We start from the raw sequence: 144,179 nt of genomic DNA on the forward strand, positions 1-144,179 counted from the left end.
TGTAAAGGATTTTTGTGAAAGATGACCTCCGTTGTTAATTTCTCTGGTCCATAGCAGATCAACAAAAGCACAGAGGAGCTTAAGTTTAAAGCAGAAAACATCAGGTTTGGGTGTAAGGCAGGTGTCTCTGCCATCAGGGTAATGGAAATGTCAAATAATTTCTAAAAGAGACTTCAGGCCAAGCCACAAGATGATTCTCCACGTCGGATGGAACATTAGGCATGAAAACAAGTTTAGGAAAGGTGACCTCTATCAGGGGTCAGCAAGCTACACCCCACAGGGCAAATCTAGCCCACCACCTGTTTTTAGATGGCCCAGGAGTTAAGAATGACTGTTGAATTTTTAAATTGTTGAAAAAAGTTAAAAAATATTTTATGATATAAGAAAATTCTATGAAATTTGACTTCAGGGTCCTTAAATAAAATTTTGTTGGAGCAGAACCATGCCTATTCAGTTCCGTTGTTATTGCGTATGGCGACTTTGGTGCGCGACGATGGCGGAGTTGAATAGTTGCCATTGAGACAAAACCTGACACTGACCTTGTACAACACACGGACTTTACCTCCAAACTCAGAAGCTTTCCTCGTTGTAATAGAAATGAACACCCCTGGGGTCAGCTGACGAATATAAGCGGCACATCCTTTGAATTGTCTTGGAGAGTGCTTTGGGTCCGCAGGAGAACACGCCCACGCTGCTGCTGCAGTAGGGGGTAGGAAAAGGAGAGAAAGTGTCACCTGGGGCCGGACCAGCCAGAAACTGAGACAATTATCCAATGAGGGAAGCAGCTGTTGCTGTGAGGTTAATTTATTTTTCTCCATCCACGTCCTTTTTTCTTGGATTCCCTTTCCCTGCTTCCAGAACCGTGCTCTCTCCCAGGTTCCCAGGGTCCTGTTGCACCCTGAATTGCACAAGTGGAGCCAGGAAGATTGAGGATGGAAGGGGCCACCAATACTGTTTAGGGGGGTTTAATACAGACGTGGTGTCATCTGGATTTTTGGTCAGGTGTCCTCTTACTTAGCGTCCTCTTGGATCTGTGATTAGAATGGAATTCCCTGAGAGCAGGAACCTGATCTGTTTTATCCCAGGTCCTGGAACAGTGCCTGGCATACAGTAGACACTCCATAATACACCTTTGTTGAATGAATGAATGAATGGCTGTGCTGACTATTATGGTCTTGGGCAAGGCACTAGACCTCAGCCTCCGCAGGTGTAAAACAAAGATGATAGCAACTGTGTTGTATGTTTTATTGAAAGCAAGATGACATAATACATTCAAAAAGTTAGTTATTACTAATAGCCTGTTAAACCCTGCCTTTTTTATAGATAATACAATTTATGCTAAAGTAATAGCAACTTAATTAATTTTTCCTGTTGCAATTACTTTAATTTTCAAAGAAGGCCAGAAGGAAGAGCTGGAAAAGAAAGACATTGCTGAAAATGTAGTCACCCAAATGTTGACATCTCTAATCACGACATTTCAGCAATTGTGTTGAAGAGATACTTTTTAACATGTCATGACTGTCCCAGGGCTGCTCAAATCCCTTGTGACTCTGTTTATATATATCAACACTGCGTCATTGCAGTGGTTCTGGTTGTCTCTGGAGGCTGGGATGTGCCAGTTTCTATAGAGACTTACAGAGATCATGCCTTTTTTCTCTTGTCTTGAATATTACTAGTCCTGGTAGCATTTTTCCAATCTCTGGCATAAGCTGAATTAGTTACTCTAATCTGGATTGAAAGTTCTCGAACTTAAATTAGCTGGGCATGGTGGCGCATGCCTGTAGTCCCAGCTACTCGGGAGGCTGAGGCAGGAGAATTGCTTAAGCCCAGGAGTTTGAGGTTGCTGTGAGCTAGGCTGACGCCATGGCACTCTAGCCCGGGCAACAAAGTGAGACTCTGTCTCAAAAAAAAAAAAAAAAAGAAGAAAGTTCTCAAACTTTACTGTGCATACAATCATTTGGGCAGACTGTAAAAATGTAGATTCCTAAGCTCAAATCCAAGGAATGCATGTTTAGAAAGGACCCCAGGTGTGATTCTGAGAAACACTGTCTTAGAGAAATTCTTTGGACCTCAGGACCAGCCCACTACACTGCCTCTGTTTCTTCAGACATGGCTTTTGTTGGGAAGTGCCTACACAGCCTAGTTCTCCTTAGCTTATATGTTAACGTAATCTCTGCCATGTGTCATAGCCACATTTGAATTATGTGTCCCAGGACTGTAGCATCCATGGTAGAAATCGATGGTCACTCCCATTCCAAACTCTAGCTTCCAAGGAACTTAATGTCTTAATTTATAAATGGAAATATGTTCAAAATGTACAAGTATTACTTTAAAAAATATTCCCACAGATAAATTTGAGAAAGCACTTTTTCAGAAAAATATTTTCCACTGAAATATATGAGTTTATAACTTCATGAAGCAATTTTAAGGTGCTTATGGAGATAAAAGGCAATGGTTAAGGTGCTCTTGGTTCCAGCACATGGGTGCTGGGTAATTTTGGGCACATTAGTTACCTTCTCAAAGCCTCCATATCTCCTATCTCCATCTACAAAATGGGAAGAATTACAGCACCTGGCCCCCAGAATCTCTGGGAGGATCAGACAGGACACTGCACGCCCAGCTTTTGGCCCTGTGCTTGGCACACGGAGAGCTGTCAGGAAGTGTTAGCTTCCGTTATTATCCCACATCGTGTCTGCTGGTGTCTGCCTGCTCCACAAAGCTGAACAGACGCTGAGGTGTGGGGTGTTAACCCAGAGGTGATTATAGACTTACTGGGATCAGCACGATGATTTTTGAGCTCTGGACTGAAACATTTTGAATGATAGATGGGGTCAGGCAAGACCCTTCCCGGTGAGGAGTCACAGCTTTGCTTTGTGTCTGATGCCCAGAGGTATCCTTGCATCTATTTCAAAGATGCTGTTATGGGTGGTGATATTTTTCCATTAGTGTAGATGTCACCAAAGAGATTGCCCACTGGCCCATTCCCAACAGGCTAAGACTGCCCTTTCGTTTGCAGCCACAGTAACTGTTTGCAGAACCTGACGATGCTCTTTGATGCTCTGCCTTTAAGACTCCATTTCAAAGGATTCTGATTGCTGGCTGCCAGGTGTACCACTGGTGTCCCCAGCAGCTCACAGCTCCCCTGCCCCTTTTGAAGTTGTGGCTATTACACTGCACAGCTAAGTCCACACTTTTCTGTACTCGGGGCCCACGACTGTCATGGTTATGCAACCACCAAAACATCTCACAAAGGCTGTTCATTATCTACCTTCAGCTGAGGCGGAAAGGTCAGCCCTTCACTGGCTCTCTGTGCATCGCCGTCCCCACACACGGCATTCTTTTGCTCGCCTTGCTTACCCTCCTCAGTATTTATGATTCCAAGGACAGAGATTTCTTGTCACAAATGCATACTGTGAATCACAGAGCTGAGAATCCACACCAAGTGGTTAAGGCACAGATGCAGCAGCTTGTGGTCCCCCCCCTGCCTTTTATGAGGCAACGGACAAGTGCAACAGAACCCTAATGGGGTTGGTAAAGAAAAAATTCTTCTATAAAATTTAATTACCCACGATTGTTTAGAACTGAAAAAAAAAAAAAAAGATTCTCGGCAAAAGAAGTATAAAAACACAAGGTGCTGTGCTTCAGTTTACAGCCTGCAAGCTGCGGAGCTTGCACATGCGTGAGGAGCTGGATCAGGGACAACGTTAATGGCATTGATCAGTCCGGGCTGCTGACTTTGATGAGAAAAGGACAAATTTTACACAAGCTGCGAAGATGGCTAACCTTCACGGCATTATTTTTAGCTCTGATAAACAATAAAGAAAATCCTCCTTTCCCTCTCCATGTTTGCTAAATAACTATTGTGCTCTTCTCTGTGGGTTTGGTGCATTTTTCAAAAACAGTTCAGCGATGCCATGCATGAAAGGCATCCAAAATATCACCCACCAGGAGATTTCAGCCCAGCAGATATATGGGCGTGTGGGTGCGCCCGGGAGTAATCCCACCACCTCGCTGAATTCCCAGGTTCTGCCGCCCTGAGCCCTTCTCGCTTTAAATTGTATGTTTGTTTTTATGTGTTGGCTTTTATGCTTGGTAAGTTATAACCCTGTAGGGGCAGACCCTAAACCCCATTTAAAAAAAAAATCAAATTACTTTATACCCTGAGTGCATTCTGCAAATAAAATCGATAAACAGAAGCTTCCCGTGGATTTATGGAGGCTTAGAAAGAAGCCAAGGAGAGCTACAAACTCTGTATCAGACAATGGACACAACTCCTGGTTAATCCTTTCTAGTGGGTGTTTTTCATTAGAAATGCCTCCAAATGATTCATCACATAATTGTATTTTGTACAATATCTTCTTTTTTCATAAGTGCATATGATAAGTGTCCTGGCCAGCTTTTTTTTGTTTTTTAACTTATCTCCCAGTTTATTTGTAGCAGCCTACGATGTTGCTTTTCCCTGCGTCCTAATTACTCAGTTGCTCATCACGGGCTGCAGATGTCCCTAGCAAAGCTCACTGTTGTGACTCTTCTCCTGTCTACTTTCCACCAATTCCATTTTCTCTGGCAACCAGAGCTGTGCTGTTAGGATTCTTGTCCCAGTTTCCTTATCCTGCTCATGGTCCTCCCACCTGTTCATCACTGGCCACTGTGCTAGGCTCTGAGGGTGTGGATAAAGTTGCTGCCCTTGAGAAGCTTATAGTCAAATGGGGAAGAAAAATGAAAGCAGTTGACTTGTAGCATTCCATCCCAGGGAATAGTAGAGCCATTTTTTGCCAACCTTGTCCCCTCTTCCACCCCAATAAAACACTAAAACATATGCACCTTCATATGTAAATAACCTAATATTTTTCCATAATTAGTAATTTGTTAGATAATACCATCAAGGAAACTTTGCAAGGTAGTGATAAATCCACCCTGTACTCACTCATCTCTCTAATCCCCCTATCACGAATGGAATAATTCCAGTAATTTTCATTGAATCTTCATTCGATTATAACCACAGAGCTGGTTGCCCTCTGATGGGAAGGAACTATTTATATATGCTGACAATATCCCCATCATAAGTTTATGGTGGCTTTATTTTTCTCATGAAGCTATAATATATCATGCGTTGTATTTCCATTTAAGTCTATTTCTTTCAATATTCTGAACATTTTAGTCATATAATGAATGTTTAGGGTATCCTGTTAGATAAAGGACCCTGTATGCTATAATCAGAATGCTAATTTCTTAAAAATATCATTTAAAAACATTTTGCACATATGCACGTACAAATGAGAATTGAAGGGTGTGCACACAAGCAAATGTAGTTCCAGATGGACACATTTACTCAATTTAGTATAAAGGTATTTTCATATTTCTGAAAACAATGGGTGGTCTAAAATACATTCATGCAATATGGATTAGAAGCCCCCAGTCATATGGTAAGTTGACACCTTTCTTCAGTGTTGGGTTGGGCTAAACTGTTCTAACAAATGGTAGTACTCTTCTATTCTGTATTTTTTCCTTCAAGATAAAAGAAACACTTCCCCTGAAGTTATGAAAAAAAATGGCCAAATCTTTTAAAGTTTTTGTAGTAATTAATTACATAATTACCTACAAGGGATGGAGAAGTTAGCAGATAAGTCAAAAGTAGCAAACTATAAATATTATCTGAATTGCAAGATCAAAGGTTGAAAGCCTATGGAAAATCATTTTATTCAATTAATTAAAAACAACTGCTCACAAATTCAGAAGGTTGAGTATATGTACAATGTGTGTTTATCCAAAAAGTAGCTAAATGTGACAAAGATATATTTATTTTCATTCTGTCTACCTTCTTGGAAATGATTCCCTGATTTTATGAACATTTGTCTAAAGCTTGGGAACATATTGAGAATGCTTACAAAAAATGACATACAGCTTCCACTTTTGTAAAAGACACACTTCTGTAGATTAGCGAGACATAGATGTCAATGCATGTGTTTAATTAGCCTACAGTACTTTAATTGGGAGAATGATTTTCATTGTTTTTGTGTTTAGAGTACTTTTCTGTGTCTAACTATACAATTGTCACATGCATGTGGGTTTGAGCATATCAATAAAAAACTTGTTTTTTTATACATCCACTTATTATTTGTTGATTGTCTTTTAAAACCATACTTGTTTTTGTAATAGGGCTAATATAATTACCAAAATTAATTACAAATAAAAACAATAGCACACACTTTCCTATTTGCTACTTCCAGTCTTTGATCTATATTTAATTTTTCTTCCCCTTTCCTTATTTGTATTCATTTTGATGCCTATCAATTTGTTTCTCTATTACTGTTATTTTTGCAATTTTCTGGTTCCTTTATAGCTTGCACTACTCTCTTTGATCTGCTTCCCTTCAAGCTTTATTTTTGGTGCTGTTTTTCATGTTCTATAAAAAAAAATTTTGCCCCTCTTCACTTTATTCTTTTGATTTAACTCCTTCTTAGAACAAGAACAGACTCCAGCTTTGAGCAAACAGGTAAATGTTTTTAAAAGAGTAAGTCCTAAGAATCCTTGGCTTTGCGCTGATGAATAGAAATGGTTGAGAGCTTACTTCAAAGACCCTCAAGAACAAAGAACCTTTTCTGAGGCCACAAACAAATCCACCAATTCCTCTGGACTCATCTTTGCCAAAAGATATGAGCTAATGACAGGACAGAACAGTCTTGTAAGAGTAGCCAAGTAGGCTTGGGAACAAACATATCCTTGACATAATAAGGGGAAAACATACTGTTTATCTCTTTAATAACCATCTTGAGGAAAATTAATGTTACTTTGTCCTTTGTGCAGAACAGTAATTGGATTGTGTGTTTCATTTATATCTGGACAAAGGCCAGGATATTGAAATACTTCTCAATATTAGATTTTCTTGTTTAAAAATTAGATTTTATTGGCATTCTCTTTCCGAGATTTCTTCATTAAAAGCTTCATTAAACATAAATCTTCTTTTACACAGCAGAAAACAAAATTATTTTAAGGAGGTCATTTTAAAAGTCTTTTGAAAGGGTGGTACTAAGCTTTTTACGGGTGCCTTGTCTCTTCCCAGGGATCTGGCATTCCAGGGATAAAATAATAATTGATTTTGCCTACATGTGTCTATTATTAGTGACATTGATGGTTGAAACTATGTAAAAAGGAATCATGTTCTAGAGTCTAAGGTTGTTACAAATATGTTTTAAAAATTCTGGGCTAGGAAATAGGCTCGCATAGGCTGATTCCATGACACCCAAACTTTGAGGACCTCTTCTACCTGGGAAGAGACGAAGTCATCCTTCAGAGAGAGGGAGTTTGCATAGATACTGTGCTAAAAAGTACAACTGGGCATTAAGTACATGTATGTACTTAACTTTGATTATGGCTTCTGAGAAGGAATGAACACACTCGTCAAAAGGGCAACAGGGAAAGTGACAGGGACATAGCTTTCCCACCTTAAAACTGTTTCCCACTCCTCACTCCCTGCAAAAAATTGGATAGGCTCACTTCTCAGCACTGTGAGACATAATTTTCTGGGCAGAGTTTGTGCAAGCCCAGTTTTACCCTTGGTCTCTAGACGCTCTGTTTCTGGCTCACACCTTTCCATGGGAAGGGAGATAATTAAATGGTTTGTTTTGAAAGGCCTTCCCCACCGGGCTGCAAACTTCATGTGTAACAAAAATAAACAAATACAGTGTGAGATGTCAACAGGGGCGAGCATAATAAAGAGTGGGACTACCTAGAAGAACTTAAAACCGAGATAGATGTGTCCATGTCGAAAGCCTGTAAAGTGAGACAATGTATTCTGTGATGATTGAAAACTGAGTGTGAAACATTTATCATTTCTCCCAAAAGGAGAAAATAGCAATGAAAAAACATGGCTTTCACATATGAGCTTCTAATATTTCATTAGTTTCTACCTATAATCTTTTTTAAGAAAACCGTAGGTGAAATGAACCCTTGTCCGCTCTGGACAAGAGTCTGATGGGTGGCAGGTGATGACTCTCGAGGCTGAGAAGCGTGGGGGGCCTGGGAGCCAGCGCTGGGTGTTGAGGAGGGGCCCAGAGGAACCGGATTCTGAGTCTCCAGAAACCTGGGTGAGTTGGAAGCGCCACGTTTGGGGAGAAGGTGGAATGCCAGACCTGGATTCCAGGCCAAGTGTCAGCAAGTGTCGAGGTAAGAGGCGAAATGGAACAAGTGGCCCTCAGGAAGAGGTGCCTGGAGAGAGTCTCCAAGGCCACTTAATGTAGGTTGGCAGCTCTTATAGGGCCTCTGAGGCTGAGCCCCATGGGGAGAAAGCCACACTGAAAGGTGTGAAGCTGGTCCACACCCTCCCTCCCCTAACCCTGACGCTCAATGTGAAGCTTCTCTTGGGCTTTCTGGCTGGAAATCTTTTGCTTCCAGGCTGATTCAAGGTCAGGAGTGAGTCCCCACAAATACTCCCGCAAACCGTCTCTTCCCCAGGCTGATGCTTCTTTGGGGCTCCTGACAGGGGCTGCCGGGGTGCAGTGTGGAGAGAGTGGCAAGGGTCTCTTTGGTCATCACATCCAGTTTCACAGTTATAAACACAGCTTATGTGCTGACACCACCGGCTGAACTTCTCCCCTGAGCTCTTGCCTCTTCGGTTCCTCTGCCCACTCTCCATCTCCACATGGATGCATCGCAGACATCACAAGCTAAGCTTGTCAAAAACAGAGCTCCTGATTCCCCACACTGCCAAGCAGCTCCTTTCACGGTCGCTGCCGTATTAGTGAATGGGGATTCCATTCTAGCTTGGGTCATTCCTCACGTCCAATCCACCAGCAAGTCATGTTAGCTCGACCTTCAAAAATATCCACAATCCAACCGCCTATCACCACCTCCACTGCTGCCCCCTCATCCAAGCCACCAGCACTGCTTCTTCCTCACTGGGCTCTCTGTCCCAGCCCCCTAACAATCTATTCTCCCATGGAGGCCAGAGTGGTCCCATGTCACTCTTCTGCACAAACCTGCAAGTGGCTTCCCCTCTGGGAATAAAATGCAAAGTTTTACAATGATCTGCCACTGTCCCCATTACCTCTCCTAAGTGCTGTCTCCTGCTCTCCCTCTCGCCGCCTCTGTTCCAACCACCAGCCTCCTTGATTATGCCAGGAACAGTGACTCCAGCCTCAGGGCCTGGGCATGTGCCCTTCCCAGTTGTCCCATGGCACACTTGCACTTTTCTTTCAGATCTTTCCTCCAATGTGGAAACTAGTCTTTCATAAAGACAGTATTAGGACATGCTGACTTTCAAGAGCCATGGATGATGAAGGATTGAAGCAAAGACCGACTTAGGAGACATGTAGCAGCAATGACTGTTTGCATTAGTGCTTTATGCTCTACCAAGCTCTTCACTATATTCTCTCTACTTATATATTTAAACTATGAGAACAACACTGTGAGTGGATATTATAATCCATATTTTACAATGGATCTCAAAAGCTTAAATAAGCTGCCTTATCCAAGGTCACGCAGACAATAACTCCTAGAAACAGGAAGTACAGGCTTCACCCCAATCTGTGGCCCCCAGAGCAAGTGCTCTTGCTTCTCTACACTGAAGTTCATTATATAATGACAATATCAATAGAGTAATAATTGAAATGGCGATGATAATAATAATAGTGAGGATAGCAGCTAACAATTCCTAAGTGCTCCATACAAAGCACTGTTTTAGATTCCTTACACATATTAATTCATTTAATTTTTGCAGAATCCTGGGAGGGAAGCATTATTATTATTTGCAGATTGCAGAGGAGGAGACTGAGTCAGTACCAGAATAGATAACCTGTTCAAAGTCAACCAGTAGTAAAGGGAGAGCTAGGATTTATAGCCAGATCCTGGGTCCTTAACCACCACCCTAAATCTCTGCTTGGTCTTACAACATTTTCTCTCTGCTTTTGCTAGACATGCTAGATACCATGTACAGTTGGGCATAAGTGAATTCTCCAGTTGAGTAATTACAGATCAACTGTACGCAACAAAGATTTCTTGAAGGCATATATAGTTGAAGAAATACCATCTTTAAATTGAGGTTAAATGTGAAAAATTTGAACATAATAACTATCAGAGGTTGTAAACCAGTTAAGCAGAGGTTTGTGGTTTTTGAAATATACCATTACCACTTTTTCTAAGGTTGATGTTTTGTCTCTAAACAAGATGTGCAGTACTGTAGATTAAACTTTTCATTTCAGCAGCAGCTTGTATTTCTCCAGGGAGGCTCCCAGCGGCCGGGGGAAGGAGAGCTTGCCTTACCTGGGGTGGTTGTAGGCGATCCGCTTGAACTCGTTGTTCCAGTGAGGTCTCCCATAGAAGGTTTTCTGCTTTAAGCCTGTGATCACATCGGTATTTTCATCCCAATGTAAAGCTATGTGAATGGCCTAAAGTACAAAGTGTGGGATTACATGAGAGTTAGAAAAGAAATGGAAACCTCTATAATTAAAGGATGAAGTAATTACGCTCATTTGTAGATTTAATACAATTTTTTTACAAGGCTAGAAATGCTTATCATTATTATCAGATACTACCAATTTTGCACTTTAGGGCAAGCATCACATCTCGTTTATCTTCGTATGGGGCCTTATGAGAACAAAGTGCCTCCTTATACTTACTTAGTAGGTATGCAATAACAACAGCCCAGAAAGAATATTTTTCTTTAAAAGGACGAGAGCAATAAAGTAAGTATGGCTAAGAAAAAGCAAGCACTAAATGACTTCCTTTTTTTTCCTGCCAAACTTCTCAAAAGTTAATCTGTACTTGCTGTCCGCCTTCCCTTTATGTTATATCCTGGGGATTGGAGAAGGGCATTGCCAGATTAAAGTGCAATGAAATGTCCCAGGAGAAACTGCACCTTACATACAATCAGATCTGCCTAGTGGGTTGCAACGGTTCGATGTCTGCTGTCTGGTTTCGTGTGCTAGGAGAATATTGAGTCTGGCAGGCAGGACGTGGTGGCCAGAGCCTAGCAAGGGGCATGGCTGGAGCTCTGTGCCCAACCATCTGCCTTCAAATTAATCAAAGCCACCTGGCAACATGGAGCTAGTGGTCAATAAACAAGAGACCAGGGCATATCGATCCCTCATGATCAGTTCTTAAGTTGCTGTCATTTGTTTTAGCCCCTACTGCATTCTGGTAACTACCTTGCTTCTTACCTCTGGGGAGCTGTGGCCCCCGTGCTATTCCCCTAGACCCATCAACAGCTCTTGAGCTCACATGTTTTACCTATTGGTGCTCAATTTGCTCTCACCCTCTGACTCTTCCTGATCCTGACCAGCTTGGGTGACAACCCTGCTGAGCACAGCTCATGTCCCAGGTTTCCCACCACCTTCCCTGGCTGACCATCTCACCTGTCTAAGAAAGTAGCCGAGGCTAGGGAGGCTCAGCTGGGAATAATGGAAGTGCCTGAACAGGCGGGGAGATACTGGCAGATCACATCTCAGAAATCCAGGCCAAAGGGAATTGCCATCAGGCAGGTCTGACCTTGGTGGCAGGGCCATTAAGAGAAAGGAGTTTGGGAATAGGACTCCAGGCAAAGAGAGGGTGGGAGAAAATGGGAGAGGGTGTCAAGCGACACGTCAGGGATGGGGAATAGCATGAGCAGAGACAAAGATGTGGGAGAATGAAAGGGCCAGTGATGGGCCAGTGTGTATCCTTGGCTGCGCTGGGGCTAGAGGAAAACAACAGGGTGGGGCAGGACTGGTGTGTGGGAGTCAGGCTGGGAAGAGGCGTAAAGTACTTGCTAAGAAGTTTGGGTCTGATTTCACACAAAAAAGGACCTTCCCTACTTACATTTGTGGTACAGCCAATCACTGATGTTCAAACATTTGGAATTATATTTGTTCCATATTTTTCAGCCCAATGTTCAATTAATCTCCAAACTCTGTTGATTTGCCCTTCATAATACCTCTTCCATCTGTCCCGTCTGTTCTTGTCATTTTGCCACTTTGAGGTTGTTGGATTCAGCTTAACAACTGGCTATTTCTAAAACAGCCTCTTGATTCTTTACTGACAGGATGCACCAATTATTTTTTCCTTAAATGTTGAGATTAGTGATTTCCCGTCTGAAATTTTGGAGTCTAAATAATTTCCGACATGTCATGGCAAAAATTTAAGAAGACATCTATTTTCATTAACTTGTGTTTAGAAAAAAATGTATCTTTTATAGTACTTTTATAGTGGCAGAGATGGGAGGGAGCAGAGTTGTGCTGTCACAAAATCAAGTTCAGTTCTCAGTTATGGGAATTTCAGTCTCAGCCCCAAACGACAGGGAACGTCTAGGCGGTCACTTGTGGTCAATTGGCTCTAGAAGTAAAAGGGCAAGTGTGGTTCTAGGAAGCAAAAGCCAAAAGGTGTGCCTGTCCTTCACCAAAGGGATCATTAGTTAAAAATCCCACTTGAACAAGGAAAATGTTTGTTTGGAAAACATAACACTATATAATTCATTAAGATATTTCAAGCCTAGTTTCCAAGGCATCTTCATTTCAAATCATCCCAGAGGATTAAATATTTAAAGAGGACTTCAACTAAGACCATAAACATTCATTAAGCTACTGGATTTCTAGCAAAGTCTTATTCATTTTCAGAAGCACAGACTCAAATTACAGGGATGTTTCCTAGGGCCAGTGAATGTGTGTATGTGTGAGTGTGTGTATGTGTGTGTGTGTGTGTGTGTGAGTGACACACACACAAAGTGTATGTTTGTAAATTTAGTGATTAATGAAAATCTCCTGGGCTCAAACACACTTTTCTTAAAAGTAAGTATCAATAATAGGAGCCACAGAAGTGCCGATTAGAATATACATTGCATAACCTAGTAATTGCTTCATTGTTCATTCTTAGATTTGAGGAGTTAAAATGGATTAAAATGTACTAGTTCTTCGATATTATCAACATTGAAATAGTACCATTGTCAATATTTTGACGTACATTATTTTTAGTAAACTCCATCTTAATATTTCATTAATACAATATACTGTAGAACAGCTGCCAAAACAGAAGATCATCTTGGTCTTAGGTAAATAAACATAGGTGTACACAATTTCTAAGAACGCCTTAAGAAAAAGAAATCTCTAGACAAATCATGTATGCATAATTATTTTCTGTAAATGCTCACATACTTTAAACCACAAAATGTCAAATGTAAACACCTTGGAATCTTTTCTGTTTAACTCTGAACAGCTCAAAACATAGAATTAGAACCAATTAGGAAGTCAACAAGACAATACAGCCAATCAGTGATATTCGCTTAATGTCATGCTTAAAAGGACAAATGCAAATTCATTTGGGATTTCCAACCTCTGGATTGTCTTCCATTGCCCAAGCCTTCCTCTCCCTCAGCAAGTTAACTGTAGGTCCTTTTATTGCTACAATCTGAACAGTGCTTTCTAATCTGGTTTTATTTCATTCTCCTTTCCTTTTTAAGAACATAAAAAGAATTCTTTCATGCTATCAGATAAATATATAGCTCTTTATTGAAATTGTTCCTCTTCTGTTTGCTCCATATTAGAGGAGTCAGGTAATATTGCTCAACTCTTATCAATACCTGATTTTCATCCCAGCCAGTGAGAAATATGTGATAACTCAGAAAGTGAGTTTTCCCTTGCTCACTCATCCGTGTTTCCAGTGAAAGTAAGAGATCGGCAAACCACTCAAAAGCTCTTGCATCCCGGCAAATCCAGTAGAAATACACCTGTCAAGAGAGAAGGCAAGAGAACTGATCTGTCCCTCTTTTCATAATGTGCTGATAATCGCAGACTACTTTATCTCCATTAAATTATTTGAGCCCAAATGGGCAGTTCTGCAAAATAACATGCTTTTTTTCCTGCCAGTGAACAAACAGTCACACTGTGATTTCTTTTGAAAAAATTCACATTGTGTTTGAAAAAGCCCAGAGTGAATTGAGAGAGTCAGGAGCCTGTGGGCCATGCCAGTTTCTCTGGATGAGGATCAACTCACCACATTTCTGGCTGTGCTGCTTCTGAACAAGATTAATAATCATAACTAGCTGTGCCTTTCACTGTTCTCCAAGGGGGATAAACTGCTAGACCAGCCTTCTTCATCTTTACTTATGACCTAAGCTCAGGATTTGAACTCTTCTCTCCAGAGACCCTGAAGGCTTGGGCACTAATCCACTTCACCAGTCACGGCCTCTGGAGAGTAGAGATTATGGTAATTTCAGAATCAAGCTGCACAAGCCAGAAATTTCCTCTCAGCGAGACATGTCAATGTCCAAGAAAGCTGGTGGGTGGTGCCTGTGCTGGGTGTCAACTGCTCTAATGAAATTACGTTTAGGAAGAATTTTTTTTATAAACTCTCTGTGTTGAGCAAATGGCATGTGCAAGAAATAGTTTGAGTTTGCTAAAATAGAGGCTTCATTTTTGTGCTCTGAGTTTCGAATGATTGTATGTAGAAGAAACCACAGGAGCTAAGTCTATTAATTCTACCGCTTTTTCTCACACTCCTACCCCTGGCTGCCCACATCTCTTTCCGGTACCCTTTCCCCACAGAGCTGCCTCTGTGGCTTAATATCTGTGAGGGGCTGGTCTCAATTCCAGGTGTGGCTGGTCTGTGGCCACCTGGAAGTGGTCAGTGTTCTCTTCTCTCCCTCCCTGCCAGCCAGCTCGCAAGCTCGCAATCATGCCATCAGTGTTACAGATGAGATTTCATTAATAGATCAAATTTATGAGAAAAAAAATTACAGAATATATTTCAAGGCTAAACATCTTGTCTGTTCTCTTTAGGTTTATGTAAGAATTTATAATATTAACAGTCTGGATGAGTAAAAGCTGGAGAGAATAAACTTTTTTTTCTCAAGAATCAGAGCCTACATATTTGTTGGACATCTCTTGTTCGGAAGGGCACTTAAGGTATTAATTCCAGGACACATGATCCTTCAGTCCCTAAGCATGATGACCTTCTCTTCTCTTCCCGACTCTCGTCCCGTCCTGGAGCTCACCCTCCAGCCAGCGGGCCTGTGACGCAGAACCGAGCCCGTGGTTCCCTCTGGTGAACACCCCGTGCAGGTCCCCACGAGCAAGTGGTCGTGTTTGTGTGTGCATCCACTGATTCAGCAACCATGTATTGAACGCTTACTTTATGTCAGACTGCTCTAGGCTCTGCAACTATAAAAGTGAACAAGAGAGGCAAAGCATTCCCCGTGCTTGTAGAGTTTGCATCTTAGAGGAGGAGGAAAGATGACAAAGAGGTAGGATATAGAATATGGCAGAGGGTGGTAAGCGCTATGCAGAAACACAAGGCAGGCTGGGGAGAGTTGCAGAGTTAACTTGAATGGTCAAGGGCGGCCTCAGTGAGAAGGGGACGTTGGAGCAAAGGCCTGAAGGAGGCGAGGGAGTCACGTGGTTAGGGGAAGAGCTCTATAGACGTGGGAGGATGTGCAGAGGCCCTGAGTGGGGCTTCTCAAGAGGAGCCAGGAGGTCGCGTGGCTGGGCCCACTGAGGGAGGCAGAGCAGCAGGAGACGAGGTGGGTGCAAGGCCAGGGGAGCCCGGATGCCGTCGGGCTGCAAAGTGTTGAGCAGATGAGGTCCATGATCTGAGGCATTTGGAAGGGTCCCTCTGGCTGCTGTGCTGAGAATAGGCTGGGGGGCATGGGGGCCAGGGAGGAAGAAAGGAAGCCAGTTAGGAGGTGGATATTATATTCTGTGTTGGTGATGAATACCACTATCTGCTTTCTTTTCACTTTGTGTCATGCCTAATCTAATTTTTTCTTTGTAAATCTTAGCTCTCACTTTGACTTGCTTTGCTCCTGGTGGAAATGGAGGATCTACTGACTGAACTGAATGCTGCGCTAACCAGTGCACTCCCCTTCCCTCCTGCCCTTGGTGAGTTGATCTAGCTCAAAACATTAAGGGTGGCGTAGAGCAAACATCATTGACTTATTTTCTCTATTTCCCACTCTTTAAGGAACATGCTTAAAATACATTCATATGTGGATAACAAACCAAAACATCTGCTTTTTCAAAAAAAATTTTCCATTTCAGATCTAGTCCCAATCATCCTTACTTGAAAACTACCTACATCGTAGCTTCCTCCACACATGAACCTTGATCCTTTCAGAGAGAAATCCTCCCTGTCCTTACTTTCTTGTGGCCTAGCTGTGTGTCAGCGTTCTTAGGGTTTGTCAAACCTTTTATACTTTTTGCTTCCTTGTAATGGCTTTGTGTGTTTTTCCCTCCGTAATTGACTTACAGGTGACACCGGGCAGCTTTGGTGCAAGAGGCTACGGAGGAAAAATGGATAGGCTCAATAGCAGTGCTTCAGGAAGAAAAAGAATAAAAGAGACTTTGAACAGAAGAAAAGGGTATTTACTTTGACTCTCTTTCATCTTTCTAATGGTGGGGGACACTCACTGTGAAAGGACATAAGAGTTCCACCTCTGCATTTCGTCCAGCAGAAAGGACCTGGTCAAGGGTAGAACAAGTGTCCCAAACAATAGGTTATAACTCTGTGATCTGTGGTTTTTAACACCTACTTCACCTTAGTCTCCAAAAATAAAGCAACCCTAAAACCAGTTACCTGTATAAAGCATGGCTTTCAGAATTCTATAGCTGATATCACAGGCCAAAAATACTTAAGGTCACTTTAAAAGATTTTATTCTACAGAAAGTCATCCTCAGTAAAATAACAAAAGTTCTGAACCTTCATAGTAATAAAGTTATTGTTTTTTTTTTGTGTGTGTGTGTGCAGGACTCATCCCACATATTCCTGTAGCCATAGTGGATGGCCAGATTACTTAGGAGACCATTACTCGGGACTGTGTCACAGGGTTTGGGGTTTCTTTGTGCTGTGGCCTGGCAGAAGCCTTCGTTGTCACATTGTGACAGGCACCAGTGATCAGATCAGACTCCACTCAGACATGCCCATTCGCTGGGGGCCTGGGTCTGAGCGACACTTAATGCCGGTCTCACTGTGCTCCCCACCTCATTTCCATGTTCCCCGAAGCCTGGGTTTCTCTTTAAGAATTCTTCAGTTGCACATGTAGACCAGGTAAAAGTGGTCTGGGGTTGCTAGGAAATGGACCTGTGCTTCTTTTTGAGACAGGGTCTTGCACTGTCACCTGGGCTAGAGTGCAGTAGCATCATTATAGCATACTGCAACCTCAAACTCCTGGGCTCAAGTGATCCTCCTGGCTCAACCTCCCAAGTAGCTGGGACTATAGACATGCACCACTATGCTTGGCTAATTTTCCTATTTTTTTGTAGAGACGGGGTCTCACATTTGCTCAGGTTGATCTCAAACTCCTGGCCTCAAGCAATCCTCCCATCTCAGCCTCCCAAAGTGCTAGGATTACAGGTGTGAGCCACTTAGCCCGGCCAGTTTTTGGTAAATAATTCCAGATAATGGACCGAGAAGAGCTACCAATCTATTCTACTACCAGAGCCCATGGACTCTCCAATAAGAGTTTGATGCTTTCGGGATATTTTATCTCAGAAACTGAAGCCATATCTTGGATAGACATATACAACACAGGCAGAGGACACTTCCATGAACACAACCTGTATTTCTTTAGATCCAAAATCAATCAGCAGAAGATGAAATGGGAGAAAAGATATTTATCTATGCATTTATTTAAGGCCCAGAACCTCTCCAAAGAAGGCAGGTGTACACGAGATGCAGGTTCAGGGTGGAGCATAGAGTAGCGCAGTAATCAAACACTGTGAGCCTGTGAGTCCCATGCCCTGCTGGCTCTGTCACCCAGGAGCTGTGTAACTGGGCACAGGCTGTTTAACTCAAGCCCATATTACCACGTATGTAAAGTGGCAATAAACACAGAACGGCAACTCATGAGCTTATTGTAGGGATAGAAGGATACAGTTTATTGAAGCATTTAGCACAACGTCTGACAGACACATTAAGTGCTCAGAAGACGTTAGCTGCTATTGTCACTATCCTCATTGTCATTTGGAGGAGCTTACGGAATGAATACAGTATGTTATATTATGGAGCAAAGGGGGACATCTGCCTGGCGTGGTGTGTGTTTCCACTGGTCCCTACTGAGTGATAGAGATGGCAGTCATCGAGAGAAGGTAAAGGCAAACTTTAGCTCTAGCGCCAGTCTCAGAATAAGAACCTCAGCATCCATCATAAAGACACAGTCCATAAAAAGGAACCTCTTCACTAGGGAACGCGCACCCCAGGCTCCGTGTGTGCTAAACCCACGTGGAGGCATTTTACAGGGAGCCAGGGGGGTCTCTTGATCAATGCTTCCTCCAAAAGGAAGGCCAGTGGGTTGCAGTGCCACCTGCCTCCTTCTGGGCAGCAAACCTCTGTCCCCAATGCTGTATGAAAGAAATAACAGAACAGACAGAAGCTCCAAACCAGAAGGGTGGCAAAGGTTCTTCAAAGAGGGAATCATGACTATTTTCCAAAAAGCAGACTTTTTGCCCTGCAGAGATGAAGACTGTGACTGATACTGAGAAAATATGCTACATCCTCAATAAATGGTCGCTATTATTGTCCCAGCTCTCATGTTGTTGTTGTTGTTGTCAAGGTACCTGCGTGAATACAATGGTACACACAAGGAAATACAAGAAGAAATATTTCTTTGTACTGATAAGCCCCCCTAATGTGTAAAACTTCTAGTTTTAAAGTGACAAAATTATAAAATTGTTTTTCTGGTTAACCATTATGAGACTGAGACCAGCCTTTCTCAATCATTTGTTGTCCTTAAGACTTTTTCTCAAAGCCTGTATCCTTAATCTTAACTATTTCCTGACCGTAGTGCTGCTTTGCTCTGTGGCTGAGGACTGACTTTTTTTTTGTGCCTCAATGTGTTCTAATTACAGTTAATAATCCTTGTTGGACAATCGAAACATTCATTAGTAGTAGAATGATTCAGTAAATTGTGGGCTATCCATACTATGGAATACTCTGAAGGCATGAAACCAAATGAAATAGATCATTAGGTATTGTCATTGAAGGTGCTCTGAGTCCTGTTATGAAGGAAAACAAATACACAACAAATCGTACATCCCTCTCCCTCTCTCTCTCTCTGCACACACACACCTCTACGTATGTAGAATTAACACCCCGTGCCTATGTGTTTAGGTATGTGTATGTAAATGCATGGAAAGGAATGGAATGAAATGCACCTGACTGTTTAATGGTGATCTCCTTGGGGAGAAAAGTCAGGGAGGTGGTTAGTTTGGGGAGAGAGGTGAATGAAGGCAGATTTTTGAATGTATGTATATTTTATTTGACTCTTTTACAAGAAGACTGTACTCATGTAATAATAACCAAGACATTAGAATGGTTGGTTATAATGAACTTGCTTGGTTATAATGAACCAAGACATTAGAAATATTAATACTGGGCACCTCCCCACAGAGCAATGGCGAGGCCCGGTGGGGTCCCGAAGCCTTTGGAGGTCGCCCCGGGAAAGAGGAGAAGCACTGGCTGCTTTAGGAGACGCGAGCACGGCCCCGCCGGAGGAGGCCAATTGATTACAGCACGCTCGGTGGTGAGCAGACAGGATCAATGCCAGAAGTAGCCAGAGCTCCGGTGTGAGGCAAAGTGAAAGTAAATAATTTCTCCAACAAAACAGATTAAATTAAATGCATTTTTCATTCATTAGCAAAGAGGGCAGGCCCGCCTTTGTTTTATTCATATATTTAAGCAGCCTATGGATTTTTGTCTTTCTTGGCCTCTTTTCCTTGTTCCCACTGGCCCGTGCTGTCTTTTTATTTGAATTATCTGTTTATTATATTAGGTTAAGAACCTAAAGGCCATTTTGCATGGGACACACTATAAATACCTATTATCATGGTTATGTATTATTGAGCTGATGAAGGACGACAATTTATGAAGAAATTAGATTATCTCAGTTTTTCTATAATCTATTTTACTGTAGTCTGAAGATTACATATGCAGTTAAGAAAATGAACCAAATCTTCCAGTTGGCAGTTCTCTCTGTTCCGTCTACATGGCTGTGATATTAGGGAGAACTAAAATGTGTGAGCCAATCTATTTATGTCAGCAATCTCCCCCTCCCTCCCCATTCACACGCACCTATTTCATTCATCATTTTGACAGTTTGCACAAGCAAACCGTCCTAATTTTTTTTCAAGAGCTCTTTTCACAAATTGAGTGTGATGTAGAATTAATCATAGCCGTTAGTCAGGAGGTGGAGGACGTTTATTGCTATAGGGCGTTTATACCCCTCAGCAATCGGCTTCCTCCGTATTGCAGCGCTAAGAATTCTTAGCCACCCTCATCCCTCCCTCATCCCACGGGGGCACAATGTTCTCATCTGCCTCCAACGCAGTGAAGTTTGGCTCTTATTTCTGTGTTGAAAATAGTTCTTTAATGTATTACAACTTTTGCCTGTTTTCATCACGGCAAGTCAACATTCTATTCATTGTTATTTCGCCTTCTCGGGACGTCTCCTTCTGACCATTTCTCTCCCTTCTTCTCCCCACCACCTTCCATGTCTTTAAAATCAAAAGGTCTTGAAAATAAAGACATTTTAAAATAGAAAGTGCTACTTATGATCCTAAGGAAAGTGTCTTACTGGTTTTGCTTCTTCATTTTATTTAGAAATTTTCTAGAATAATGTGGCACAGGAGAAGGGTAAAGAAGATACAGTCTGCCATGCTAACAACTGAGAAAACTTTGGTGCAAATTTTTTACTGCAACTTGAGGCTTGTATGTAAAAATGTATGCCTTATGCCAACTGGTATTTTACACATGGAGGAGAAAATCCCACCTAATTGCAATTATCCATTTAAACTTAAAATCCCACCTTTCAACGCCCATGCTGTTTCCCACCTCCCTCCCTTGTTACAAAAGAGAACAATCTGAAAACTATAGCCCAGGCCTAAAATTGTGAAGATGCTTTAGATAAATATGTGCTGCTTGCACGGCGGCACCTTAAAAATTACATAGATGCTGACAGTTTAGTGGAAGTGGTATTTATATCTCAAAAGCATGTGGGTAGCATTGACAAATACTAGTTACATAAACCTAATGAAAGGTGTACTCAAACAAACACAAAGTTGCTTTAACAGACAGAAGCTTCCTAAACTTGTTCTCATGCTTGCAGACTCCCGGGAATTGGATCTTAAGAGTAATTTTCAGCCCAAACTTTCAGTAGCATGAAAACCTCACTTCTTTCCTGAAAGAGCTTTGAAGTGGAAATCAGAAACGTCTGCTCCAGTCCTGACTCAGTGGCTAACCAGCTGGGTGACTTTGGACAAATCACTTCCACTCAAAGGACATATGTTGCCTTTCATGGTAACAGGCAAAGGCGAGTAGGGCCTTTCAACGATCTCTGCTTTAGCTGCCTTTCCCATATGCCATGATTCCAGCTTTTATTTTCAGCTGTGTCTTGTCCAAATATTCCCTCAAATTTGTAAAAGTTATGAAAGCATTGTCTTTTTATTTCCTACTCTATGGTTTCTGTTTTTTGGAATACAGACCAATGTCCCTGTTTTATGATTTTGTGGTGGCTTGCTTAGGCATCCCGCTGAAACAGCCTTGCAAAACCCACAAGTAGGGCACAGGAATAACAGTGGTATGGTGAGAAAGGAGGCAGTCTTAAGATTTTGTGAATTCTTATGAATGTCTCCTCTATATTTGTAGTAAAATAATTGGAATCTATTATTTTAGTTATAAAATTACTGAATGGTTTTTTGGTTAAATAAAAAAATGAATTATCTTAGTAGCCTTAAATTTTACAGAAAAGTGTACAGAAGCAAATGTTGATTCTTTTGGGCATGTAGACATCTATTCACTCATTGATTTATTCAATATTTATAGAATATATATACATTATTGTGAAAATATCCAGAGAAACCACGTTCAAGGAGCTCACAGTCTGCTAGGGAAATAAAGTATGTTGTGAATCCGATACAGGAAAGAAAGACAGATGACATAACAGGACAGCAAAGGAGTAATGGAGCTTGAGAGAAGGGAGAGCTTACTCTAAGCAGAGTGTGAGGACAGTGGTAGGCTTTGCGTGTTCTGAGAGGGGACTGAACAAACATTGGCTGAGGGAGTAAGCAACTGAAAGTGAGACACGGATCCACCATCAGCTCCACGTGAAGCACGATGTGACCTTTAGTGCAATGAAAACCATGAAGCTACCTCCCTACGGGGCTTTTTATTTGGCAGATGGCAAGAGGGAAGGAAGAGCTTAGGATGGCTGAGAAGTCATCACAAACCATAACAAAGCATTGCTGTGAGGTCCAAATAGCCAAAACAGTGGCTCTTTTGCTTGCTTGGTTGAATATATTATGGTGCAGAGGAAAGAAGATGGGCTTTGGCACCAGAAAGACCTAGATTCGAATTCTAGTTCTAATATTTTTTTAGCTCTCTGTGCTTCAGGGTCCTCGTTGACAAGTTGAGGATACTACTTATCTGAATAAGTTATTATGACAGTTCAATAAGATGGTGCTATCATTCCTATTAGTTTTGTGATCCAGTTTCAGTTTTCTGATCCGTCAAATGGGAATAAAAATAGCAAGTACCCTAAAAGGATGGCAAGAGATAGTGCATATAAAATGCCCAGCTCCTCACCTGTTAGGTAGTCAATGCTTGATAAATTTAGGCTATTAGTAGTAGTAATACTAGTAATCTATTTATATCTTTGGCAGATATAATTAACATTTATGTCCTTTTATACACTTACACAGAAATATTTCCACATCATTTATTTGTCTTATTTGGTATTAAAACTCCCTGTTGGATATGGATTCATATTTCTTCACTGGGTGGGTCAGGAAACCCAGCTCGGAGAGGTGACCTAGGCACTGAACACGACCCGTTAGTGAGGGCGGAATCAGGCAGGTTCTCTGACCAAGAACCCAATGGCCTTCCCATAGTATCGCACCGGGGCTGTAGGGGCGGGTGGGAGTCACGTCTCCCGTGTGCTGCTTATGGCACGGAAACAGCCATATGGACCTGAGTTAGGACTCTGACTCTGCCTTGGATTATTTCATGTATTTTCAGGAAAGTCACTTGAATCTCTCTAAGCTTCAGGTTCCTTATCTGGAAAACAGGCCTTGTATTATTTACTCTATAAGTTTGTTGGGGGAGACTATAAAAATCAAATGAGAAAACGTATGTCAAGCACTTGTCACTTGGAAACCCATGAAATAGGCAATTTTACTCTTGTTTTCTTCATTGGGGAAGCCCCAACTTTAGAGATCTGCTAGTCTGGCATTGTCTGTGGTGTCTCACAGAATACTGTTCCTTAATCGGTGTTAGGTGAGGAAAGGTTCTGTGGCTGAATAAGCTTGGGAAGGAACAAAACTGGATGAGGCTCTTTTCTGCAGGACTTATTTAAGAGGCTAGCGGACGACGTGAGTCTTCTAGAGTGGGGTGTTGTAGGATCATTCCTAAAGTTCCTTGGACCACAGAATTCTCTTTACTGGATCATGTCAGGTGACAAGTGTCCCATAGAACATGCATTGGGACATGCTGATGAGTTGAGCATCTCCCTTTGATAGATGAAGATACTGTAGCCAAAGGGTCAACCAGGGAAGTGGCAGGACCAGGACTGGCACCACCCTTGCCTGGCATCCAGGCTCCTCCTGGGTTCACACTGCTTGGGGTTAGCAGGGCTCCTGGTCTACTTGCTCTGGTGCCTGCTGCTGGTCCTCAGAGGGCCAAAGGAGAGGATAGCGTCTAGACGTAGGAAAAAGGGAGGAATAAACCCTGGAGGCATCTAGCTGGAGAGCATTCAAGAAATGACAAAAGGGAAATTGGCCATTGGATGGCAACACCAAATAAGCAGGCCAACATCCCAATTGTGGCTTCTTGTTAAGACCCTGAGTCCAGAGGAAAGGAAGACATTGAATTATACACTTGCAACCATGATATTAAGCTAAAGAGACTAAGGAGAAGGCTGCCTGTTAATATCACTAACTGCAGCCCAGTCACATAGTCATTTGCAGCCTGTCCATATTTTATAGAGATGAGCAATTACATGTCCTGTAATGGCAATGAAGCAATAAAATTTATGTCTTGTCATCTTTAACAAGATTAGACATAACCCTACTCATAAATGTAATACCGAGTGGAGATTTTTAAGAACATAAGTATAGTTAAGGATCCTTGAGTTTATCCCTCATAGTTAATTAAAATCCTCCCCAAGAATCGGCAGATGATAGATATAAGGACATTGAACCCTTTAGTCCACGGAAGGGTGAACTAATGATTTTTCCATACCTTGCTCAGCTTCAGCTGGGTCTGTGAATCACAACATTGGTACCATATAGATTTCAGAAGAGCGGCAAAGGGAGTGACTCCAATTCCTGCAGCAATGCACACGCTCACTGGATAGTGAAACACGTCTGTCAGAGCGGCTCCAAAGGGCCCGTCCACTGCCAGCCTGGAATCACAGAATACAGCCTGTTTGACCTTCAGAACACCTTGCTCTTGAACATGAAACATCCTGAGCTGGTGCTTTTTATAGGACATGTTTGCAAATGTGTGCAGAGAGGTGGACTCTGTGCTTGCGAATGCCCTAATTGGAAAGCTCCGGTTTAGCATGAAGATTTGGGGGCCTGGTTCATGGGGAGACAGCCAGGTAGTCCTGGCCCAGAGGCCATTCATGGAAGGACAAAGCCTGACATACCTAGATGTGGCTCAGGCCTCTTCCACGTGGCCCGCTCTTCTTGCAGTTCTTAGAAGTTTGTTTTGGCTCTAGGCATCATAAAAGCATAGTGGAAGAGGTCTTGCCACCCCCGGCCCCCAGCTGCCAGCAGAGGGAAGAAAGCAGAAGCATCAAGGTGGTTTAGGAGGTTTGTCATAATGCAATTCTCCCCTGTTTTCATTTGTCTGGTCACACATCTTAGTATAAATTTAGTCTAATGGAAGCCATTCATTTGGAATAAATATAATTTTGAAATAATTTGTCAGTTATGTGGAACTTCTAAAACCCATTATTTTAGATTATGCTAACTCAAAATCTGTGGTAATTAGGCCTAGGGCAGCACTGATGTTTTGTCTTTACTTAGCAAATTTTTCTTCATAAGGATAAAGCATATTCATTGAATAAATACAATGATCCTCCATGAACTGGCCTCTGGATTCTTCTCCATTTCTCCTCACCAGTTCCCCACACTAGCTTTTCTTCCATTTCCTAAAATACACAGTGCTGGCTTCCACCATGGGGCCTTTGCACGTGATGATCTTCTCAGTTGGAAAACTCTGCCTTAATTTCTCCCCTTTCTCCTTACTTGGTTAATAGTTACCCCTCTCCTTGATCTTATCCCAATCATCCTTTCCCAGGGAAGCCTTCCTGAACCCCTTAGGCTAGGTTAATTCCCCTTTTATGTAACCTATGGCGCCATATTCTCCTCCTCTATAGTCCTCAGCAAAGGTATAATTTTACAATTTTGTGTGTGTGCATGATTTGATTTGTGTCTGTCTTGAGCTCTAAGGTCTACAGAAGTAGGAGGCAGGTCTGTCTTTGCTCACTGCTTTATTCCACTGCCTTCCAACATGGAGTTGTTCAGTAACAATGGGTTGAACAAATTGTAAAGGGCATGTTTAAAATATTTCAGTCAGCAGAATGTATTAAATAACCTCAACTAGTCCAAAAGCACCCATTTACATATGAATGAAGATATGCTAATTAAAAAGTGTCTAAGTTATTCATAACCATTCCCTAAGGGGTGTTTGTTGAAGGCATTCAAGGTTGGCCCATTTGGGCTTTACTAAGTGTTCATGAAAGTTCAATTGGGTTTATTTTAAAATATTCAATATGCCAGACTTCTTAATAATTCAAATTAACCCTCTTTGAGTTAATCTTAATTAATAAGGCTTTATTACATACTGATATGTGGAAATGGAAGAATAAAAATAAAAGGTCATTAACCAGAAAGGGTCAGTATCTTAGCCCATCATAGGTTATTTTTATAAATAATTAAAGGGCACTGAGAGAGAGAAAAAAATCCGTCCATGAATTAAAATGTCTTATTGTTCATTGTTTTCATAATTAGTCATATTTGAGATTTATTTGACAATAATTTAAAATAATATATAAATTAAATCCAAAGAATTGTGTCATATAATCCACAGAAATATATGCAATAAACACATTTCTATGTATTTAGAATTGAGAATCTAAACTGAAAGCTATAGAAGAAAACATTTAGTCCAATTTTCCTATTAATACAGTAATCTTTCCTTCCACATGCCCAAGAGCCCATCATATTCGGATGTTACACTGCAGGGCACCTTGTCCCATTTAGGGACAGTTCTGAGTATTAGACAATTTTTTTCTCATGTCTTACTGAAATCTGTCTTCTGACAACTCTCACCTTTTGCCTTCCTGAGAAGGAAATTTCAGGTCTTTTTCCTTTTCTGCGTCTCAGGCCTTTGAATAGTTGATTGTAGCTATCATGACACTCCAATTGCTCCTTTTTTGGACTCAAATCTCTACATTTCTCAAGACCTCTCACAATCTGAATCAGTTTCCTTTGCACAAATTCTTGTTTATAAGTTTACTTAGCCACCCTGTCTTGATTTATTATAGATATGGAGTTTCTAATAATGCAGCTTAGAAAATGTGTCATCCTCCCAGCATCCAGGACTCCTGGATGGACTGGCTCCCGGTCGGGTGTGGTCAGTGCTCCCCCATTGCACTGCCCTCTGGTCTCGCTCTGCACTGATAACCATTTGTTCCTCTCACCATCACTTCCACGGTCATCTCTGTGGCAGGCGACCTTTCTTACTTCACTAATAGTAACTAACGTGTTTTTTGAGCACTTACCACGTGCTGAGCATTATGCTAAGGGCTTTATATGGACTGTTGTGTTTAATCCTAAACAAAGCCTTAAATACTATTATCATCATCTTCATTGTGCAGGTGAGGACACTCAGGCAAGGTGTTACATACGTTCTCCAAGATCGTACACCAAGCTGGGCTTTGAACTCTGGTCATCTGCTGGAGCAGGATAACCTGTTGAAAGCACTATCAGCTCTGAGAAATTTCTCCATTTTATTAACACTTCAGAAGCTTCTGTTTTTGAAAAGAGCTCACATTTTCTCCCTTTTTCCTGAGCTGAGAGCTCTTCACATGGGCTTACTTCTCCTCCTGAGCTTCTCAGTTCCCCCTGGCCTCATGGATTCCTGGGGCTTGGTTAAATTCATTCTGGGTCCAAAGCAGTAAAAAGATATGGTGCTCTCTCCAATATGATTAATTTAATTCAAAATTAAAACAATGCTGAACTGTAAAATCATCTAAGACAGTCCAATAAACTTCTGATCCTTTGTATGTTGAAGATTTAAATAAATTCTAATTTTTTTGGAGGCTTTGTCACTAATACAAATGCCTTCACACATATGGAGGCAGAGGGCAAACCAACTTAACAGACAAAGGGAAACTGCACTATTTATGACAACTCATTTTTATTCAGTCACTAAGTATTTACTGAGTGCCTACTAAGACCAGGACTTGTTTTAGGCTCTGGAGATGCTAAAGTGAACCAAACAGATCAAGTCCTTTTTCTCATAGAGCTTACATTCTAGTGTGTGGAGACAAGCAGTAGTTGAACAAGCCAGCACTTAGCATGGCAGGCGGTGGAAAGCACTATGGAAGAAAAGAAAGTCAGGCACAGGGCATCGTGGTTATTGAGTGATGGCTGGGGGTTGTTGATTCATGTGGGGCAGGAAGGGAAAGGCCTTATTAGAAAGAGACATTCAGACAGAGACCTGACAGAAGGGAGGGAGTCACTAAGCAGAGATGTGGGGAAGAGCATTCCAGGTGGAGGAATAGCAATGGCAAAGGCACTGAGGATTGCATGCTTGGAGTATGTGAAAAACAAGAAGGCTAGAATAGCTGAGACCACACGGGAGCAGATGAGCCTGGGAGGCCCTGGGGACCAGATCCCGTCCCACCCTGCGGCTGACGACACACTCCACTGGCAGAAAGCATATCGGCTACTGAGAAATGGGTATTGAGTTCTTGTGGGGGAACTGGCTGCAATGGTAGCTAGTTTGTGAAGGGAAAGGGTGGTTGAGAGACCAGATCACTGTATACACACAGCAGAAACCGTGTAGCAAATAGGATGAAGTTGTCCATCTTGGCAACACCAAGGGGAAGGCAAGACCACGAAAGCAGTTGGGCACTGTGTGTGTGTGTGCGCGATGTATCTACTTTTATACTAGATTTTAAGCATTTGCACTATATTCTGAACCTTAGGATTCTGTTGCATTGCTTCCTTTCCATCATAAAAAAGAGAAGGTCTCAGTTGGATAGCAGGTGTTGTCATCTGATTTGGGACCTGGTTTGAGCAGAAGATGTTTATACCTGGCTTGATATCATACCATTCTTTAGGACCAGTGTTTGAAATGAAGGCATGTGGCTCTTCCTACATATGGAACACCACCCAGCCCAGTGGTACATAGTTACAGCCCTGTAACCCGTGGGAAGGGGGACAGAGAGACAATAAGCTGATTACATTCCATGCTGCCAATTTGTTATGGTACCTAGTTTGTCACCAATAAATATTTGTCACATTAAATAAAACAAAGAACCCATCTTGGGTCCAGGTATTCATTCACTCCTTCACCAAATCATTCCTCTGTACCTACTGCATGTGAGACACTGTTGTAGGCACCAGAGATGCAGAGGAGGAAAGACAATATCTTGCCCTCGGGAACTTCCCTTCTAAAGGTGTCCTTATTGTGTTCCCTACCGAAGTTCTTACGGCAGCACTTGGCAGTTCCTGATACCCTCCAAGGATAGCAGAAGTAGGAATCTCTTGATTCTTCTTTTAAAATATCAAATTCTTTCAAAGTGATTTTCTCATTATTTTTTGTGTCCCTGTTTTCCTGGAGCCCTAAACATGAGCTTTGTGGCCTTTTGGGTATCACTGCAGGAAGAATGGGAATCGACCTTAGGCCATTGTCTACTGAAAAGAGCCAAGGAGTGGTAATTTCCACGGGGACTTCTGTCCCGTGCCCAGGCTTTTCTGAATGGGGTGGTGGTGTGGGTTTCATTGTGTCCCCCTGTCGATATGTTGAAGTCCTAAGCCCCAGACCCTTATTTGGAAATAGGGTTGCAGATGTTAAGATGAGGTCGTACAGGAGTAGTGTGGGCTCTTACAGCCAATGTGACTAGCATCTTTATAAGCAGGGGACACAGAAACACAGCATCCTTCTTATGAAGGCTGGACTTTACCAACTTTACAAGTATAATCTAAAAACCTCAAACTGTGACAGAAAAAAATTCACAGAGTTGTCTTCCTCATTGCAGGCTGCATATCATTAGCCACGTGATGCTTTTGGAGCTGGGAAGGAAACGACTCCTTCTTCCTGGATCACTGCCTACCTTTGTTGAAAATTTGCTTTCTATGGAAATGCACTTGCTTCTCCAGAAGTTTACTAAATTATGCTTTTTCTATCGACTCTCAAATTTAAAAAATGGACTCAAACTCCCAATCTAATAAAGACATTGCTGAATTTGGTAGCATGTTGATGCATTAACATACCTTACTCTTTATAATACTGGGACTTATACATACAGAAGAAATGGGCTCAAACCTTGGCAGGCTCCAGGGCTCCTTGGGGGCCTGTCCCTCTGCCCCAAAGGCCTTGAGTAGAGCTCTTGTCCAATCTCCTGCTGCCCGGATGTGCACACTGAAGAAGTCCTCCTGGGGGGCGGAGGTGAGGGTGAAGGGGTGCCATTCCAGCGAGGAGATTGCCGGGCATTGCACCAAGATGTACTGCCCTGGTGCCATTTTAAAGCCTCGCTTTTTCATGTGAAGTTCCAGGACTCCGGAAGGGTGGCTCACCACCTACATTAGAGCAAGAGAGTTTGTCTTTTTGTTCAGGTTACATAATAAGAAACACCTTTCATTTTATCAAAGGTGTTCAAAATTGTCAATCAGGTTTTTTGAGGTATAATTTACATAACCCATCTGCTGTTAGCGTCCAGTGAGATTTGCCACCATTTTCACATCTGGGTTTGCAACTCCAGCAAGAAGGGCGTTTATCTCCTACAGAGCTCTATGTTTGAAATGTGGGTGGCTGCACCCAGGTGCAATGTGGTACTTGACGCGTGAGTCTGTCTTAAGTGGCCAAGCTTCTCACTACACAGTTAACCTGATCCAAAAGAATAAAGGCTAGCATATCGTGCATATCACTCAGTTATTAGAACAGTCACCACTATCTCCCTATTTTTAAAATCTTGGAACAATTTGTTACCTTTTTCAATTATCTGCATCTTCTTTCAATCTCTTGTGAATTAACCCTGATATTTCTTCCTGCAAAGTGAAAAACAACCTCCAAACTCACTGTGAAGTTTTTCGGTTTTTTTGTGTTTTTTTGGTTCTAGTTGAATCTTATCAGGCGTCCTGCCTGGGCTGTGAGTTTTAGATGTAGGGAAGCATTATGCAAGAGCTCTGGTTGCTTTTATAAGAGCTTTATAAATTGCTGTTTATCAGAGGGAAAGAACTAATTTCCCTTCTTAGATTTCCATCTTGTTTTCTTAAAAATCTCTTTAGGCCCTTGTGCCTTCTTTTTTGACAAGAGGTATAGGGGAACAAAATCTATTATCTAGATACAGTGACAGCATTTTTCCATTCAAAACAGAATTTCACAGCATTTTAATCATTAGTTCTAAGTTTCCCCTTTCCCTACTGATATTTGTTCTGACACTGCTGTTAAATGGTCTCCCTAGTAACAGCTCTAGTAGGTTTCCAGGAGTTTTACAGTCTGGCTTTTGATATAACCTGACATCCTTTGGTGCTTAACTTAAAAACAGCAACACAGAAACAGCTTAAAGCAGAAATATGAAGCAATTTCTATACTTCTGCTTTCATGAAGACAGTTAAGGAGATATAGTATTGTTAAAATTGTACTAGCAAAGTGGTATAGGTTTGGTTAGCAGAGAATGTCTTCTTGGACATTTAAAAAACTGGGGGAGAGTGTTTGGCACCTTTTCAGTCTCTTAGACATGCATTTTTGGTCTTGGTCCATCATTCCCACCTTCCTCCATCATACGGTAAAACTCGGATGTGGAGATGGATAGCAAGCTTGGAAAATGTTCCCAGGAGCACTCTGCTCCTGAGGGTAGAGTTTCCCTTTCCACCTCTCTGAATGGCTTCCCTGTCCTCTGCTCAGTAGTCCCAGGTGAGAGAGTGTGCACATGAAAATAGTTGTATATTATTTGTATGGTTGCAAAATTCATGTCTTTATGTGGTGAAGGAAGTGATTACCCTTCAAGTTGTTATGCCCAATGTAAAGCATACTTGCTCCCCTGATTCACCCCCTAGAGAGAAACCAGAATACAGAGAAATACAAGTAATTTCGGTGCTGTTCCACAAACCCTTATCAGAATTCTGCGTACCAGTCTGGAGCCCTGATCCCTGTCTTCAGCAGAATTAGTCACACTAAAAGATGCTCGGGATACAAGCAATTATTAGAACAGAAGATGAGCCTCTAAATTACAGACAGTTCTGCAATAAAAATGGCAAATTAAAAACTTGGGCTAATAAAAAATTTTCATCTACACTCAGGCTTTTATTCAGACATAAAGCTACACGCATACCTTGGTAATGACAACTTCTTGTTGAAATCGCCAGAACCTAATTATTCTTTCACATGCATACAAGACCACAGGGCCTAAAACCCATTTCCAAGCCTGTGGAGAGTAGCAGAGAGAGAGGAAAAGGAAATGAAAATAGAATCCAAATATTTCAATCTGAACCAAATCAATATATAAGACGATAGGGTTTAGACATTTTCCTTTAACTTTGGGCGAGTTCTCAACAACAAAGATGTCTCCTTGTATTAAATACTATAACATTCAATTATTTCTTGAAGTATACAAGCTTATTTAAGAGATTAAACTCTTCTATATTGGTTTTTATGCTTACTTGATCGATGATGCCTTTATGTAATTAGAAATAATTGAATTTACAAAGAAATAAAAAAGCAGATTGATGTTTATGTTACATACGATAGGGTCATAAATGCTCCCAAACTCAGCCAAAGTCAAAGGCTTACAAAGCTACATTACTCAGCCAACATAGGACATGAGAAATTAAATTTAAAAATTTCAAATAGTAATTTTTTTGAGCTAACAATACATCACAGCTAGGGAGTCTGCCTGAATAAATAAACACACACACACACACAAAACCAATGTTATCTGGAATAAAATATAAAGTTAGTTCCTTAGCACCTTAAATCTAAGTTTAAGGAATCAGAACAAAAGACTCAACAATTATCTGGAGAATTATGGCAGTGAAAATTTCCATTCTTAATAAATCAAATACTGTCTTAACTTTTTATGAGTATAAGCTGCATTACGGATGATCAATTTTCCAGCAAGCTATTCGTTACCAGGTGTCGTGTACCACATAAGGTATCTTCCTCCAGGAAAAGGGAAGGAACGGAACGGAACTTAAAATTTTTGAAGACTGACTTATATTAGGTCTGATACTGAACAATCCCGTGAGGCATACGATATTATCTTTATTTTACAGAGGAGGAAACTAAGACTCAGCCAGATCAAGTGTCCAGGATCATAAAGGTGTTATAATAAGGTGTCTGGTAAAGACGTGAACTCGGGCCTGCCTGATCTCCCAGCTTGCGTTCTTTCTAGAACTCTGGGCTGCCTCCCTCAAGCATTCACTCAAGAATCACACTTCTTTCTGTCCAACACCAAAATTGGTGCTGAGGCTTGTTTTACAGAACATTAGAGACTTATGAACTCACTGAACCTTAGGATGTTAGGCGTTCTTGGAAACTGAGTTAAATTCTTCCTTTAAATAAGAAAAAAACCTGACATTCTGGAAATGAGTCTGAGTCACCTGAAAGACAGGTAGATTCCAGAGAGCCAGTGCTAGAACTCAAGCCTGTTCGTGCTGTCCCTAACTCTCCTCCTTGTAATTCTAAATCCACCATGCCCGTGCTCCTCGAATAGCCTCTTGGGAGCAGGAAGGCCGTCCAGTTGGAACTCAGATGCTCACCACACCCGCTGACTCTGTAGTCATTGCTCCCTTCCCAGTCATCCAGCTCTGTCTCTTCTGTGAATAGCGCACAAATGCTTTAGCATTACTTTTACTTATTTTGAGTTATCTTTCTTGTTTTTCTGTTTGTTTATCTCTGGGTCTCTTTTCATGGTACCTCTTATCACCTGCACCAACGCTGTCTGCTTTTTTCCTGGGGGGCCTCTTGTTTGCCTGACAAAGGATAGATTTATGCCCTCAACACAAAGCAATTTGACCCACTTGTTCTTTTCTGCCTCAGTGGCGTTCAGCAGCCAGTTCAGCACAGCAAAGAGAACAGAAGCTTTTGCCCACCTATGCCATGGGTGAGACGATGAAGATGGTCAGGGTAAGGGACAACCAGGAGGAAGCACATGTGAAGGATGGGATTGGGCCAAAGGACTGGATCCTAGGTCTCTCATGCTTTTCCATGTTGCTGAAGTGCAGTGGATTGGTTTTGCTTCTGTGACTAGTCAGGAAGGAGAATGTGAGCCATTAATCCTTGGCTCTATCTCTGCTCTAGTGTATACATTGCTCCAGGAAGAGACAGTCCAGTTTAGTTATACTGCGATGCTCCTGAGCCCCTGGAAGTCAGGGCGTGAGGCAGAGATATGGCCAGAGATGAACATTAGGAAACTGTCCTAGCAGTGATGACCGGGATAGACAAGAGTGAGTCAAGACAAGGAGGCCTGGCCTCAGAGCAGGAGGGGCACGTGGCAAAGTGGATCTTGAACTCAGTCTCTGAAGACCTGCATTCTAGTCCTGGGGCTACCATCCCTCGCTCTGCCTTTATGATGTTCAAATTTTCTGTTTTGTAAGGTTGGAAATAGCTGAAGAAAATTATCTAGGTTCCTCCCAAGCTCTCAGGTGCTTTGGCTTTATTCACATAGGTGAGTACAATGTTAGGGGTATCTGGTTGTGGAAAGCAGCAGAGAGCTAACAAAACGGGCGTTGGGGAAAGGTCAGAGATTCAGAGCGAATGCTGTAAGGTGTAGGGAAGAAAGTTCATGGCTGCAGAGTTAGGAGCTCCAGTTTCTCGATGTGGCTTTGCTGGGATTGCCCTTTGTGACCAGAGGAAAGAAACTGAAACCCTTTGGGACCTCAATTTCCACATCAATTAAATAAAGGGGCAGAACTATCTCGTATCTAAGTTTCTTTAATGCTAAAATACTCTGTGGATTCTTAGCTGTATTTTTTTCTTCTTCAAAAATACTCAAAAAGTCAGACGACTGTGAGTGTTTTATGATAGAAATAAAACTATGTTGATTTAAAAGCAGCAGTAATGAAACTTGTTTCCTCCACTTTCACTCCTGGTTTTTCATTCCTACCAGAAAATAAGAACATGCTGGTTTTGATTTTATTTTATGTGTGTGTTTATGAATAGCCTCTTTTTTTAGACAATAAGATCTCCTGGGGTAGGACCCACGCCTCTGAATCCTGCGTCTAGTGCAATGCCAAGCATGTAACAGCCACTTGGCAAAAGTTCACTGAATTGACCTTACCTCAGTTAAAGCTTTCCCCTTTACCACTACCGTCATTCCCTGGTAATGAAAAGGGTGTCAGCTTTACGATTATTATTTGTTGATGTTGCAGTTAAATGAAGAAGGAACTTATTTGGCAAAGGAAGACCAGGCATCTTTTGAGACTGATTGCATGAACAATCCTGGAATCTGGAGTCTCGGAGGTGTCAGTAAGTTTGGGGTAGACAGGAGGAGTGAGACAAGTGGGGGAGAGGGGGATGCAAGGTATAGCCGGTTCCCTTGATCAATCCAGTTTATACGAGGTGACGTGCAAAGCATTCTCCATTCTAACACCGGGAGTGGTGCACCACTGAAGCTGAACTGATAAATGTTCACTGATAAAAGCACCATGAAAATGCACAAAGTAAAGAGAAGCAAAGAAGTAGAAATGGAACCTTGCAAAGACTGGGTAGGAGTGGTGCAGTGGAGTTCAGGAAGTCTTCCTTGTCCTTGGGATGCCTTTTGGATTCAGTGTCTATAAGACATCAGAGAGAATATTGTACAGTTCAGCCAAGCAGTAATTGCACAGCCCACACACGCTTTGAATCAGGATCCATTAAAAATAATGGGAGAGAGTGACACCAGGAGTTTGGGTGTGCAAGGAGGTGCAGCAGGGGAGAGTTAGCAGAGCAATGGGTAAGATCCCCCCCTCTTAATGATAATTAATGTCGGCATACGCTGCCGGGAGCAGCCCCTGGTCTGTATTCATGAGGTGTGGGGGAGTATTGATTTTTTTATGGAGATGCTATAGCTGAAAATTTTAGAGAGGCATTCATGTTCTTCATTAATATGCAGGCTGGATAGTGGCTACTGAGAGTTGAGTTTAAGACAGAGACAATCTATACTGGCCATTAAAAGAACCACAGTCTAATGGGCACATCTATTCTGGTTCTCTCCATTTTAAACATTCCTCCTAGTAGTTTCACCCTTAAAATCCAGTGCTTAATTTAATGTATTTGAGGATTTTTTTAAAAAAGGCAATTATTTCTATTCCTATGTTGATGACTTAATTTCCTAAATCTCCACCACTTACATACTATTATATCCTGTTCTCCCATGTTTTATGATACATATTTTTGGGCACTTGTCTCCTCCTAGTCTTTATCTGCTGGCTTCATTTATTTTCTTTCCTACATCATCCAGTTGTCCCAAAGGTTTTCACTGTTCTAAGATACCTGAGGAGACCAAATAGGATTATTATTTCTATTTACCTATTCCACTAGATGTAATGGTTACCACATAGCCGTGGAATCTTACTTTTGAAGTCTGTGGATATTATCACCTACACAAATTAATTTAGTCTCTTCTTGGCTAATGCTGGCATAATTTCAGTTACGGGGAGCTTAATTAGAACAAGAAGTAAATACATTTGACACTCACATTTTTTTCAATCCAAAAGTTGTAGAAAGAAAGAAGGCAAGCTTACAGAGAGGGCATGAGTCTTATTTGGTTGTCACTTAATGTTAAGTTGGAGAGGTGATGCTATGAATTGTCAGAGGAGGGCAGTTATGCAGGGGGACAGGGGCCTGAGGATGCTGGGAGAGACACCCCGTGCTGTTATGAATTCCCACGATATTAGACATCCATATTTAAAGGTAAGTAGAAGAACGCATTTCAAAGCTGAACAGAGTGCTTTTGGCAGTAAACCTCTTTTAAAATTATCCATAACTCGATTTCTCCATTAGCACACTTATTAAAGAGTTGGCTTTGTCTAGTGGTGAAATGGGTTGTTCTTTTTTCAAGCATATAAAAGCTCTAGTTATTTTAACTGTGGGGACAGTTATTTTTAAAAGCTCCTGGGTTCATTCTTACCGAGGGTTCCTTGCCAGAAAATTGAGGCACGGGGCACTGGGCGGCTGTCTGCCATTCGGCATAGTGGTCTCTGCAGAAAGTAACATTGTGCAGCAAGAGACTCTCTGGCGTTTGGCCTCGCACAATTCGACTTGTTATTTAAAAAAAAAAAAAAAAAGAAAAAATGCAAAAATGTTAAACTGATTGTGTGCAGTCTTGTCATACACAGATATACATTGTACAGCAGGCTCTAAGATCACTTCACCTTCTTGAAACTTGGGTTGTCACTCATTTCCCTCAGAATCTTTAAAAATAGGCATTTAAGAAGCTTCAAATAACTTTGAAGATCCCAGAAAAGAAGTGCCCCTCTGTGGTATCCTGTGTTAAATTGAAAGTGTCTATATTAGAGAATTCATAATGAAGGGAAATTGTTTGAACACATCCTTTTGTAGACTGTTGAATTTAATTAGGTTTCATCTCGTCCTGATTGCTGATTTGGGCTAATTGGCTAACTTTGTACTATTTGATTCTTTTGCAGATTTATTTAACTTCTACCCTTCTTGGTTTATTTCTGAGTGCTTAGAAGTTTTCAAGTGAAGAAGTCAAAAAAGTGCCCTGAATAATGGTATTTTTCCCCTAGTGACCACTAGCAGGCCTAGTGTATGACAGGGTCAAAATAGGTCACAATAAAGTGGGTCCTCAAGACTGTATTGATAAGTTTAGGAGCAGAAAAGGAAACTGGCCTTTATGAATGGAGCACTGGATGAAGAGTCCTGTAATCCTTCTGTATTTGCCACAGATGCACCAACTGACCTTTGACGAGGTGCTTTAGTACACGTTCCTAGGGTTATGCTTAGTGCATGGGCAGTGAAGCACAAGACATTGAGGTCATGTAATCTGAGAGCTGCTCGATTCCTAGGTGTTTGTGAATATAATGCATTGATTTATTTTGGGAAACATGCTACTCAGAGAACGAGAAACTTTAGACTCCTGTCTTGAGTAGCCTGTGGAGTCGCATGCTTCATTTTGCATCATAGGACACGGAAGGAGGAAGCAGCCTGGTGCCAGCTAGAACTGACACCTTGGCCTTTGTCCCAGTCTGTTTTATGGAAGTCATCCAAACCTGATAACATCCCCTCTGAGTTAGATGAGAAAAACTGTCTGTAAATCTCCAATATACAAATGATGCCCAGACGTGGGCAGGGTGAGTAACAAATGGGATCCAGAGGAAAGACTCCACATACTTTAACACCTTCATTCTCAGGCTTCAGGCAACATTCCCTATATTATCCAAAAGAAGCCTCAGATCATTCTACAAATGCTGTATCTTTTTAAATTTTTAAAACTTTTTTAATGTCTTCATCTATTCCATCCCATAATAGGAAGATTAGTGGGCCTTAACACATTCCAATAATCCTACTTTTACTTGACATTTTGTATAGAATTTGCAAATTACTTTTGCTGTAAACAGTAGCTGTAGAATACTTCAAGCTGAGAAGATTAAATGAGGCCCTTATCCCAAAATAAGCCTTTCAACTAAGTTAAAATGACTAAAAAATTTCTTCTTATGAAATGTTATTTGGATATTAAAAATATCTCCAATGAAACACTGCCCATTGAAATCCTCTTGTGCTTCTAGATTGCACCAGGGTATGCATGCAGGGGATGTACATTCAGGGGGATAATTTCTGTGAAGTGGACTTTTAGACATGCATGGGCTATGAAGAGCCTCATGAATGTGCACAGGGGTTAACAACCCTGGCATCGGGCGCAGAATCAGTGCTAGAAAGGAAGACAGTCTCTGAGGGGTTCTCCTTGGTGCACGGGCAGTGAAGCACCATCCCCCACGCCCCACCAAACACACAACGGAACGGCGAGATTCCCACCTTCAGAAGAGCCTTCCAGCTGAAAGAGAAGAGAAAGCCCCTAGTCAGGTGGCCGCATAGTTGGCTGAGTAGGTAACTAAGGATTAACGGAGGATGGGCAGTCTTTTAGGATAAAACATGCCTCAGGGGCATTTCTTCCTTGGACAAGGTGTCTTTGTCAGACCAGCTGATGGATGGTGAGAGAGCTCTTAATCAGGCCCAGGCAGTGGCAGCGGCAGCGGCAGTGGCAGCGTGTCCGGCTCCTAGAAGTGGGGACTGAGAAGGAAGGAGCATCTAGGATGAGGAGGGAGGTCGCAGGGGGCAGTCGAATTGCGGAAGGGCAAATTCCGTGGAGCTGCCCCGGGCCCCACGTGGGACCCAGAGTCACCGAGGCTGAGTGACTCCCTCGGCCAGGTTGCTCTGCCGCTATGCGCATGCTCTTCCGGGCTGTGCGCTTGCTCTTCCGGGTTGTGCGGAAACAGAGGCCTCCTCTGGGGTTCGGACCGGACCCGGCACTAAGCGGCCACAGTGGTGGGAGAACGAGGAGCAGAGGAGGGGGTTCTGCTGGTGTAGGAAGCAGAGGAAGAGCTGCTGGTGAGCCAAGCAGGGCGTTTGCAACGTCACCGGCCACATTCTTGCAGGTATTGAGGAGGAAGGGTTTCATCAAGGTGAAGGCGTGTTCTTCACTTCACTCTTGTTAAGAGTAAAGGTTGGATCGTATAAACTCTGGCATCCTAGGTCTGATTCTGCCATTTATTCATCATGGGACCTTGAGTGCCTCACTTAACCCTCTGAACGTCTGTTTTCCCCTTTATGAAACGGGGACAACAGCACCTTCTCTGTTTGACAGGAATGTTGTTTGGGTCGATCATGCATATTGAATGTGCTTTGAAAATTCTAAAATGGAAAAAGCCATCTATTTCTGAAATAATTAAAAGGAACAAGCTAGTTCATAGATAGAAATTGATTAATTAGTCTAAGGCCATTTATTAATATTTAAGGAACTGAAAACATTATATTTGAAGGTGAACACATTGTGCATGCTCAAATACTTCAGGTGCTACTCTAGCTTCCTGATGAAGGGATTAACAGTTCCACGCAGGTGTTGAATGCCAGAATAGCATGTTACGGGATGTCTGAGCAAAAAGGAATCTTAGAGGTCAGATGGGGAAACTGAGTCCCGGAGGACCTACAGGGCTCTCTCACGGTCACTCTGATAACTCGTGGCAGAGCTGAATCTAGAGCCAGGTGAGACTACTCATCTCACACTCTGTCCTGTCCCACACACGGGTTTCCCAGCTGATGGTTTTGGTTAAGCGGAAGTGAAATTTGGGTGTCAAGAATATATATTCTGACTAATCCCACATAAACTGGATTGCAGAAACAGGTACTGAATGAAACATACATCTACTGTCATCCAGCATTCGTTAGAATTCCTGAATCTTGTAAACATGTCATGACTCACGATCAGAGTCCGCCAGGAAAAATAAATATAATATTTCACCACCTATGTAGCTTATTTTCAGCGTTATTTTCAGTTTTCCACAGTGAATGTATTTTTTACGTATTATATGTGTCCTTTAATCACTGCATGTCGTGTTCCTTCATCAAAAGGAATTTCTAAGATTATTTGGGATTTACAGAGATAAAAGTATCACACAGTTGGCATAGTATGGACTTACCCTGCTCCATGGATAGCCAGACTGATGAAGAAGATGATAAAAACATGGTGTGTGTACCAGAACAGCTCATAGGAGACCTGTCTGATGAACTCAGTTGAAGAAGTCATGATCAAGATTAAAGCCAGAGAAATCACCAGGCCAGTAATGCCTGCTATTGTCTTCAGCAATTCAGTGATTGTGTTCTAAGAAAAAAAAAATTAATGCTATGACATTAATATCTTAGTACATTTTTCCATTTTTAGGATCAATACTTGAGAGTCCAAGCAGGCAGTCATTCAAAATGTTTTACTCAGAAGCATATTAGCCTCAACAAGGGTCCAGGTACGACTTGAGAAGTAAGAGCTTCCTTCTTCTTCCTCTCCCACCATCTTACAGTAGATTTGCTTTGCCCAAATTTCATAAAATAACATTTTAGTAATTATACTTTTTTCATTTGTGTAAGTCAGTTTTCACATCCAAGTTATTATGTTGAGCTGAAATTAGGACAATATATGAAAAGAGCATTTTAAAATAAAATACTGCAAAATAAATCTGAGTTTTAAGCTTTTAATTTTTAAAATAAATATGTGGATCACCACTCTTAATTGCATATTAACATTAATAAACACGGTTTTTGAGAAGGCCTTTTGGGGCATGCCTAATAAAGCAGCTGCACACTCTGTCCCCCTGGTAGTTATTCCTTGCTCTTGCTTTTTAATTGGAAGGACCATGACTTGCATTTCTTTTACGCCATATCTGGGGGCTTGGAATAAGGCTTGGTAAAGCCTAGGTTATCAGTAAAGGTACAGCTATTCTTATCTGGTGGACACTGCTAAAAGGCCAGAATTCTGACCCGTGAGTGCAAGGGACAGTAAAACAGCCTTTTAGCATATGTATCAGAAAGCATTTTTTTATCTTGAGTTTCCCATATTCTTGCCAAGTCATTAATATTTATACATTGTGTTACTATCCTTGAGACAGCCATGAGCTCAGTAAACTCACACTGTATCTTTTGTCAGTGAAACCTCATTAATTTTGGCTGCTTTGAGATCTGGAGGTAATTTGGATAGGGACTTCCTCATTGTTTGTTTTTTCTTTATAGAGCAAAGAGTGGAAATAAAATTGAAAGGGGTATGTCTCAAACATTTAAAAAAAGGTGGGTTTTTTTTTTTTTTTTTGCAAGTACACTCAGGCATTTTAAGAATCCATTTACATCATGTGGTGTGCTAATTTCAAATCATTCTTCTTTGCTTATTAAAGCAAATCCCCATGTCTCTGTTCTTAAAACACATTTATAGACTGGTTTCAGTTGTGATGTATCCTCTGATGCAATCCCACTGCATCCTAGAAATGCTCTGTAATGTACATTTTGTGTTATTGATACTCATCTCTCTCTAAATACCCCAAATTAGAGGGTTTCCTGAGCTTAATTAGTACGTATATAGTATATTGCTTCTAAAATTTTGAAATTACTATATTGGGAGTAGCTTAATTATCTTGTTCAATTGCTTTAAAACTATTTATAGTAAATACTATTTATTAGATATTCAAAATGTTGAGATTTATTCTTGCGTGTGCATAGCAATGAATATTCCAGAGCCTTACTGGGGGAAAGTGTTAACCCCAGTAGGTGCATAGATAAATGCTGTGACTCAACTGAGTGACACCAAAGGCATTCCCACATGCTGAGGGCAGCTGTAGTTTTGATTTATAACTGTGAAATTTGTGCTTCTAATTGCTGTCAGCTAAGGAAGGGTGGCTGTACTTGAGCAATGGCCTCATATTGAAAATCATCCTAGGATAATTAGGGGACATGACATGGAAGAATTTCCCCAAAAAAAGACTTTGATTTTTTGTTCTTCAAATAAGGCTGCATGGGCAAAATGGTCACTTACGAGCTGGGCCAAATAAGGATGGAGAGATTTCCATGGCTGGAGTGCATTGCCTTAAGGCTTTTCTTAGACAATACAGGTTTTTTTTAACCTGGTCAACATGCTGGACACATATTCCGATGTGTTAGTACATGGAAAAGGGTTGAGATCAACCACAAAGACAGACGTAGGGTTGGATGAAGGGAGAGGAATGTCTTCATCTCTTAATGTGGATTGCTGTGGCTACCTTTTTGGTTTTCTTTTCCACAGCTGCTGCCATTCTGTGCACACAGGTAATTAGCATTAATGATGTCACTGGCCATGAAAGTCTCATTATGAAATTAGCTGCTTTGCCCAGTATCTGATTTGGCAAATCAGCTATTCTCACATGTGCCAAAGTATGAAAAATTGGAAAAGAGATCCAGAAAACAATTTGCAAATTGAAAATGAAGACATCCAATTTGTATTTCCTGAATTTAAATGGCACTTCACATTCTTTATGAGCCTAACATCAGTGGAAAAATATCTAATCAAGAGCTGCTTTTAAAATTTTAAAATATTAGAGTTTTAACAGGTTACTGCATTTCTCATATATATGTGTATATATATTTGCTATAAATTAAGTGGCACATATTTTTTCTCCTTGCTCATAACCTTTCAACAACATGAATGATAGAAAAAAATAATGTTTTTTTTTTTTAAATGTGAAATTGATGTTAACATTCGGCAGAAACTTTTTCTCTCCAGCTCTTTTATTAAATGTTTTTGAAATATAGTGTTCCTCATAAAAAGAGGGACTTTTCAGATGAGAAACTACTTAGCATGCAAGAACTCACTGTGTGGAAGGCCCGGATGGGGTTGAGGTAGGTCTCATTTGGGCTGTTGCCAAGTTTGGAAAGTGCAGCGAGAAGTCCCTCGGCTTCCTCTGTCTGGCTCAAGTGGTAGCGCTCCAGGTTGAACAAATGTGCCACGATGTGGATGGCTAGATGAAGTGGACATGACACGGGACACGCACCATATGAATGTCTTCCTTCGCAGTTACTAAAAAATACAATGTCTCTGTGCTCAAGTTTCTCTATCCTGGGTTTTGTAATCACCAAGGAAAAGTGATTTTATTTGTGCATCTTGAATGGAGTGGATTGAATATTTCTGAAGATACTGATGATTCTCCAGATTCATTTTAATTATATTAAGAAATAAAGTAAATCCAATTCATCATAATTTAAGGGAACTAAAATAATGCTGTGTTAGGATATCACAGCATAATTATATATAAGATATAATTCTTAAAGAAATTTTATATATATATAAAACTTCATAAGAAGTCAGAAAGTATTATTCTAGAATACTCTACATCATACATGCTGATATATATGTATATGATATATATGATCAATACCAGGGAAGATAGGGGTTTTGTTTTCTTTCAGACGTTGTATTTTTTTAATGCATTTTAATATACAGTAGTCCCCCCATCCACGGTTTTGCTTTTCGTGGTTTTAGTTACAGGCAGTCAACGGCAGTCTGAAAATATTAAATGAAAAATTCCAGATATAAACAAGTCATGAGTTTTAAATTACATGCTGTCCTGAATAGTGTGATGAAATCACACAGTGATTCACTTGCAGCGCCCCACTCTGTTCCACCTGGGATGTGACTCATCCCTTTGTCCAGCTGTCTATGCCACCCACCCGTGAGTCACGTAGTAGCCATTTCGGTGATCAGATCAACTGTCACGGTATCCCAGTGTTTGTGTTCAAGTAACCCATATTTTACTTAATAATGGCTACAAAGCTCAAGAGTAACAATGCTGGCAATTTGGATATTCTCCGCCCCCAAGAAAAGCCATCAAATACTTCCTTTAAGTGAAAAGGTGAAAGTTCTCAGTAAGTAAAGAAAAAATCTTATGGTGAGGTTGCTAAGATCTACAGTAAGAACGAATCTTCTATCTGTGAAATTGTGAAAAAGGAAAAAGAAATATGTGGTAGTTTTGCTGTTGCACCTCAAACTGCAGAAGTTATAGCCACAGTGTGTAATCAGTGCTTAGTTACTATGGAAAAGGCATTAAATCTGTGGGTGGAAGACATGAATAGAACTCTGTTCTGATGGACAGCAGTCGGGTCGGTACTACCCACAGGTTCAGGCTTCCACTGGAGGTCTTGGGAAGTATCCCCCACAGGACTACTGTATATGTGCATATACCCACACACACACATAAACACATATTTGCAGGTGTCATTCCTGGTAGATTGAAATAAGCCAGTGTTTATGGAATTAAACATACCTTCTGGATATTCTTAAGAAGTAAACAGAGCTTTTTAATTCTGGGAATTGCTGATGTCTAAATTCTAAATGAAGAGAACAAGGTCAGGAGCATAGCATCTTCTGGCCTGAGGAGTCTGTGTGTGTAGCTACTCTTTCCTGTCTTGTGAAATCTCTTGGGACACCAGCAGGCACAACATCCAGACAATGACATTACAGATGCTTTTCTTGCAAATGGACCCCCTGGCTGGGTGGCTAGTTGATACCTGCCATTGGGATCAGATTCAAGTATAAAATGAGGATTCATTGCCAAGGTACAGATAATTTTCCAGTTGACAACCTTTTTTCCTGCACCCACAGGAGTAGCAGGGGCTACTACATCATTCAGTTTATACAAGTTGTGAGCAAGTTACGGGATCCCCCTTGGCTGTACATTGTGGGTTGAGGCATGAAGGAGGATGTAAAGGGGAAAAGGAACAGCAGAAACTTCTAAGAATATTGGTGTCGTTTTGGTCCCTGTGGTCCTAGTAGAAGATTTATTTAGCAAAGCCATCTTCTGTTTAGCCTCTTTGCTCTATCGCCTGAGTTCCTTCTATCGTTCCCTTTTCTGACGTGCAAAGTTCTATTCATGCTTTATGACCCAATTCAAAAGTTGTTTTCTATTATTGCTATAGGTATTTATTTATTCCTGAAGCCCCCCCAATGGACTTTGACTCCTCAAGGATGGACTTTATTCATAATCTTGAAACCTCTGCACCTGGCACATTGTTTAGCACTAGTTAGTATTTAATAATTATTTTTTAAGTGACAATGAGATTACAGAAAGGCAGAAGGGGTAAACAAAGGGACAGGAAATCAATCTATAGATGCAAACTTGTTGGAGTGGTGTTTTCTCTGCTGACATATACATTTTTTACACAATTTTCTTCAGCCTTTAAGTTGAAAATCAAGTCAAATATATTTTTAGTTGAGGCATGGCTAAGAAGGCAAAGCACATGGTGGTGTTTCTGCATCTGTGGTGTTTACTGCTTCTTTATGGGTCCAGTGAGGTTAGCACCCAAGAGGTAGTGGTGTATTTCCACCCTAGGAACTTAGTCAACATATGCAGCCATGTCTGTGAAAGGACTGCCTTGTTTAGTCTCAGCATCCAGAAAGCTAGAAAGGCTTATCTAGCAGCCTTCTTTTCCAGGATGCTCTACATAAAATGGGAACTGTTTGCTAAATTAAACACAAACACTGTTCAGTACTCTTAATTGCTGTTTTCTGATAATTATCTCAAATTCTTTAAAAAACAGGTAATACTTCTCATAGCCAACATACATTGAATGTTTACTAAACACCAGACACTGTTATAAATGCTGCAGGCGTATCATCTGATTTCATCCTCAGGTATTAGTCTTACTCCCACTGTCCAGACCAGTATTCAAAGAGTTAAGGAATTGGTAGTCCATTAATGGGGGGGCGGGGAGGGGAGGATAAAACCCTGCTTGTGTGACTGCAATGCCCCATCTTTTGCTCTAAGCTGTATTACTTACTCATCAATGATTCTTACACCTTACTACTCAAAACTGATTTCTCCTATGGGCTTCGGTAAAACTCTTTGGTTCATGTGGTGTCTTTAATCTAGAGTCCAGCTGTTTCTAAGGCTTTGACTGAATACAACATCGGGGTCCTGGTCGCAGGCTGGCATACGTACTCCTTTGACACTGCACCCCCGAACCCTCACCCCCTGTTCCGGCTTTCCTTCATCTTCCCTCCAGGCAGGGAGTGGAGCTGTTCCCAATTTACAGAAATAGAAACTGAGCTTCTGACCAAATGAAATGACTTGTTTGCCATTGCATAATCCATATGTGGTAGAGAATGCAGGATAAATTCTCTTTCATAGCATTCTATATTTTATAACATTCTTCTTCTGTGTAATGAGTTGTTGATCACAATCTGTTTTCTATTAGATTGATTTCCACATGAGAATTTGACACCGTTAAACTAAATTTAAGTGCGTTGATTGAGTGAACAAAGATATTGAACTATTTATTTGTTCTTATTGCCAGGTCTCCCATAACAGAGCTGAAGGAACTAATGAAGTAGTATAAGAAAGCCCAAGATGCTTTTCAAGAAGAGCTCCGGAGGGGATGTGTTGAAAACTATTCTCTCTGGTATTTTTCATGTGCTTGAAAGTTCATGTCTTTAATATTCCTTTGCTCCAGCTTCCTCTATTTTGTTTTCTTTTCACAAGGTGGAAGATAAAAAGTGGAATATTTTATTTATCTCAGGAATTCTCAGAGAGAAAACTGCTTAGGCACATTATGTTTGTCTGAAGATTTTATTTTCTTCTTAGATCTGGTCCTAATTTTACAGTGATCTAGGCTGGCAACTAAAGATATATCAGCTGCTAAATTTAGGACTCTTGGGACTTGATAGAATCCAGGGGAGATACTGTTTTTGTTCTTTTTTAGATGTTATATATTTTTTCTTTATACATTTTAGTTTTTTTTTTTTTTTGAGTGGCCATGATGTCTATGTTACAGTGACAGTTACTTCAGATATGTGACAAAATAGTGATGCGGTTTGATTTTTCTCTCTCTTAGTCATCAACGTCATTCCTGTTACTAGATTATGTAGTGTTAGTATGTAGCAGAAAGAATAGAAAGTATCCTGAAGAATGTCCTCTTCAGGATACTTTCAGTTACTTCTTTTGGTCTCTGTTTTCTCATCTATGAAATGGCTAGATTGGATTAAACTGCATGATGTCTAAGATTCCTTCCAGCTGAGTGGCTCTTGTGTCTTCCTCTAAAGTTAACTGGAAACATTTATCATCAAAAGGATTTGTAGATCAATATGGAAATAATGCAAACATGAAACTTATTCTAATATGCTTTCAAAATCAACAAATCAACATTGGCTTAAGTGGGGCTTTTCAGTCCTGGGGTCAATCCAATGCCATCTGCTATGCTGGCGAGTACTTCCTGGTACCTCTGTGGACTTTCTATGGTACACGCGGCTGTGCCCTTGGAGGAGCCCAATATACATGTTTCTATAACCAATTGTGCCAGGCTAAAGGTGCTATAACTGGATCTTTCCACAATTTGATGTTCTCCTCAAAGTACTTTTAAGAGAGCAGCAATTTTGGAAACACTGCACATGCACATTTAATTGGTGTGTGAACTTCTGAGTTCAAATAAGGAGATTTCATTGAAGAGTGAACAAAAAATTATAAAGGCTACAATTAGAGCCAGTTGCCCTGAGAAATTTCCTTCTCCTTCTTTCTTCCTTTCATTTTATTTTTCAGGAGATCAAAGGAAGCATAATTGAGGGGAATCTTGGAAGTGTGGTCAGTTCTTGGTGTCTTTCTGCCTGCCTCTAAGTGATAACAGTCATTTTGGAGTTAGTCACCTCCTAATTAAGCAGCCTTTAGAAACACGGACCCAGGGACAAATCCTGGCATGATTCTGCAGCCAGAATTTGGCCGCAAACTTTCAAATTTGTGGTCTGATTTCTGTAGGGAGACTCGTTGACTCTGGTACCCTGTGTGTGCCACACGTTTGTAAATCCCATTAAATCCTTTTAGGCAGGACTGGGGGTGGAGCCTCCCTGGAGCTCACAGTGCCTCAGGCGGAACTGGCTCTAGAAATCCCTAAGGGTTAGGGACCTGCAGAATTTGTGCCTTTGGGCTATCCTCAACCCTGAGGTCTCCAAATATTTATTTTCTCAGTATCCTTATTCTGCGCTCTCTCCTCTCACCCCACGTGTTATGTTTATCGATGTTTGTAAGCTAATTTTAGCAACTCACCAGGAGCTGCAGTGGGCGTAATTCTACACCCCTAGAACCTGGCAGATGCAAGCCACGGAATTTGCTGAGAGAGCTGCCTGGGTCACTATTTACAGCACCCTTTGATGGAAGCTCAGGCTTAAAGTACTACTTTTCAATTGGAAGGGTCTTCAAAGGCTACTGTAGACCCAGGATCCAGAAAGATCCAGATTATAAGAATGGAGAGGCTGTGAAACTATGATTTTCATATCAGGGGGGGCTATAGGCCCCTGAAAATGATTTATTAGTGGTTGAAGAATGTTCTGGCAGCTCTTGTCATAGGCAAGCAAGCAAGAAGGCAGGAAGCCAAAAGAAGAGTTCCCGTCACTGCGTTTTCCATGATGTCCTTGATTATAGATACCATTGTTTTGTCTCTTCCCTCCTCCTCCCTAGCCCACTTCCACCCGTCTCTAATTACATCCTTTAATGATTTGACCAATTAAAGCCTGCAATGCAACTTATAGGGGAACGGATGAGAAATTAGAGGCTGGCACGCAAACTTCGATGTGGATGCGCTTCTTCCAAGGTTACACACCTCTATTAAGCCAGTCGGCTATTTGAAATGCAGCATAATGGGCGATGCTAATAAAATAAGTGCAGGGACATTTTCAGCTGCTCCCAAGTGAATACACCAGAAGGACAAAATGGGAAAAGTAAAGGTGTATCTATGAAACCAGGGCTTAGCATTTTTGTTTCCCTAAAAGTGCAGTTGCCAGCCACATTTCTTTAGTAATGTGAAATGTAGTAATTGCTTTGTCAGGGTTTGGGAGAAGCAGAGAGCTTTCTTCCCACTCTCCTGCCTTTGCCTGGAGTGGAAACAACAGCAGCGCTGCTGGTTGCCATGGAGGTGCGGGACGAGGGCGCTTTGCTCTCAGATGCAGTTCTGACCCTGCCTGGGGAGCCCCAGGAGATGTCTGGGAGCCTGGCAAAGCAGCGGGGCTCCAGGAGGAAAGGGGCTAGAAAGAATACTTGATTCCCTTCAGGGACGTGTGAGGGAAAGAGGGAGAAAAAACACCCTGTTTTCTCTTGTTGCAGCTGAATGTGAATTTATTATCTTGGATGACTGGCATCATTTGAATCTCTTCACTCCCCACATTCTGTTTTGTCCACCCGAGACTGCTCATGGCTCCCTGAACAGCCATGCCCTTGAGTCCTGTGCCTTTCCCAGGAATTCCTTTGCCCTCTCTTGACTGCGGCCAACTCCTATTCATCCTCAGGTCTGACCACATTTGTTGAGGACCTCTTGTGTCAGGGACTAAAAAAGCTAAGGTGTAGCCTCAGTCCTGGAAGCGATCAGAGTCTGAGGAATTTCCCTGTGTGGTAGAAAGTGTGACTTTAGACCTGTCAGGGAGGTGGCTGTGTCGGGAAGGGGAGGACCTGGCAATGAGACCCGGATACAGTGATGTCCCACCTCGTGAAGATGATGAAGGAGAGCGAGAGCAGTCCAGGCAAAGGGACAGAACATGCAGGGACTCCCAGGAGCTGATGCTGCCCAAGGGGAAAAAGCAAGGGGGGGTGTGGTGGGAGATGAGATGTGCGCGGAGCGGGGACCACTCTGAGGAGCTTGGATTTGATGTTATTTGCAGTAGCAGCAAGTGAATGACCTTGCATTCTGCAAATTTCCAACTAGGTCCAGTCCTGAGGATAATCTGCAATCTGCACATCTCGTGGAGATGGATAGATGGTATTACTGTTCTGTGAATTCCACAGAGGAAAGGGCATGGAGAACTTATCTGAGATCACACAACCAATCCGCAGCAGGGTATAAAATAACTCGGCCATCTGCTTTTAGCCAGCCGCTGCCCGTGCTAAATTATACTCCATTCCTAAAACAGCACTGACCATGCTAGTTTCAGAAAGTTATAGCTGCTCTCAGGGTGTCTTGCACATGGGAGACATTCAATATACATTACTAATGCTTATGATTACATATGAGGAACTATACATACCCAAAGGTTTAAGGAGAAAACTATTTCATAACATAGATTTTTCTTTATCCTTTGCTTCCTTTTTTGATGTGTTTTAATGCTGTTTCCCCCCTTTCTCTATAATGTCTTTATTACTTTCTGATAGAGTCCAATTCTGCCTTATAGCTATTATATGGTGATAGTATTTTCTTGCCATTTTACTGTTTTATTCAGGAATTAAGCATACTTAAGATTTTAAAGGAATCCTAGAGATTCCTTGAACTCCTTCTCTGATGAGCCTACCAAGGAGCAATCTGGCTTCCACTTGGACACCAGCACACGATGGGGAACTCAGTACTTTTAGGGGACCTTCATTCTTATTTAAGATAACTTTCAAGGTCCAGAAAAGATTTCTGTTTCTGAGCTGAGATCTGCTTCCCTGAGTCTTTATTTCTTCATGCATTCCCTCATTCATCAAAGGTTATTGGCACCTGTGCATACTCAGCACTATGTGGACCCTGGAATACAAAGATGAAGTGTGCTTGTTCTTTGCCTTCCATCCTTTAGCTGGTTTTCTCTAGGACATGATGTCTTTTTACCCTTATTTCTTAACAAACCGCAAAGGCCTTTTGCAAAGCATTTCTGGGGTTGGTTTAATCTGGCGTTGAAGACAATCAATGGGGAGAATCTTCCCCTCGTGTCTCACTGCACACCCCAAGTTGTGTTAATTGGCACTTGGGCACCGTCTGTCATGTCTTGTTGCTTAATTAAATTCACATTTGTTTTGAGTGTTCCTTTTACTCTGCTATTTTTTATGCATGAGAGGATAAAAACAAATGAGAACATTTTATAGTTAAATTAGTCTGAGAGAAACAGTCCTGAATCATAACTCTTTATTGTTCAGATAGCCTTTTATTTCAATGTCTTTGTTTTCCAGCAAAACCACCAGCCAGTTGATCATTGCCCCGTTCCTTTCTTCCCCACCAGAGTTTAACCTTGGCCTTGGATGCTAATTCTAGTGCCTTCCTCTTAAATTAGAAATATAATAATAACAATAACACTTTGTGTGTCTATAAAGCTTCATTCGTATCTTTTCAAGATCCTTTTATATTCTTTAGTTCAATACTATTCAGAACCTTGTTCACATGATCATTTTTTATCTCTTTCTTTTTACTGCCTGTGATAGTCATTTCCCTACGACTGTGAATGAGATTTTGAGCATAGGTCAATTTTATTTTCATTGTGAATTATATTGAATAACAAAGTGTTCATTTTTCAAGTGGATATTTATCATTGTATTATCAACAAGCTCAACTATTCACAAGTGACAATGAAGTTTCACCAACTTCTCTTTGACAAATTGAGGTCTTGGTAGGGGAAAACTCATATATTAGGAGTATACTTTGAAAATTTTAAAATTCATTTGTATAAGGTTTACATGGCCAGATGAAGGGCAAAGATTTCTTTTACCTAAGGGTGAGACTTGGGGCGAGGTGCAATTAAAACAAAACTATAAAGTTAAACATTAAAGATAGTGAAATCCATCAAGCAATGAATAAGTACTTACTTGCATTAACAGCTATCCCATAGGCAATCAGTTTGTGAAATTTGAGGTTTTTGTCTAATTGCCTTCTCCATGGTCCTCTGCAGCACTGGAGTAACAACGACAACAAAAGCCTGATTTAGGGAAAAATCACAGTGATAACAGTGTTATAAGAGTTAAGAGATTAGGACTCAGGCTTTGCCTCTAAATTACTTAAAATGAGGCTACGTGATACAAAAGTTAGTGAACACTAGTCAAACTGGCAAAACAAAAGGTTATTACTTGCTTTGCCGAAGTTTCAACTCAAAAATGATCGAATTAGTTGTTCTCTGGCTATAACTTAAAACTCTTAAATAAACCTGCTAATATCCACATCTCACACAGCCTCTTTGTTTAGAAAATGAAAGGTGATAGCCATCATCCTCATCTATGTAGTTTAAGGAGTCTGTAAATTATTCCTTATTACGCAAAGAAAAGCACAATATGCATCCATATGTAAATATTAATAAAATCACAATGGCGATTTTATATGGGCATACCTCGGAGACATTGCGGGTTCTTTTCTAGACCACCACAATAAAGCAAATATTGCAATAAAGTGAATCACACGAATTACTTTGTTTCCCAGTGCATATAAAAAGTTATGTTTGCACTAAAAAGTACCTACCTTAATTTAAAAAAAATTGTTAAAAAATACTGACATGGAGACAGAAAGTGAGAACATGCTATTGGACAAATGGTGCCAATAGATTTGCTTGACTCAAGTTTGCCTCAAACATTTAATTTGAAAAAAATTAAATATCTTCAAAGTACAATAAAGTGAAGAGCAATAAAATGCTGTATGCTTATGTAATAAATTATTTTATCTGGTAAAGTTTAATGAGGGTCTCATTTTCTGTGTGTTATTCTATTTGACTGGAAGCGCAGGTAAGTACCCCAAACAGTGAAGTCAATACAATTAGGAATGTAGGTGTTAAAATCTACCCTCTAAAGTCTGTATACTGTCATTGTGCTTTTTGGGGGTGAGAACTCTGATGTTGCCTGAGTGGCACTTTTCTCAACTGCTTAATTGTCTTCTCTCAATCAAAAATGGTAATAGTTCAAGCTGTTATAATGCTTCCTTCAATGGAGCAAGTGCATCAGGAAAGGATTGTGCAATGAGTCCAATGTTATGTTAGAAGTCAATGGCAAAAGCAAAAGTCAAATCAGACGGGCAGGTTACTGATGTTCAGTTTTAGCCATTCTTTTCTGTCTTACAAATAAACAAACCTAAGTTTTAACAGGATTACTGGGAACATCATAGTAAAGTACATGTTTGTTTTCAATGGCACTTATATTAGGAAGTGACAACAACTAAAATTATTTCAAAGATTTTAGGACTTACGATGCTTGTTCCTCTAATGAATGAAATGAGGTTCCGACTGACAGGTAGTAGAATTAGTGTGCAGTTAAAATTCAGGCACAGTGCAGATGCTCGTGCCCAAGCCAGTGTTGACTGTCCACAGGTAAAGACACAAAAAAGAGATACAGTGAAAACAAGGATGCCAGGGAAAATAAAATGCATTTTGTTTTCTGAAACAATAATGTTAAATCACCAACTGTACTTACACCCAAAATAGCTCGTGTGTAATGGAAAGACTCCTCCTCTTCATACCAGCAGAATGTATCAATAAACAGATACAAATTCACTCCCAGCCATGAGAGCTAGAGTAGAACAAAAAGAGAACCAATCAATACTATCTTCAACCTTTTCTTCTGTTCAAAATCATCGGGGTTCTTCTTTTAAAGTGAAATGAAGAACTTCTCAATATCAATCAGAATTACTCCATATATTTATTTCTCATAGACTAGTTTTTAACAGTGATTATAATGGTAAGAAATTGTTAACTTTATAAAAAAGATTTTAAACACATATGACTCAATTTTAAGTAATTTAATGAAATTGCAAAACCTTCTCAATCAACATTGCTTGACAATGTTGTCAAGAAGGAGGAAATCTCTAAAAACAACTCAGAGAGTACTCTAGAAAAATTCCAATTTCATAGTCTAATTCAAAGACTTCATTTGATTTAGAGAAACATTCATACATTATGCAAAAACAAACCACTTGACTTTAAAAATAATTAAAAATGAACTCAATTGGAAAACAACTTTGCATGATTCTATAAGGGTAAATTAAATATATCAACCGAATGTTTTCTAACAAGTTTTAGTCTTTTGACTAGAGTAATACTTCAAGCTATTTAGCATTCCTATACTAGTTACCCTAAAAATCAAAGACTATTCAATCTATATATTTAAAGGTGAATAATAAAAATGATACTTACTACTAATACGATGGTGAGACCCTCATGCAAAATCCAGCACCCCATCATGACACTAGTCTCTTTTGCTGTCAGCAGGTTATTCCTTTCATTCACCGGAGCCTGGATGTTGGGTTAGTAAGGGCTTCCGTACTAAATTATTTTGTCTTTTTGTCTTAGGAAGCACCTACTGGGAGCAGCTCTCGAGGAATTTCTAATTAAGGACTTCTTGCCAGGGGCACATCACCAAGCTGACATGCCTCATGACCTGGGTAAATACAAGGCAAGTCTCTGTCTAATGATTCTTTTCTTCAAAGATTTTATAATAAAAGAAAGCTGGTTTTATTAAATTGTGCTCATGTACTTTATACCCCATTCATTTTCTACATGATTGCAGTCAAGATGATAATAAGTCTTTATGTAAATTTGAGAAATAACCTGACTGCTGAAGGCTGCATACAGCAAAGCACTTGCTCTCAAGCTTTCTCTACTTTGTTTATTTTTACTTCTTTACTTCCTTTTCCCTTGTCTTCAAAAAAGCTCTCGATAGAAGACATAGTGTGAGGGCTAAATAAATATGAATTAAACAGTCTTCGAGAGATGGGAAGAAAAAAAATGATTCTAAAAATAACACAGAAAACTCATGAATCTAAAAGTGTTACTATAAAAAATGAACTTTTTTGGGTAGGATTGATGGAGTAAATCTCTCTCTTTTTTATCTAATCCCACTTAATACACCCATGAGGCAAGGGAGAATATCCTTTCATCCCTAGTGATCCCAGGAGTGCTTGCATGGTAGCCTGGTCCCTCTCTGATTTTTGTGTAAGTCATAATTGTTAAATATGACTATGACTCCACACTCTGGTAGGCAAAATTGTCCCAGTTGAAGAAATTTTCTGGCTAGTTCTGACCCAAATATTTTATTTAAAATTTTTAGACAATTAAGATGAAAATAGGAGGAGATTCAAATCATTTGGATAATTGCCTGAGCTTTCTATGTTTTCATGTGGAGGATCTGTTTAGTTGTCCTAAAAGAATTAAAAAATTTAAAAAACCTGGTAAGAATAAGAATTGTGAGTATTCATTGACCTATATTTATCCAGGCACCACGTTAAGGATTTTTCAAATATTGTCCAACTAAATCATACATTGACTCTGTTGGGTAGATATTACAAGCCCTGTTACAGAAAGGTGGAAACAAGTTCACATACAGTAACTTGCAGTGGGAGTAGCTGGGACTTGAATCCAGTTCTCTCTGACTTTAGCATCTTCATTTTTAACCATTACTTTATATCACTTCCTTTATGAAATATTTATTTATGGATTTGTGTATCAAAGTATATGCAATGTACAGATATAAACTGTTAATATGTCTTTACAAATTGGACACACTTAAGTTATAGAAATTAATTTAATTTATTAATTATAAATAAATATGTTGTTACAAGTGATTAAATGTACTATCTCCACATAATGCTAATGAATTACAGAAAAGTGGGTCAGGCATGGTGGCTCACACCTGTGATCCCAGCTGCATGGAAGCCGAGGTGAGGGGATTCCTTGAGCCCAGGAGTTCAAGTCTAGCCTGGGCAACATAGCGAGACTCTATCTCAAAAAAGAAAAAAAAAAAAAGGATAAATAAATTATCCTATTGTATTAATCACATTTTCCCCCCTACATTTTGTGATGCTTTGGTATCTTGGGGTCTTGCAGTCTTGGAGAGGAGCTGCCCAAGTTAGGGTAGTTGGCTAATTCCCAGTGACAGCAGACAACTTGACTGTGAGCATTATATTAAACCAAAGAATCCTGAGTCCACACTCCCAGCCACCTCTCTTGTCAAACTCTAAGAGAGCCAACATTCCCCCTGCCCTAAGTCACCCAAGGCCAGGTACTGGACAATTAGGGACCGACCACCTCTATACCCCAGGGCCTGCCAAAATTATTCAAACTGTCCAGTCCTAAGCTTTGTGACTTTCTTCCCACAAAAGCCACAATAAAGGCTCTGACCGTGCTTCCCCCTTGCTCCCTCTGCCTCCTGACAACCCTGGGAAAGCATTTCGATGAACAGATGAGCTTTGGACTTGCCACCCAGCCTTGACTGTGAGTTACCTCTTTTGAGTCTCATATTGCACATTTGTTAAATGGGACTAATTATAATTCCTGCCTCACAGAGTCAGTCTTGTTCCTTCTCCACCTCCAGTTCTCCTGACACACACACACACACACACACACACACTCATAAACACATTCATACACACTCACACTGAAGCAAGATGATGCCTCTTCTGAAGAAGTCTTAGACTGGACAGTAAAATATTTAATGAATTTACTTCTTCTTAGAAAAAGATATTCTTTTTTGGGAATTTTCCCCTCTAGAAATATACAAAAGCACAGGTATTTTGGCAGCATTAACCTGAGATTAGAGTGCAGTTGGTAAAATATCTTTGGTCGCTTCTTTCACCGTGAGCAATATAAAGATGTAAAGTCTTTATATTCATTTCTTTAAGCCAATAATCTTCCACAATGAAATGATTTGTTATTTCGGAAGTGTTTAGGATTTACATATCTTAGAGGCCTTATTCAGCTGGGTTATAAAAATTAATTCAGAGAGAATACATCTAGAATTTTAGACGATCTCTTCTATTTTAGATTCGTGAGTGTGAGGATGAGTTGAAGTTTTCTAGCCTTCTGTACTCTTCATACAGTATTACAAATGGGAGCTATTTATTGCTGAACAATAATGTATGGTCACTTTTTCTGTTAACTGCTTACAATATTTCTAATACTACAGTAAAAATAAAATTTAAAGGTTTAGGTTTAAAAATTAATCTTTACATGTTCCATCCTTATTTCTAAAATGTGATTTATTTTTCACTTTTTCTAAAAGTATTTATAAACATCTAAGTATAAAGTAAAAATGGATGAAAAAAGAAAGAAAAAACCCAATATATATACACATAAAAACACATATAACCCCAAATCTTTACATGCCTTATTTTGAGGAGCATTTACTGTGATAATTACACAATTATATTGGATAAATCATATGTTGGATAAATTTCATTTTTTAAAGGAAAAGCAGAAAAAAGTTATGAAAGTCCTTGCATTAAAATATATCTTATTTTTAAGTAAGATTTAATTAAATTTAAATAAATTTAAAATATCTTAACTTTTGCTGAATTAAGTATATAGTGTTTTTATTTCAGGAAACATTTTGTTCTCTTAACATCATTTTAAAATGGCTTGTGTCACAAACTTAGTTAACATTACCCAGTTAAGCCTTTTTCCTCCACCTGGGGCATGATTCATTCATTCATCCAAGTCTTACAATCTCCAATGAATGCTTTGAGACCATTGCATGCATCACACAATCCCGGGCACACCGGGTATTAGAAGTTTGGCTTCTATATTTAGAAGCTTATGATGGTGCATTTGGGTGGTGACAGGTATGTGTGCAATAACTAAAAAATTATTTAAAGATGAGGGCACACCTGGTGCTCCTGTAGCGTGGAGAGATCCAGGTGAGGGACTTACTATGGGGAGAATTCTTCAGAGGAGGTGGATTAAGCTGGAGTTTGTCAAAAATATATAGTGTGAAGAAGAGAAGGAGGAAATTAAGTTTGAATTTCTGAGTCTCTCAAAAAATCATTTTAATGCTCCAAAAACATCAAACAACAAGGAAAAAATACCCCTGCCTCTAGTCCTCTTCTTGTGGTCACTTCTGGTCTGGTCTGCTAAACCCAGAACTTCTGAGCTTTGTTTATGTTTTTCATTCTTCTGACCTCGTCTTCCTCATTGCTCACTTATATTTGCAACACATTTCTTCTTTCCATTTAAGTCCTCTAAAACCCTTGTAGTCATTTGGAGAGATGCTTCTTGCAGGGCACGGATACCTGAGGATCCCAGTACATAAGAGAACAGAGTGACTAATTTATCCTTTCTTACTCCAAACTAAGTGGCACAGTTCAAAATCTCCTATATTGCCAGTTTTAACTTTTTGATTTAGAAATTTGGCGAAAGCCAGGATTATCATGCTCTTTAAATGTTTTATATTGTGTCTAGCATACATTGGGACTCTGTAAATGTTAAATATTAAATACAGAACCACATTCGTTTCTCTGCTTCTCGACACACAGACAATTCTGTACAAATCCCTGCATAGATGCAGTTGCAGGGATTTCCAAGCAGTCAATGGTTTTCATTAAAGTTTAAAAGTGAAAGGGAAGTTTTCCTTTTTAGGCAGTGAATCATTAACTTCTGAGTTCAGGAAAATTTAAAGTTTAAGAAGGCTAGTCTAGAAATCCCTTCTTTGCATATCCAAGCTGTTCATCTCTCAAAAGTCAAAGTGGATGCCAGAATTCCATAGATTTCATTTTTCAAGATGAACATTCATATTTGAACATATTTCAAGCCAGATGGTTTACAGTTCATGTATTTGTTGGCGTTTTCCTGCCACAACAACTAAATATTGAAGACACATATTTGTGATGAGGAGAGCATTTCCAACCATCTTTTCCTGTTGCTCTTTCAGGCGGTGCACTCGCCCCTCCCCCAGCTTTATATCACCGCGTGCTGCGGGGCAAGGCTCCTCAGATTCCAACGGTGAATTACATCCATTTGATTTAATAGACAGGCGATAGGTGAAATAACATAAAACAAGCTTCCTACGAATAAATATTTCTTGTAACAGCCATGAATTTTCTGGTAGCAAACAAGAAAGCAAATGAACAGCTACTGAAATGTTCTGTTTCCATGATCCGTTTAGACAAGCTGGAAAGTTTACTTTTCATCCTTCTAGTACTTTATAAGCCAGTTTGCCACACTGTGGAATTGTTTGATCAAAGTTCAGAAAAGAACGGGAAAATCAAACAAAGGTTTAGTATTTTTTTTTTTTTTTTAAGTAAAACCACCAGATATGAAAATACCAGCTGGAGAAAGCATTGCACATTTGTACTGAGGGATGCCAATGTCACTCACCAGGTTCCGTGATATCTCTCTTCCAGGATGAAACGATTCACTGCTCATTTGTCATCTCATGTATAATTTGTTACTGTTCTACTCAGCTATCAATGTTTGCATTATTACTATTTTAAAGATTCATTTTGTTGACAAAGGCCCATCGGGAAGCTGAACCAAAACAATACACAATTTTAAAAGATGGAAAACAGAAGAAAGAATGTAAACACACAAAAGGGGTATGTTTTCTCAGTACCATAACAAGATTTCTATAAATATTCCATATGTACTACACAAGAAACTGGCAAAATGGGATAAAACAAACCTGTCCACAGCCATCAGTATAACTGTCATCCTATAACACAGGACATGTACATACAAAAAGACCTGGTACTATTTTTTTAGAGATGGTTTGCAGAGTCCCATATTTTGAATCAAATTTGCCTAGAATCATGACTCTCAAGAACAGAAGGAAATGATAGGGATCATGCAGAGTGATTTTCTCATTTCCGAAGGGAGTAAGCAGAGAGCAGGGAGGTTAGGGGATTAGGCTTAATCATATGGAGAAATGAGACTAGAGCTGGGTGTTCAAGTCCACTGGGTATTTCTGTATATCACTCATTACCCCTGTGTTTTTATATCTTTGTGGTCTACAGTGGGCAGGGCTGAAAGAATTAGCAAAAACTATCTCCTGAGAGCTCACTTTGGGAGCCTGGGTCCTAAATGATGGAGTCTGGGAAATGCTAATAGGAAGAATCTCCCAAAGCCTGGAGAATGGATATTTCTGACGGCCTCCCGGCTGCCAGGCATGTCTTGAAGACCCATTAGGATGGTACGATAAGAACTGTTTTGTAGATGAGGAGGATGTGGAGATGCAAAGAGGCTACTTCACTCCATTAAGATCTCCTAGTGAGTAAAACCACATCTGAGTTGCAAGCCCATTGTGCCTGACCCCTAGTCCTGTGGTCTGCCTGCCTGGCCATGTTGCTTTTAAGACAGACGCACAGACGCATGGTGACAATTACAGAGGACAACTTCCCTTATCTGCATGAATGATTCTGTTTTGATTGGCATCCAGAGCTAGTGGCATTTTATGGTGGCCTAGCTGATTAACTTAAACCAATAAAGAAAAAATGTTATTCAGAATGACTGGAGCCATTAAGCTGGGTTTCAGTCTCATGTAAAGAATGGTTCAGTCATCTGCTGCTACTCTGCCCTCCCTCACTAACGACCTAGCTCTTGAGAGAAAGTAGGTTTTATGTCAAATGTTTAAAAGTTTGTACGTAGAATATGAATTTTCCCAATAAAAGAATACAATTTAATAGGACAATTGTCCTGAAGAATTGGCTTGTTACTGGTGAATAATTTAAAATTAAAATTTATTTTTCCCATTGCTATGTTTTTAGCAATTCTTTTGGCCAACAGAAGGAAACAAAATAATTGCCCAGAACTCACATTAGAGTGCTTTTTAGAAAATGGATCTTTATCGAGAGCAATGAATTCCTGTAAATACGTTGAAAATCAGGTATCTTGGTCTATAGTTGCTTTTGATGCTTTGTTCTACTCCCACATTCCTCTCCATGTGGTCTCACCCAGCCAATTAAAGTGTCATTTGAAGCTATAGGTGCTACAATAGATACAGCCCCTGTCTATCTTCAGTCTTTCAGTTCAAAATCTCCAGAAGGTGAGGCTGATGGACTCAACAGTGAGGCATTACAGCTACACAGCATTTGGTACCATTAATTCATACTGGGCATGAATAAACCAATCTGTACTTGGCACTTCAGCCTTTTTGTGTATAACTTTTATTTCAATGTCCCTATCTCATTCTGTGTTAGTGGTACAAAATCTTTTCAGACACCTCCCTGAATGTTTCCCTTAGTAGAGCTAGCCTAGGCATAAGCTACTATACTACTTTGCCTACAATTAATATTTACTTAATTGCAAGGGATTTTCTTGGTATGATATTATTGTCATAAGAGATAAGATTTCTTGTCAAGGTGATTGACAAGAGGTGGTGCAATGTGTAATTTGGCTTTTGTCAAAACCACTTGATCAAACTATGACTTAGTTCTTGTAATCATATATGATTGCAAAATACCCAACAGTTCTCTTGGCATCTTCCTATTTTTCTGCCTCTCCACACTGTATAAGTAGATCTTGCTGACCTGAACATTTTTTCCAAGTTTGATAATATTTAATTTTTTGACCAATCCTGATTCTTACCTCCTCCATTAAACTAAATCTCTGCACTGAGACAACCTGTCCTCACGTTCATTGACCACATCTCATACATATCTGGCTCAAAGTGATACAAGGAAGATATGGAGGGTGGAAAAAGGGAAGAAATTGGATACATTATGAAAATCACAAGTTAGGCCAAGGGAAAATAAGTTTTGTGGAAAGCTAAACCCACATGGCTCCTGAGTATTTCTGGACTATCCAGATTTGTGGGTGGGCAAGGAGATGCAGAGTTCAAAAAAGCTACAGAAAGGAAAAAAATGGCCATTCTGATGTAGAAGCATCAAGGCTATCTTTAACCCTCTCTTTTTCCCCCTTCTGTATATTCTTCCATTTTCCCCCCTCATTTCACAAACACTATTGTGTCTGAAATGACTCCCATGAGAGGCTGGCCCTGAGGTTCAACTTCTGCTTTGTCTCTTTCCATATCCCAGCACATCCTATGAACCAGTCACCAGCATGTCTGTATTTTGTTCCTTCTTTCTGAAATGCTCTTCCTTTTCTTTTCTGCCTTATATTAGTAGTCATGGTTCTCCAGAGAAACAGAACCAACGGGATAAACACACACACACACACACACACACTTACTTATTGTAAGGAATTGTCACACACTGTTACCAAAAGTCTGATACTTGTCCCCAAAGCTGAATCAGTGAGAACAAGGAATGATGATAAGTGGTTTGAAGAAAAGGAAAGAGCAGTTTATTAATTTGTCAGCAAATGGGGAGGGCAGCAGACTAGCATCTCAAACGACTACCATCTTGCTTTTAAGGAGAAAAATGGGACTTTTTAAAGAGGGATTTTGGCTGTTGGGCTCATGTCTACATGACCAATGTCGCGCATAGTGGCTTCAGGCTATCGTTTAACTATAATTGGTGGTTTCTGTTGGTGTACCTTATCTCCAGGGATGATAATCTTGTGATCCTTGTCTGGACAATTCCGTTGAGCCATCTCCTGTGGTTTAAGATACTAGAAAACAAACAGCAGAGAACATTTTTCTGCCCCCTTGATTATCGGCCTTGGGAAGGAATGCAGGTTTGATTCCCAAAAAGGGTGGGGGGTTTTAAAGAGAAACTCGTAAAACATTTCATTGCCCTTTTCCAGACTTTTACCTCTGTTACAATATATTATGGGGTCTGGCAAGTTTGAAATCTGTAGGGAAGACCAGCAGGCTGGAAAGTTGGGAAAGAGTTGACATCGCAGTCTTGAGTCTGAATCCCACAGTGCAGCAGGCTGGAAGCTCAGGCAGGGTTTCCACATTGTGGTCTCGAGGAGAATTCCTTCTACTTGGAGGAACCTCAGTCTTTGCTATTAAGGCTTTCAACTGATTGTGAGAATCACCCACATTATGGAGGCTAATCTGCTTCACTCTGTCAATCACATCTTAAAAAAAACACCTTCATGGTAACATCTAGACTGCTTTTTGACCCAACAACAGGGCAACATAGCTAAGCCAAATTGACATATAAAATGAACAGTCCCAAGCCTCGTAAACTTAAGTCCTTTCAACGATCAGTTCAAATATGACCTCTGTAAGGTTTCCTCCCCTGAAACAGTTTCAGGCAGGTGTGGAGAGTGCTAAAAGGAGTTGCGGTAGTTCAAGGGACATCTGTGCCGCTGGGGGCAGCAATCTGCTCAGCTTGGGAGACAAGGAAGCTGCAAGCCTGCAGCAAAGATTCCCAGTTTGACCAGGAAGAAAGAAATGTGGGGAGTCTTCCCCGCAGGGGGAACAGCAGTTGCAAAAACAGAGTCACAAAACCACGTGGATGTGAGGGAACTACAAGCATGCAGACAGAGGTCGAAGGTGAAGACAGGGCAGGCCAGAGGAGACGGGAGAGGCAGCCCCCGGTCAGGGCTGCCATTACAAATTGCCCCATAGCTGACCCCTTCCTACAACAGATTTTATTCCCTGGCAGTTGTGGAGGTCAGAAGTCCAAAATCAAGGTGTTGGGAGGGTTGGTTCCCTCTGGAAGCTCTACGACAGAATCCCTCTTGGAACCTCTGGTGGCCTCTGGCAATCCTTGGCCAGGGCTGCGTAATTCCAGCTCTGGCCTGTGTTCCTTCATGTGGCCTACTTCTCTCTGTGTCTCCGAATCTTCCCTTTCTCTGTTTCTCATAAGGACACTTATCATATTTAAGGCCCACCCTAATCCACGATGATCTCGCCTCAAGATACCTTAATTATATCTGCAAAGACCCTTATTTTCAAATAAGATCACATTTTGAGTTTCCCGGTAGACATATCTTTTGGGGACCACAATTTGACCTACCACAGCCTTGTAGGAAAAATAATAAATTTGGATCTGAGCCCCCACTCAGGGACCACGGACTCAGAATCTAGGCAGCCACTGTCAATGAGTCAAGGGGGTGGGAGGTGCCTGCTGCCGACCAACTGGCCATAGTGACCACCTCGTCTAAAGGCGGTGGCCTCTGCTTAGCCAACATTGTGATATCTTTTTAATTTTTGAAGGGCAGTCAGATTTCCAGAATTTTATATAAAATGTCTTTACCTTTTAATTTGGCAACAACTTTAAATTAAAACAAAAACAAAACTAAAATCATAGTGTGAGCCCAAGAAACACATCTATTGGCTGGAAAAGGCTCATGGACCACCCCCCCCCCGCCCCGCCCAGTTTGGGTCTGCCACTATAGAGATGTTAGGCCCTCTAGGAGTATGATACATAGGGGGACCGGTCCCAGATGGCTGTATCAGAAGATGGCCTGGGTGTCAGGGTGGAGGATGGGCCGCAGGGAGGGAGCCCGGCAGCCAGCAGGCAAAGTCGGGCCCTTGCCAGAGACCAGGAGCAGAGGGTTGACTCGGGAGTGGTAGCTCCTAACACATTGCTGAGCCCCACAGAGATGCTTACTGAAAGAAAACATGAATTAAGGGGCATTTTAAAAATCTACAGCATGAAATAATAAAATCTATGGAGGCAAAACTTTTTTCCTATGGAATTATTTCAAATATCAAAGCGTTCTTTTTTCTCTTTCAGGAACTAGATCTATTAACTATGGCTCTGCTTTCATTTTCAAATAAAAAATATAGCCATATACACAACTAATTAAATTAATATAGCTTATTATGACAAAACTAATTCCTTTTAACTTTGTGGACAGCACCACATTTTATATTAAGCTGCTAATACTCATAACCATATGATTTCAAAATCTGCGAGCTTGAAAAATTATTGTCTCTGACATTCCCAATGATCAAAGCAACCCCAATTATAATATTATATTAACCAAGCTAAAAAATAGTATTACAATTTCTAACCTTTCTGAACTGTAATTAGTCATATAACTATGTATCCAAATTTATTTGATATATTTGCATAGTTAATTAATTATGATTTATTTAAAAGTATTCCATTTGTAAAACTTTGCTCTCTTTAGCCTGCAAATCAAATTGCCAAGTGATAAATTTAATTTTTAAGTATCTCGTTTCATTGTGTTAAGATATGTTTAAGACATAGCAGAAGAAAGTGTTGAAAAGATACAATTCTTTCTCTTAAAAAATTAAACTTTTAAGAAGAGATGGGGACTAAGTTTGAGGAACTTGGTAACTTAAATGCAAAGGCACTTGAAAAAACTCAAAGTCTCCTTCAGAACAATTGACTAAATAATGAACTGATAAGACAGTGCCCCTAAAACATGCTTGATGGACACCCAGAGAAATAGGTTTCAAACTTGTAGGTTCTAGTAGGCTTTAAAGGGTGCATTTATGCATTAGTTAAAGTCACATTATCTAGAAGGCAATAAAGCATTCCCATCGAGTCACTGAGAGCTTAAGTGTCATGCTCAAGGTCAAAATATTACAGAACATAGATTAAATGTTTAAAAATCTTTTGAAATGCCTACCAGAAATTAAACTAGATATATATCTGCATGAACTTGAGTTTCCAGATGAAAAATTTGGTCAATTATTCAGATGTTTACAAATACCAAAATATCTGGATGAAGAAAGCATCCAGATTTCACCTGGATTTTCTGGACTATGTGAACATCTCTGTAGAAGTTTACTTTTTGAGACTTCTGGTCATGACTGTAGCCTGAATAGATGCAGGGAGCTCCACTACTACTTAAAATACATAGAAATGCTAGCTATAATATTTTTAAATAATAAGAAATAAGGCTGGGTGCTGTGGCTCCTGCCCGTAATCTCAGCGCTTTGGAAGGCTGAAGTGGGAGGATCACTTTAGGCCAGGAGTTCAAGATCTGGGCAAAAAGTGAGACCCTGTCTCTATAAAAAATAATTACAAAAAAGAAATACATAATTATATTTATCACAAAAATGGAAAATTCTAGGTACTCAAATGATGAGGGTAAGCAAAACAGTAGTGATGCATAGGGATTCCAGGATGGAAAATTAGAAGAAGGTGGCCCAGGCATACCCAAGAAATGATATCAGGTCTCCTGCCTAGAGGAGCAAGCTGTAAAATCACTGCTTTATCAATAGGGATGGAAAAGGCTTGTAAGATTGGAAGAGAATGATTCATTCCTTATCGTGGAAGGAAATAGAATTGCCTTGAGAGTTGGGACCCTAAATTTATACTGAAAGGTGATGAAACATGGAGCTACAAATTAATGTAAAAATGGTTCATAACCAGTAAAAATTCTAGGGTCTTGGAAGAGGCAATGGTAATGTCCCACGGAAGGTAGAACTGTACTATTGGGTTTTCCTTAAGACTGAGAGAGGACCTTACATATAAAAATTTTAATATAGGCAGAGTTCAGTACAAAGCAAAACAGTGCATAGACAGTAAGTTGGGTAAATGCCATCTAAATGATTAGAAGACTGAGTATAACAGTAATGATTAAAGAAATGGATTGATAATCAGAAGTTTACCTTGTCCTTTCCCAAGCCAGTGTTCAGACAACAGGTCCAGGTAGTTTTGCAAGAGAGAGTTTTATGAAAACTTCACAAGAGATCTCTATCATAAAAACAATTCCATGCTAGTATAATTTTGATGGTCAAACTAGAAAAGGAAAATATAAGGAAATAAAATTATAGACAATTTGTTTTGAAACTTGATATAAAATACCTAAGTAAAATAGTACCAACCTGAGTATAAGGGTATATAGAAAAATTTGTTAGGACCAACTAGTATTTATTTGAGGAATGCAAGGATTTCTTAAATATTAGGAACATCTCTAAGTTTTATTCACTAAATTAGCAAATTCAGATAAAAATCTATACGACCATTTTACTAGATGGAGAAAATCGTTGTATAAAACCAGTACTCATTTATGATAAACACTCTTAATAAACTAGGAATAGAAGGTTAAGTTCTTATGCTAAAGAAAAACATCTAACAAAAAGCTATATTAAACCTCATGCCTAATGATAGAATTTTAAAACATTCCCAGTAAAGGACTGCATAAGGCAGGGATGTTCCTTGTAATCATCCAATGTTGTTCTCATAGACCTAATCAACAAGACAAGAAATAGAACTACAATGTATAGAATTGTAAAGAAAAAGATAGACTGCAAATGATCATCTAAATACATGATCCAAAAGAATCAACTGACAACATATTATAATTATTTAAAGATTTTAGGAAAGTTACGATATAAAGAATAATGTAGACATTAATAGGTTTCCTATTTCTAAAACATAATCAATTAGTAAATCCAATTTACAATGGAAACAAAATTTATAAGGTACCCAGTAATAAAGTTAACAAAAGATGTTAACTTTAAACTTTAAACTCTCACGGAGAAACTCATAAAGCTTTATTAAAAAACATTGAAATAGACTTAAGGTAATCTAGAGATATACCATTTTCATGAATGGGGAGATTCATAATCATAAAAATGCCATTTTTCTTCAAATCAGTCTTTAAATTCAATACAATTGTAATACCACCACTATATTTTTGTATTACAAAATTATTATGAAAAAGTAAAAAGTACAAAAATACCTAAGATGATTCCAAAACAAAATTAAACAAAAGTAATAGACAAAAGCAAAGAAGGGACAATGGTCCTATTAAGTACCCAGACATAATATAAAGCTTAATATAAAAATATATAGAATTTAACACAAAAATATGTGGTTTTGGGATAAGAATAAATTGCTTGTACACTATATAATGTCTTGAAGTAGATTCATCCTATCAGAGAACTTATATTAAAGATTGCAACACAGGGAACAGATGAGAAAATATTCAGTCCATGTTAAGGTGAAGTGATAAATGGCTTTCAATATGGTAAAAAATATAATTAGGTGCCTTCCTCACACCACATACAAATCAATTCTGTGGGGGATTAAATGCAGAAAGGTAAAAAACAAATTTATCATGTGAGAGTAGAAAAGAATGTCTTGAGCAAGGTATAAAAAGCACAACTCCCAAGGAGATTTATAGATATGACCACATCAAAATTAAAATTCTAATACACATAATAGTAAACAATATGTAGTTAAAATAATGTGAAAACTTAGAGAAAATGTTTAAACATATAAAACTGGTCCAGAATTACCAGTGTATTATCTTTAATATAAGGAAGATATAAGAAAATTGTAGAAATCCATAAAAAAAGTACAAAGAACCCTCTAGGAAATCAGACAAATAAAACTGGGCAACTCTGAGATGAGGAAACAAAATTGGTCAATACATATATAAAAGGAAAATTAAGTTTATTAATAATCAGAGAAATAATGCTAACAGAAGAAAGTATGCTTTCTTACTCATCTGATTGGCAAAAATTAAGATGCCAGACTGTACTGAGTTGTGGAGATAAGGGAAAAGGAACTCTTATAACCCGCTGGTGGGAGTGTTAATTGTTATAACTACTTTGGAAAACCATCTGGAGTATGCAGTTGATTTGGGTATTTGTACACCTGACCACCTAGTACTTCCTCTGCCAGGTACCTGCCTTAAAGAAACTGCCACACACGTATCCAAGGAGATAAGCACAAGAAATATGTTGCAGCTTTTAAGAAAAGTGATAAATTTTAAAGCACTTCATGTCCATGAATAGGAGTATGTATAAAAGGCACGTAATTCTGAGCTATGTTTGCTATTATAATTCTTAGTATTATCTTCATGATTCTTATTCAAATCCATCTCTTGACCTATGTTTTGCTGTTGATTTTATGTACAAATTATGTGTCTTCCCCTGCATCCTCAGGGATTTTTCTGTGATTTCATTTCTATGTGTCCTTATGGATCCTTAAATAGGAAAAATTTAATCAAAAATTAAAAATAACAAGGCCTTGATTTTGGAGGACAGCCCTAAATAGTAATCTAAGAGCCAGTAGAAAGGAGAAACGTAGGTGGTGGCTGGAGGAGGATGTGAACAGACAAGCACTGGGATGAGAAGCTATTTGCGGGTTGGGGAGGTAGAGGGGAGTATGAACTGATTTGAAAACCAGAGGCAGTAGCCTTTCAAGACGAAGTTCTAGGCCAGGATTTTTATTTTCTATTTGAAAAAAAGAATGAGCAAATATTTAATAAAAGACCATGTTATGTCCATTAAAAATATTTTAAAAGCATATATAGCCTTTTAGATAGGGTCCTGTTGTTGACTTTTAGGCACAAATACTATGATACTTTTTTCTTCTTTGATGATTACATGTTAATTAAATATTCTGATTACATTACATTGTGATTACATATTCCCTTGCTTCAGTCTTTCCAAAGGCAGTGTTAAAGAAGATCTTGAAGTAGTCTTTCATAAATTATCACTTAATAAAAGAAAAGAAGCATAGCCAATTATAATTAAGTGTTCAAGAGCTAACAATATTTTTTTTCCTTTTCAAAAATAAGCTCTGGGAAATTTGTGCAGCCTTGTATTCTGAGAGTGTAAAAAAAAACCCTATAGCAACTGAAAAACAACATTGTTAAATAAATGAGGTGCAAAATTTGATTTACCTTAATATTGTTACAGTCTGGTGGGGGAAGATTCATAATATTCTTCATTCTGTCACTTACAAATTAAAAAAAGTATCCATTGTTTATTTTGATCCCATAATGCTATGGCTATCAGTATAACCTCACATGCTATACTTGATCTCAGTTCTTCAGTGTTAAGGAGCATATGAGTATTTGTTGCACACATGCAACAGCACACATGCTAGCATTTTTGTTTCTGCTCCTTGAGGACAGGCACTATTTGTGTGTGTATGTTTGGTGCATGCATATGTCCAGTGAAATGAATTCTAGTAACAATGAGTTACAATTCAGGGCAGCTGGTGATACCCTTCTGCTTACCTATCTTAAATAATTTACAGACTTTCACTGACATGCAAATTTAGAACTCTTTATCATGTTGCTAATTTATAAGAAAATTTTAAACTTTTGGTAATTGCTCTACTAAATCATTATTTAGGTTTATGTCATTGTATTCATTCAGTTTTTGGGTCACTTAGGAAGGTAAGATAGAAATGCCATTCAGGTTCAGGGTTAGTTTAAGCAAAATTAATTATCTGTCTAGTGCTTTATCTGGATTAAGTGGGATCTGCTAATTAAATTTCTGCAGTATATAGTTAGCCAAGTAAATGATGTGGGGATAAATTTGGAAATTTACAACATGGCACTCCTGAATATCCTGGAAGAAATGACAATATAGTCAGTTTTGTGTTGTTGTTTTGTCTTAAATTTTTACTTCTGGTGTTTTTCTTTTGTTTGTCTAACCATGGGGATTAATTATTTGCTTATCGTGTATTGCTAGCCATGGTGCTTTTGTGGTGGGATTGGTAATTTAAAAATGAGAGGCAGTAGAGTTAGGCATGCAGTTAACTTGAATGAACAGCTTGGGTTCTAGTGAATCCTGGCTCTGCTCTTATCAGCTGGATAACCTTAGCTAAAGTACTAACATTCTTAGCCCTCAGTTACCATAGCCACATAACGGGATAATTACAATGCAGACCTTATAGACTGATTGTAAAGGTACACTAAGGTGATAGACATTAATTCCTGGGCATTGTGCAGCATAGGTACATAAAACATGTTAGTTATTATTAATAAAACTTCCCGTCATGTGAAGGAAACCCAAATACATCACCCCAAAATATGCCACTTTCAAATAAGGATTATTTTGGGCCAAAGGCAATTGAGGGATAGCAGACACAGGAAAGGCTCTGAAAATATATATGGAATTAAATCTGTTTTTTCCTCTTGTTATCTGTCTTTTGTCAGTTTAATTTGCAGGCCCCATTAACTGAAAGTAAGAGGGTAGAAGAAAAAAGTTTTTCTTCCCTTACAAGTACTTTGCAAGGCACTGAGGTACTTTAAATGTATTGTTTCATTTAAAGCACACACTAGCCTGTGACAAAGATTTTATTATCATGCCCAATTTGCTAATAGGAAAACTGAAGATTAGAGGGAGATTTGGTAATTTGCGTGGGGCCACAAAGCAAGTTGGCGTTGGAGCACTAATCCCAGGGAGAAATGGTGGGACCCTGAGCTAAGGTTTGGGTGGTAGAGGTGGGGAGGGGAGAACTGACTCAAATGTTAATGAGACAGAACTTGGTGTCATAAAGTCAGTGCTGATGGGGCAGGGGTGGGGTGGGCTGTGGTACGATGGTTCATGAACTCCAAGTAACCAGCTTGAGTACATCCATTGGTCTTGGCAGATTTAGCGGCCAAAAGCTTTGGTCACATTAAATTGTCTTCTAGATAGAACTCATCATCTTGCATAAATTTGCACTGATATTTTTGGACTTACTGTTCCCTGCCTCCACCTTGATACTATCAATTTTTTCTTTCATCTGTTCAAATTATATAAATCATGTCAACACTTCAAGACCTGTGCTTTAAGTATTATCTCTTCCATGAAACTGTTCTTATAATTGTAGTAAATATAGGACCTCTAATCCTTAGGATGTATTATATACGTCCAAAAATTTAGGCAGATAATCAGAAGCTGTAGTGTTTAAGTGCCTGAACTTCAGAGCCAGAAGGACCATTGACTCAAGTTATTCCCTGGTGACTCGGGCAATGCTATGTTCTGCATGTTCATGTTCCCCCAAGTTCATATGTTGAAATCCTCACCCTCAAGGTGATGGTATTAGGAAGTAGGATCTTTGGGAGGTGATTAGGTCAGGGGGGTGGATCCCTTGTGAGTGGGATTAGTGACCTTATAAAAGAGACCCCAGAGGGACCCCTTGCCCCTTCCACCACGTGAGGTTAGAGTGAGAAGATGGCTGTTCGTGAGGAAGTGGGCCCTCATCAGACACCTTGTCTACTGACACCTGATCGTAGACTTCCCAGCCTCCAGACCTGTGAGAAATAACTTTCTGTTGTTTACAAGCTACCTAGTCTATGGTATTTTGTTACAGTCCTGAATGGACTAAGGCAAGTTAATTAACTGCTTTGAGCTGAGCTTTTCTCAGCTGTAAAATGGGGATGCCAATGACAATGAGTATAAATACAGTGAACATTTAATAAAATAATGCATGTAAAATGCTTAGCACCTGGCCTGACACATAGTAAGCACTTACTAAGTGTTGGCTAATACTACCTTTATTATGAAATGCTTACGTTTGTCTCAGTGTTCTCATAGTGCTCTGTTTTTTACTTGCATGCTTTGACTGCTCAGGAACAATGTAATTATCTCAAGGGCAGGGAAAGCGTTCGGCACATCTGGCGAATTACTAAATACTCAAAAAATGCTGAATGAATGGACGATTGCACAACTTCTTTTGCTTTTCATTCAGAGGCTAGCATAATATTGGACCCATACTAGATACTTAATAAACACTACTTGAGTGTTTTTAAATTATTATTAAAAAACAATGATGCGTATGATCTCATGCCTGATTAACCTAATTGAATGGAATTCCAAATATATTGTAACCAGAGGGATTTTTCTCTAAATTTCGTAACAGGATAGCATTCTGCTGATGCCTTTTCTTGGTATCATTAGCATCTGCATGAATGTCTTCATCTAGAAATTGATATTTCTTTCACGTGTACACCATGGCTAGGACTGCAACGGTGGAGTCTCGTGGTTTATCAAGAGGATGCAGCAGAATTCCTTCCTCTCCCTTCCTCCCTCCCTCCTTCCTTCTCTCCTTCTTTTCCTTTGTTCTCCATTCCACAAATGTATATCACATGCCTACTCTGTGCAAGATACTGTGCCCGCACTGAGGATCCTAAGAGGAGCATGAAGATTCACAGAGGAGCAAGCTACCACCACCAGCTCAAGGAGCTTATAATTTAGGGGAGGATGCAGAACAGTAAACAGACAATTACAGAGCAACATGATGGAAGAAAACACGGTGTTATGAGGCAAACATGAGAACCACTAACTGAAGATTCATTACACCATTTTCTGTCATCCTAGATGTATTCAAGACATAATTCTGTATGTGTACTAAGTTAATGTGGAAAACGCATCATCGTGACCTTCAATCCAGAAGATGTAGGGCAAAATTAGGCCAGAGCATCTTCTTCTCTTCTGACATTATACATCTGATTTCACTGAAATATAGTACACAATTACTTGAAACGAGTGCCTATAAAAGTCCATAAAACCAAGTGACTTTTCAAGATATAACAAAGGTAAAAGGTTACTGTCATCACTCTCTATGAATCACCTCATTATCAATATTTTAGGCTTTGGAATAAAATAATAAAAAGTTTACTTGAAGCAATAGCATCAGGTAATTATGCCATTCTTTGGTATTTAATATGAATATTAAAAATATTTCAGAAATACGACTCCAGAGTATTCCAGATGTGCATGTGCTGATTGATTTTAGGTTTATCATCCTTTCTTTTATAATTTAAGTGATTTCTCATACATTGATAAAACATAGCATGATTGTGGTGACCTTTGTTCCTATGACATTAGCTAAAAATGTGGCACAAGTGGATAATTATAGGGGTAGCAAGGCAAAGGTTACAATGTGTATAAAAACATTTTTGTTTGTTTGTATGCTGCATTTCATTGTCTAATGTATTTGCTTCTAATTTAATGTGTTAATTTGTGCCATTAAGTAAATGTCCCCACACCTTCATAAATATACCCTGTATTGTTATTGCTAGGGAACATCCATCAATGTATCTGACTTATTAAAAATGAACAGCTACATATGTACTTGTGCAGCCACCCCTGTGACAAACTGCAGACTTGGTTTCATTACAGCAGCCACTTATGGGAAATGGAACAATTATGCTGCTGCTTTAAATTACCAGAAGAGTTCTCATTGGAACCATAGACTGTTAGTAAGGATTGTGTTCATTAAGGATTTATCAGGTTTCCTCTTCTGCTGTGACTTGGCCTTTTCATATCTATAAATGTATTTACATAAGAAATTGAAAGCAATTGATTGAGGCTATTGGAACAAGAACTTTCAGATCCCGTGAAGTTGGTGTCTGCATAGTTGAAGATGTAATGGTCCTAAATCTGCTCCAAGTGAAGCACTTAATGGGTGGCCCTTGGGCCCCGACTGGGCCTCATGGCCAGTGAAACCAAGTTGGTTTTTTGTTGCTGACTATGCTATTTTCTGAGTCAGATTTGATCCAGCGTGGCTAGCCAGTTAAGAGCAGTAGACTCTAGCCGAGGCAGTAAGCCACAGTAGATGCCAGGGATCAAGAGCCAGGGCTCTGAAGGCAGATTGCCAGGGACCAGAACCCAGCTCTGTCACTGGCTAGCAATATGATCTTGAACATGTAGTCTCTGAACTCTCTTCCTTCAGCACTGCACCAATAATTCAATCTACCTTTTAGTTTTGTGCTGAGGATAAAATGGAAAAAATAATATACAAGGCACTTGACAAGAGTCTGGCAAACAGTAAGTGCTCAACAAATTTTCGCTACTGCAAGACTCATACACATCTCAATTTTTAATATTGATATAAGCATTTTGATTAGATTCATCCTCCCAGATCTTTATTTTGGTGATCTTCTTAATTACATTCTTAGGCTTAGTGTGACAATGTGTTCATCCAGTAGAGTAATTGTGGTAGAGATGTAATAGTTCTTAATAGCTTTATCAAAATGACACAGACATCCCTTTTTAAATTTTAACAAAGTATTCACAATAATTGCACCCTAGATGAAAACAATAGAGAAAGGTCAGAAAATACCACCTTCAAAAAGATACTGTCAATGTTAGACAAATAATAAAAATAAGTTCCATGCGCCATCAACAAAAATGAAACAATGAAAATAGGAAAAATAAAATGGTTAGTATTGTATGTAATGGACAAAAGCAATTTGGGTCTTATCTTGTTCCATTTTAAAAAATATGAACATTAGATTCCCTTATGGACTCCTTCAAATTGTCATTCAAGCATGGCAAATAATATCACGTACACATGACTGCTTTGATTTTCTAAGGTCAAGAGGACATGATATGGTCTGGTGGAAAGAACATTGTAATAGAAGATAGAAGCCCTTCATTCTTACCTAGTCTCTTCCTCTAGATAGCTGTGTGATAATCCACTTACCCACTCAAGTTGTCTGATGTAAAATAAAGGTGCTAGGCTAGATTCTCTTTGAAGGTTCCTTCTATCTCTGATGTTCTGTAAGCAAGGGAATCGTTAAAATGTCAATGTAGATTTGCAATTGCAAAAAACCCCATATCTGCTTAAGGTCTGCTCTGCGGTGTAATGGTGTGTGCTCACACTGACTTGCTCTTGTTCCCACATCTGCAGTATTGCTTATTGCGGAGGGGTTGGGAAAAACTGTCATATTAGAAATATTCAAAATTACAGTCTATTTAAAACAATTAAGTAATAGTTCTGTTTTGCTATTGTGTTTGAATTTAGAATAAAATAGCTATTTCATCTGTATAACAATTTGAAACTAATGATGGTTAAATCACCTAATACTGCTTGATACCAATGCAAATTAATCTGAAATTTAACTCCAATTGTAGGAACCTTAGAGTCTCGAGGCACTTGTATTAGATCTCCTCTAGAAAATGATTTAAAAACATTCTGACATCAAATCCTTCTTGACTTTGGGGACTGAATTTGAAAGTACAAGAATTTTTTATATTGGATCATAAATCTACTCCATAGGAACTCCTGTTTCCTTAGATTCCGGCTTTTGGTTTATGCTTCCAAAAACAATTATACTAATAAAAATGTCTAAGCAGGGGATAAGCCAGAGGAGCAAGTATGTTAGAAGCCAAAACAGGACTTTTTTTTTTCCCCTAGCAGACAGAGAGGAATAGACACCTCTCTGGCATTCACCATTATAAAACACAAGATTAATGCAGTTCTCAGTAAGAAGGCTAAGTGCATAAAATAAAAGAGCACAACCATTATCCATCTCAATGGATGTGCCTCCAACTTACGAATCCCAACAATACATAAAAAATACATGATGTTATTAGGTGGTGGAAGCTGGCAATATATTGCCCATAACTTATTTATATAAGGCTGTCCTGAGAAGCAGTGTTTAACTCTGCTGGGTAGGCAGACAGGAAGGTGGGGCTTGAGTCGTTGTTTACTGCGTCGGAGGGTAACTCACAAACCCTCCTTGAAAAAAGATGAAAGTTGGGACATCTTAACCTCTCTGTCATTATCTTCTGGCCCAATTCTCAGTTTTCCTCCAAGCTTATACTGATCTGACAAAACAAGGGTTGTCTCATTGTTTTGTCTAAACTTTGTACTGAGTTGTTCACTTCATTGCTGGGTTTATTAATCTAACAAGTGTCACCAAAATTAGGAACTGGGGTTGAAGTAAATCGCACAGTTATTTGAAAAGGTTGCTGCTGTCTTTTTAGTTAAATTACTGGAACCTGGTTTGGATTTCCATGGGAGTAGTTCTGCTTGGGATGTAAGTGGTCTTTGGAGAAGGAGGTTGTATGCCATTTAGGGAGGTCCATTGTTATTGACAAGAAATATAATGGAAACAAAGTTCAGCCACAGGGACTCTTGGATCTAGATGTTTAGGGCTCCTGGGCCCCTGACAGAGCACGTGGTCAGACTAAGGCCACTCCTGGGAGGTGTATTCATTGGACAGTTATGGCAATTCATAGTGACATCTACCATTTTCCATATCTACATTCTGAAAACTGTGTTTCCATGACTACCTCTGAAGTTTTATCTCTATACAAACAACTTTCACCCTTTTTTAGGAAAAAAAAAAAAGAAAATTTAGTAGTCTTAAAGATTTCAATTTAAAAAAAGTTTAATTTTTATTCAAGTAGTCAAAACAATGAATGGATAAGGCCAAAAGAATGCTCATAAAAATTGCTAATTGCTTCTGCAGCAGAGCTGGCTCTCAGTGTTCATTCCTTCACTCTCTCTTTTTGTGGGGACTGAAAGTTTCCCATTTGAGCATAACAGGCTGTCATTAAACTTTAAACGTGAAAGCGCTCTCCCAATCTATTTGGTAGGGACAGTACATGTCTTTTCAGGTCATCAATTTATAGGGAAGTTAGATCATCTTTTTTCAGGGATACTATGCAATTGATTTCTCAAAGGTCACCAATGAACTCCTTCAAGTGAATTGAATTTAAAATTTAGTTTAGCCTTAAAGGGCATTGCAGTTCAGTGGTCTAAATCAGGGATTAACAATTAAATGCCTGTTTTTCTGGCATATTGGTGACATGAGAGATTTCGTGGCTGTCCACTGTCAGCAAGGGCTACCTGCTTTTGCTCCTGCTCATGCATATTTTCCTTGTGCACGATGTGAGATATGTTTGTTCCTTTTTAAGAATATACATATATCTCGAAAATTTGAAGATGATTGGATTTTATAATTTAATATGGTTTATTCTAATTAGTTAATTAGAACACTGTTTCTCTGCTGAGTTCAGTTGCACTAGGGTGGCAATTTTAGTCAAGAGTACTCATCAGAATTATCTATTTATGAATCCATAGGCATAACCCCCAGCCAGGGACATTCTGGTTTGATAGTTTCGGGTTGGGGCTCTGGATGGACAAAGTTCCCTGGTGATTAAAATAAAATGAACATATTACAAAGCCATTAAAAAATGGTGAACTAATACCTTTTTTAACAACCTGGATGGAACTGGAGACTATCCTTGTAAGTGAAGTATCACAAGAATGGAAAAACAAACACCACATGTACTCACTATTAAATTGGAACTAATTGATCAACACTCATGTGCACATATAGTAGCGAAATTCAGCAGAATTCAAGCAGGTGGGAGGGGGAAGGAGGGGATGGGTAAATTCACTCCTAACAGGGTACAATGCACACTATCTGGGTGATGGACACACTTATAACTTTGATTCAAACTGTACAGAAGCAATTCATGTGGCCGAAACATTTGAACCCCCGTAATATTCTGAAATTTAAAAAATTAAAAAAAAATAAAATAAAAAATCTCACACGTATGTATGTGTATGTATATTTATACACATATGTAAATGTACATTTTTCACTTAACAATGTACTGTGGAAATCTTACAACATCAATACACATTGTAAACTCATTCTTTTTAATAGCTACAATGACTTATTAACTTGATGGACATTTTATTTAAGGGCAAGTTTCTTTGCTTCTCTGTGCTCAATTTTTTTTTTCATCTGTAAAGTGGGAATAATAACCATACCTACCTCATAGGACTGTTGTGCAGATTAAGTGTATTAGTATATGTAAAGGGCTTAGAAATAGATCTGGAAGCTAATAAGCATTATAAAGGAGTTTGATATTGTTATCATCATCATTATTATTTTCACCCAGTATCTGACGGTGCTCCTAAGAGATATTAAAATGTACATACAGAGTTTGTTGTGTTTTCAGGTAGTGGCAATTGCATGAGAATTGAATTATTTTTTCAAACTTTTGTATGAGGTGCCATTTTGTAATTTCATATTAAGTAGTTTGGAGGATGAATTAGGTGGAGTATGAGTGGACCACAAGTCCACTAGGAAGTAGGAAAACACGGTTCTTATTTCACTCTGCTACTGGAAGTGTGTGACTTTGGACAAGTCATATATAAATTCCAGGACTAAAGTTTTCCATGTCTAAAATGAAGGTTTGGAATAAATGATCTCTAAGTTTTCAATATCTTTAACTGTGAATTGGTGTTGTAGAGAAGATATACATAATATAAAGTTTCCTCCCGGGCTGGGCGCAGTGGCTCATGCCTGTAATCCTAGCACTCTGGGAGGCTAAAGTGGGAGGATCACTTGAGGTCAGGAGTTTGAGACCAGCCTGAGCAAAACTGAGGCCTTGTCTCTTAAAAAAAAAAAAAAAAAAAAAAAAAGATTTCCCCCAGAGTGTAGGCTCTGTGAGGGAAGACACCTTGATGTCTTCTTCAGATCTGAAGTAGTAGGCACTCAGTAAAATTCTGTTGTAACAATGTTTAAAAAAGGATATTCAAACTGCAAAGTGAATAGCAGGCACATAATAGGTCTTCATTCCTGTTTTGTTTTTTAACTGCTTATGTGAGCTCCTTTCTAGAAACCTCTCTAGGGATTTGATCTAAATACCTATCTTATCTTTGAACATCAGAAAAAAATTTTAAATAGATTTAATTTTTTTTTTTTTTTTTTTTTTTTTGAGACAGAGTCTCACTCTGTTGCCTGGGCTAGAGTGCCGTGGTGTCAGCCTAGCTCACAGCAACCTCAAACTCCTGGGCTCAAGCAATCCTCCTGCCTCAGTCTCCCAAGTAGCTGGGATTACAGGTGCATACCACCACGCCCAGCCAATTTTTCTATTTTTAGTTGCCTGGCTAATTTTTTTTTTCTATTTTTAGTAGAGACAGGGTTTTGCTCTTGCTCGGGCTGGTCTAGAACTCCTGACCTCAAGTGATCCTCCCGCCTCGGCCTCCCACAGTGCTAGGATTACAGGTGTGAGTCACAGCACCCGGCCCAGATTTAATTTTTTATTCCTAGCACATCCATGCATATCCATTTCTATTGCTACATTAAAATACTCTAATTGAATTACTTAGCAGAATACTCTGCTAGGATACTTTATTAAACTAAAAGAATGGAAGATGCCTGAAAAAGTTACTTTTGCACTTGGTGTGTACTAAGTGAACTTCATGTGAAAAGTCTAGTTCCTCTTAGGGAAACTATATAAATGAGGTAGTGCCGTTGGAAGGAACTATTGGACTGTCAATTAAAGCCATCCTTTTCACATTGATGAATGAGGATGAATTTTTACAGAGCAGCACAATCCGATGCAGTTACATTATGCTTTGATAACATTAGCATTTGTTATATGGTTGGAGAAGAGCCCAGAGATGTTGGAAGGTGAAGGGATGAGGCCCTTGAATCGGTTAGTCCTACTTTCTATTTGACGATTCACAGTTGCTACTTCCAGAGATTCTGTGGCATGTTATGAGTCCTTGTACTTAGAGGCCTCTGAAATAGAATTAATTTTCTCATGCCCGAGTATGGATTTTTAAAATGCCAAGTTTCATTTAATTACACAATGAAACCAAACCACACTTCTTCTTAATCAGAAATATTGTGAGGGAAAAGTATGGAAAGCCAGTGGATTATAATAAATAATAGTGAGTTTTAACATTAAACTTACTGAAAGATGCAACAGGCCAACCAATCTATGAACCTCTGGAGGGTAACGAGACAGTAATCTTGACATTGCACAGTATTTGACATACTGTGGTATTTGACATACAGTGAATCATTATTTACATTTTATCCAAAAACATTTACCTGAGAAAAGGTCATGACGTTAAATTTGGAGACATTTACAGCAATTGCCAAATGTTTACTATCTACATGAATGTCATGCTTCTCAGTCAAAAGCAGGTTGATGTGCTAAATGTCAATTATTTCGACTTGTTTGATGGTAGCACAGATTGCCAAGCAACATAAAAAGAGGTTTAATAAATATTATATACACTGCTAACCATTAATCTTGCCCAGCAGAGGCTCGAGTTTTACATATAGAGGATTTATGACAAGCAACAGCTCAGGACATTAAAACTCAATTATTGCAGTCCTGGATGGTGGCACTGTCATTAGCTTCTGGAAGCTCACCTTGTTTCTTCTGTTTCTGCTGTCACCTTTGAGAAGGCATTGGGGAGAATGGAATTATTTCAGGAAATAGCACTTTGATGTTTTCTTTGTGTTTTTCAGTCCTTTTTAGAGTTAGCAGCAAAGGAAGATTACCCAGAATGATGTTGATAGGAAATTGAATTGTTCCAGTTTTCTCACTGATTATAAGGCATAATGATATTCTGCAACAACTCCAAACACTTCAAGAGAACGGTACAGAAATACGAAGGGGGATGCAATAGCACCAATGGAGTAAAAAGTTGCAACAGAGCCAGCAGCCAGTGGAATGTAAAATAGTTTCCGGCATGGTTTATCAGCACTAAAACTTGATGAAAGCAAGTTAGGAGCTTTTTTCTTTTTCTTCTAATAGCAACATTTGTATATGACTAAAGGACTCGGTGATGCAACCACAAAATTCCCTTGGATTAAGTGCTCAAGGTCAATATTCTAAAAAGCTAAAATGCACATGCCATTTATTCCTTCATCGTTTCCTTTTCATTGGAATTTGAGTTTGGGAATAAACTCAGGTTACTGGCATGTATTTGAGGCTACCTGATAAGCATTTATTGAACGCTACTGGATTCGAGGTGTGGTACTAGGCTCATGTATAGGAGATCATATGGTCAGGTAGATGACAAAATAGTGCATGCAAGTCGGACTATGTAAATATCACAAGACAGGACAAAAACACAATTGCTTGAGTCTAGGAAGAGAAGTTAGGAGCAGTTTCAAAGACATCTTCATAGAAGCTTAGCGTCATAGGCAGGCAGAACACACTCATGTGGAAACAAGTGGCAAGGGGGTTCGAGGCAGACAGAATGCCAACAGTTGGTGTGGAAATGTTCAAGTATATGGGGTGTGTGTGGGGGGGGTGCCATCGTTAGCTTTGCCTAAACGACAACATTTCTGAAGAGATGGTGAGAGGTCAGCCTTGAAAGGTAGAATTAAGGTGGCTCATGAAGAATCTGTATCACCAGGTGAGTTGGGTTTTTATCCTGGAAGCAGATGGAGCCGCTGAGTTCTTTGATTAGGTCAGAGCTGGCTTGGCAAAGATTAATCTGGCAGGGTCAGGAGAGTGAAAATGACATTCTGGGAAGAAGAGTAAAAGTCAGGGAGACTCAGAGGGGTTGAAATCAGGGTGAGAGGGGCAGGGAGGCATACAGCCTTACATTAAATGCCACATTGGCAAAGGTAATCACAGAAAGCAGTGGCATTTCCTTCCTGGGAGACCTTTAACTTCCTATCAGTCAAGGAAAGTGTAAGTGTCCTTCCTTGATAGAGAGACAGCTGAGCTAATGGGTCTCTCCAAGCTTATAATGAAGGGATTTCTAGAAATGAGGGCAAAAAAAAAAAAAGCCAAAAATTTTCTTTCCTTGAATATATGAGTAATCACAGAAGAATGCTTTTGGTAAGCCTCCTACTTCCCAGATGCAAATGCAGTTCAACCGAGCTGATTTGCAGCTTATGCTAGACGTGTTGAGTCATCTCCCCAAACAAATAATATAAGCAATTCTTTCAACAATGAAATGTAGGTTTATTCTAGGACTCAAGACATATTACCAGTATTCTCCAGCATCAGCCCTAGGTTAGACAAATAAAGTTTACTTTTAAAGAGTCAAAAGAACTTTCCAGATCTCAAGGTCTTACTCCTGTCAAACTACTGGGTCACCTGATGTTCGCAACATCATGTACTAGTATTAAATATTGAACAACTCTGAGAAAAGGTAATGATGTCAGAAAAGGCTAAGTCATCTAAGTCACTATGTTATATTCACTTATTAGTCCAAATTCACATTAGATTTCTTACCAAAACACCTAGTAAGGACTTAAGAGAATGTTACAGGCAACTGATGGAGAAGTATGGGCTCTCCTAGAAGAACAAGCAGGGCAGTGACTGAAAGGAGGCATTGGGGAGAATGGAAAGATTTCAGGAAATAGCACTTTGATGTTTGCTTTGTGTTTTCCAGTTAAGCTGATGAGTAGATAGGAAAAAAATTGCTTACTTCATAGTTAAAACCGATGCATACCCTTATACCTGACTTTAGCTAGAGTCTTGGAATAATCAATGTGCTTAAAAGTTGTTTTCAATATTTGATTGGCTGTATGTGTGATAGGTAAACTTCTATTTGATCTTCAGAGCATCGAACAATAGTTGAAAGTCACAGATGTTTTTTGACCCATCACAACAAAAAAGTAGAAGAAAATACATCTCTGCTGCTCAAATAAAGAAAGGGTTAATTCACAAGGCATGGAGTTGCCTGAAGGCTGTGTAGCCATTTGGGATTCTTTTCAATGGTCTGTTTGGTAGGTGGGATTTAGATATCAATTGGGTGGCTAGGTGAAGGTGATCTTTAAAATTCCTCCCAACTTTCAGATCATTTGCTAGAAGAGCACTGAGGACGATGAAGTGATCATATTAAGGGCTTAAGCCTGAAGAAAGTGGCTAAAATAACTCAATATGTTTTATATGCCTTAGCTAAGTGATGAATTGGAGAGATGTGATACCTCCTGACTGCCATCTGAAGGGTAAAAGGAAGTGTAGGATTATATATAGTGCCAAGAGGAAGTATAATGAGAAATAATACCACGAAATTTACTAAAGGAAACTGTGGGATCTGAATTAGAAACATTTTTTCAAATTAGAGCTTCAAAATCTAATGTGTTTTGGCACTGTCTCCCAAGGGCAGCCTTAGAAGGCCTTTGAAGAGTTCTGCACAGCCTTGGTTGGAACGATTGAAGCAACGTGCCCTTTAGAAAATGAAAAGCCTTTCTGGAGGACGGATTGTACAATTTCTTTCAACACAAAATAGTTTGATGCGAGGATTTCTCCTTAGGTCTGTCTTCCACAGGCCATTTCTTCTGTAAACAGGCTGCAGGCAGACCCACCCTTACCTGTGCCTGACATACACAGGCTGCATATGAGGAAAAAGCTGTGCTCCAAGCCTGCTCCCCCGCGGTCATGGGGCTAGCAAGACAGCCATCATGTCTCAGTCTAGCTCCTGCCACCTTGCCTCTTGGAGACTGGTTTGGGGTGAGCCCAGGCCCCTCTGTGTGCCATCCCCTAAACTAGCAATTCAGATTTCTGTCTGGTGGCTGTCAGCCCGGCAGAGGCAGGGGAGGAAAGCAAGCCTTTCTCCCCCCACTTTGTGTTTCCTGATTACAGCAGCCTGTCACCTTGTCTTCTCCCCTTTCTCCTAGCATCAGATCTAACCAGTCTCCAAGAGGTAAGTTCTGAAAGAGGGAAATGGTGTTTACTCTACTATCCTTTGAACCTATGAAAATCTTCAGAAGGCCATGAGCATGCTTTCTGGGCTGGAGGAATCGAGGAGAAGCTGGGGGGTTGTGTCTCTTCTCTGGTAGACTAGAGGTGGAAGGAATACAGATCCTACGCAGCTGGTGGTGGCCTTGGGAAGGGAAGTGGATGGTGCAGGTTCAGGGACAGGTGAAATGAAAGGAAAAGGGGGATTCAGGGTCTGGTTCTAGACTTAAGTGTTTCTGGACTTCCTCTGAGAGAAGGTATTATGGGCTGAATTGTGTCCCCTCTCCCAAATTCATATGTTGAAGTCCTAACCCCCAGTACCTCAGACTGTGACTGTATTTGGGCCTTTAAACAGTGAGGCCATTAGAGTGGGTCCTCACTCAGCATGACTGGTCTTATAAGAAGAAGAAATTTGGACACGGACCTGTACAGAGGGAAGACCACATGAAGACACAGAGAGAAGACAGCCATCCACAAGCCAGGAAGAGACGTCTCAGGAGAAACCAACCCTGAGGACACCTTGATCTGGGACTTCCAGCTTCCAGAATTGTGAGAAAATAAATTTCTATTGTTGAGTCATTCAGTCTGGGGTACTTTGGAGTGGGAGCCCAAGCAGACTAATACAGAAGGCTTGGTCTGTCGAAGCTCTACACTCTCTGGCTGCATAAACCATGCTCTGCCTTCCTGTGACCTACCCGTGACCCTCCCCAGGAATGAGTCATCACCAGGGGTATAACGTTGGCAGAGTCTTCTTTCTTGGTCAGATAAATGCCTGGTGGAGACGTGCTTCTGATACTCTAGGTTGTAATCATGGAAAAGAATTATCTTTGGAACATTTCCCCTGCCATGATGCTTAGTTTTACAGGTCTATAAGGACAGCGTTGTGTTCTAGGTATATCATGGTAGATCAGGGGTTTTCTGGCTACAGCGTGTTGGTTAAATCTTGTCTGCTGTCTGTTTTTATAAACAAAGTTTTATTGGAACATAGCCATACTCATTTATTTATATACTATTGTCTGTGGCTACTTCTTTGCTACCATGGCAGAATTGAGTAGTTGTAACAGAGACCAGAGAGCCCACAAAGTCTAAAATATTTACTATCTAATCCTTTACAGAAAAATTTTGCTGACCCCTTTTGTCACCTAAAGGAACTTCTTATGCCTAAGCCCTGACCATCATGGGTGCCCAGATTTCTGTAAAGGAACAAGAAATTTATAAACTGTAGAATTTGCCATATAGCCAAAGGTCATTTGTAAGTCAAGGACAGCACATTTTAAGTCTTCAGCCACCACTCCTGGGGTGACTTTCCCCAATATCTCTTGGCATATTGTCTTAATTTCCATGTTCACTATATAATTCCCATAAATACATAATAAATTAACCTTCAGTAAAAATCATCCATTCAGAACTTACAAATTGACTTCCTGTAGAGTTCCTTGTACTTTGACTAGGTACCGTGAGAGGTCAAAGTCAATAGAAAAAAGAATTCATATCCTTAAAGAGCTTTCACACATAACAGTTCAAAATGCCTGGTCAAGTAGGCACAGTGGCAGTAAATTCATGGGCAAGATCATTTAAAAGATTATTACATGAAATAATAGATAGCTTTAAATGTTTACAGCATTTAAAATAAAACAAAGTAACAAAAGAAGTGCAAACATTGTGCAGTGAAAACTACAAAATACTGTTGAAAGAAGATCTAAATGAATGGAAAAAGACATATCATGTTCATGGATCAGAAGACTTAACATTGTTAAAATGGCAATATTCCCAAGGTCTGCTTTATTGCTTTGCTTATTTCAGCACATTTCTATCGAAATCCCAGCTGCCTTTTTGAAGAAATTGACAAGGTGATTCTAAAATCCACATGGAATCTCAAGAGACTCAGTCAAAACTATCCTGAGAAAGAAAAACTAAGAGAACTCACACTTAGGATTTCAAAACTTATTACAAAGCTGTAGTAATCAAGGCTGTGTTACTGGCAAAAGGATAAAGATATAGATCAATGGAATGGAATTAAGTAAGGTTCCAGACATAAGCCATACATTTATGGTGAATTGATTTTTGACAAGGGTACCAAAACAATTCAATGGAGAAAGATTAGTCTTTTCAACAAATGGTGCTGGAACAACTGAATATATGCTGGAGAATATAGTTAGACTCTTTTATTTTACTGCATACAAAAATTAACCCAAAATACCATCAGTTGCTTAAATGTAAGAACTAAAACTATAAAACTCATAGACGAAAACCTAAGAATAAATCTGCATGACCTTGGGTTAGGCAATGATTTCTTAGATAAGACACCAAGTGACAAAAGAAAAAAAATAGATAAATTGTATTTTACCAAAATTAAAAACTTCTGTGCTGAAAGAGATACCATCAAAAGAATGAAACACAATGCACAGAATGGAAGAAAATATTTTCAAAGTATATATCTGGTATGGTGTTTGTAGCCACATATATAAAGAACTATTACAATTCAATAATAAAAAGATAAAGAATGCCATTAATAAATGGACAAAATATTTGAATAGGCAGTTCTCCAAAGAAGATACATAAATGGCTAATAAACACATGACAAAATTATCAACATAATTATTCATTGAGGAAATGCAAATTAAAACCACAATGAGGTACAACTTCACACCTGCTAGGATGTCTATAATAAAACGGACAGGCAATAGCAAGTATTGGTGAGGGTGTATAGGACACTGCTAGTGGGAATGTAAAATTTTTCAGCTACTTAGGAAAACAGTTTGACAGTCCCTTAAAGTATTAACCATACTATATAATCCATCATTTCACCCATCGGTATATATTCAAGAGAAATGAAAACACACATTCACACAAAAACTTTCACATGAATGATTATACAAGCCTTATTCATAATAGCCAAAGAGCAGAAACAACCCAAATGTTCATCTGTTGATAAATGGATAAATAAAATGTATATCTATACAATGGAACATTGTTCAGCCATAAGAAGGAAAGTACTGATATACATCACGACATGGTTGAACTGTGAAAACATTAGGCTAAGTGAAAAAATCGAGTAAAGAAGGACCATATCTTGTATGATTTTTATATATATTCAAAATAGGTGAATCTGTAGAGATAGAAAGGAAATTAATGGTTTTCAAGGGCTGGAGGAAGGGAGATTGGGGAGTGATTGACAATAGGTAGGGGATTTCTTTTTGGAGTGATGAGAATATTCTAAACAGGGTAAAGTTTTTGGCATGTGAGTCATATCTAAATAAAGCTTTTCTTAAAAAAAGAAAGAATGAGACCATAATAGGTACTTTATAAATATTTATTGAGTGATTTTTCAAGAAAAATCAGATTTCAGTGGCTAATTATATATAAAAATAAATATTCTGAAAATGCTATATTGGTATGAGTTGCCATAAGACACTGTGAAATTCCCTTTTCTGGAGGACCTTTCCAAATAGGAAATACTTTTGTCTGTTTGAGATGATTTTGATGTTGTTCTTCTTGCAAATAGGAGGAACAATTACATGATATTTAGTCCTTAAACTCCACTCTGTTTGCCCTTGACTGATGTCCACATGCAATTTTAAAAATAAAATTTGACTCAATAAAAAATAATTTTTATTTTCCCCTAAATTTCTCTGGCATTCCTTTATTGGAGTCCACATGTTATAAGTCAGATATCATGTTCTGTTATTATCAGAGTGGAAGTTCTCCTTGCAGGGGCTCAATGTGGTAGAACATTTTCTAAGGAGGTACCAGCATATTTTTTTATTGTAGTTTTGTTGTTGATGATGATGATGTCAAATCTGAAAACAGTCAAAATCTTTTGTTTCTGAAATATTTACATTTGGAAAGATGTAATTGCTCATTTGTTATTACTAGCTGCTGTACTATAATATTAAATGAAAGGCTACAGGCAAACCATGTGAAAATTAGGCCTGTTAACGATCCTTTTCTGGAGTATTGACTCAGAGCTACCAAATAAGTAATTGTGATCATTCCAAATCACTCACTGTGCCCTAGAGAGACCCTCTCTTTGCAGTTCTTTAGTACCATTCTTATAGTTTGTTAACAAGCTTGCTGTGAATTAGTTAATGATCAGTTCTATTATCATTTCCCCCAAAGCACAGATTACAATACTTCAATTCTGCTGTTTACACTTGTCAAAAAATTTTATTCTCAAAGAAAAGTTAGCTTTCTTAATTCAAATGTAGCAAGAAAGATCCTTCTAGAAAGATTAGGTCATGTTTCTGTGCAGAATGCAAATACTAACCTATGTGCTCCACTAACCCACAATGACCTCGTGTTTGATGCCTAAAAGAGTAATTCATAGGAACTTTTCCAATTTTCACTGTCAGTTGTGATAGCTTTGACATTGTAGTCATATAATAGTCTAAGAGTTAAATAAATTCAGGAGAGAAATATTTATTTAAAGTCCCTGGCAATGATACTGTTATTCTCTTTTGTTATTGAATAATTGAAAAGGTATCAAATAGCAAAGTTTCAATTATTCATCAGGTTACTTCATTTACTAGACAAATGTCTGTAGGCAAATAACTGACACTTGAATTAAAAACTGGCAACATCTCCATAGGCTTGCTTATTGGGTCATCACTGCTTGGATCCTCAAATATAAAAGTTTCGTACAAATTGTCTATCAGTGGTTATAGAAGGAGTTTAAGATTTGTACTAGTTTTCTATTTTTGCCATAATAAATCATTATGAATTTAGCCCTTAAAAATACCCATTATGATCTCATAGCTCTGTAGGTCAGAAGTCTGGGTATAGTTTACCCCAGGTGGATCCTCTGCTTAGAGTTTCAGAAGGCTGATTCTGGAGACTCTAAAGGATGAATCCTCTTCTAAGCGCATACAGGTTGTTGGTTGAATTCAGTTCCACGTGGATGTAGGGCTGTGGTCTCCATTTCCTTGCTGACTATCACCTGGGAGCCAGTCTTAACTCCTAAAGGCTGCCTGGGTTGCTTCTTATGCATTCCACGGGATGCCCTCCAGGAACAAGGGATCCTCTCATGCTACAAATCTCTCTGGCTTCCCCTCTGATGCACCTTTCCTGCCTCTAGTGGGAAAGATGTTCTCTGCTCAATTTTAAGAGTTTATGTGATTGGATTAGGTCCACCAAGATAATCCAGGATAATCACCCCATTTTAAGGTTTGTAACCATAATTACATCTGAAGGGTCCCATTTGCCATATTTTGCAACATATTTGAAATTCTGGGGATTTTATGGGGCTACTATCCTGCCTATGTCAGTACTCAATAATATGACAGTTTTCATAATCCAAATCTAAGATTTTTGTGCTAAAAGAATAAAACAAATAAAAAGAACAAAATGATATAGAAATACCCTCTGCCAGGTGGTAGGCATGAGTGTAGACAGCACAATTTTATTTCTCTAATTTTAAAGCATTTATTTTTCTGGAATGTTGTGCTTTGCAATTTGTTCCTGTGAGGTATCTTTCCAATTCTTCCTTCCATTCTAGAATTGCAAGCATGCAGCACATATTTGATCATGCCAGGACATCCAAAATAAAGAATGTATTATAGAAGTATTTTAGCTTTCTGAATATAGTTTTTCTTTCTTTTCTGTTCTTTTTTTTTTTTTTTTTTTTGCAGACTTATAGGATATACTTGTCCTGACTCTCCCAGATTCTGGCTTCCTGCCACCCTCTTCTTTTTTTTTATTTTTTATTTTAGCATATTATGGGGGTACAAAAGTTTAGGTTACATATATTGCCCTTGTCCCCCTTTCCCCCGCCCCTGAATCAGAGCTGCAAGTACATCAGAGCATCCCCTAGACGTCGCTCATCGCACTCATTATGTATGTATACACCCATCCCCTCCCCCCCCACATCTGCCTGACACCCGATTAATGTTATTCCTAAATGTGCTCTCAGGTGATGATCAGTGAAACCAATTTGATGGTGAGTACATGTGGTGCTTATTTATCCATTCTTGTGATACTTCACTTAGTAGAATGGGTTCCAGCTCTATCCAGGAAAATACAAGAAGTGCTATATCACCATTGTTTCTCATAGCTGAGTAGTACTCCATGGTATTACATATATCACATTTTATTAATCTACTCATTTATTGATGGGCACTTGGGTTGTTTCCACATCTTTGCAATTGTGAATTTTGCCACCCTCTTCTTTTTGTAAATCCTACAAACTATGTAGAGGTTACAACTGGACCGTGGAACCAAACCACTGTGTTCTGAAATTCTGCCTCTATCCTAGTCTTTCTGACATTTTCATCGTGTATTACATTGGCAGTCTCTGGGAACCAATGCTATGCATTTGGTTCTTTCAAAAACACTAAGCCTCCTTACAACTTTCCCATCTTGTGTCATTCAGTCCTCCACTGATGTCTTCAAGCTTTTTCTGCTATTACATGGGAAGATATTTACCTGAAGATAGCACCTCAGTGTAAATGTTACAGCTGTCAAGAATTATGAAGAGCCTAAGATTTTATTCTATTTGCAAGCTAATAAGTTTACCTGTCACAGTTTTATGGATGTTTGTAGAAGATATGAGACTCCTGGGTCAGAGACAAAGGATGTTACTACTCAAGGCACAGCAGGAAGCATGAACATCATGTTCCCAGTGTTTCCCTTGCACTCTAATACCCACGGGCATGATATGGAGCTGCCCAGGTGGACACTGCCGGCAGTGGGTTTGCCTCATACTGAGATCCCCTGAGCTTTTAAAGGGAGCTCTAGCAAACCTGCCCAATATTTCCCTGAAAGGAGACATTGTCTTTATTTATCCCAATTGCAGAAAAAGCCCTGTGCCCTGGAGGGAGGCATTGTATCTTCCAAGACTGTTGCTATACAAATGTCCTCCAAAAGGCCATGCTATAAAAAGCTGCCAATGCCTCTGTCATAAGACATGCAGAAATGCAAGAGACCAATGGGGAATTATCTTCTAACACCGGCTTCTTGTTTACAAAGTGTCCTTTTGCAGATAAGTAGGTGTGCCTGTCCCATATAAACCAGGCTAGCTTTGCTTAGGTTTAGAGACTAAGTTAGAGCCATTTAAAATTAGCTACATTATATACACACACTTTATAGTTAATTATTTATTAAAAACAAACTGCATACATACATATATATATGTAACAAAATAATTATTTCTAACATTTACTAAGCAGAACAAATGAAACAACACACCTATTGAAAGATTGAGACATGGTTTAGAGATCTGTGCTCACATATTTAAGAAAGGGCTTCTCTGGGAAAGTAAACATTGCTTTAAGCCAGCTTTTCCAAAGTTTGTTTTTCAAATGCAAGTTCCAGTACCTGATCCCTGATGAAAGAATTAATGGTCTAATAATTTGGGGACATGTTTTTTAACATGTGCTTTTCTCCAAGAAGAATCACAATATAGATTAGCATGTTGAAGTGTCTGAGAAGTCTTCACATGGGGAAACTGGTTTTATGTTGTTTAATTCAATATTGTCCTAATTGATTTGATAATGAACTAGTGGTTGTGTGTGTGTGTGTGTGTGTACACACACATCCAATACTTATACCTTTTGCAGAGCACAGTTAAGGAGTTACCACCTTAAAGTGATCAAGAATTACATTTACCAGGTTACTCTTTTCTTATTCAACACAGGCTGTTTAAAGTCTTGGAATATACCTTTGAAATTTATTTATTCAGCACATTGCACATTTGAATACTACATTTTTATTCGGCTTGATTATCTGGCAATGTTGTTAACTTATTCTCAGTGTCCTTTTGCTTCCTCTGATCTATTTATAAGGTCAGTCCCTGAAGTTTAATTTTTCATATTGATGAGGAAATGTGTAGGTATGTCAAAGTTTTCAATAATTCACAGTGAAGATAAGCATCTGTGTGTACTCTTTGCACTTCTAAAATATATCTTAAAAACCTGTCAGTTACTAAAACGTATTCTAACTTTAATGGAAATTAATTTTATACCATTTGGAGGTCTTTCCACATAGTTAACCTTAGGCTTAAATAGCTTAATTTTCCCCCTGCTTGATAGGATATAAAACACACAATAGGACACGCAATATAGGAAGCAAGAGTGACTTCTTTAAATACATATGTTATAATAAATGTTGGTGGTTTCTTTTTTATTATATTTTCTTCCACTCTTTTTGTAAATTAGCTTTATTGAGGTATAAGTATATGATAAAATAAATCAATTTAAATGTATAATTCAATTAGTTTTGATACCTGGATGAAGTTGTGTAAGCATCACCACAATCAAAATATAAAACATCCTTACCACTCCTAAGAATTTTCCCTGTGTCTCTTTGCATTCAGTTCTCCCCTCTGTCCTGGCCTCTGGCAGCTACTGATCTTTCCATCATTATAGTTTTATTTTTATCATAGAGTATGTAGTTGAGTAATTCATTTGAGAATCATTTATGTTATTGTGTCTATCAGTAGTGCTTTTCTTCTTATGACTAAGTAGTATCCTCTCCTGTGGCTATATCATTTGTCTATTCGTTTACCACTTGAGGCACATTTGGCTTCTTTCCATTTTGGGTTACTGTGAATAAAATGACTGTGAACCTTCAGATATAAGTTGAAGGAGCTCAGGAAATTTCACTCCAAAATGTGATTCCTTGGCATAAAGAATATTTTGAATTAAAGGCCATTTGAGATCCAAAAGCACTGGAAGGGGCTTTCCCTCTATCTGCATAAACCCAACTGACCCCCATGAAAGATCAAAGGGGAATTGACTTACCTTCCTGTCTCTGTTCTCTCAACATATTGCAGGAAAGAAGATCAAGAATGCAACCAAACCAGGCCCAAATCCTTTAAAACACAATACCTGTCTCTCAGGTTAATTTCCAAGTCAATCTGTTTCCCCACATCCATTCATCCTCACTAGCAACTGTCTATCCCCTAAACAGAATTGCCTATACTCCTATTTTCCCCCTCCCCTCTAAAAGGTATGTACTAAAAGGTACCCACTGGGATACTGGGTAATCACTATGTAATTCTCTCTGTATGCATGGTATTGGTAAATAAACCTTTCTCTTATTAATATGCCTTAATTGTGAGATGATCTTTTAGCAAACTTTTGGGAGAAAGGGCAAGTTTCCTCTCACCCCTACACAGTCTTTTTTTTTTTTTTTTTGTTGAGACAGCGTCTCGCTTTGTTGCCCGGGCTAGAGTGAGTGCCGTGGTGTCAGCCTAGCTCACAGCAACCTCAAACTCCTGGGCTGAAGCGATCCTACTGCCTCAGCCTCCCAAGTAGCTGGGACTACAGGCATGTGCCACCATGCCTGGCTAATTTTTTTCTATATATATTTTAGTTGGCCAGATAATTTCTTTCTATTTTTAGTAGAGAGGGGGTCTCGCTCTTGCTCAGGCTGGTCTCGAACTCCTGACCTTGAGCGATCCACCCGCCTCGGCCTCCCAGAGTGCTAGGATTACAGGCGTGAGCCACGGCGCCCGGCCTACACAGTCTTTATGTGACATATATTTTCATTTCTCTTTAGTAGTATGTATGAGTGGGATTTCTGGTGCTGTGGTAAGTGTACTTTTAGCCTAAGAAGAAGCTGTCAAATTGTTAAGAGTATGAGACTAGGAGACAGGGCTGATACTGGAGGTGGGGGCTCAAAGATCAGGTGCAGGTATTAAAATAAACAACTCTTAAGCAGCAGTTAACTAGAGGGATGACAACTGTAGGCAAGAACCAACCTTGACTGGCTTGTCAGCTGTCTCTGCCACCTGTGTGAACTTTGGCTCCTTACAGTATCATTTCCATTGTGATTGTAAAATTTCTCCATCTTTGAAATCACTATGACACTTCCAAGGTAACCATACAAAGTATGAAAATGGGAGGGAACCTAATTCTAGAAATTACTACTCAAATTCTTATTGAAAGCCAATCCCTTGGCCTTGAACATTCCGCCCCTCAATTAGTAAGACTACAAAAGATCTAAAACCACTTCCTCTAAAAGCAGCTGCTCTTTTTAAGCCTGCCCTTCCCTACCCTGAGAGTGTACTTTTGCTTTCAACAAACCTTTTGCTTGCTTGGCTTATGTGGTGTGTCCTAAAATCCTTTTCCATTAAAAACACCAAGAACTTGGAAAAATCTCTGCTCAGAGGCTGCTAACAAAACTATTTTGCAACGTGGCTGTAGCATTTTTATTTTATCATTGCAACAACATATGAAAGTTTGTGTCCTCCTTAATACTTGGTAGAGTTAATCTTTTTAATTTTAGCCAATTTAGGGGATATGTAGTGGTATGTGTATTTGTATTTCCTTAATGACAAATATATTGAGTGTCTATTTATATGCTTATATGCCATTTGTATATCTTCTTTTAAGAAGCCTCCACATGTTTTTACCCAGTTTTTATTGGATCGTTTGTCCTCTTATTATCAAATTATGAGCTCTTCAGATATTCCATTCCATACAAATCCATTATCAGATATATATTTTTAAAATATTTCTTTCAAGTTTGTGGCTTACCTTTGTATTTTCCTACAGTATTTTTTGAAGAGCAATTTTTAAAAATATTATGAAGTCCAATTTATCATTTTTTCTTAGTTTATGCTTTTTGTGTCCAAAAGAATCTTTGCCTAGCTTAGCCCATGGCCAAAAAAATTTTGTTCTCTGTTTTCTTTCAGGAGTACATGTAAGCTTATGACTCATTTTGAGTTAATTTTTTTATGGTATAAGGTCGGAATTTTTTTTCATATTGTTATCCAATTATTCAAGCACCATTTGTTGAAAAGTGTACTATTTCCCTATTGAAGTGCCTCAGCACTTGTGTTAAAAATAAATTGATAATTTATGTGCCCTATTTTGGGGCTCTCTTCATCTCATGGTTCTATATGTCTATCTTTACATCTACACCAAACTGTCTTGATTACTGAGGCTTCATAACAAGTTCTGAAATTAGCAACTTCTCTAAGTTTGTTATTCTTTTTTGAAATTGATTTGACTATTCTAAGGCTTTGGCAATTTCATATGAATTTTAGAATCATATTATCAATTTATACTGAAAATTCTGCTGAGATTTTGATTTTGATTGTTTCAAATCCAGGGATCAATTTAGGGGGAATTTTTATCTCAACAATATTGAGTCTTTTAGTTTACTAACATGGTATATCTCCACTTTAATCTAAGTCCTCCTTAATTTCTCTTAGCAATATTTTGTAGTTTTCAATGTACAGGTCTTACATATATTATGTTAAATTTTTACTCAAATATTTCAATTTTATTGCTACCATAAGTGGTATTGTTTCTTTTCAAAATCAATTTCCAATGGTTTGTTGTTAGCATATAGAAATACAATTGATGTTTTTATACTGATTTTATATCTTTCAACCTTGCTCAATGCATTTACTAGTTCTAGTAGCTTTTTTACATTTCTTAGGATTTTCTGCCCAGATGATCGTGTTGTCTAAAAATCAACATAATTTTACTTTTTCTTTTCCAATCTGTGTACATTTTCTGTATATAGAATGTCTGTAGAATCAGTGGTGATGTCACCTCTTTTTTTCCCTAATATTGGTAATTTATGTATTCTTTCTTTTTTTCAGAAAACCAGATTTTTGTGACGTTGATTTTTCTTTATAATTTGCCTATTTTCTATTTCACAGACCCCTTTCTTATTATTCCCTTCCTTCTTACGACTTTGAATTTAATTTCTTAGATAATTATTTTGAGACTATCTTTATTTTTAAAAAATAAATATTAAATGCTATAAATATCCCTTTAAGCATTGCTTTTGTCACACCCCACACATATTGATATGTCTTATTTTCATTATCATTTAGTGTAAGATGTTTTCTCATTCCCTTTGTGATATTTTTGACCTATGGGCTATTTAGAAGTGTGTTATTAATTTCCAAACAGTTGGAGATTTTCAATATTTTTCTTTTTAGTTTAATCCTGTTGTGATCAAAGAATATATTTTGTATGACTTAAGTCTATTTAAATTTCTTGAGACTTGTTTTATAGTACAGTATGTGATCTTTCTTGGTGAATGTTCCATGTATAGTTGAAAGAGTATGTACTCTTCTGTTTTGGGGCATATATATTCCTCAGTTTGGTCAAGTTGATTGATAGTGTTGTTCCCCAGATCTTCAATATTTTAATGAATTTTCTCTCTACTTGTTTTTTTTTCCAAAAGATTGTTGACACATCTAACTATAATTTTGGATTTATCTCTATCTCCCTTCTGTTCCATCAATTTTGGCTTCATATATATTTAAAGGTCTTTTATTAGGTATGTTCACCTTTAGGATTGTGATGGGTTGACTCATTTATCACTATGAAATATCTTTTATAATTTTTGGTAATATTCCTTGTTTTATAGTCTATTTTGTCTGGTCTTAATATAGCCATTCCAGCTTTCTTATGATTATTTTTTGTGGTATATATGATATATATGTTCCCATTCTTATACATTTAACTTATCTAAGTCTTTCTCAGATATAGCTGGGTTTTTATGTATTATTAAATCTGACTATTTCTGCCTCTTAGAGTTTAGAGTATTTATATTAAATGAAATTATCGATATGCTTTGATTTAAATCTACCATCTTGCTAGTTGTTATTTATTTGTCCCATCTGTTTTTTTTCCCCCACCTCTCTTGCTTTCTCTTCGTTTAATTTTATATCCTACTGCATTCTGGTCCTTTCTCCAGTATTCTAGAGGCAGAGGACAGCAACCATGGATGAAACAACTGGGAGTGTGACACTTTGCCCTGGGAGTCAAAGCTAACACCCCAAGACCATTGGGAGAGGTGGAGACTTTACCTGTCTTACACTGTTGCAGCTCAACCCTCAGCAGATGAGCTTTGTGCAACCTTCTAGATATTTCTTCTCTGACATAGGCAGAAGGAATGCTTAAGAGACAGAATTCTCTTTTCTTTCACTTGCAGGAAAGAACTTCACTGATGGGAGAAAAGTGGTTTCCTGTGTAGCTATGAAAGCCTGGCCAGTTGGATACAGCATTTTCTCTCGAAAAATAGCCAGCTAGTATTATCAGATTCCTGCTTTGAAGAGTATAAGTAGCCTTTTCAAAGGTGCTTCCACAGCTACTCGCACTTTATAAATCAAAATTTGTAGTTTTGCTTGAGGAAACAAGCTGCTTAAACAGGCCCATTTTAGAAAACCTTTTCTGAGACTCTCACTTTTCACTCAATCATTTCAAGTATGAAGCCTAGTAATTTTGGCATCAAGGGTATTTATTCAATTTCTTTTCATACTGTACTGTAAGAAACCAGAGTAATCGTGCTCATTTTTCTGTTTTTACTAGGTGATAAACTGTTCTCATTTCACCATCTTACAGAGATGCATTTAGATTGCCCTTAGGCATCGCTGGGTAGAGCTGTACTAGCTTCTATTTTGGCTTTCTTTTCTGTCACAGAGAGATGCAAAAAATCCTGTGAGCTGTTGCCAAGGGCTTGGTTATGCTCCATAGGGCCTCCGATGAGAAAAAATGTGAGAGAGTGTGACTTATTAGAAATAGAAAGTTAACTTAGTCAAATGCCTGGTTACCTCGTTATTCAGCTTAACTGGTAAACACCTGCCGTGTGAACTTCTATGGGACATACACTATTGCTTGAGGCTGGGGACATGAAGATGAACAACAGAAAGCTCCTGTTCTTGAGGAGCTTGTAGTCTAGTGACATGATATCCAGGTAAGATTGGTGGGTGACGTGCCAAGGTGAAGGTAGAGGGAGCTGCAAGACATGGAGGCCTGGTGTAGTCCCACCGAGCAAGGAGACACCCCACACAGCTACTAAGTACCTGTCAAAATAGCTCTCGTTCTGTGATGTCACTGCTACTGAGTGAAATCTGTGAAAATCAGGGGTAGAACGTGCTACCTGTTCTGCAGTCCTTCCGTGTAGAAATGGCGGTGTCTAAAGCAGGCAGGCAGCGATGGACTAGCTGCAGCTCTGTAACTGCCGTGTGAAAGGAAGACAAAGGCCAGCTTCACAGGAGAGTTTCTAAAGGACAATGGACCCAGATATTTGTAAACTAAGACTTTAAAAATAATTATACTCATATTCTTCTTCTAAAGTTATGAAGCTGCCACTCTTAATTTGATTGTAATACAAATATACTTAAATACTTTCCCTTGATTTTCACATTAAATATTACCAATGGTTCTACTTTTGAATCACACTACAACTGATTATATCAAATTATTTATGAGAACAGACAACTAGCTCCTGATAAAAATGCCCATAAGGTTTTGCACAGTGTAAGTTTGACCAGCTGCATTTACTTCATAAGGCCTGGGATCTGTAGCAATTTGTCATTTTTCTAAAAGAGCGGTTTGAATTCCACCCACTGTAAGACGGCTGTACAAGGCAGGTAATGTAGCTTAGAATGAAGTCTAGCTGGCCACCCTAAATCTGAATTCTGCTTGGTTTTTTCGCCACTGCTTCCTATAGTCAAATTACTTCTCTTTGAAGGGACTGAAGAAGTCACTTGAGTTTGTTTTTTCAGATAAAACTCAGTCCACTATATGGAAGAATTTATAAGCTAGAGTGCGGTATATGTATTAATTTGTAGACACACAAAGCTCTGAGGATGTAGCCCTCCTAAATATCAAAAGTTACTGTATTACTTAGACAATTTGGTTTCTCAGCATCAGATAACCAATTGCTTACATTTTTCATTTTCTCCTCCTAAAATTTGTGTCTCCTCAATCTTAAGTTCGCTGAGGAGCATCTGCATCAGCAAAGTGCGTGTGGGAAATGGTGCCTGGGGCATGGTGGCTATGCTGACATTGCCAGCACCAGGGATGGGTGGCATTTCAAGCCTCTGTGCTTGGAGCACCGGCTGGACGCTGGTCAAAGGAGGCTTCAAAGTATATGAACAGATCTCAGAGAGACACCATCTGGAAACATAGATGATCTGGATAATTTTGTAGAGTAGTCTAAAAATTCATGAGGCTGGTAAATATTTTCCCCAGCTTTCTTTGGACCTGGTATTGTTATTAAAACACTGCTGATCATGCAACAAGAACAAAAGCACAGTTCTCTCCCAGGGCAGTTCTATTGCTAATGCAAGTATTTCCTATTCTTTTAATTCTTTTATGCTTCCAGTCTCAGGAAGCTATCTATTAGGTCTCAGACTATGGGTTTGGGCTTATTTGCATTATTACTATTTTAGAAATAATAATCATAACGAAAGAATTGCTGCTAGGGAAGCAGAAGGTTGGTCTAGAGGGTATTTTATTGTTATGTGTACATTATGCTGTCTAAGCCTCCAAAATGGAGAATCAATTTGGAGTTTAGTTCCTTGATGTAAGATGTTCTTCCTCTTTAAAATGCCTACAAGGTTGATTGAAACAACTCACTCCTACATGTGAATTTTGACATTCCCACAGATGCTCAGCTACCCTGTAGTGTGGCATTATGGAAATCTAATGTGCCAGCCAGCAGTCACTTGCATCTCCCCAAAGTTAATGTCTTTAGTAGGAGCTGTTTTGCTATTAGAGATGGGTTTACGTTAGGGGACCTACACGCCAGTGTCTAATCTATCCTGCAGTTAAGTTTATAGCAACAAGATGGTACTGCCTAGCTGTATATGCTAAATTCCTTGCATAGGTGGTGTTACAGTTCTACTCTAAATAAAGCAATCAATCAATATTTCTTCTCTGCTTACACTCCAATCTTCAGAACTGCTTGTTACGCTAGCTAGATGGATTTACTTAGGGCAGTGAAAGACATTCAGCAAGTCCATCCAATTTCTTGATTTATTTGCTATTGATGCATAAAATAAGCTTGTCTGTGAAATAGCCAGGTTGAAATTGCTGTTCTCATGCATTTTCATTGTTATTATTTGGCCAGACTGACTCTTGAGGGTCAAATTAAAACTCATTCATCCAGAGCTACATGAGTGACAATAGATAGCTTCTTCAGTTAAAACCAGTACTAGTACTGTATTTGAATAAGACTTTGAAGACTCTTAGATAATATCTAGATCTGCCACATTTTCTAAAAACAAAGGAGAAGGAACATACATATGAATTGTTCATCTTAGAAAGTTGAGTTTAACATCTAGATTTTTTATTGTCACTAAAAATGAAGAGAAATACACCATAAACTTAAGAACTCAATGGCAGCACATGTGGAATTTTCTAGCACTAACAGTAAAATGTTGATATTTACATTTTATATTGCCTTACAATTGACAAAAGATTTTCATAGATATTATGTCTTCTGATACAACATCTGAAGATATTTTTAAAATAAGCTATTGTCAGCTTGTTTGAAGACTGGATAATAAAGAAAAAATCTTAGAGATAGTCATTATTCAGAAACATTTACAGTCTTGCCTATCTTCCCTAACATTAATAATGCAAAATTCCTTAGGAAAAAAATCATAGATGTCTCCTTTTTTTTTACAAAAATTATTTTTGCAAAATACTAAATGTGCAAAAATGCTTCCAAAGGAAACAACATTTACTGAATGTATCACTCTTTCTAAAATATATATTCTTGAATTTTTGACTTCTTGGAAAGCATCTTTCCTATCATATGCAGCTTAGAAATAATTCTAGTCCAAGACCTTCATATACAGAGGAGGAAATAAAGACAAAGTTAAGTGACTTGCCCAATGTCACTCAGTGTCAGCTGTCATTAGAAACATAATCTTAATATTCTTGGTCTAATATTTGTTTTTACAAAATAATATTCATGTTGTAGTTGCATAGTTTCTGAACAGCATTGTATAGTGCACAGCCAATCTTATTAGGTAAAACATTCCCATGCCAAATATAAGGTATGTAGGGCATTTTGTTCTTCTAGGTTTAAACGATATGATCCACAAAAGTTGAAGTATTCTGAACTACCTCCTGCATCTATTTTTGGTACAGGAATTTAAATATGGGATTAGAACATGGCTGTCACTCAAAATAAATTGCTGCATAATGCAATGAGTGGTGGCTGTTCTGGTTGAGAGCCAATTGGAGGATTGTGCTCTTGGCTCCAAGAAAACTGAGTGGATCATAAGTAGCTTAAGGCTTCTGATCCATGGTAGTGCAAGATCTGGTCTGATTCTTCTTACTGTTAGACATGCATATGCTGTAAGTCCTTTGTCCAGGATGAAACAATGATTTGGCAACTAAATAAGTCATTTGATTGTATAAAAAACCCTTCTCCATCTCAATGGATTGACTTACGCACCTTAACTAGCTGCAGAAATCAAATGAACTTCACTTAATAATGGGGTAGATAGAATTTCTATATGGTGCCCACTATAGTAATTTCTTCACTATCGTGCCACTTCTAAGGCCACTTGAAAAAGATGCCAGGGAATAAGGATAGTTGATGGGGTCTATACAGACTGGTTCCTCTTTTGGTATTTTTCTTGTCATTCCTTCGATGTAATCTAAGTATTCATATCTCCAAATACCACTTATTTGCTAGGTCCAAGTCACCCTTACAAGTATATTTTCTTGTATTTTTTCTAGGTGGAAGAATCCCTTTTTATTTAAGGATTTTGGACACGATTATTTTTTAACCTAGAAAAAATTCTCTTTTTATTTAAGAGTTTCAATCAGGAACTTGAAACATGCATTTTCTGTTACCGTTGGCAATAAAATTAAGTCTGAAGTGAAAGAACTGAGTAACCTACAGTGTATCCATTTGTCAATGTAACATCCTGAGTAGCACACTTTAAACTTTTAAGCATATACATTTTTAAAAGATCTCCCTATAAATAGCTAGTGGGGAAAATCTTAATGTATGAAAGCTCCGAGTCATCTGTCTCACCCACTGCTACTGTCATGAGAGAAGGAACAGAATTTGTCAAGGAGAGTTCAGCTTGTGGGGCATTCCCTTTCTGAATTTGAAAATGGCTGTAGATGTGTTATAAACAATGGTATAGGTGCTTTCAGTATCTTGTACCTAACGAACATGATTCTTTTATTATAATGTGGCAATAAAACTTAAATAATTAAAATAATAAAACTTGTCAATGGGCATTAACATAAGAAAGTTTTTGAGACTCTGGATGTATAATTTTGGGTCAGATCATTCAACCCTGTCTTTCTACAAGTGGACCCAAGTGGCACAGACCAAGATACAGGTCACCCTGCTGTTATCTAGTGGTCAGCTAAGGAATGCTGTTGTATGAAAGTCCGGCCAATTAGCTTGACCTAGCATACATGGCTGTGTAAAAGTTCAATGTCCTTATCAAGATTTCTGTGACTCTCAGGTGAATGGGGAGGCTGGAGGCTTATAGTTTCAGGATCACCTTTGGCTCTGTTTTTGCTTCTGATGAAATATTGTTCAGTCTTCACCTTGTGGCTGTTCCTACATCTCAATCAGGAAAGGGGAAACACGGATGCTTTCTCTTGATCCTACTTGCATCCTAGAGAACCATTACTGCAGGCTGACCACATAAAGTAGGATTTTACTAAAAGGTTTGTGGTTTGCATTGATGAGAGGGCACATCATTGTACCACTGTTGTAAACAAAATGAAATTGTATATACCTATTGTAAACAAAATGAAATTGTATATTAGAGAATCCTTACCTTTTATTAATCAAAGTTTTTTTTAACCTTCAGTTTACTTCTTATATAAACTTATAAAAAAACTAATTAGTGCATGTGTTAAAATTTTTAAACAACATGGAAGGGTATACAGTAAAAAAATATTCTTACATGAGCTCCCCAATTATCCTCCTCAGAAGTAACTACTGTTAATGATTTTTTGAATCTTTCCATAAAGTTTTTATAAATATACAACTTTATGTATGTATCTCAATCCCTTTTTGTAAGCAAAATGGTATCACACTATACTCAATATTTTGTACTTTTCATTTTCTATAATAAAATATTTTTGAGTATTCTGATATGAGCATCTATAGGTCTGTTTTATTCTTTGAGTAGCTGCGTGGTATTCCAATACATGAAATGACCATGATTTATTAACCAGTCAGCTCTTAACAGACATTCAAGATGTTTCCAGCCTATTGCTATTTCAATATTCCTCCATGTGCACATAATTAAAGGTTTGGGAGGATCAATTTCTACAAGTGGAATTTTTGATTAACAGGTATTTGGATATATAATATCAATATATATGGCCAAATTGTTCTCTTTTAGAGTCAACTTGTCTCACTCTATTCCCAAAATCTCATTTATAGTTTTATTGGGATCACATTGAATTTATCAAATAATTTAGAGAAAATAATATTTTACTATGATATATCATAATACTTTCCCAAGACAGAATTCCTTGCAATGTATTTACCTTATTTTATGTCTTTTAGTAAATTTTAATTTTTCTATGATGTAACCTCTGTTAATTTCTTGTTAGACTTTTAAAAATTAAACTTTTACTTTGATATAATTGTAGATTCCCATTCAGTTTTAAGAAATAATCCTGTGAGATCCCAAACTTTGCTCAGTTTTCTCCCAATGTTAACATCTTGTGAAATTATAATACAGTATAGCAACCAGAATAAAAATGGGCACAGTCAAGATTCAGAATATTTCCATCACTACAAGGACCCCAGGTAATGCCATTTTATAGCCACAACACCTCCTTACTCAAATTCCTGTTCCTAATCCCTGACAAACACTGATTGTTGTTCCATTTCTATAATTTTGTCATTTCAAGAATGTTATATATATAAATGGAATAAAAGATTGTACAAGCATCAGGGACCAGCTTTTGTCACTCAGCGTAATTTCCTCTGGATCCATCCAAGTTGTTGTATGTATTAATAGTTTGTTTCTTTGTGTCACTGAGTGGTATTTAATAGTATGGGTATATCACAGTTTGTTGAATCATTCCCTACTGAAAAACATCTGGGCTGTTTGCTCTTTTCAATTTCATAGACTTCTCCCTTCATCTTTATGATTTCTTTCCTTCTGCTATATTTGAGTTTATTTTGCTCTTTTTTTCTATTTTCTGGGGGTATAAACTTAGATTATTGGTTTGAGACCCTTCTTTTCTAACATAAGTGTTATAAATTTCCCTTTCAGCACTGTGTTAGTTGCATCTGACATATTTTGATATGTTGCATTTTCATTTAGTTCTGTGTGTTTTTTAAATTGTTCTTTGAGACTTCCCCTTTGATCCATGAATTGTTCATGATGTGTTATTAAATTTCCAAGTGTTTAGAGAATTTTCTGTTCTTTTGTCTTTGATTTCTAGTTTGATTACATGATGGTTGGAGAACATAGTCTATATAATTTTAATTCTTTTAAATGTGTTGAAGTTTTGTTTTGTAGCTCAGGATGTGGCCAGTCTTTAATGTTCCACTGGCACATTAAAAAAATGTGTATCATTGGGTGGAGTGTTCTAAATAAGTCAAATGGATCGTATTGTTTAGGTATTCTACATCCTTGTCAATTTGCTGTCTAGTGGTTTCACCAGTTGCTCAGAGGGGATTGTTGAGGGTTTCAGCTATATTTGTAGATTTGTCTATTTTTCTTTCCAGCTCTCTCAATTTTTTTTTCATGTATTTAGATGCTCTGTTGTTTTATGTGTACATATTTGGGATTGTTATGACTTCTTGGTGCATTTATCCCTCTTTTACATAACATAATGGTCTTCTTTGTCTTTATAGTTTTCTTTGCTCTGAAGTCTACCTTATCTGACATTAATATAACCACTCTTGCTTTTTTTACACTAACATTTTCATGATTTATCTTTTTTCCATCCTTTTACCTTCAACCTACCTATGCCATTGAATTTGAAGTCAATTTCTTGTGAACAGCATATAGTTGAGTCATAGTTTTTCTTTTATCCATGCTTTTAATTTCTGCCTTTTAATTGTTATATTTAAACCATTTACCCTTAAGCTAACTTTTGATATGTTAGTGCTTAATTCTGACATTTTATTTTTTGATTTCTGTTTGTTTCCTCTGTTTCTTCTCTTTTTTTTTTGTTACCTTTCTATGGGTTACTTGAATATTTTTTAAGAATTCCATTTTGATGTATTTCTAATATCTATGAGTGTGTCACTCTGTCTAGTTTTCTTAGCATTTGCTCTGGGTATTACAATATACATATATGATTCATCATGGACTACTGGTATCAATGTCTTGCCTCTTCAAGTGAAGTGTGAAAACCTTACTCCCACTTACCCTTCACCTTCCCAGTTAAGTAGCATTGTCTTAAGTATTAGACGGCATTATAATTTTTGTTTCAGTCATAGCATGCATGATAGAAAGTTCTTGAGTAGGACAGCCTATGGTATTGCTTTCCTTGCTGTGTTTTCTGTCTTCTTCATGCTGAGAAATACCTTCATTTCCATTCATTTCTGTTTGAAGAACATCTTTTAGCCATTCTTTAAGGTAGGCTGTTTGAGCTCTTATTGCTCCCTCCTGCTGCTGCTTGAGGAGGCTGAAGGAAGGTTACCAGGACTGTCACCTCTCATGTGCCTCTATGTGAGGGAATAGAGCCTCTGGCCTGTGGGGACAAAGAACTTCCGGGGCTGGGTGCTTACTGTGGGGGGCTCCTCCTTGCCACTGACCAATGCCCCCACCAGACAGTGTCTCTTTGTGGAGGAGAGAAGAAAGATAGGGAAGGAGAGCCTGACTTGGCACCTGTCATCGCTGGGGCTTCAGCTCCCTCCGCCCCCCGCCCCTATGGTTCTGCCTGGCTCCTTTGATGTTGTGCACAGGACTCCCATTAGATCCATTGTCATCAGAACTACCTGGGCCACCTTCCATTGTGTTTTTGGGGTGGGAGATGCTGGGCTTAGGTCACCTTCTTCTGTTGGGCAGGGGTTGCAAGACACCCTGATGTTATGTTGTTCATAATATAAAATAACCCTTTAGTCCTGAGATCCCGAATCAGTTTTGCTTTCTTTTACCACCTGAGTTCTCCTTTGATTTTCTCCTGCATTATTTCTAGGGTTTATCATTGTACTTATCGGGGAGAAGCAAGGAAAGATGAGTCTATACCAGCCATCTTATTTGGACATAAATCCCTCTTGTTAGATTTTTTAAAAGTTATATTGTTTTGGTTCTTAAATATGTTTTAGCTGCCACAAAACAAGGGATTTCACACTGGCCAAGTTACCCCATGTTGTGCCTGGGCTCTTACCATACCTATTTCATCTCTGTTCTTCCTACATTCTCACCAAGGTTTTCTAGAGAACCACAAATTCCTACTTGATTATACATGGAATTCTGCTCTCTCCAGCCCCTACCTATAACTAACTCTGCTCTAAGCTCCTTTGTCTGTCTCAAACCCATCAATGGGCTCAGTTGAACAAAAGAGTGTTCTGCTCCTTTGGCCAGCACAAAAGATCAGCAGAGACCCAGGGTAAGGGATCTTTCCTTTCACAGTATCCTTTGTCCTTTGAAGACATTCACTGTTTTAAATAGCATCTTCTATCACCCCTATGCATTAACACTAATGTCGATGGAGCATTTTGCTCCACCTTTTGACCAAAGCCTATGATCTCCTGAAAGGTTGGGATTACATCGCTAACACCAAGCAAAGTGCCAAGCACAGAGAGGGTCTGTAATAAATGTGTGTTAAGTGGTAGGAATAAAAGCCAGGCTGTTAGGCTCTTTCTTCCACTGTGTGAATAGGTTCAGCATGACAATAATAGGTCTGGAGTGATTCTGAAAGGTCAATTAGTTCATCTTTTTGCTCTGTCCAAGAACACATACCAAATAACTAGGTAGCTAGTCTGATTTTTAAGTACTTTAAAAGAACAGAAAACTACAGTTTCCTTTAGTAATCCTTTCCAGTGTTTAACAACTCTTATTGTCAGCAAGATTTTCTTTATATCTAGCCTAGATGTCCCACATTGCATTCTTAAACCTTAGCAGGTAGAAATGTGCAGGCAGGATTTGAGTGGTCTTTATGTCTTTAATTACTTTTGAGCAAGTAAGCAAGCTGACTACTTTCTTTCCACATGTCACTTCCCAGGCTGTCCTTTATTAGAAGGTATGTACACTTACCTGTCTTCATTACTTGGCTCAGAACTGCCAATGCTCTGCTGTTGGCTTCTCACTGTGGAATATTGATTGCATTAATAGTCTCAGTTTGTGACGGCATTCTTTGGTGGTGCCCTCCCACACTGACTTTGGACTTAACCACATTACTTGCTTTGGCCAATGGAAGAATTGTAAATTAGATGCAAGCAAAGGCTTGAAAAAGCTCTTAAATATTTCTGCTCTTCTCCTATACCTGACTGTGGTAACATGCCCAGGCTAATCTGCTGGAAGGGTAAGAGAGTCACCTGGAGAAGGACTGAGTCTTCCAAGCTGAGGCCATCCAAGGCCAGACCACCCCTAGCCAAGACATTAGCCAACCACAGATGCATGAGGGAGCTCAGCTAAGATCAGCTAAGCCTGTCCCAGATCCTCAGAAATAACTTCTCAAAGTGTCCATAAACTCATGATAAAAAATGAGTGGATATTGTTATAAACCATTAATTTCACTCTGGTGTGGTGTGTTTGCAACAAAAAACTGGAGCTTTCCCTAAGAACAGCTTCCTGAGTCTGGCAGAACTTGACCTCAGCAACAGGTTCCCCATGCTGCTCGTGAATCAATCATGTGAGCTTCACTCCATTGTCTTACTTTCTTGCCTGCGTGTCTTATTCATTGCTTTGCTCTGAGTGGTCAACTAGCATAAATGACCTTGGACTACTCCCCTGGCTTTGACTCTCAGCTTTTTCTTGGCCAGATTTTGGTTGTTTACCTCTGCACACATTTGGTATGTACTAGTATCTCCATCTGTTTTGTATTCCTTGATCCTGTCTCCTTGCTTTATCTTTGAAATATTGCTAGAGCATTTCCCTTTCCAACAGTACTAATATATTATCATGAAATTGTATTCTGAGTTATAACCAAGTGTATTTTGGGGTAATAATGCCCCCTGGGAGTTAACTAAGATAGTTTGAACATGGTACTAATGAGTCTAAAGTTGTAGGTTTAATCCTCATATCAGCAACTTGATCTACACAAAAGAAATAATGGTTTCATTTAGACTATACTTTTAAATAGGTCAAAAATTGCATGAATGCACACCCTATCACAAAGAATTCTAGGCAGAAGAATGTTGGTGGCCTAGTGCCAACAATAGCCAAGACCAAGACTCATACAAATACACATCTTGGTGACTACTGGGCAGGAACAAATCTTTATATGAAGAAAGTATAAGCACATGCAAGTTACCTGTGAAGAAAAATTAAGAATTGGTCTGTATATACTATGATCTGAGTGTTTATGCACCACCCCATCTGTATGTTGAAATCTTTGCCCCCAAGGTGATAGTATTAGCAGAGGGGCCCTTTAGGTGGTGAGGAGGTCATGGGGATGGAGCCCTCATGAATGAGATTAGTGCCCTTATAAAAGAGGCCCAAGAGACACCCCTTGCCCATCCCACCAAGAAGTTTCCTTTTATAAGCCAGAAAAAGGATCCTCACCACATATCGGTGTGTCTGCTTTGATCTGGGACTTCCAGGTTTCAGAATGGTGAGAAATTAATTTATGTTGTTTATAAGCCATCCAGTTTATGGTATTTTGTTATGGCAATCCAACTGGACTAAGGCAGTGTAGAATTGGTAATCAGAGAGTCCATTTGGTATAACTATGCCTTGTAAAATAATCAACAGAATCAGTTTTAGGGAGTTATTTTGTTTAACATGATTATTGAATATACTGAACATTTTAAAAAAGATGACATATCCCTTTGGCAAATCCTATTAGATTTTACCAAATAGATCCAATAGTGAACCAATTACCAAATAGATCAAATGTTGAGTGAACTCAGGTCTCTGCCAAGAGTTCTAGCTAAGTATACAGAGAGGACTGGGTCTCAAAACAAGAAATTTGGGAATTGTTATCTGTCATCATCTGGCTACATAATGCCAGGAGGATTACAGCATACTTACATCTTTTTCTTCAGAAGAAGAGTAGAACAGGGAAGCTAGTGGGTTGTGTTGGAAGTGATAATTATAGCGTTGCATGTTCCGTGAAGCAAGACTTGGGCTCGTAGGCTGGGGCAGAACTTTTTCAGACCTCTTTCCTATCATGTTTCCTTCTATGTTTGCTGTTCTGGCTCTGGCTGAACAGAGCTATGCACAGAAAAATGAATGTGATAAATTTGTTTAGAAAGGGTTTTCTATAAACATTACTTTCTAAGGGTATATTCCAAGGGATGAAACTAGTAACTTAAGAGAATCAAAGAAATGGGCATTTTAAAAATAGAGTGTGTTCTAAGAAAATTTCTAAACTATTTTAAAGTACTAAGTTATATCAACTCCAAATGTACCTATATTTTTGCTCAGCAGCCTTTGTATTCCTCTCTTGTTGATTTTCCAACTGTTTCAGAAGAACTCACTATCCTAGTTCCAGTTCTGCTCTTCCCACTCAGAAATGGCATTGCCACCATCTACTGTGACCAGGAGACTGAAGCCACTTTGCATGGGTCTCCTCCATGTTATGTTGGCATAAATGTGTTCTCTCTGTCCTGCTCTCAAAACTCTCAATTTTATTGTTCCTCCTTAATCTTTCATACTGAAGGAAATTAGAAACATTTTTACCCCAAAATGTTGCATTTTGACACACTGGAGTGACTGAAGAAGGCTCAATGTCTCTCTTACCTTCTCCCCCCAATCCCCATCAGCTCTCCCAAAATATTTGGTTTCTTTATCTGCCTGTGATCCAGACCGACCTAGGAGAGCAATTGTTCTTTTCTTTCTCTCCCTGTAAGACCAGGGTTGTGACCACATCTGAACAGACTCCTTAAGCAGATTATGTCACCTCTCTCAGACTCATTTAAATTCCAAAGGGAATTATTTACCAGTTAGTCTTTGTTCCCCATCCATTAATCCTCCCTAGTGGTCCTTTATTGCCCCTAAACAGAATTCCCCCTTTCCCCCTCCCATAACTCATTTTATCAAAAGGCGTATAAGCTTTGGAACCCCAACCACATTGGGGAGTTGAATCCTCATTTTATGGGGGTTCCCATGTATACACATTAAATAAATTAGATGACTTTTCTCTTATTAATTTGCTTTATTGTGGGTTGATTTTTCAGCAAACCTTCTGAGGGTGAAGAGCAAAGCTAAACTTCTCCATTTCCCTGCCAACACTTCACCCTTTCAGTTTAACCCTTTCAAATCTCATTTTCATTGGAATTAATTAAGCTACATATTCAAGGTAAGATAATGACTAGCCTACTAGTGAAATCCAATGTCCTTTTGTAGTGCTCATACTTCTTGAGCTTTCTTGAGTATTTAACACTATATATCTGTAACTACATTCCTTAGGCTGTCAATTTTCCCCACTCATTTCACTCCAATACTCTTAGGGATCCAGCCTAACCTATTACAGTGTGTCCACTCTGCTCACAGAACACACAGATTCAGGCAAATCACAATGACCTTGGCAATTGTTGTGTAAAGAGTAAATCACTTTTTCAACTTAATGTTCAATATGATATGTCACACTCAAAATAAATCTGTCTAGAAGTATGATATTATGGGGCATATTATTTATGTTTTGTTATATAAACAAGCAAGTCAACTCTTGAAGCCACCATTTCAAACGTCTATAAGTCTTCTCTTTACTGGAGGTGGGTGAATTTGCTGTTTCTGGATATACCTACATTTACTCCAACTTGTATTCTATTCAGTCTGCAGTGAGGAAAATGGCTTTCTGACTTCGCTTTGTTCTTTGATACAGCACAATAGGGTATGCCAGAACTCTGTAGGGAAGGCTCAAAATTAAATGAATTTTATTCAAGTTCTCAATTTTCAGCAAGTCAAAGAATTTTTGGGGGGTGGTTTTATTTGGTATTTCTACCCTGGCTATAATCGCCTCCTTCCTTTTGTTCCCTGGTGTTAAATGCATAGCCTCTGATGTGAACATGGCCTGGGGAGAGACATGGGTGATCATGATGGCCCAGCTTGGTTCTTGGCGCTTGGTGTGACGAGATGAGTAAGCACCAAGCTGCAGGACTCCAAGGGGTGCAGGGCTCCTGTAGGCTTTCCTACGGGGCTTTGTCTCACACCATGACTTCTAGAGTTCCAATCCTGTCCACACATGAACCTCTAACAGAGATTGTATTCATCCAATAGGTCTCAGCCTCTCCCTATTTATAGTGATTATTCTGGGCACAGAGTTCCACACAGTGTTGCTGCACACTCTTCTGTTTCCCTTTCCTATAAATGTGAAATGTGCTTAAGAAAAGATTCATCCTATGGCTCTTGAGCTGAAGCAGTAAAGACTCATGGAAACAACCCCAGACTAAGCATCAATGATTCACACTTGTGAGAGGAAGGGAGTTGAATTATAGCACACTAAAAAAGCAATGATTGCTTCCCATAAGGCAATCATGACTGAAAACACCCTTCATGAAATTAATAAAGGGCCACAAGGTGGGAACTGTGGTAGGGGCCTGAGCTCTGCCAAGGTATAGGCATTGTTAAAATGTATATACAACCAGCCATTGTTCCCTAGCTTGCTTTCCTATAATTGATGCTCAGGAGTCACATAGCGACTATCATTAAGATTCTTAGCTTTCTTCATTGCTCCCATAGATAACATCACCCTTTTGAAACCTAAGGCTGGTTTCTGAGGTCTCTTCCAGGCCCTGAAGTCCAGTGGATCAGCTGACCCACCCAGATCAGTGGCCCGTACCGAGGAACTGACTCAACTGGTCTTGTGACCCCCACCCAGGAATTGACTCAGCACAAGAAGATAATCTCCATACCTTATGATTTTACCCCAAACCCAGCCAATCAGCAGACCTAACTACCTAACCCTTTGTCTGCTGAACTTTTTTTAAAAACCCTTTCTCCCAAATTCTCAAGGAGACACATTTGAGAAATTCCTCCCATCTCCTTGCATGGTGCTTACTGTATTAAACTCTTTCTCTGCTGTGAACCCTGCTGTCTCAGCATATTGGCTTCCTCGTGAGCAGCAGGCAATGAACCTGGTTGGGCTGTAACATGGTCACATCCATGAACTAACAATGATTCAAGAGCTTTCTAAAATTACTTTTGGCATTTACTCAAATTGTGTGGGTGGCTTCTTTCTCAACTTGTGAAACTAGGCCTTTTGTGTCAGCATGTCCTAAAATGTTGTTACTCAGAGTGTGGTTTGTGGGCCAGCAGCATCAGCTTCACCTGGGGACTTGTTAGAAGTGTACAATCTTAGTTCCAAATCAGGCCTAATGAATGAAAACTTGCATTTTTAACAAGATTCTCAGGTGATATGGATACCTTGTAAATTTTGAAATCAATGTTCTAAGGCATTGAGTTTATTTTTCTCAATTTCATTCATTGATCCTTCAATCTAATAGCCTTTTTCGTCTTATTATATTGTTTTTAGAGAATAAATTTCTTCCTTAGATCACTCAACCACACACATTTAGTAGAGTTCAGGACTTCTTGGTTGCACAGATTAGAGTTAATATCAGTCAGGCCAGTTTTGAATCATCTGAAGGCAAACCAGTGAGAATCTCTAATTCCTGACTTGACTATTTGGTCAGCCAGTTCTGAGCACTCTCTTTCTGTCTCTGTCTTTGTCTCTCTCCCAGGTAATCTCTCTCTCTCTCTCTCTCTCTCTGTCTCTCTCTCTCTCTTTCACACACACATACACACACACACACACACACACACTGCTAGTGGGCATGTAAAAGTCCAGTTTTTTAGGTGCAAGTAGAGAGTTGGTTAAACAGTATATGTTTGAGCACACTTTAATTGATACAGTAATTTTAAGTGCCCAGAATGTCAAAAATCGATATGGTTCTACTAAAATTCTATTGCTAGATTACCTGGTTTAGAAAAATTGTTTCCAAGTGGGCCATTATTCTTGCAATGATATCTTATCCAAAGAGAGAAATGTGTGATGAAACAACAACTCAATATAGTTAAGTGTAACCCTCAAGATAAGGCCTGGGGTGACCCTACTCATATAGAAGGAGCACAACTTTATTGGTAATTTTGACCATTTAACTTGTCCTTGCTTGCCTCCATTTGTGACAGGAGCACCTTATGTGGCTTAAGAGTACTAATCTTGTGACAGACTTGCTCTTCCCCCAACACTGCTGTCCTGTGTCTGTGCACTGACTTGGGGGCTGAAACTGACTGAGATCTCTCCTCCATGTGAGGAGTTAAAATGATTATACCATGTTTGGGCTCAGTGGTCTTTTGGGAGAGATGTCTGCTCTAATCATATATCCAGACATCAGAGAGGAAGTGACAACTTTTCAGAAACCTTAATTAGAAATCAAGAAAAACCTTGAAAAACACACAGGACAGCATTCAAGCAGAACCCAGGGATACTTTGTGGAGATTCTTTCAATTTGAGTACTTTGTTTATTCCATTAGTCACTATCTATTTACCCAATAAATAGTTATTAAGGGCCTGTTTACCATTAGGTACTGCTCTATGTACTGTGTTCACAGCAGTGAATAGAATAGACATAATCCCTGTGCTCTGCAAGTTTGCAATATTCTAGCAGGAAACTACTGGAAGGTTTTGAGTAGAAATGTGACATGATTTAGTTTATGTTTTAGGAAAACCTCTCTGGCTGCTCTATTGAAAATAGATTGAAATTATTAAAGAGAATGGGCCGGTGGACTACCAAAGACATCAGAGTGAGGCCTTCCCTCTGTCCATCTGGGCTTATGAGTGTAGATCCTCAGACCTAGTTGCTTAAGACTTCAGAACAGTTCACTCAAAACAACACTTTTGATTCAACATCGTATATTAAAGACTGAAGAAACTCTTCTGTAGCATTACTTATATCTCATTTGAGTAGCAGATCCCTCTTCATGTATGGCAACTTCAGATTGAATGCCTGGGATAGATTACTATAGAAAAACTCTCTAAAAATTACAGTAGCTACTGAATATCTCTTGAAACTTCATATCAGACTTTTATTTAACACTCAGGTCTTGATCTCTCAATATATTAACTTGCATGAGTAATGGATTTGGGGATTAAGGGTAAAGAACATAACATTTGTTGATAGCATATTGTGTGCCAGACTCTTTATGTACATACTTTCATTTACTCCTCACACCAACAATGTGCTGTGCAGTAGATATTGTTATCCCTAATTCACAAATGTGGAAAACGAGTTCAGAGTGGTTAAGTATTTTTCCACGTCCCACAACTTGATAGTGGTGAGAACAGGATGGGGAAGCCCATGCTATCTTCTCCTCACAACACTGCTGCTGCTGCTACCACATCAATGACGGCTACTACTGTAAACTGTAGGCACTGCTATTTGACTACTCACCATTATTGCACTATTCAGGTTAATTAAATGTATAAATTTAAGACTTTTTCAACCCTTACAATTCTATACTAGCCTATAATTCAGGTCATCCAAGCAACCTCCATCTTGAATTGCTTGCTGTACAATATTCCTATCAAAAGTCTGGCTGGTACAGTTGATAAAACAACATAAAAGTGCTCATTGTCCATTAGGATGGCCGCTATCAAAAGAAGAGAAAATAACTAGTGTTGATGAGGATGAGGAGAAATTGAAACCCTTGTGCACTGTTGGTGGGAATGTAAAATGGTGTAGCCATTATGGAAAATAGTATGGAGTTTCCTCAAAAAATCAAAAATAGAATTACCATATCATCCAGGGTATATATCCAAAGGAATTCAAAGCAGGATCTCACAGAGATATTTGCACACCCATTCATTGCAGGATTATTCACGATAGCCAAGAGGTGGAAGCAACGCAGATGTCCCTCAATGGATGAATCTTATTCAGTCTTAAAAAAGGAAGAAATTCTATCACATGCTACAATATGGATGAACCTTGAGGACATTAACCTATGTAAAATAAGCCAGTCACAAAAGCACAAATACTATATGATTATACTCATACAAAACATCGAAATATCTAAAGTAGCCCAAAGCATAGACATGGAAAGCAAAAAGGTGGTTATTAAGGGTTGGGGAAAGGGGAGGGAGGATTAGTGTTTAATTGGTATAGTTTTAGTTTTGCAAGATGGAGAAGTTCTGGAGATATGTTGTACAACAATGGAAATACACTTAACACTATGGAACTGTGCACTTAAAATGGTTAAAATGGTAAATTTAATGGTATGTACTTTTTATAACAGTAACAAAATCGAGGAGGAAAAGTTATGTACTGATCAGTATATAATTACCATTACCACTTGAAAACCTAAGACAAGAATTAACAACATATTTCCATCTCAGTTGACAATAGGATCTGGAATAAATAGTATTTGTTGGTAGTTTCTTTGTAAGGATACTAAACATCTTTATAAATGCTTCTCTTGTATCCTCTCTGTTTTAAGCAACTGATATTTAAGGGTGTGTCTAAACTTATTCCTTTCAGTATAATATGGCTTTCTTTTGGCATTGGTGGTATTTTAATGAGCAAAATAAAAAAATAAGACACTTGTCATTAAAACAAAAAGGAAGTGATCATTCTAGTCATTCATTTCTTCATATTCTGTAAGCTCTACCCTTCCATCAAGTTAGGTCACCCAATGCTATATTTCTGGAACAGATTAATGTTTCACTTTATGTAGAAGTGGTTTGACAAATTCCCAATACAACCAGGGTCAACCTAATAAATGGCTGCATGAAGACTGCTTCTTTGATTTGTAAAATTGCTGTTAAACATAATGTTAATTTTTCAATCTTTATGTTCCTTTATAAAACACACCTGCATTTTTGATCCTTCTGATTTTTTGGACTTTGGATATTTTTCTATTTTTCTAATGCAGCTATATTCTTCACTAGTTATAAAATAAGAATACTACTCATTCTATTTTCTTTTTACTTAGCTTCCAGGAAATTCAGAGTATATGTTTTTATAAAATTTAGTAATTATTTGTCCCATATTTCTGGTATAATTACCAGGATCATCACTATTAAGCCTTGCATCATTGCTTTGTATTTTTTGGTGAGTTAATTTTAATCATGTCATAGATTTAACAAAATGAAATTTCTGGCTTGAAGACCTTATCATACTGCTGCTGAGTCTCCAGACTTGTCATCGGAAGGCTTTTTATTCCTGTGCTATTGCCCAGTCAAGCATTCCTCAAATGTTTAAAAATTGTCCCTAAAGGCAGAAAGAATGAATGAGAACTCTTGAAGGGGTTTGGGAGTATATCTCAAATAACTCACTGCAGGCATAATATGTCTTTGTAGTTTTATGTTTTATCTCCTCCAAAACACATCTGCATTTTTTAGAGATAAAAAGACAATTTTTAAATCACTTGCCAGGCTTAACGTACTTAACTTTTCCTCCTCAAATTTTTGAGCAAAGTTAATACTCAAGGTACAAGCACTATTTTTATTTTGTGACTTTGAAACCCGTTTGATTCCTAACACTAAATGTAACACAAGAGAGAAATTTAGAACTGAAAGTAAACCTGCATATAATCTTTCCTAATCCTTCATTTTCCATGTAATGAAACTTAGGTACAGGAAAGTTCAACCACCGTCACTGAGAATAGAATTTGTTTCTGGTCTCTGGACTAGGGGACTTCCCGTTACATCACTTGCCTCATTCTGTGGCCTTGCATCCTCACGCATCACACAAGGAGGCTGGGTCAGATGGACTTCCGGTTCCTTTCCAGCTCTGCTATTTTGTTTTTGTGCTTCTGAAAGCCATGACCGCATTGGGCCTCAATAATAAAAGTGGAGTTTAAAGAATTATAGATGCCAATAGCTGCCTTGAAAATGCCCAATATTGTGCAAAGTATTTTGCACCCTAAACACGTGACCTGCATGTGTTAAAGCATGCAGTGATGCTCCTACGATATGCTGTGTACAGAAGTGTGCGAAAGTTTACATTTTCAACTTTCCAGTCATTTCTATTTTTATATTAGAATGTAAATGTCATGAAGAAAGATATCAACAGGGGGATACTATACTATTTCTGTATATCAGTTCCTGGAAATATATGGAGGTCCTTGAGTTATCATGCTTTAGTTAGAGCTGTCCAAGGGAACTTTCTGCGGTGAGGTGAATGTTTAGTATCTGCTCCTTGCAACATGGTAGCCACAATCCTCATGTGGCTGTTGAGCTATGAAATGTGGTTAGTGCAAATGAAGAACTAAATTTTAAATTTAATTGTAATTAATTTAAATTTAAACAACACATGTGGCTACTGGTGACTGTATTGGATAGTGCAGCCTCAGAGTCTTATAGTAGAAGAGAGACATAGAAGTTTGAGGAATGAAGTGATCAACTGTGAAAACACAGATGCAAAGAATAGGCAAGTAATTTTCTCTTATTTGCAATCTTCCAAAGATATCAAATTAATCATTGTTAATCATATTAAGAAATGTCTCAGGAGAGGAAAAATCTTTATCATTTTCTTTAAAAAAAAGACAATTTAGTGACAGTTATAAAATTAACTGCTTTAAAAAGAAAAAAGAAGTGAGCACTAATGCCATCTTGTGGATTTCGGATGCTGGGACATGTTCAGGTTTTGTGAATGTGTTGCTCAGTGACAAGCTATGAAGTCAAGACTGTGGCTACAAATGCCTTCCATCACATCCTTTGATTGTGGTCCATGAGTTATAGTTGGAGGGCTTGAAAATACACCTACATGATAAAAATCAATTTTTGAAAAAAATAATCTTTTAGCGTTGATTGACTGGTAAAGTATGGACAACTATCTGAATTTAGTAACAATGAGCTTTTGCAAAAAAATCATTGACTCTTGTTTTCCTTCATTTCCATAACCATCAATCATTTAAAAAATTTGTCCAATGTCCTTCTTTACCTCTTTAAAGTATTGTGGAAAAGAGAGAGGAGCTACAATAAAGTATTTAGAAGTTTTCCAGATCCTTGACACAAAATAAAACTATCTATATTTTTAACTTTTGATAATGTTTTTGATTGTCATTCTTAGTTCTATTTGCTAAACACATACCAACACACACACACACACACACACACACACCCTTGCAGTAATTCATCTTCCTTTCTCTCATCCCATATTCCTCTCATTAACTGAGTTGTAGGACCCTCTAGGACAAGAACTCTGCCTTAGGCAGCTTGGTGCTAGTCTAATAATAATTATAATTTATACTTATTAATTGATTTGTCTTCTGGATCTCTGTCTGCTAAGGCTCTCACAGATACTCTCTTGGTACGACTAAGGATATGGAAATTGATTTTATCCTAGACAATGCTTATCTGATAAAATAAAAAGATAAAAATGATTTTGCACATATGATGATGATGAGGAAGACTAAGCTTGCATATATAATTATTAGGTGTAAAAAGAGATGATTATACATATTTTATTTTTTCTCACCTTGCCCTAGAATGGTACTGATGATTGATATTAGAGACATCTTTATAATATAGTAACAATAAGTAGATTTTTAATTTTTTATTTGGGAATTTTAAACCAACAATTATATTGGGGTATTCAATAAGCCTGAATTTGAAGGGAGGAGAAAAAGAGAAAGAAAGACATTGCAATTGATGGAAAACCTTGAATTCAGAATCTGGAAATTTAATCTAGAAAGTAATACTCATCCACATTGACATATACAAGAGGCAGAGATTGAAGAAAAGAGAGTATGGACATCAGAAACTCAAGCATCAGAGGATATTTTTTGTCTCCAAAAAAGAATTTATTGATGCTATAAAGTGGAACATGAAGACACACATACTATTCTATAGAAAGAAATTGCAGGATTTTGAACATATTGTGATGAACGTAAAGTGCAATGTGTGCTGTAAAAGATAAAAACATCAAGTCTAAGCCAGACAGTCCAGTAGAAATGGATTAGGAAGAGTAGCTAAAACTGTAATAAGAGACTTGGTCGTTTAGGTACAGTAGCTGAATCAGGAGAAGAAAAGAGCTTCCTGGATCACTGACATAAAAAGAAAATAGAAAGCTTAACTTTCGGTGGGAATGGGAAAACATACAGGCACAGGAGAAGATGTCTTAGAAGTAAGAGACAAATTAAGCATAATTTCCAAAGCACAGAAAAGAAAGCAGTATAAAAAAATATAAGTCTGACGATCATAAAGATTAACATGTGAAAACCAGGAGCTTTTCAAATGAAAGGAGACAGTTCTTTAATTGCCTAATTTCCTTTTTTAGGAATAAATTTATTGCCCAAATGTATGTCAATGAAGTAATAGTAGTAGATTTTGAAGGTTTGTACACCAGGAACTTAAGAGGAACGTAATTTATTTTGGAAGACATTCATGAAAGAAGTCTCAATGTTAGTACGCATAAATTCATTTTTTTTTCTGCTGGAATATAAGTAAAAATGGTAAAAGCAATGAGAAAAATTTATCTCTATCATATACATTTAAAAGAAAAAAATCAGTACTTCAATTTCTGGTGATATGGCAGATAGATAATTTGAAAACTTACCTGAGACTAACATCTAGAAATGTAGAATGAAATATAAGAAAAATTCTTTGAAATACAGAGTTGAACTAGAAAGGGATTGTAGAATAGGGGCCAAAAAGGAAGAGAGAAATGAAAGTCACTTTTGTAAGTGTGTGAGCTGAAACTGTACAACCCTGAAGTGTTTGACTGTCACAGGAACACCTATATAGAGATAAGAGAAATTGGGGCTTAGCAGGGAAGAGAGGTGGAACTGATATAGCTTATAGCTTCATAAAGCCAGGACTCTTAGAGGGCTATGTGCTTAGTGAAAGGTAATCTTAGAAACGTTCTACATACCAGCTTAGAAATATGACAGAGACAGTTGTGTGTCTCAGCTTCAACCCTGAGAATTGATGAGCACAGACACAGCCTCACATTATTTTGGGAACTGGATTTATATTGTCTGAATTGTCTGGAAACTCCATGCTAAGACATTATAAAATGTTTCTAGGCTAGTGATCATCCTGGGGCTCCTAGCAGAGGAAAAATCACAAAGAATATTTTTAAAATCCAGATCCTAATGGATTCCATTAATAAAAGCCCCATCTTTCAAATTATGGGCTCACAATACAATATTTCAAAACACAAGATAAAATAGTCTGCTGTGTGCAAAAGTCAGCATACAAATAAGAATATTAAACATTAAGAAGCTGAGATAAAAGGATTGCAATATAAAAAAATATAAAATAAGTATTTTAGTGTATTTAAAGATGTTAGAAAACTAATAGATTTTCATGAAATTAAGATATAGTCTTTGAAATGAAAAAATCTAGGAGATAGGTTAAACAGCTGAACACAGAGTTAGTGAAATATAAGATATATTTGAAGGAATTGTTCAACTTTAAGCACAGAGATAAAGACAAAGAAAATATTAAAGAGAAGTGAAGAGAAATGGAAAACAGAATGACAAGTTTCAACATAGTAAATAGGAGATACAGAAGGAGAAATTAATAAGAATTAGGGAGAAGTAATATTCAGAAGTTGAAGGTTTTCCAGGCTAAAGATTTTCCAGAACTGATGAAAGACATAAATTTTCAGATTCAAGGAGCATAGCAAGTTCCTGACAGGATAAAGAAAATTTTATATCTAGAAATACTTAGTGAAAAAAACAAAATGCCAAAAAATAAACACTACAGATTAATAACAATTAGGTTGTCTTTACACTTCACAATTGCAACAGAAGCAGGCAGGAAACAAAAAAATGAGATTTCAAGCAGCTTTGAGAAATAATTTCAACAAGATTTCTATATCCAGCTAAACTGATTTAAATGTGAGAATTAAAGACATTTTCAGATGAAGAAGACTGAGAGAATTTACCACTCATGGAAAAAAACCTGAAAGTAGGATCAAAAGATGAACTTTAGGAGGAAGAATTGCAAATTCAGAAAAAGTTATGGCAATGATAAATCAGCAAAATGTAAATGTGGGAAATCTAAATATGATGATAATAATGGTGGTGATGATTATTGTGCATATTAGAATTTTAAGGGCAAACCATAAGAGAAAAGAAATAGAATGTGTGTGAGTGTATTTACATAAGATAACCATTTTTTTCCTTAAAGAATTGAGAGCTACTCCTATAACAGAACAAATTGATATCATAGAAAAATGTCATGATGCATTTTGTTTATACAGCCATTATTTCACTTTTTATTTTATTTACTGCTTCATATTGCTTCTTAAAAGATGGTAACATTTTCCTCTGTATCCAAATAACATTATTACATGTAGTCACAATTCCTTTATATCTCTTTATACCAGTTATATATTGAAACTTTGCTTATTTGTTACAAAAAATGTCCTTTAGAGGTGATTTATTTTCCTAAGTAGAATCCAATGTGGGAGCCTTACATGGCATCTGGTTGTTCTTTTTTTCCTCCAGTCTCTTTTCATCCAGATAGGTCCCTTTTTCCTTGACACTGATATTGAAGAAACCAGGCAAATCTCACCTTGTAGACTTGTTTATTTCAACCTTATGGGTGTAGATGATCTTCTTACTTTTTTAGTATATTTACTACAAACTGGAAGCTAGAGAAAGAATTGATGAATTCAAGATAAGTATTTTTCCCTAGATGATATCATTGGTGATATCATGTATTTTATATTTATCAAACTGGGAAGCACATTCATAACTGGTTGGCCCACCATAGTGATGGTTTTATGATGATGACCAATAATGTCCTCATTTCACAGGTATATTTTTCCTAATGACCTTTGGTATCAAAAATCTGTTTGGGTTCCCAACAACCATTTACTTAATGTTAACAACAATTGATAATCTTTTCCTGAATAAAAAATTTCATTCTAGATTGTAAAGTGATGATTTCCTAATTCCATCATTCCTTCTAAACATACTATCTGGCATTCTAAAAAGTAGCACTTTTTTGCTTCATCTATTGAGACTATTTGGTTATCCTATAACTATTTGCTTATACTATGCTTGAGAGGCATAGTAAATGTCTAGTTTCTTATCTTTATTTAACAAGTTTTCAAAGTAAGGAGTTAAGAGTGACCTCAGTTGACAACAAATGCATATTTTTGACTTTCTCTTTTTTGAGTGTCATTACAAACACATAGATTTTCATAGATGCCAAGTGGTTAAAGCAACTACTAAATCATTATTCTTTTCAGGACTCAAATTGACACAATTCTAGCTATTAAAGAGCCCCTTCAAATTGACTCCTATGTCCTTTTCTCAGACCCCATTAATTTTGAAATGTTCTGGAAGACCAAAATATTGCAGGCTCACATTGTACTTTTTTTACTCAGACCTGCACTCAACCATTTCCCCCATGGACCCCTTGTTCCTTTTAGTATTGAATTATATTAAATATTAGAATCCGAGCCATAAGGAAGCTCATTACTATTGTACAATCATTCTTTTCAGCCATTTGAGTGAACGATATGAAGAAGCAGTCCCCAAGCTTATTTTACATTCACCTTGTTCCCCCTTTTCTCCCATTTTTCCCTTTATCGTGCTGTACCTACACTGCCATGTAAAAGTATGTTCTTCAACCACTGTATTAGTAATCAGAGTAAATGTAAATAGACAAGACTCACCAGCTAGAACACAGAGATTCACTCCAAGGTTGCCTGTGTGCTAATTACAAGTAACCTTTAAAAACATAATTAAAAAAATGAGAGTAAAGGACATAAAACACGTATACAAGAAAAACACTAACCAGAAGAAAGGTAGAGTAGCTGTATTAATATCACAACAAAATAGACTTCAAGGCAAAACAATTAGGACTAATGATGGTTGCTACATAATGGTAAGAAGAATAATTCTTCTGCTAAATACACCAACTCTGCAATTGTATATAGCTAACCTCAAATTATATGAAGTAAAGTTGTCAAAATTTCAAGAAGTTTGCAAATCTACAATCATACTGGACTATTTTAACATGTTTCTGGGATATTGTAATATGTAAAGCAAAAAATTAATAAAACCATAGAAATAAAAACAAAGCTTCATCTAATGGACATATATAGTATGTTATAGACGAAAGTTACACAATAAACTTTCAAACACACATGGAACATGTGCAGAAATGTCACTTGCCTTGCCACAAAATTGTACCATCAAATACCAAAGAATCAGTGTCATACAGATGACACTTTCTGACCAATAAAGTTAGACATCAAAATTAAAATGATAAAACATGCCATTTCAAATAACTCATAAAACAAAACAACGAAAATGTTGTATATCAAAACTTGTGGAATGCAAGTCAATCATTTCTTAGAAGGAAATGTACAATCTCCAAATGTCTATTAAAAAGATTAAACATTCAAGAACCAAGCAGCCAACTCAAGAATTTACAAAGAAAGAAAGCAGGATATACGAAAAGAAAGCAGGGGGAAGAAAATAATGAACTTAAGTTCAAAAATTAATAAAATACAAGACGATCAGTTCAATGCATGTCATTGAGAGAGGAAAAAACTGTTTCTTTTAAAGGACTATCAACATAGCAACCTCCCAGGCAAGGATGATCAAGGGAAAATAAAGAAAAGGCAAAAAACAAAGCCAAAAATATCAGGAGTGACAAAAGGCACATGACAATAGCTTCAGCAGAAGATGAACTCCACGTGTGTCTGGCCCACGGCCGTGCGTTCTGAGAGCCGCACGATCCCTGGCAGAGGGAGTGGTACGATGATACTTGTTGAAAAACTATACAGTTGAGGGAAATGTCCTTGACAGTTGTGGCATATTAATCGCTAATATATGAAACAAGTTAATTTATCAGATCATTTTTTCCTTATGGAGTGTTTTCCTCATGGAAAAAAAATGGTGCTAATAAGGGAGAGGGGAATCTTCTAAGGAATACGGTGGTGGTTTTGGGGGGACTTAGGAGTCAGGAGCAATACAGGGGAAAAAAGTCAAAGTGTGGTATAATTGAGCCTCTGCGTATCTTATTCATGAAAAATGCTTTTGGGGGTATCCTACCCCAAAATGGGATATTAGAAATTTCTGGGGTTAAATCATGTATTTAACACGATAGCTCCACAGTTTTCCTTTAAAAATTAACTGAATTTATGACAAAGAGATAGGTTTTTAATAATATAGTGATACATGAAAATTGAGACACATTCTTCTCCAGTAATAGGTGCTTTGAGGACTCTGTCACCGCAAAGGTTTTAAGAAGTGAAAACTGTGTCATAGAATTGCATGCACCTTCAAACAAAAATACTATTGAAGGCTATTCCCTAAAGATAATTTTTTTTCTTTCCCTAATTGTTTGAAGTGTTGCCAGGTTCCTGGCAAAAAGAACATGAAAGGGAAAAACTGAATAACACACACAGTATACATATTTATAACACTTCCAGATACATATACACACACACACACACACACACACACTCATTTTGGACTTTGACATATTAACACTCGATGCCTCCTTTTAATGTTTATTGCTGAGAACAAATGTGATATTAAATGAGTATCGATTTGTATATGGTCTTACTGTCCGTTGTGAATTTTATGTTAGCAAATCAAACTGTCTTTGATTGTTCTCTGAGGAGGCTGATCCCTACCCAAGTTTGATTAAGACAAGCCTGGTTACGTAGTTTTCACCAAGCAGTCCTTTAGGTAAACCCTAATATGGAAAATACCCTACTTAATTTCTTTGGCCCAAGAGGTAGGATAGAGTAGGAAAATGTATGCCCGTCACAAACTAGTAAAAAAAAAAAAAAGCCTTCAGACATTAAAAGCATTTATTCTCTTGATGCTCTGAAATGAGTTGTCGAGTGATTAGCTCCTGATGGCACAGGCAAAAGAACTGAGAAAAGCAAATCAAAAGTTATTGTTGCACTAAACTCTCTTAAAAGATGTATTTGAAGGTGGAATTCTGTGGTGGGAGGGCCACAAGTGAAGCCCAACAATTAAAATTTCACAGACCTTCTTTTAGTTAAATAAAATTTGCATCTTGCACAAATTAATTGGAATTTTATACCAGATGGAGCCAGAGCTGGGGTCAGCAGAAAGAGAGTTTTCAGTTGATTGATGAGACTTGATGAAAATTTCCTACCTCCTTTATATAATAAAAGAACTTCACAGAGATAATTTGGGTGCACCCATGCAACTTGGACCTAACAACAGGCACTGACATCAGAGTAAAAAAATATATTGGGGCCGATTCAGTGTCTTTTCTGAATCAGCACACCTGAGGCCTCGCCTCTCTTGGTGGAAGGTGTTTTTCTCTTTCTCTCAACTGTGTTGGCTAAGTGACAAACACAGTGGAGGTGGATTTCTCTCAGTGTCTCACTGAGCATAGCTGATGCATTGTATAATTTAAGGACATTTATTTCAGCTTGTGAAATAAGAATCTCAGAGTGGCATCTGTGAATAGACTTCTTGATTTGTATTAAAACACATTACACCCAACCAACCACTACATTAGGTAGTGTAAAAATCTTGTCTTTGTCAGTCATCTGAATGAGCTAAATTTGCATAAAGTTTTGCTAGAAATGTCTTAGGCACCCTAGATATTTCTTAAGAGACATGGATTGTTTTTTTTTTTTATAAAGCTTGGGAAAAAAAAAACAACTTTACCTGCTTCTCAAAGATTGAGAAGATTGAAGGTAGAGGCAATTGCAGACACCTATGGAGATATTTTTTTGAGCATTTCTCTGACATACCTACTCAGTTTGTTGTCCTTTGGTGACCTGCATTGTGGGCTGCTGCTCACAGCAGTGGTTGAATATACATTTGTCATTGAAGGGACTAAAAATCCCCAAAGTGTTACTGGCCTGGGTGTAATAAAACAGACAGCTGAACTCGAACTGATTGAAATGCAGTGTAGCCTACAGCTACAGGCACAGTTAAAGACACAGGCATGGCAATGCTTATAAATTGACTTAGCTTTTAACACTGGCTCCATGGAGTGCCTACCACCCTTCTATGTATGTGGCTTGCTGAACTTGAGATTGTACTGAGAATGACATTCACCAGGAAGAGCTTAGCAACCAAAAAAGATTTCTCCCACATCACCAACACAAACAATGCATGGATATACATTCTGAGTGTATGTTTATGTGTTTGTCTACTCATGCATACACACAAAGACATAATGGCTCTGGAAAGTGGAGGTCCAAGGGCAAGAATGAATAATAATAATAATAATAGTTATTTTTTATTGATTCATTTAACACAGAATCTTCATCAAGTTCCAGTGTGTGTAAGGCATATGTAATGTAGGATAAAGGTTAGATTTCTACATTCGCATCTGAGATTGGAAATTGGGCTTTGCCAAGAACATGTTAGACACCTTCAGTTTCTCATCTGCAAAATGGATGTACATTGGATACTCTAGCAATTCTCTCCAATGTCGTCTTCACTGACTTCCTTAAAGCAGGGCATAGCTCTGAAAAACAAGCAAGGTAGTTGCTGTTATTCTAACAAAAGATTTCCAAGGTTTGACCACAGTGTAGTAGGGCCTGTTTCCCAGATGTGGCCATGAGGTAACGTGACTAAATGACAAGTTGATTTCAGAAAGGTTCTTCATCTCTTCATAGATCTGCCTCCAATACAAGGTGGACAATTCTCCATCATTCCAAGTCCTTTGCATTTGTATTCATATGAAATATGCACTAACAACGTAAAGAATGCACATGGATATGCAGGCCCAGAGAGGGTGCTGTCCCTGCCTGTCCTGGGTTGGAAAAAGGGGAAGCATCAGTTGAAATCAGATACAACAGGGAAGATAAATTAACAAATAATAGACTAGAGTGCTCAGCTGGTTAATTTAAAACACTTTTCATGGTACTTTATCCACTAGCTAGCAAGTTGTCCCTGTCCTTGTCCATGAGAATCACGGAAGAGCTGAGACCATGGCTGAAGTCTGAAGAGAGACACAGGACCAGCAGCCTAGACAGAGGGAGGGGGAAGAGCTCAGCCTCATAGGTTAAAGCGTATGTGCCTGTGAGGTCACACGCTCCGTAAAGAGTATGCATTTGAAGTCTAAAACAAAATCTCTAGCATATTCCATAAGCCTGGATAATAACTAATGCAGAGAATTAGAAACTGGATAAAAATCATGCATAATTCTATGCTGAAGCATGGGTTTCTGAAGATGTTTTCAAATAATATATTTTTTCCCCTTGTGCAACTGGCACTTTTACACTTCCTCATCTCTTCCTTAAACCAGAAGGAGGGAGGCAGTGGGGATTTTTTTACAACATTAAGCATTGTTTACTTCTATAGTTACCTTTCTAATTAGACATTAGCACAGTTTACATGCAAATAAAGCAACTATACAGGTTTATGTGTGAATCTGCTCGTACTTGTCCCTGTAAGTGATTGCAGCTAATTTTGGTAAATAATTTATATTGCACTTGAAGGCATAAAATGAATTTACAAATGAGAAAAAATTAAAACAATTGTTTCACACCCTCTGACATTTCTTCACATCTTGAATTTGAAGGTTTTTACCTCCCTGGTTGGCCTTAATTATCCTTGGATTATAATAATTCTTTTATAAGGAATTACCAGAAAAATCATCTTATTTTTTATCATGTTGATGACACTAAAAATATTTTCTATTCATATACACTTTTATACACTACATTTTGAAAATTGCTTTGGAAAATATCTTATTATTACACATGCAATTGGTAATTGAATTTAACATTAGCAATTGTAATTTAGCTATTTGCTTTGATTTTGAAGGCATAAGTGACCAAATGCTCTGTTCTTCTCAATCACCCTGTGTGAAATGCAGGTCTTTTAGTATATGTATATATAGGAAATCCTTTCTTGGATTCTTAACATAGAGATCCAAACACAAGATTCATTTAGGATAATGGATTGATTAATTAATGATACAACAAATATTTAGAGAATGACTTTTATATACTGAGACCAAGCAAGTTCTTGAAGTTAGATATATGAGTAAAAGCCCTACTTATAGGGGCCTCAAAATCTAGAGGGAAATCAGCACATAAACAAATACTTCTAATATGTGATTAGATGACCGATATAGTAGAGGTAACTGTAAGAGGCTCTGGCAGTAGAGTGGGAGAGGAGCTAAGCACACGGCTAAGCAGGCAGGCTAAGAGCCAGTCTGGAGCCTGTCTACCAGGCTGTGAAGCCACCTCTACCATTTACCAGCCATCTGACAGGGCTCTTGCCTGTAAATGAGGCACAGACAATAGCACATATCTTAGAGAGTTGTTGCTGTAAGGAAAAAAATGAGATAATATTTGAAAAGCACTTAGCATAGAAATCATCAAGTACTGGCATACGGTGTTTTTAAAGCATCTGTTAAGTTAATGAATTCTCCTACAGAGTTGGGGGTTAGGTAGGGAAATCTTCACAGAGGTGATGTGTTAATTGAATCTTGAAGGATGGGTGGAAATTTGTCATTGTAGATAAGGGGGTTGATCAGATGGGCAGCTTTCAAGGGTGCCACTCTATATGGGGTGCTAAAACATCACTTGACGATTAAAAGATGGTGAAATTGTATTTATTAGAACTCTTCCCAGGGAGAACACTGATTGTAATTGGAAGGAATGCTATGAAAAGCTGACTGGGGAAGAGGAGTGAGAGTCCCAAGGGCTATGCTCCTGCAACAACAGATGGTCACTAAGTGGCTTCCTAGGAGACCGGTCTGCTTAACTGCTGGATGGTTATTGGGATGAGCTCTTACCCCACAAAGCTTTCAGTCTTTTCTCTGGATTAATATTAATTTGACACAGTGCCAATTGCTAGTTTGCCTTGAAGCAAAGTTGTATGGCTGTCCCAGGCAGGGAAGAGCCTGTGTTCAGACAGGGGTGCACAAACGAGCGTGGTGAAATAATTCAGTGTGGGGCGTAGAAAGCTTCTGGGGGAGTAGCAGGAGGTGATGATGGGAAGGCAGACGGGGTGAAGGGCCTCAGACACACATTAAAGAGTTCATGCTTCATTGTTTAGCCAATGGATGGCCACTGATGGAATGTAAGCTGGGGGTGACATTAACAGATTTGCATTCAGTAAGATGGCTCTGACTATGAGGGGGCTGGAGGCAGGGAAATATTATAGGAGGCTTTTGAAACAGCCCAGGAGCTGGAGGATAAGGATCTGAAATAAGCCAGTGGTTTTGTGGATGAAGAGGGATTAGACCCAACGACAGGGAGAGGGCAGCATATGTAGACCCTGGTGGACAAATAAATGCAGGAGGTTGTTATTACATTATTGCTATTGTTATTACTAGTTATTTATGGTAAAAAAAATTAAAACCTCATAATAATGCTATCAAGCCCTGCCAAGTCAAATTTGAATTTATAAATTGGAAGAGCAGTAGCTTTAGCCATGTCAGAGCAGTCTTGACACTTGGGTATTCCGAGAGATGCAGATTGGCTGAAAGAAATCAAATCATTTAGGAAGTATTATCATTCAGAAATGTATTTATATATTACTTCTCAACCCAAACATAATTATTAATAAATGATATCTGTGTGTGATTTTTAGGAAGAAATACTCAATGCAACCTCCTTCATCATAAAAGATAAGCCAACATACCAACAAAAAAGAAAATTATACAAAACTCTATTGCTCTCTTTTTTGGCATCATTTATGTTAAAGTTTCATTTAGAATTTTATTTATGTCTGTCACTCCTACAAATTCTTTCTCCTGTCCCCTTCTCTGAAAGGAATTTGACAGAAGTCTTCATATCCTTTGAACTTTAAAACCCTGGCTTTCCAGTAGATTAATTAAGAATTCTTTAGCTTAAGTAGGTTATATATATCTTTGTTCCATCCTAATTGGGCTCTGAGCCAGGTCTCTGAGCATTTCTTGACTAGCATTTCTGACATACACTCATTGCCACTTCTCTGTTACTCCTCCCAGCCTCACTCTCTACCCTTAAAGAAGAATGACCTCTGCCCTGAACAGATTTCCTGTAGAAAAGACAACTTCTTTATCACTTACATAAGTCACAAAATACCATATACAACAAAAATTTTACTAAAAGCAATTAAAGAAAATATGTATGATATTGTAATTGGAGCACTGAAGTAATGTCCAACCAAAAAGCTTTTGTATGAAGAGGGACTTCCTTGGTACTAGTTTTTTCGATGTCCAGTCAACCACACCCGGCAGCTTCCGCTGGCCAGGCTGCCAACAGAGAGGCCACATCAAAGAACCTGGACTCTTTGAGCTCGCTGCTCCTCCAGAGTGAATTCCACAGGGCAGACTTGCAAAGGTGGAAATAATGCCTCAAGCAGCTCCTGTGCTTCAGTAGAACCCAGGAAAAGAAATATTTTCTCTCGGATTGAAAACAGTACATTTCATTCAAACCAAAGTAGGAAAGGGGGAAGACAACTGTTAATTGATAGCGCCTACTATGCGAGTTGTGCTTTCAGTGCGTGGTGACGTGTAATTCCTAGGGAAAACCTGGGAGGCAGATGTTATTCTTTCCACTTTATAATTGAGGAGACTGAGAGTCCCAGGGGATGATGTGCTCGAGATTACTAGCTGCTAAGTAAAGGAATCGGGTTTAAAATCCTTTGACACGGTGCAGAGGCCCATGCTCCTTTATTGGCCCATACCATCTTGTCAATTTTCTTTGCCTTTGATTTTTTTAGAATTTAATATTTAAATCTGATTATCAAAATGTGGTAACTGTAACAAGGAACACCCACATTTCTAATGGCTTTTTTCCCCTAAAAGTTTATAAATCAATTATTTGGAACTAGCAACAGGTTTTGTTAAAAAAAAGTGATACAAAAATGGGGTGAGATTCCAAAGGTTAACTCCTTCCTAACCTCTAGTTTGGGTTCCTAAAATCAAGATGCCAGTTGGGAGAGGACAATGTGGAGGGAAAGTAGGAAGAGATGGATTCATTTTCTAAGGTTGAGCTTAGCTCTGTGTAAACTGTTGCAATTGCTGAAGATTTTTAGTTGGCATATTTTTATATCCTTCTTTTACCATTGGCCAATTTCCTGGTGTCTTATCTCAAAAGGCCCCTTGTATTAGTCTAGGTCCAGTCAGGAGAGAAAAACCACCCAGTAATTTAAAGAATGAAAATTTAATATAAAGAATTATTAGCTATGTTGGAAGAATAACTATAAAGGTATGATGAAAACTCTAAAGTTGAGATCCCCAAACCCCAGGCTGTGGATAGGTACCAGGCCTGTTAGGAGCTGGGCTGCACAGCAGGAGGGGAACAGAGAGACAGTGAAGCTTCATCTCAATTTATAGCCACTCCCCATCGCTGGCACCACAGCCTGAGCCTGTCCAATTAGTCGCTGTCTCCCAACACCTCCAGATGGGACCACCTAGTTGCAGGAAAACAAGCTCAGGACTCCCACTGATTCTGCATCATGGTGAGTTGTATAATTATTTCATTATATATTACCATGTAATAATAATAGAAATAAAGTGCACAATAAATGTAATGTGCTTGAATCGTCCCAAAATCATACCCCCCGTCACCCTCTCCCCCTTGGTCCATGGAAAAATTGTCTTCCCTGAAGCCAGTTCCTGGTGCCAAAAAGGTTGGAGATGGCTGCTCTAAAGGATGCCCTGGGGCTGAAGGAGAGTACGCCAGAAAGGACATAGTTAGGGCTGTCCCTTCCCCAAGGCTGGGGTTCAGATCTTATTGCAAAAGATGGTTGTAGCCACTGAAAGGGGAGAAATTCTCTAAAATGGCCAGGCCTGAGCTGGTCTAGTCACAAGGGTGCCTGACTGTCTGGGCACATAGGTGAGCCAAGGCTGGCGGGCAGGTATGCAGAGGACGGTGGAGTATGCTGTGGGCGGGAGGCCAGGAATATGTGCTCTTTGCATTGGGAAGACTGCAGGATGGTGGTCACTGGACTCAGGCCAGGGCCATAAGGTCTCTGAGAGACTGTGCACTCTGGCACACAGCAGCACTGAATGTCTGGCAAATACCCACAATGCTATACAAGCAACAAAGTCAACCAACCAACCCAGCTCACAAAGCCAACACGGGAGCCCCTTCCTCCAGCAATGCCCATATGGTGACTCCTACTGACAAAGCTTAACATCAGGCTTTCTGTAAAGAAGAGATGCTTAGAGTCCAGCCCTTTGTCACAGCACTGGGACTGAGGGGCGAATTTGGAGCTAAGAGACAATAAATTGATAGCTAGCCCTTTTCTAATCAGGGAAGGACGATCAGACCTGACCAACACCTTCCCAAGTCCCCTACATTCCCCCTTAGCCAGACAGTGGTCTTTTTCCTCAGTGAAAGTTATTTCACATGAATGCCAATAAAGAGAAAGCAAATCAAAGTGAGTTTTTTTTTTTTTAACTAATTGTGAATGGCTGATCACGTACCATCATCCTTGAATGTCTGCTTTTTTTTCTCCCTGCTATTTTGCCAGTTTATTAACATAGTGCCTGGCATGTACTAGATATCAACAAATATTTATTGAATGAATGAATCCCATAAATATTTACATTTATATAAAAGAGGTATTAACTAACAGTGATAATTTGTAAGTGGTAGAATTTTAGATAGTGAAAAGAGAAAGGATGAGACAAATAGGATAGGTTAAGAAGAGTGACTTTGGACATGTGTGCAAATAATTTGTTTTAATGATGGGTGGAGGGTGGGTGTTGATATGTAGATCAATTCTTTCCCTTGCCTCTGCTATCATAACTTCTCTCCTTCTCTTTTGAAATTACAGATTCACTAGCCCTTCCAGATTGCTTCACTATGTGTTTCTGAATATGGAGGGGAGAATGAAGGATCCTCTGGGCTTAGAGTTGCAAGCAGGAGCAGTGGGGATCATTTTCTTGATTAGGATTAATTTTAATTGGGGAATTGTCTTCATTAGCAGAAGTGATTAAGTGCCTTATTGAGGATCTGTGAAAATCTGGTATATATCTATATTTTTCACTCTTTCTTTGTCACCTAAATATGATTTAAATTTTGTTATAGCCTCACATTTATTAGTTATTTATATGTCTATTTATTAGTTTATTTATGATGCTCCACCTTTTTTCAAAAAATGATTTAAAGCAAACATAATTAAACCACATAAAAGATTAATAAAAAGGCCAAGAAGAAGGATTAGAAACACATAAAAGGGGAAAAAAATCCATACCAGAAATTAGAATAATACAGCTACTGTGGAGAATGAATATTGTTGGGTGCCATACTTTTGGTGCGTAGAATATGGGTTTAGTTGAAAAATAATTAATTTGAGATCTAAATATCTAGAAGCAGACTCTAACTCTGCCACATACTCTCTGAGTGACCTTGGCAATCACTTTTCTAGGGTCTTAACTTTTTTTATCTGTAAAATAGAGGTAACATTAACATGTTATCATGAAGATTACAAGAGCCTTGTATGTGTACATGTTTTGTGAAGATATTAGCCACATCTGAGATGTCACTATGAGAGAAAGAATCTCCACATGCTTTTCATGTTGAATAGGTGGGTAATAAAATTGGCATTTAACTATGAAGCAATGAATTCCTATTTGCCCTCAACAATAGTGATCATCCAATTGTTCCCAGTTAGACTGTAGGGGTACCTAGGCTTAGCCTTCAAATGTTCTCGAAAGGGAAATTCCTGATTAGATACTTGGCTGAGGCTCCAAAGCTTGGGACCACAAAATATAAAAAAGCAAGGCTGGCTTAGACATTTTTAAGAGCAAATATTACCAATCGGTGCTCGCAGCCACAGAGAACCCTCCACAGAATGTTAAATTTAAATGATTCTCCTCCTAAAAAGTTAGCCACAAAATACACCCTGAAGTACATAGTAAATTTATGCCCACGACAGAGGTACCTTGTTATTCAGAATGACCTTTAAGTCATTCCCAAACAGAACTTTTGATTTGGGATTGACTGTGTGATTAACCTACAGCTTTATAAAATGCACCTTGAGAGCAACACTCTGGAGGTTTATATCCAGTTTAGGGATTCTGAGCCTGTTCCTTAGGGCCGCTATGGTGCTGAACGAATGCATGAACTAACTCTGGCTCCATGTCCTGAGAATCACAGGGAAAAGTCATTCTGAGGAAGCCAAAGACTCCTGTCTGATATACTCATTATCTTTCCTATTGTTCTTCTGGTCCAGAACAGATGTGGCATATTTAAGGACTAGTGTCCCTTGGGATTCTGTCTGGGTTCTCATCTTCTTGCCCACCATGATCTCCCCATGTGATTGTAGCCAATCCTTTCACCTCAGTCACAGTCTCTGTGCCCAAGACTTTGGTCCTCTCTATGAAATTCCAGCCCAATAGAGCCAAACTGCCCACCATATATCTAAGACAGTTCTACTTGCATCTAGTACGGGTGTCTCCAATTCAGCATTTCTCAGGCTCATTATTTTATCTCCCAAACTTCCCATTCAACAAAATTGACTTCAGTATTTAAATCCAGAAACCTAGGGCTTATTTCTAGATGGTTCCCTCTTCCACACTATCCCCCTATTTCCAGCCAATCACCAAGCTCTATTTAATGTATTGTGTTCCCTTAGTATTTCTAAATTTAATCCCTGTCCCCCATTGTCACTGCTGCTATGTAGTTCAAGTCATCATCATTATTTTCCTTGATTGTATACAATAAGTTACCCAGCTACCGGTCAGGGCCTCCTCAGTTTTGTTCCCTGTTCACCCTGGAGGGTTATTCTATAAGCCATATCTGATTATATTACTATCATTCCTCTAAGAGGTGGTGATGCCTATCCATCCTTCAGACTCAGTTTAGCAGTCACTTACTTTGAGAAGTCTGATTCCCTGTGAATTAGATATGAATAGTATAAATTATACATAGAAAATTGTTTTTTTAAAATACGGAAATGTAGATTGTACATGGGAAGAATACCAGGCTATAGCCCTTTATGTTAAACATATTGAATACAAAACCAGAATTTAGAGTTAGTAAGAGTAATTGAACATCTTATAAAGTAAACATCCTTGAAACCACAGGGTAATTATGCTATTTTTCTAGCAATGCATTCTAATTCTATCTGCACCTTTCTAAGTCCATCTGCTTTCACTGTTTCCACTTAGAAGCATCAAATCATTTGCCACCATCACCACAGCAGAATCTCTTGACCACTGGCAAATTGTTACTAGATTATTCTATCTTCTTCCTTGCTTGCTTTCAGAGTCCAGTTTTTTGAGTTATTTTGCACTGTGTGATAAATCTCTATTTCAGGCCTGCTGCCTTGATTATATCTCTCTGTTTTCCCCAACTCTGCCAGAGAGTCCCACTGTCTTCTGAATCAAACACAATCTTCTAATAATAGCCCTGAAAGTTTTCCATCAAACAGGCAACTGTTTCTTTCGGCCAGCTCTTAGGGTTGTAAATCAGTTGTAGGGGTCTTCCTCCCCAGGGATCTCCTTTTCTTCTCAAAAATCCCTCAACATTCAAAAAAACAGCCTTATAGTAGCAGTATGAGAATTCCTCTGTCCCAGAATCAGCTGCGCATTTACCTACTCAAAGAAACTTCCTTCTATATTTTCTTTTGCAACCTACTGTAACATTCCCACCATCCTAACATCCTTCTTAACACGCTTTAATATCATGATAGTTATTTGAATACACTCTTTCTGTTGGTCATATATTTTCCTGCCTTCTAAATCCTTTAGGCAGCAACAATTGCTCTATTTCCATATATTGTGTAATCCCAAGTGCTTAGAAATGGTACTGTTTGCCCCATGGGACTTTGATAAATATTTGCTGATTTAGTGATTAAAACTGTGGGCTTATGATTGTATTGAGAATTCCATGTGGGAAAAAATGAGGAGTCTAGATTCTGTCCTATGTGCTAATTGTTGTTTAGGGCTGGAATGTAAAATATAATTGAATTTGTATTACAAAGATTTTGAATATACTCAAATCTGCTTAGAAGCTGCATTGCATAAAACCTAATGGAAAGGGAATTTAGAGATAAACTAGTACCTAAGAAATAGAAGTGAGGTATGACTAAAAATGCACATTTGAAATCTTTAAGGAATACCTTATATATTAGAAATGTAAAAAAACTATATCCTTTTCATCACTGGTCACACCAATTCCTGATACAGCTAGGGACGTTGAAGTATGATATTGGTGTCATGATGGCCTTTGAAAATTGTAAACAATGTTGGGCCATTTCTGATTATTATTCATGAAACAGTCATTCTGAATTACTGACCTGTGATGTTTTGTAACAATTTGATGGTTCCTAACATTCTAATTTTTAGAGTTCCTGGTCACTGCCTAAAGACATACTATGGTGGGTAGAATTCTAAACATATTTCTCCAAGATTCTTGTCCTCTGGCTATACAACCAAACCCTAATGTAGGTACTGTTGTGAAGGGACTTTGCAGATGTAATTAATGTTACTAATTAGCTGACCTTAAGATAGAGTAGTCTAGATTCTCTAGGTAGGCCCAACATAATCACAAGAGCCTTTAAAAGTAGAAGAGGAAAGTAGAGCGAGTGAGCCAGAGAGATATGGCAGAAGAGAAAACCAGAGCGATTCCAGGTGCAAGAAGGATTCCATGTGCTACTTCTGCTCCTGAGATGTAGAGGACCATATACAAGGGCTGGAAGGAGGCTGTAAAGAGTTAAGAGTGACTCCTAGCCGACAGCCAGCAAGGAAATGGAACTTTAGTCCTACAACCACAAGGAACTGGAATGGCAGCAGATTCCTCCCAGAGCCTTCTGAGCCTTCCCAGAGCACAGCTAGCTGACATTTTGATTTTGGCCTTGTGAACCCTGGGGTAGAGAAAGCAGTCATGCCAATCTGGACATAAAACTACAGAACTGGGAGAAAATAAATTTAAGCTACTAATTTTGCAGTAACTTGTTATAACTGCAGTAGGATACTAATGCACGTATCAAAGACAAAGGTTGTTTGACCCTTTCTTTTCTGTTGGGGAGATTTTAACTCATTTTCTACTGGAGGTGGTCCTTTCAGGCATCACCCTGCCATTCGTGATAATCTATGGATGGACAATATAGCATAAGCTTCATGTTAATACTTTGATAGGGAACAAAATTTGGCATATAATTCAAGTTAATTTTCAATGCTATTTAAAAAGAGTTTAGGAAATTAAAACGTATTTGATGGAAGTTTCACCCGTGGAGCACTATTTGAAATGCACTATTGGTGCAATGAGCCCTCCTGTGGTGAGGTTCCAGGGTACTTTAGGTCTAACCTTGTTAAGCAGGACTGTCTTTAGATTTTAGTCCCCATTATAAAGAGCAAACACATATCCTTCTCAGCCAAAGTGTAAAGGGATGGTGATGAGTGGTCTTCCCTGAGAGGCTGGGTCCCAAGCAGTGTCTCCTCATCTCCCAGTGTGCGGGGTGGAGGTGAGGCTGGGTATTCAGAGCCTGTCTCACCAGTAAAAGGACCATGGGTTAAAATATTTATTTGGTATGATCTGAGAAGAGTCAAATACAATTTTCCTTCTTCCTGGAAAAACATTTCCTTCATTAGCTTGCCTGAAAATTTCACCTTTAGAGAAAAGGTGTTAAATGGAGTTGTTAAATGTTGCCTTGAAGAAAAAATAATCATAATGCCTTTGTAGAGCTTGTTATAGCTTATAAAGCATTTTTACATATGTTCCCTGACTCCCTCATCATGGTAATTCTGTGAGATAAGTGGGGCGGGTTTGTTTTTATTTTTGTTTTATGTCTCACGGCAGCTATCTGTGCTCATTAACAGCACTTTTATTTCCTTATGGGGAATTACCTCTCAGGTAATCCTTACGGCCCTTAATCAAGTACGTGGCCCTTCTCCAGCCAAGGAGTAGACACGTGACCCCTCCAGACCAGCTGTGCTCGCTCTGCGGATGGGCAGACAGGAAGCGACGGGTGCGCATGCGCACGCATGCGCTGTCCTGACAAACTGCTGGTGCTGCGTCATGGACGTGCCCTCGAAGTTCTCACTTCAGCGCCCTGCTGCCTCTTTCATCCTTCTTGCTTTCCAGCCTGGGTCCTCAACCTTCTTGTCATTCTGTGAGTTCTTACTATCCTTTAAATGATCTCCTTTTGCTCAAGTTATCCAGAGGTGATCAAGTTTATTGCTCTTTTCTCCTGTATTATGCCTTCTTCCTACCTTTGCAAATGATTTTGGGGGTGATTTGGTGTTATCTAAAGAGCACTAGACTGGAAGTTAGGAGATCTGGATTCCATCCTTAACACTTAATTAGTTATAGATGAGACTATTTCTGGGGGGAAAAAACCACCAAAAACAAAAATGTTAAAAATCTGACTAAATATACCTTCTTAGTTTCTTACTGGCTGGGATAATCGGGCTGTTGGGAGCACTAAAAGCAAGGAAAGAAATTCCGCCAAATTAAACCCAACAAACATTTATTTAAGGCCAATTTAAAAAACATTTAGAAAGAGGAGATAGGAAAAGGAAAGGCATTGGAAGAAAACAGTATGTGCTGTTTGCCTAAAAGAGGTTCAGCTCTGAGAACAAAAGCAGGGTTTTCCACCCTGGGATTTGCAGTGTGGGTGCAGGAAGCTATAGGATTAATGTATTAGTAGCAAGTATTCTTAGTGGTCCCTTATATGACAGGTTTTGGGGGGCGGATTTTTAAGTACTTCAGGTAATTTAAAATAGTTAAGTTTCATAATACAAATTTTGAATAAATTTTAAGATAAAATATGAGACGCATATTGTGGCTAGGTCTTAGAACCTTACTCTCTATCTCTGGGGAACATCTGGTTACTATGTAACCAAGCAGCGGGCTCGCTGCCCCACATGCATAGAAGCCAATACTATGGCACCTGCTTTTGAGAAAAGAAAGAGCTTTATTGCGAGTTGACTGGCAAGGAGACAGGAGAACATTCAAATCTGCCTTCCCGATCTGGGGGTGGGTCAAGCTTTCATGGTCTTGCTAACTAGTCCCAGGTGATGCCAGTGCAGCTGGTCTGCCAGGCTGGTTGTGGTAACAATTAGGAGGTTAAGGCTTTCCCATCAAGCATGCTCCGGCTACATGACTTTCAGTCTTGGCTCTGCACCACCTGTAACAGCTTGAGCAATGGTTAATTGGTTTGAGCTGGTCCTGTAGTTACAACTGGGCCCCTTGGTATGAGAGTTTAAAAATTACTATAGATGGAGAACAAAGAGAAAAGCTAGTTATTAAATGTCTATAGACACAGTTTAGGCAACATCAGCTATTTGCGTACTGCTTCAGTGGTAGAAGGAAAATGGGTGAGATGAGAAGAGGCGAAAAAAATGATTGAATATAGCTCTGATTTTCAAAAAGGGGTAGAAGTATATTCCATAAATGTATACCCATGGTCTCGTCATCAGTACTACTTAAGTTTCTTTATTTCTTTTCACTTTTTCTGTTTTGGACTTCCTACTTTTCATTTTTAGCATCACTAAATACTTTCTTTTTAAATAAAAATTCAGTTATTTGTATTACTTAGAAATGCATACTGAGTGAAACAATTCAGTTAGTGTGAAACGTTGAAAGTAATTAATTGTTCTCCGCATCTCCAATTTCCCTTCTGGTAAGAGGAAGACATTGATTTGGCTGTGCAGATTTTCAGTCGTCTACATTTCTGAACTCTCTGATTATAATTGTTTGTCAATTGATTTCCTTGGATTTTTATATCATTTTCAAATCATGACATTTGTTCTTTCTGATATTTATGCCTTTATATTTTTTTACTTTGGTAGAACCTTGAATACTCTACTGATTAGTAGCAATGACAGTGGGCACGTCACTTTTTTATTTAATTGAAGTCCTTCTAACAATTTATTATGTAGTATATTTATGGTAGAAAAGTTACTGATTTAGGAAGTTGTCCGTATTTTTCTTTGATTTAGAAAAGATTCTATAAAATGGGGAAATTTTGTTCATTGAAAGTTTATTAGAATTCCACCATAAAGCTAGCTATGCCTTGTAGTTCCCCCAGGGAGTTACAGCTTTATGGTTTTAAATCCTTCAATAGAGAGGATGTACTCAAGATTTTATTCTTGTGCCAACTTTAAGAAATTTACAAACTTAAATTACTTACAAATTATTAATACATTTGTGCTTATAGTTTTAAAAAAATCTCCTTTATAAGATTCCTCTTTTCATTCCTAATGTTGCTTCCTTTGTCGTTTTGAAAAAAGTTTTGTCAATTATGCTCACCAGTTTTTTCAGAAAAGCAGTTTTATTGGGGAAAATTTCAAACATATGCACATGTAGAGAGAATAATTATGGAATCCAATGTATCCATCATCTAGTTTCAACAACTATCAACATGGGCTGTCCTGTTTCATTTATACCTCTACAAACATCATATAATTGCAAACATAAATATTTAATGCATATATTTTACTTTATATTTCTACACAGTAGTTATAGTTACACTTTAAAAAATACATACCATCACACCTAAATATTGATAATAATGATTTATTATTAAAATTAACAGTGTTCAGATTTTCAGATTATATCAAATGTGTGTGAGTGTATGTACACACACACACACACATGTGCACACACATTCGGTTTGATGTGGAACCAAATAAATCCATCATTGCAATTGCTTGACATGTATCTTAAATCTTCTTTAATCTACACATTTTCTCTCTCTCCTCTCTCTCTCACTGCCATTTCTCTATTAAACAACTTTCATGATTTGTCCTACAGAGTTTCTCACATTTTGGATTTTGCTAATTGCATTCCCAGTTAACATTTTCCTCTGTCCTTTTTATATCCTGTAAATTGTAGTAAAATTTAGGGGCTTAATCAGACTCAGTTTTCACTTTATGTTTTAATTTTGGCAAGCCTACTTCATAGTGTTGTGTTTTTCTATCAGCGTGGCTGTCCTCTTCATGTGATGTTACCAGCTGCTGGTAATGACTGGTGAGCGTGTGTGATTCCCCTGAGGTTAGAGCCTATGAGGAAGTCAGGATAAATATTTGATTCTTTCTCTGTATTTACCAGGTTTCAAAATAATGGGTTTGTGAAGATGAGCAATGGGTTTTAAAAATATATCATTATAAGTTTATAGACTTAAGCATATTTGATGTTTTAATTGATTGGAGTTATTGTATTGATACTCTAATTGACCAATCTTTGACTGTGGGAGCTTATTCAGGTTGGATTCTAAATCCTTTTGACATGACCTTTGAGTCCTTTGATAACTTTCTTCCTTCTAGTATGACAAATATCACTCATTTTGCATATTTCCTGCTTCTGGCCTGGAATCAGCCATTTGTCCAAGGAACACTGGCTCTTTTTAGTGAAAAATAAATTTAGGGACCACAGCTGGGTGTTAGGGATTCTTTTTACTATATTCTTGTGTAGAATATATCATCAAATAATTATTTCAGAACGTATCTGAGTGCATAGTTTATGAGCCCTTGGAAACCTAAAAAAAATCCTTTACACATGATCAATAGCTTGTCTGGATATAGGTTCCTAAGTTCTAAGCTATTTTTCCTGAGAGTTTTGAAGATATTGTTCCATTGTTTTCTCACATTGCTCGTGAGAAAACATCGTCAACCTGATTTTCTTTTTTGTATTTTCTGTCTTTCTTAAAGCATTTAGAATTTTCTATTCATTCATATTAATCTGAAATTCAACAAAAATATGTCCATGATATGTGTGTGTCTGTATATATTTCAATTACTTGTACTCAAGACTAGATGAATCAGTTTATCTAAGAACTTATTTTTTTCTTTTAGTACTGGGAAAATCTTCTCCATTATTTTTTAGAATATTGTTTATCCTTCTTTCTTTCTGTTCTTCCCAGTGAGAAATCCCATGAGATGTATTTTAGGACTTTTGGACCAGTCTTCTGTTTCTTGCCTCTTATTTTATAATTTTAATCTCTTAATCTTTTTATTGGCGTTCTGAAATAATTTGTTGGTTCAGTCTTCTTAATCAGTATTTTTCTCTTCAATTCATTTAACTATTGAGCCCAGTGAATTTTATCTTTTCATGATCAAGTTTTAAATTTGTTTTACTTGATTTTAAAGAATAGTGTCACAAATATGGAGATCTTCAGGACAGTTGTTCTAATGGCTTGTTCTATTTGCCTATGCATTCTGTTTCTTGGGTGTACATTTTTCATTTTCTTGAAATTGATATCCCCTATAATGGAGTTAGTTTTTACACATTGGTGATTCTTGCTACTTGCCCATCTTTTAGTTTGAGATATGCTGTCAGAACACTGCTTTATCTGCTTTCACATCCTTCTGGGTAGGCAGAGGCAGGCTCATTGGCTGAGGCTTCCTGAAACATCTTCAGGAAAAGTGGAGAGAGAGATCACTGGCTGGATATCTCCTGGGCGTGGTGGTCCTTGTTTCTTCCAGGTATCACCAGCCACCAAAGACACTACCTTGTCTCTTGAACTTTAGCTGCCAACTTCCTGCTCCTGGGTCAGAGGCAGAAGTCTTTATTCTTCACAGCACAGCAAGCAGCATGGGCTTCCTGTTCATGTCAATTCTCCTTTCTCCCCGTGTCCCCATTCAGGGAGACCTGAATGGCTCAGGCAGACACTGAGAACACAGTGGGTTTGCATCACAGATGAGAAACTCTGAGCTTAGGGAAACTGAATTTTTATAACTAGCAGCAAGCAAACCTGCCTGACCTTTGCTCTGGAAAGATATTTACCTTTATTTTACTGGACAGTTAGCAAACCTGCTCTCTGCTCCAGAGAGAAATACCATCTCTGTTTCCCGTGGTGGTTTGCTATACATCCATCTTTGTAAAGATAATCTGGAACAAAAGCTATCAGTGCCTCTGCTTGCAAGACATGAAGAAATATGAGACACCCAAGAATTGTCTCCCAACACCACCTTATTAACTATATCATTAATATTAATAGATTTTGAGTCTTTTAGATTTTCTGAGTATACAGTCTCAGCTTCAAATAATGAGGATTTATTTCCTCTCATTTTTCTGTATTTATGTGACTTTTTCCCTCATCCTTATTGAATTAGCTAGCACCTCTAAAACAGTGTTAAGTAATAATGCTGGTAATGGGTACCCCTGATGTGATTTCATGTTTCGCAGCAATGTACTTCTTTTAGTACATTTGCCATTAGTATCTGGAAAATGTTCTTAATTGTGTAGAGAAAGTATTCTTCGATTTTTATTTTACTTTTTTTTTAAAATTAATAAGAGGCTGTTGAATTTCTTCTATCACATTTTGTTCATGTGGTTATAAATTATATTAGTTTTTCCTTTAAAGTTTTAAGTGTAATAAACAAGATCAAATCCTGGTGTTGAATCATCTTGGAATAATTCTTCTGCAATGTAATTCTCTATTTAATTTGCTAATAGTTTATTACAAATTTGCATCTGTATTCACAACTGAAATTTTCTTTTGAAGGTTTTACTATTAGGATGAATTTGAAATCTTACTATATTTTCTTATACTTGCAATAGTTTAAATGACAAAAGAAGTCTTTGTTCTAGTAAGACATACAAAACTCACCTATAAAACCAAACTCTTTACCCCTTTCAAAATATTGTTTTTAACCTTTTCATCTTTTATTTTTACTTTCTAATAATTATTATATTAATATATCTTAAAAGTCAAATAATGTTAAAGGGCCAATAACCAAAACCAGCAATTCCTTTCCGTAATTCTTTAGGCATGCTTCCCAAAGGCAACTACTTTCAAATTTTGGTTTTTACCTTAATATTTCAAAATAGTATGCTTAAATTACTATTTTTACTCATTGAGTTAATATCTACTGAAATGGTAGATGAGGATTTAGCTCACATACGTCCCTCATTTTCTCACTGCCTTCCTTACCAATATAGTTCACATCTCTTTCCATTTAAGTTAATATTCAATATTTATGACTATTTAAATATTTTTTGCTCCTGACCCATATTGTATACTATGATATTTTTCCCTTTTTCTTTCAAGTTTTTCTTGTGAGAAGGGAAGGGGGACATAATGATTACCTCATTAAAGCAATTTTTTTGCTTAGTTTTCTGTTTATTTTTTTCCAATTCTTCTCCACTGCTCCATGGTCAAGACATTAGAAAAATGATCTCTTCAATTTTGTTTCTCAGGCTACTTCCCCTGTCCTCCTATTCAATCCGGATGGTAGCATGGCCTAGACTTGTAACATAGCTATCATTGTGACACTTTATTTTCACACCATTTTGAAAAATTTTTAAACTTTGTTCTGTGTCGATCCCATTTCTTGGGCCCTGAGTCTTTCTCTTTTTTGGTTTATTATTTTATTTTTGTGAAGCACATCTTCCTGTATTTTCCTAAGTGAGGGTATACCACATGGGAAGTAAAACTTGAGTTTTTCCATGTTTTGTATTAATTGATAGTTTGGATGGGTATAGAATTCTAGGTTGAAAAATCACTTTCCCTCAGGACTTTGTATGCATTGGCCTGTGACCTTCTGGTTTTCAGTGATGCTGTCAAGAAGCTCAATACCATTCTCATTCTCTATCTTTCTCTTTTTTTTTGTTCATTAAAAAAACAAGTTTATTGAGGTATATTTTAATATAAATTTCATTAATATTAAATGTAAAACTTGATGGATTTTCTTCATATGGACAGAGCCACCTACTGAGATTAAGGTTACACAGAACATTTCTACTACCCAAGAGGATTCCCTGTGTTCATTCATAGTAAATCATTTTTAGCCCCTAACCTTAACTGCTGTTCTAACTTTTATGAGCATTACTTTTGCCTGTTTTTGAACATGACATAAATGGAATCATAGAGTACATAATCTTCTGTATTTGGCTTTTTATGTTCAGCATTATGACTGAGAGTCATCTATGTTGTTGCATGTGGCAATAGCTTAATTTTTTTAAGTGCTAGACTTAGTGCTGCTGTTGATGGACATAACGGGCATTTAGATTGTTTCAAGATTTTTTTGGTTTTTGACTAAAAATGCTATAAACATTCTTATACACATTTTCTTATTCTTGATTCTTCATTTGGCTTTGTTTCTCTCTCTGGAAACACTTAGAATGTTTTCCTTTTCCTTCAGTGTTATGAATTTCATTATGTGCTTTGATGTGGGTTTTTAATTTTTCTTTATATTCTGCAGTTATTTGTTTCTTTCAGTTGTGTGGCCCTGGGAAACTTTCTTGTATTGCTGCTTTAATGATTTCTTCCTTGCATTTTTCTTGGCTCTTTGTTTCTAGAACTTCCACCAACCAGATTTCGGACTCCTTGGTCTGATCTTCTGATTTTTAGTTTTTTTATCCTTTGTCCACCTATGTCTTTTTGTTCTTGTTTATGGGAGATTTTCAAAACTTCATTTTTTATCCTACTTACTGAAAATTTATTTTCAATATATTATCAATGTCCAAGTGATCTTTCTTGTCTTGTTTGATTTCTTGGAACAGTGTAGGAGACAGGAAATAAGTTTCCTACTGTCTCTTACTCAGAATTTTACATAGTTTCTATCTTAGTGTGTTTGGCTGCTATAACAAAATACCAGAGTGGCTGATACACATCAGAAATATATTTCTCACAGTTCTGGAGGCTCGGAAGGCCAAGACAAAGGTACTGGGCAGATTCAGATTCATTTTCTGGTTCATAGATGGTGCCTTCTCACTGCACCATCATGTGGTGGAAGA

General features: G+C 38.4%; 1 protein-coding gene across 1 annotated transcript; it reads right to left on the minus strand.

Moving 5' to 3' along the window:
• Positions 1–570: 570 nt before the first annotated feature.
• NOX3 (NADPH oxidase 3) lies at positions 571–53,569 on the minus strand. Its single transcript, XM_069488627.1, has 13 exons — positions 53,522–53,569; positions 52,803–52,898; positions 52,579–52,689; positions 51,219–51,303; positions 42,511–42,656; positions 39,825–40,006; positions 36,299–36,428; positions 31,523–31,615; positions 29,515–29,768; positions 24,190–24,352; positions 13,547–13,693; positions 10,261–10,385; positions 571–697 (listed from the first exon to the last, which is right to left on the minus strand). The coding sequence occupies exons 1-13, from the start codon at positions 53,567–53,569 to the stop codon at positions 571–573; spliced, it is 1,707 nt and encodes a 568-aa protein (XP_069344728.1).
• Positions 53,570–144,179: the final 90,610 nt, after the last annotated feature.

This window comes from Eulemur rufifrons, chromosome 15 (genome assembly GCF_041146395.1).
Source record: "Eulemur rufifrons isolate Redbay chromosome 15, OSU_ERuf_1, whole genome shotgun sequence".
Classification (NCBI taxonomy): Eukaryota; Metazoa; Chordata; class Mammalia; order Primates; family Lemuridae; genus Eulemur; species Eulemur rufifrons.

Coding starts and splice junctions, on each gene's coding strand:
- NOX3 (XM_069488627.1), bottom strand. CDS start 53,569: ATGATGGGGTGCTGGATTTTGCATGAGGGTCTCACCATCGTATTAGTA. Junction 52,690..52,802: donor ACACACGAGCTATTTTGGGT/GTAAGTACAGTT, acceptor ACCTGTGGACAG/TCAACACTGGCTTGGGCACG. Junction 24,353..29,514: donor GAGCCCTGGAGCCTGCCAAG/GTTTGAGCCCAT, acceptor CTGTGATTCCAG/GCTGGCAGTGGACGGGCCCT.